The 133,393-nt window shown below is 44.1% G+C and overlaps 11 protein-coding genes, 1 long non-coding RNA gene and 2 other non-coding genes across 19 annotated transcripts in view; 3 read left to right on the top strand and 11 right to left on the bottom strand.

Moving 5' to 3' along the window:
- myo1g (myosin IG) overlaps positions 1–23,710 on the bottom strand; it is a 26,009-nt gene extending 2,299 nt beyond the window's left edge. The window contains exons 1-21 of the mRNA XM_076139334.1: positions 23,407–23,710; positions 21,235–21,443; positions 21,038–21,131; positions 20,766–20,931; positions 19,992–20,045; positions 19,805–19,900; positions 19,600–19,716; positions 19,285–19,491; positions 18,855–19,000; positions 18,645–18,759; positions 18,383–18,553; positions 17,803–17,873; positions 14,239–14,313; positions 14,010–14,142; positions 12,836–13,002; positions 12,385–12,592; positions 11,636–11,859; positions 11,214–11,358; positions 10,088–10,192; positions 9,236–9,349; positions 6,485–6,642 (exon numbers count right to left, since the gene is read on the bottom strand). Coding sequence (XP_075995449.1) covers positions 6,485–6,642; positions 9,236–9,349; positions 10,088–10,192; positions 11,214–11,358; positions 11,636–11,859; positions 12,385–12,592; positions 12,836–13,002; positions 14,010–14,142; positions 14,239–14,313; positions 17,803–17,873; positions 18,383–18,553; positions 18,645–18,759; positions 18,855–19,000; positions 19,285–19,491; positions 19,600–19,716; positions 19,805–19,900; positions 19,992–20,045; positions 20,766–20,931; positions 21,038–21,131; positions 21,235–21,443; positions 23,407–23,501 — 2,870 coding nt within the window. The 5' untranslated portion in view covers positions 23,502–23,710. The remainder of the gene's footprint in view (positions 1–6,484; positions 6,643–9,235; positions 9,350–10,087; positions 10,193–11,213; positions 11,359–11,635; positions 11,860–12,384; positions 12,593–12,835; positions 13,003–14,009; positions 14,143–14,238; positions 14,314–17,802; positions 17,874–18,382; positions 18,554–18,644; positions 18,760–18,854; positions 19,001–19,284; positions 19,492–19,599; positions 19,717–19,804; positions 19,901–19,991; positions 20,046–20,765; positions 20,932–21,037; positions 21,132–21,234; positions 21,444–23,406) is intronic.
- A 1,033-nt stretch (positions 23,711–24,743) lies between these two features.
- Positions 24,744–29,861, bottom strand: rbm43 (RNA binding motif protein 43). The gene is made up of 4 exons (XM_076139594.1): positions 29,784–29,861; positions 29,207–29,400; positions 27,297–27,388; positions 24,744–27,194 (listed from the first exon to the last, which is right to left on the bottom strand). The coding sequence occupies exons 2-4, from the start codon at positions 29,388–29,390 to the stop codon at positions 26,124–26,126; spliced, it is 1,347 nt and encodes a 448-aa protein (XP_075995709.1). The 5' UTR covers positions 29,391–29,400; positions 29,784–29,861; the 3' UTR covers positions 24,744–26,123.
- An 857-nt stretch (positions 29,862–30,718) lies between these two features.
- On the bottom strand, positions 30,719–32,152 carry LOC142989739 (uncharacterized). 4 transcript variants are annotated; one of them, XR_012960709.1, is made up of 7 exons: positions 32,075–32,144; positions 31,906–31,935; positions 31,676–31,739; positions 31,384–31,457; positions 31,212–31,275; positions 31,012–31,113; positions 30,719–30,928 (listed from the first exon to the last, which is right to left on the bottom strand). It is a non-coding gene; the product is annotated as an uncharacterized LOC142989739 (long non-coding RNA). The 4 variants fall into 4 exon arrangements; XR_012960710.1 differs by lacking the exon at positions 31,676–31,739 and having other exon boundaries at positions 32,075–32,152; XR_012960711.1 differs by lacking the exon at positions 31,212–31,275.
- Positions 31,195–31,328, bottom strand: LOC142989924 (small nucleolar RNA SNORA9). Its single transcript, XR_012960722.1, has one exon. It is a non-coding gene; the product is annotated as a small nucleolar RNA SNORA9 (small nucleolar RNA).
- Positions 31,659–31,792, bottom strand: LOC142989930 (small nucleolar RNA SNORA9). Its single transcript, XR_012960727.1, has one exon. It is a non-coding gene; the product is annotated as a small nucleolar RNA SNORA9 (small nucleolar RNA).
- A 22,711-nt stretch (positions 32,153–54,863) lies between the features above and the next one.
- Positions 54,864–65,516, top strand: LOC142989725 (serine/threonine-protein kinase Sgk1). Of its 2 annotated transcripts, none has more exons than XM_076139387.1 (13): positions 54,864–55,279; positions 60,628–60,703; positions 61,468–61,537; positions 61,628–61,668; positions 61,782–61,839; positions 61,927–62,010; positions 62,140–62,271; positions 62,389–62,501; positions 62,645–62,768; positions 62,867–62,962; positions 63,062–63,217; positions 63,329–63,418; positions 63,527–65,516. In XM_076139387.1, the coding sequence occupies exons 1-13, from the start codon at positions 55,252–55,254 to the stop codon at positions 63,692–63,694; spliced, it is 1,236 nt and encodes a 411-aa protein (XP_075995502.1). In that variant the 5' UTR covers positions 54,864–55,251; the 3' UTR covers positions 63,695–65,516. The 2 variants fall into 2 exon arrangements, with proteins under 2 accessions (XP_075995502.1, XP_075995501.1); XM_076139386.1 differs by lacking the exon at positions 54,864–55,279 and adding an exon at positions 59,914–60,114.
- Positions 65,517–65,780: 264 nt separating this feature from the next.
- eya3 (EYA transcriptional coactivator and phosphatase 3) lies at positions 65,781–73,517 on the top strand. 2 transcript variants are annotated; one of them, XM_076139279.1, is made up of 19 exons: positions 65,781–65,924; positions 67,897–68,001; positions 68,166–68,215; positions 68,323–68,417; positions 68,506–68,586; positions 68,687–68,756; positions 68,867–68,976; positions 69,231–69,368; positions 69,608–69,693; positions 70,029–70,206; positions 70,379–70,530; positions 70,624–70,707; positions 70,812–70,901; positions 71,137–71,195; positions 71,339–71,511; positions 71,637–71,751; positions 72,081–72,202; positions 72,335–72,435; positions 72,563–73,517. In XM_076139279.1, exons 2-19 carry the CDS (start codon positions 67,945–67,947, stop codon positions 72,641–72,643), a joined length of 1,842 nt encoding a protein of 613 aa, XP_075995394.1. In that variant the 5' UTR covers positions 65,781–65,924; positions 67,897–67,944; the 3' UTR covers positions 72,644–73,517. The 2 variants fall into 2 exon arrangements, with proteins under 2 accessions (XP_075995394.1, XP_075995395.1); XM_076139280.1 differs by lacking the exon at positions 69,231–69,368 and having other exon boundaries at positions 65,783–65,924.
- Positions 73,518–75,687: 2,170 nt separating this feature from the next.
- LOC142989656 (XK-related protein 8-like) lies at positions 75,688–78,276 on the bottom strand. Its single transcript, XM_076139281.1, has 3 exons — positions 77,892–78,276; positions 77,208–77,398; positions 75,688–76,823 (listed from the first exon to the last, which is right to left on the bottom strand). The coding sequence occupies exons 1-3, from the start codon at positions 78,185–78,187 to the stop codon at positions 75,910–75,912; spliced, it is 1,401 nt and encodes a 466-aa protein (XP_075995396.1). The 5' UTR covers positions 78,188–78,276; the 3' UTR covers positions 75,688–75,909.
- A 265-nt stretch (positions 78,277–78,541) lies between these two features.
- On the bottom strand, positions 78,542–81,725 carry LOC142989520 (XK-related protein 8-like). The gene is made up of 3 exons (XM_076139050.1): positions 81,350–81,725; positions 80,680–80,870; positions 78,542–80,428 (listed from the first exon to the last, which is right to left on the bottom strand). Exons 1-3 carry the CDS (start codon positions 81,643–81,645, stop codon positions 79,515–79,517), a joined length of 1,401 nt encoding a protein of 466 aa, XP_075995165.1. The 5' UTR covers positions 81,646–81,725; the 3' UTR covers positions 78,542–79,514.
- Positions 81,726–84,162: 2,437 nt separating this feature from the next.
- xkr8.3 (XK related 8, tandem duplicate 3) lies at positions 84,163–86,589 on the bottom strand. Its single transcript, XM_076139649.1, has 3 exons — positions 86,003–86,589; positions 85,320–85,507; positions 84,163–85,134 (listed from the first exon to the last, which is right to left on the bottom strand). Exons 1-3 carry the CDS (start codon positions 86,329–86,331, stop codon positions 84,389–84,391), a joined length of 1,263 nt encoding a protein of 420 aa, XP_075995764.1. The 5' UTR covers positions 86,332–86,589; the 3' UTR covers positions 84,163–84,388.
- Positions 86,590–90,874: 4,285 nt separating this feature from the next.
- On the top strand, positions 90,875–92,303 carry LOC142989545 (relaxin-3 receptor 1-like). The gene has a single exon (XM_076139084.1). The coding sequence runs from the start codon at positions 90,875–90,877 to the stop codon at positions 92,072–92,074; it is 1,200 nt and encodes a 399-aa protein (XP_075995199.1). The 3' UTR covers positions 92,075–92,303.
- A 5,299-nt stretch (positions 92,304–97,602) lies between these two features.
- syngap1a (synaptic Ras GTPase activating protein 1a) lies at positions 97,603–110,398 on the bottom strand. Its single transcript, XM_076139063.1, has 18 exons — positions 110,318–110,398; positions 109,822–109,943; positions 107,328–107,481; positions 106,919–107,017; positions 106,520–106,759; positions 105,783–106,118; positions 105,550–105,694; positions 105,320–105,464; positions 104,910–105,146; positions 104,040–104,241; positions 103,656–103,846; positions 102,614–102,818; positions 101,824–102,402; positions 100,245–100,583; positions 99,924–100,145; positions 99,658–99,819; positions 99,116–99,327; positions 97,603–98,268 (listed from the first exon to the last, which is right to left on the bottom strand). The coding sequence occupies exons 1-18, from the start codon at positions 110,360–110,362 to the stop codon at positions 98,028–98,030; spliced, it is 3,876 nt and encodes a 1,291-aa protein (XP_075995178.1). The 5' UTR covers positions 110,363–110,398; the 3' UTR covers positions 97,603–98,027.
- A 13,558-nt stretch (positions 110,399–123,956) lies between these two features.
- Positions 123,957–126,404, bottom strand: vps72a (vacuolar protein sorting 72 homolog a). Its single transcript, XM_076139037.1, has 6 exons — positions 126,003–126,404; positions 125,636–125,788; positions 125,394–125,514; positions 125,085–125,261; positions 124,769–124,913; positions 123,957–124,464 (listed from the first exon to the last, which is right to left on the bottom strand). Exons 1-6 carry the CDS (start codon positions 126,117–126,119, stop codon positions 124,074–124,076), a joined length of 1,104 nt encoding a protein of 367 aa, XP_075995152.1. The 5' UTR covers positions 126,120–126,404; the 3' UTR covers positions 123,957–124,073.
- Positions 126,405–127,113: 709 nt separating this feature from the next.
- LOC142989844 (leucine-rich repeat and immunoglobulin-like domain-containing nogo receptor-interacting protein 1) lies at positions 127,114–129,123 on the bottom strand. The gene has a single exon (XM_076139549.1). It carries the CDS (start codon positions 129,121–129,123, stop codon positions 127,288–127,290), a length of 1,836 nt encoding a protein of 611 aa, XP_075995664.1. The 3' UTR covers positions 127,114–127,287.
- Between the last annotated feature and the right edge of the window lie 4,270 nt (positions 129,124–133,393).

Genomic DNA, 133,393 nt, shown 5'->3' on the forward strand with positions numbered 1-133,393 from the left:
CTTTGTCGTTAACAGTCTCGCTTGTAAAAATGAGATATTTGCGATTACGCCAGTCGACACGATAACTTCGAAATCAGATTGTATTTCTTTAAATCATAACCAACCACTGACCTCAGCCTTACCGGAGCTTTACTAAAATTCCATAGTTACATTTGCTCTTCCTCCCGACCCCCCACTGCCCTGCCTAAACCAGCTGTCGTGCCCCACTTGGTCAGAGAGAAACCTGGCCCAGAAACCTACTGACCTCCACGGGGGAGCTTTTGATTTGTGTGGTAGAGATCTGATCGTGCCGACGGACGCATGTGAAAGACGACACGGCGGCGGCGGCGGCGGCACGTTCAGAAACGCCTCAGTGAGGAGAGAGAGAGAGGCTGTGGAGCAACAGAGTGACTCCATCTGCTTACTGCACCAAGCTGAAACTGTGGAGGTTTAGATCGGACGGGCTCGTGTGGCAGACAGCGGAAATATGGCCGACGCTCCTCACGCCAGTGCTAATTACAGTAATGTTTGGCCACAGATGAGCTGTAAATAACACGATTTCTGCTGCCTAAAACCACAGCGGTGTGAAGTTGTTGTCCGATGTCTGTCTGTTGTGTTTCTCCAAGTACGTTGCCACAGAAACAGAGACGTTTATTTGCCTTCTGAACGATTCCAACCCAGTTTCTGTCTTTGGATCAGTGAGTTTGGTCATTTGCAGCCTTCTTGCAACATGTTTACCCCCCAGTTTAATTTCTTTCCTCTTTCTAAAAAGGAACACACAAATGTAAACAGATTGTCAACTGGATTTCACGTCGCCTCGCACTCCTTTCCTGCCAGATCGTCTATCAGCAAAACAAAACAGCTTCTTGTAGTAGAAAATGAGACAAATCAATTCCACTTGAATCTGATGATATAATTGATAGAATCATTTTAGTCTAATTACATAATATAATCAGTCTAATCAGATTCTTTGAAGTGCTTTTACATCATAATTGACTCACTATCACGTAATCAATTCTTTTCCTGTTCTGGTCACTTCAAAACGATTTCATTCTTCCGACACAAACACGACGGAACTTCCCGATGTTTCTTCCTCTCTGTCTTCTCCGTCTGAGCTGTGTGATCTGTGTGTGTTCATGCGTGTGCACGGAGATACGGAGGATAAACACAAACCGTCGACTGCTCCCAGCCAAACAAGCCCTCATGCTGCAGAGGAATAATTCATGGCAGCGGAGACGAAGCCGCAGACAGATCTGGGGCGCAGCGGTTCCGAGGGGAGCCTGCGGACCCCCTGCTTGCCCCCCCATCCTCTCTCATCTTCATTCCGCAGCTTCCAGAACCACCCTCCTCTCTCCTCCCTCCTTCATCTCCTCTCGCCTCCCTCCTTGTCATCTTCCTCACATTGCCGCATGGTGCTAATCCATTGTGAAGAATCGCCTCTGGAATCTCCATTATGGGTCATTTTACTTAGGTCTGTGTGTGTGTGCTGTGTGTGATGCTGATGCTGTGTGGCTCCGGAGGCCCTGCTGGTCCCTTTGTGTGGAAATCAAATCAACACCAGGACTGTGCAGCATCGCTTCCAGGGACTTATGTGCCATCACAGATAACAGATCTGCGCACTGACAGCACGACTTTGAATATGCTTTCTTTTCTTTTTTTTAACGCCGCTGCATGTGTGTGTTATGTCTGAAATACTTCTCCATTTACTTTTCAAAGCCACAAACCACAAAGAAGAAAACGATAATAAAGACAGAAGTTTCCAGTGTTCACCCAAACTCACTCTGAGTTTCCCTCTTCTATCCTTTTACCGATAGAAGAAAAATGCAAAAACAAAATCCTCACAGGAATCATAAATCCAGTGTGATAAAATGCTGTTTCTAAACTCAGATGCAGTTATAGAGATGATAAATCCAAATCCAAAGACATTACATGTGAATGTGAGGTGTAAATTGGGCCTAAAAGTTGTGAGGAAAGAGGAAAGTGAGAGTTTTTCACATCATGACACATATATGACGGCATGAGTGTGGGAGCATAACGATTGGATCTCAGATGTAAACACTTCCTATCGGAGGGCTGTCAGGTGAGTTAACAGGCTGGGGTGTCTGCTTTGCACACACACACACACACACTTCACATCATAATACTTTGGGTCTCTCAGGAAAAAAGCGAAACAAAGAGATCGGCACCTTTCATCAGACGCTGTTAACGAGAGAGGGAAACACTTTTAACAACTGCAGAGTGTTTCATTGCCTGGCTCTGAGGTTAAACATCCATTTAGCCTGTTTCCAGTTACTAAGCACCCTGAAGTATCATTTTGAAGTCCTTGAACTGAAACCATTTTGCTTCTTTCTTCTTCAATCCCAATACATTTGAAAGGGAACAATATATTTTGCCCGTGAGATCCCCGGCCTCCCACCACAGCGTTACTCCTGCCTTCTTTTCCTGTCATCTGCTCTTCCTCTTTTTCATCCTCTGCCTCCGTCAGTGTCACCAGGTTAAGGTATAATTGGGTCTCAGGAGAGGATCAAACAGCAGAGTTGTCAGAAGAGTGACGGCTCAGCGTTAAATGAAAGGCAGGGCGGGATCTTTGGACAGATGTCAGACACGACAGGAGACAAAGTGATGGACTGGGTTTGAGTCTGAGGGATAATTACTGGAATCAAGGCGTCTCCGGGTTCCTGTCACGTTAAATACAGTATCCAAACTCGACCTCCATCTACCTGCAGCCTTTAGTTACTCTCATCTCCACCTGCATCGCTCCGTTCTCTCTGCCCGCCTGCTCGCCCTCTCCGCCCCTCTTGACACCCGCTCATCAACCCCAGCAATTCCCCACGCAATCTTAATCATCACTTCCGCCGCTGCCTGGCAACAATCGCTGCAGCAACAGCAGCATCTGCGGCCCCGACAGCAGGGGTTTTACGCGGCGACTCGATTCCCCCCCCGGGTGCCAAGCCGGGCAGGCGGGGGCAGATCGTCTACTTAGCATCGACGTAATCGCCGATCTGAGCCGTAATAATTAGCATCGCCGTCATCGATAACAGCGGGCTGAAGTCAAGCAGCAACACCCGGCCTGAGTCTCCTCAGGGTGCATTCTGGGACAACAACATGAATCATACTGAAACAGCTGAACACATGTAGTGTGTCGGTGGCAAAACAAATGGAATAATGAACTTTACCCAGTGACGAACACGCCTTGAGTCATAAATGTTGCCTGTTTCCTGCAGAATCCTCATTTAATGGACGACTTCATCTGACCCCCAAAACAAGTGTTCTGGAAAGATAAACACACTCATCGGGGTTTTGTTTGACAATGTTACTACGCCCGTGCATACTGATGAGTGATGAAGGAGAACACAGAGAGAGGAAGTCGGGGTAGAGAATAAAGACACTGTTGAAGAATCCATTAGTGACGCTGGCACGGGTGTGTGTGTGTGTGTGTGAATCCACAGAGGCCTTCTGATATCAGCGTGCGACTCTGTGGAGGTCAGGCACAGTCAGGACGACCGGCTCCTTCGCTGAACTGAGACTTTGATGTCCGCATATTAGAAGAATTAACACTAAGCTCCACGTAGATAATGCATATATTGACGCTTGACACACAGCTACAGAACTAAGATGTCAGGGAGAGAAGAAGAATCTTGCACTGATTATTATCAACAAGCAGAATTGACCTGGACTAAATTTAGGAACACATCTTCCTCTCTAGTCATGACTCAGCACAACACTTTATTTTACTGCCAATACTCATTTATGATCACTTAGGTGCACTTTAGAGGGCAGAGATGTTGCAGTAATTGAGTATTTGACCTGACCTCTCTGTCACTGCAGGTTAAAGTGTCCAGATACATCAAACGGCCGTGGACACTCAGTGAAAAAGGGAACATTCTGACCATGAAAGTGAGAGCACACAGGCTTCCTCTCCTGTTGGACCCTGTCTGTGAGACGAGCACATTGAGGACAGCCTCAGAGGGAGCGAGGGAGAAAGGAAGAGGGAAGGGACGAGGCTATTTCAGGCGTGGGATGACGCTTTTCACGACCTAAAAAGTAAGTGGAAGTTGGAATAGCGAGGGCCTGCTTCATACTGGCTGTTGACATCCGCTTAAGAAGGACGAATAAGAAAGTCAACAAGTCCTTAGACATCAGAAACAGGTCAGTGTGTGTGTGTGTGTGTGTGTGTGTGTGTGTGTGTATCTTCTTAAAGACGCATCACAGGGCCACTAACATATGCTTTGAGGTTAATGGAATCACATATTTTTAATGTATGCTGGAGAGAGAGAGGGCGAGGGAGAAGGAGAGGGAGGAGACACGGGAGATCGCAATTAATGCAGGACAGAGAGAGGCTCATGTCTCATATTCATAAATGAACCTGCTGGGTTTAGTGCAGCGAAAAGAAAGCAGCAAACCAGGATGAACCTTAAACTCTGCTCAGCATTTAGGACTAAAGGTCGGAAAAGGAGGTTTCCAGAAAAAGTCAAACTGATTGAATCAGCTCCACTAACTTAATTACCTATTTAATGTTGTAGAGCAGTATTTAGCACGGCCCAGTCAAAATAAAATAAAATCCATTTCAAAATAATTTCAATAATAATTTCAATTCAATTCAATTCAATTAAGTCAAATAAAAGCAGCAAATTGCCTTTTGTGTATAAAAACATCTTCAGTCTTCAAAGTTCTGGGTAGATCTCTCTCTAAATCCTACTCTTCTTCTCCAGCTGTCCCAGCAGATGGCTCATGAGTCCACCCCCCCCTGCACACACACACACACACCACTCAATAAACCCACACACTCACATACCATCAAACCCACACAGACGTACCAACACACACAGACACACACACTCGCCTCATTCATGCTGACAGCTAAAAACCCAGGTGACAGGAAGAGAAAGCTGCATAGAGGCAGAGATGAGGCGAAGGAGGTATATACAGGAAAGAGAGAGAGGGATGAAGGGGAGAGAGCGGAAGAACGCAACGAGAGACAGATGTGACGCGACAGCGAACCAGACAGACATCCTCAGCGATTTTGATGTCTGATTTGATCTCAAATGCATCTTTCACTGACCCAGTTCTGTACAACTCTCTTTGTGCACCGACACACACTTTCTTTAACTATCAAAACTCCAAGGCAAGAGAGAGAGAGGAGAGAGAGAGGGAGAGAGGCAAAAACAATCAGTCCTTTGATGAAATCCTCCTCTGACCATGTTAACACAAATGACTTGTGCATGACTCTCATAGTCTAGGAGCTCATTTCCTGACAGAAGTAAGGGCAAGAGTGTGGTGTGTGTGTGTGTAGTCACGCTCCCCATCTCCCCCCGTCACACGCGCTCACACACTTACGATGTGCACCCCTGACTTTGTCTCCTGAGTCCCCTCTTGATGAGCCCCCCTGCAGAGGTCACAACCTCCTTCATTCACCCCAGATGGTGGCACAAAGGCAGGCGGAGCGCCCAAACAGATCACTTTCAGTCCCAGCAACCGCCTCTCCCATCCGACGCCCGCCGATCCCCCGCCTAAGCCAAGCAGCTGCTGCGGGGACCCCAATGACGACCATACCCTCCCCCCCAGAAACCAAAACGCACAAGCGCCTCACTGGGGATCCAGAATCAGCTCAGCAAAAACTCCTTAGCAAACAGATAGACTCATAAAAGTGGGAGCACACACCCTGGTGGGGCCGCCGTCTGTCTGACGTCTGAGATCCCCCCCAGGGGGCTCCATACCCACCACCACAATAAATAACTGCACACGCACACACTGACATCACACTGACGCAGGTGAGCTGATGATTCATTTGTCAGTATGAGTGCAGGTCTAAAAACATTTTCAATAATAAAGTGACTAACTGACTAACTAACAAAATGACAAATGCTGATTGTGTGTGTGTGTGTGTGTGTGTGTGTGTGTGTGTGTGTGTGTGTGTGTGTGTGTGTGTGTGTACGCTGGTGTGGCCCTGGCTGGATTTGAGGGGAGATTATGACTTTGGGAAGCAAATCAGTGTAAAGAGTAAATGTTGTTTCTGCAGGCATTACTTACAATAACACACACATACACACACACAACCTCAACAGTTGGCTCTGTGTTAAAAGTTGCGGGTCAGTCTGGCAGAGATGAACTTGGGTGGATGTGAATCAGATTTATAAACAGCAGAGACCAATCCAGTTCCCAGTGATGAATGTGATGAAGTGTCAGCGTGTCTGATGCATTTCATGCCGTTTGTTCAGAGCAGCATGTTGACGCGGACAAGTATGACAGTGATAAATGCCAAGATTGTGATTTGCGTAATTGTTATGCTGCATTAATGGAGTCGATTTGAGCCGCAGTCTGTGCTGGGTAACAATGATTCTGATGATTAAGCGTGTGTGCGTCAGGTTTAACTCTCACTAATGACTACAAAAGCTGATTGCATTACTTCATGCTTTCTGTAATTAGTGAGCAAATCTGCGGAATCAGTGAAAGTAACGTTTGCTTTGTTCTGTGACTGATTTCTAAAAGATAATTCCAAACTGACCGGGTGAAGTGGTCGACCAGCACGCCCACCAGCTCGCCCACACGGTCCTGGTTGGGGCACAGCTCCCCTCGCTGCAGGCACAGCAGGACGTCGTCCCGGTTGGATGTGTGCAGCGCCACCATCTGGTCAACGCCAGAGGTCACGCTCATCCCCGTGAGCTGAGAGGGCAAAGAGAGCACAAAGACACAACGACACGGTTACACAAATATATCCCCAACGCGATGATTCATCAATGTGATGTGCGACAACAATCCAGATGTTTCCTTCACGCGTCTATAGGTGACATACGGGCAGAGTGACGATTTGATTTGTATGAAAATGTCAGGGATTATGGCTTTGCTGTATAATAATACCTGCGAGTACGACGCGGTGTGGCAAAAGTATATCCCGGATCAAGACGCGTGCTGTTGGAATGAATTGCCGGGTTTAATCCTGAGTATGAGGGGCGAGGAAACATTCTTTCTGCAGCGCACGTGTGGAGGTGCAGCAGAGGGGGGAGGAGGTCATGAGGTGTGACCCAGTTAGAATAATGTACAGATTGAATGCAGCTAAAGGGAACAAGAGAGAACGAGAGAGAGAGAGAGAGAGAGAGAGAGAGGTGTGTGTGTGTGTGTGTGTGTGCGTGTGTGTGTGTGTGTGTGTGTGTGTGTGTGTGTGTACTTTACTCCTACCTTACTCTTACTGATTTACAGACACAAACATCTTTAACAATGACAGATGGCTCTTGACTCTACAACACACACACTTAATCCTGTTGAGTCACCGAGTTTTGGTGCTTTGACAAATGCGTCCAATCAATAGAGGAAACAGTTGATACGAGTCATAGTGACACATGGAGCTGCTGTTGGAGGTTCAGCCTGTGACCGCCGTGACATTTCCACACCATCTTTGTCATTCAAAATGAGGAAGACTCCGCAGATCTGCTTCTTCCTCAGCTCCAGTCTCTGTTTCTGACCTGGATAAAGCTCATATCCTCCAGTTGGAGCAGCTCTGCTTAATGGCATCAGCTATCTTTAGCTGCTCTGTTGCTGCATAATGATGCTTTTTAACCCTCTGGCGTGTTTGCGCTCTTTCTGTCTCTGTTAAAGCCGTTACCGGATGTCCAGCTGTGATTACTCATTATGGGATGTGTGGGTGTCACTGGTACATCATAGGTACAGGTTGTTCTGTTTCTGATCACCATTAGAGTGACAAGCTGCCCGTCAGTCACACCCTGTGATCCCACACGTTCTTTTTATCCGTCACCTTCCCACCGGTCCGTTTCATTTTCATTCATTTATGTCTCCAGCCAGGAAAACCGCAGGAGTGATATTAGTATGAATGTCAAATAACGTCTCACACGGTCTCCTATGATACGTAAGAGAAGCTGTCAGGGTTGATTTGCTCTCACATGCTCCTACAGAGTGAGTCCATGTGAGACAAGTTACCAGGAACAAGCTGTTGGAGTAAGAGCAGCCTGCACGTTGTATCACTCTCTTATAAAGAGGACACAGTGTGCCATTTAGCAGCGGGGCCAGAGACATGTGACGCACGCAGCAATAAGGAACGAACCATTAGTGACATCATAATGTAGCTCACTTAAAGATCTCGTAGGAGGAAGAGGACTTATCTATGCAAAACACACAAGTTATTAAAAATCTCTATCTTGTATCGAAACCTGACTCTGCAGTTAACATAGTCACATAATCACCATAGTCACACACACATATGTAGGATAACACCCGGAGTGAGAACCTTTCCCTCCTCTTCATCCTCCTCAGCATCTCTGTAAATGAGGTTAATGGAGGCGTCTGGTTTTCTTCAGAGGTGTGAAGTATAACATCAATCTCAGACTCCATGAATGTGTGAAGGTTAGATTATTGTTACATCAAGATCACAAATCCTGTTAAATTACAATATTCGGGAATAGCCGTCATACAAAAACAACATCTGGGACATCATCAGGATCCAAAATCAGTGTGTATTGTGGCGCACTGGGATTGTGGCTTCTGATGTCACAGGAGGAAAGAGGAACCGAGGAACCGAGGAACCGAGGAAGAGAATCCTGATCTACAACACTATGGAAGCTTGACACCATACAGTAAATAAAACTGTCATCCTCTCCCTCTCTCTCACACACACACTTTCCCTCTCTCTCTCTCACTCTCACTCTCTCTCTCTATCGCTTCCTGTAAAACCCGACGCCCTCTTAGGTCCCTGATCCAATTTCTCAAGACCGGAGCGTGAAATGAAACAGGTTTGCCCCCAGAAGCCAATAAACCTAATGGTAAGCCCCACTGCTGCTGTCCCATCATGACCACGTCTGCACATAGCAAGCACCCCCCGCCTCTGACAGACACACACACACCCACACACCCACACACACACCATCCAGAAGCAGTGTACAGCCCCATTTTCTAACCAGGAATGTAGGTCAGACTACTTGTACTTTCTCCCAGATGCCCTTTCATTTCTCACTCAGTACCTGTAGACTCATTTCTGCAGCACTCTACACACACACACACACACAGACACACACACACACACACACACCATCTTCCATCATCTTTGACCTGGCTTGCTGTCAAGCTGAAGAAAGTACTGTAAAGTGAGTTGTGAAAGTGAGAGAAGTTTGCGTTTCACATGCTGCTGGTATGGGAGACTGACTGAAGAGGGTTAGTAGGTCAACCGGTGTGTGTGTGCGAGTGTGTGTGTACTCGTGCCGCCTGTGTATGAAGGAGTGCTGAGTGTTCTCCCCTCGTGGGTACTTACAGAGTCTAAGGGAAGCCTTTTCAAGACTTTGTACTGTTTCTTGGGCTCTAGTTTGTAGACGTGCTTCTCGGTGATGAGCAGGCCGCGGTCGGTGCTTTTGTTGAATCTGTTCACCTGCGAGAGAGAAAAGAAAAACACAGCCGCACATTTGTTTGCTTTCTTTGTTTGACTTCTGTCTCCTCTGCAGTGATTGCTCAGGTAATTGCCACTCTGTTCCCAAAGAGGTTTTCCTATTGGAGCACTGAAAAGTACAGACGCTGATATTACATTTTAGTCCAGTAAGGTACAAAAAGTGTCCAAATTAAGAGATGTTTGTCGTTTAGAAGAACAAAAAGCTGTGAAAAAGCATGAGTGACAGTTGAAGCAGTTCTCCCACTAAAAGCTCTATTTCCAAATCAGATTCAGATCAGAAAAGGGGGGAGAGCTACGCCTTCACACTCTGACCAAGGCTGAACCCTGAATTTAGAGGAAACCTGCTCTATAAAATCCCTGATGAGGAAAATTTCTCTTTTTTTTTCTCCCCACTGCTGCACGGCGATGATAAGAACCAGTTAGGAATCATTCAGGGCTTTAGATTAGTCGCGTTCCGTTGTTTTTAAAGAGCCTGCGTTTAAACAAGCCAAACGTATAAAAGGTTAAGAAAACGTAAGGAATGACTGAATTAATTTCACAATTCATCTCCTCATTTGTTCCCCTTCTTCCTCACTTGGGGTGATGCAACGCTTTGAGGGAAAGTGTGAGGCGGTGGGGAGAGAAGAACAACTCAAAGCTGAAGGAAACAACAAGAGAAAGAAACAGGTTGTTCCATTTCAGTGTGTTCCCTTTCCCTCGTTTGCTCTGCTGGTACTGTACCTTCCTGCACAAGCCGGAGAAGAGGACCTGACTGTACTCGTCTCTGTTCCTCAGCTCTTTGGAAACCCGGATGAAGCCGGAGCTGGTCTGAGGATTGTCCCTCACCTGTGGAGAAATCAGAAGATCATATTACAGGAAGTCAGGCCGTGAAACTACCACACGGAGTTAAACTGTGCCGCCTCAATGGTCAGAAAACTTTCTGTGACTCTTTCAGGTCAGAGAGTGGAGCGTGTGTGTGTGTGTGTGTGTGTGTGTGTGTGTGTTTGTGTGTTGGCAAAAGAGAGAGAGCAGCCCGAGTTACAGCTATTTACAGCTAATAACAGATGCACATGGACTAAAACAAAAACTAGTTTCCTCCTTTTCCAATGAAATTTGGAACGGCAAGGAAAAACTATTTATTTATTTTTAGTGCGGATCTGGATCTCCTTATTCCAAATCGTAAGCAGTAACACACACACACACACACACACACACACACACACACACACACACTTCTCTTGCCATGCTTTTTTACTTTTCAGTCTTCCTCTCTCAGCACCATTCTGTTGCCAGGGGTGATCCTGCTTTAGTTTCTGACATCAGTGAGACGCCCACATATTAAAGTTTTTGTCTTGGTTTTGTTTTTTCAGACCCCAGGACTCTGATCGGTCCCCTTAACTCCCAGCGCTCACGTGTTCCAAGCGTTTGGAGTCACGTCTCAGGCCGACTCTACATGACGCATTACACACGGCTCTGTGGGTTTGCTTTGTTGGACTGGAGTGTAATCACGTGTGGCTTTAGCCCAAAGGAGGCCATCAGGTCACAGGCTGTGTAACACACTAAAGTGACTCAGGGCTCTGCAGCAGTCACGCTCACACACACTGTCACACACACGCTCACACTCCCCCCAGCTGCCTTTCATGCACCCTGCCACCAGACAACCTCAGATTAGCTGCTAAATGAGCCGAGTGTGAGATTCGCTAAAGAGTTCAATGTGTGCGTCGTCCTCCCTCTGTCATGTTGTGTAGCGTCAGGCTCCTCACATGCGCTGTGGAGACCAAGGCGAAAGAACGGCATCCTCTTTCTTCGTCACACATGCTGAGTGAGTGTGTGAGTGTGTGTGAGTGTGTGTGTGTGAGACTCTCACGTTGGCCAGGTAGTCCCTCTCCCAGGCTCGGCCGAAGCCCTTATCCTTCCTCTCTCCATTCAGAGCCCTCAGTGCCTCCACTTTGGCCCGAACCTCCATCATGTCCGAGGGGGGGATGTTCTTCACGATCTGCCTCGCCCACCACCTGTCCAAAACAAGAGAGCACACAGCACCTTAACAAGCCCGTTTTCACTCAGTGTGATCAGATTTCAGTGTGTTTTTTTACACTTTAAAGCATTGGAAATGTTTCAAAACAGACACCTAAATAAATATGAGAACATGGAATGTGTATTAGTCCTTTTTAACAAGATATTACTAAGACTCATTTGTGTTTTCTGGCAGTAGAATTGGATTTATGGATGTATCCGTTTCACAGAATGATGATGTAATAGTGAATAAGTCATTAAATGGCGTGTTCTGACCTTCGCTGCAGCATGATGGTGATGCGGTGAAACTGGGACAGGGTGGCGGGCGGCGTAGGCCACTCCACGCTCCTGCCGTAGTCGGCCATCAGGCGCACGTTAGCAAACCTCCGCTCCACCTCCCAGAAGTGGGCCTTGACCTTGTACCGTTTGTAGCAGCCCATGATGGCGTAGATGGCCCTCATACGGCGGCACCTCATACGAGCTAAAGCCCCCCGCCACACCTGCGGGTCAAGAGACGGAGAGAGAGGGAGACAGAGAGAGGGAGACAGAGAGAGAGGGAGAGAACAAGATAGCCAAAGTTAGAAAGAGAATGGCGCTCCAGTCCTGGTGCTCCAGTTATGGAAGCAGACTTCACTGCAGAGACATCAAAAGTAGGTCAGGAGAAAGAAAAGGGAGAAAGCCGTGATTTAAATGAAGCTGTGCTCCGGATTTCATTAATTACCACAATTATTGTGACAGCAGCAAATTAGCATTCAAACTGGCAGACAAATCTCAGTCACATATGCAAACTAGAGTCATCAGAGTGAACGTCTACGGGAGACGTCGTAAAAAATATGGTAGATTTATCCTCAACACATCCGAGCACTCAGAGACGTTAAATCCGGGCAACGTGTCAATGCATTAAGCTGTCAGATCAATAAATCCTCATGAAAATACAAGAACAGACACACAGATTCCCCCCAGACAGGAAGAAGCCATGACACTGCCTCTAAGTGTCTTCTTCTTCCTCTTCTTCTGCTGCTAACCTTCTGCAGGAAAAGCACGATGATGGGGATCAGAGCGGTTCGTTCCTGTTCCAGAGTGAAGAGGGACCGTGGCGTGCGGACGAAAAGCTTGGTTTGCCCGTACGCCACGTCGTCCTGGAAACCGTGCTGGTTGATGATGGCCTCCACCGCCTCCCTGTCCGTGGTCATCAGGTGGTTGGGCCAGGTGTACTCGCACGTCATCTTATAGCTGCAAGAACACAATGAAGAACGATCAGGGAGAGAGAGAGAGAGAGGAACGCTTATCCTGCCCATCTTCCATCATTATCATCCATTTATCTTGAAATATTAGAGAAATAATAGGTTTGAACATTAAATCACCAGAAATACCAATAAGTTTAAGTGCACTTTAGACTCATTTCACTTCTACTTCCTCTTCACTTTTATCCTAGCAACAGTGTTAAGGTTATTACAGTGAATGTTCTGTCCTTACCGCTGCAGGAAGCGTGGGTAGAGCTGTCTGAAAGCAAATCCTGCCCTGCGGACCCTGACGTTCTCCAGCAGGCCCAGGTAGGCCACCTGGTGCTGGCAGCGAGCATCATCAAACAACACCGGGGACTTCAGCTCATTGGGTTTGATGCATCTGACGTAGTACGGCTCCTTAAAATACAAAACAAAAGGGTTCCGTCGCTAAGCAGACATTTCTTAAAACAATCATCAGTCAAATTGAGATGGTAAAGCTTGTGATGTGGTGAGATGTTCAGGTGCTACAACAGAAACCAAACAGGGGGGAAAAAAAGACGAGCTCTCTTTCCCTTCGCCTCCGCCGCACCGAGACAAGAAGCTACAGCATCACGGCGACAGGCTGTCCCGAAATAACACCGCCAAATGTCAGAACTCAGTCAGTGAGCCGAGACCGGCAACGTCCGGCCCCCTCCGCCGCCAAACACGGCCAGACAGGACGAGGACGAGCAGCTCGCTTAAACCGCCCCGACACAAAAAGACACATCAGTATGCAGACGAGTCGCCACTAAGACGGCTGAAGCTTCCCGCTCTGTCATCAGCAGAGCAGGTGTGGACATTTCTATACTTTTTTTTTGGTACCAACTTTTTATACTGTGAAGCTCTTAAGGCTTTGTGTGATCCAATTGGTTTCCACTGAAAGGAAGCGGAGTTGAGTTTAAGCCTATTTCAGCCTGGATTTCATTTGGTTGTGCTGCATTTCCTGCTCCAAGAAGAAGGTTTTACAGTTTAGTTTAGAGTAAACACAATGGTCCAGGTGGGAGATCACAGAATTTGAAAAGGAAATGAAACAAGCTGCTAATGATGTGGCAGATCTCCTTAAATTCAGAAAAAAACACCAATCAACTCTAATAATGACCTTCTCTGTTCACCCAGTCGTCTCTGAATAGCCTGTGACTCACACACCAATTAACCGAGCCGCACTTCACACACACACACACACACACACACACAGCATCTTCTGGATGACTCAAGTAAGACCTCAGTGCTTAACACGCACAAGACCGGAACCAGAACATTTGACACCTGTTGCCAAGCGACAGCACTTAGAATGATCCTTCCTCGCAAAATGTATAGATACAAAACAATACACTGGGAGTGTGTTTAGGGGGGCGGGTGGGTGAGGGGGCTTTGAGGGCACCGACCTTACAGGCCAGTCTATCCACCAAGGCCACGATGGAGTTCTTGAAGAGGGTGGCGGCGGTCAGAGGTCGCTTGGTGACTTCGGTGATGCTCAGCTGACCGTCCGGCCACATCTCCCTCAGGACCGGGTCGTGGCTGCGGGACGGGAAGAAGAGAAGAGGAGAAGATGAGAGGCGAGGGAAGAAGACACAGAGTGATGAAGGGGGGTGAAGAGGAGACTGGATTCTGCACCTGTTATACATGAGACGTTTGAAATCTTGGAAAAGCAGGTCCTTGTTTTTGTCCAAAAAGCCATCGATGGAATATCTGTAAAGAAGAAGGGAGAGAGAGAGAGAGAGAGAGGGAGAGAAAGAGAGAGAGACAGCGAGAGAGAGAGAGAGAGAGAGAGAGAGAGAGAGAGAGAGAGAGTAAAAGGTTATGCAAAGTAAAGCAGGAGGCTCCAATTTTTACAAACCGTGAAATCCTTTAACTGCCCTCAAACCATAAAGCACGTGTGGACATTTAATTTGATTTTCCATTCATTTCCTATAATTTGCACAATTGTATAAGATGGCCGTTTCCCCGAGAGGAGAGACTGCTGCTATCACACACGTGGTTTCTATTCATCCTGAGTTACATACAGCTGTTATTGGGTACAGAACTTAATATAAGACTGCTTTGCTTTAGCACACAATGACTTTAAGGGGGAAAAGGTGTAGAGTTTGTACATTTTCATTCCTTCTTTTGGGATTTCTTTAATTTAAATCTCCCATCAATCAATGGAGATTCAGATTCAGAGTGAACATTTTTACACAGGCTTATTGAGTTTCAGAGATTCTTTATCTTGTATCTTCAGTCAGAGGGGTCACATGTTGCTTGGCCTTGTGATGGTGCGAGTGTGTGTGTGTGTCCCTAACTGTCACATCTGGGGACAAACAAATGGATGGATGTTGCGTGTGACTGATGGGTCCCCCCCTCGGCTGACGGGCCATCTTTGAATCACTCGCCGAGGATTTTCCGAGAAAACTCGCCGAAAAACAGAAAGCGATAGAACGAGCGAGAGTGTGACACAGAGATTGAGAGAAAGAGAGGGAACACCCACTGTGGCACCGGGACATTCATTTCCAAGGACAGCACAGATAGGAGAGGACACACACACACACACACACAGAGAGAGAGAGAAAAAGCCAACGGCTCTCCAGAGATGTGAGGATGATTTAGAGGGAAGTATATTTTAAGTATGAAGGTCAAGGCTGGCGCAAGGATACTGCTGCTTTATATGAGGTGAAAGTAATAAAGTCGACTTAATCACGCATTCTCTTTAAAAAATCAGCATATCTGATATTAACACTGAGTCAATGTGTACTATGAGGGAGACGCTTACAGTGATTAACACCAAACTCTGCAGCTCTTTAGCCTCTTCATAAATCATTATCTTGCTTTTATGGAGCTAATTTACACACTAGTTAAGCCTTAGATGATCTTATAATACAGAGGAGGAGAGAGCTGTGTCCATTTAAAAGCTACCTGTCACTGTTATGTGTGGGGATTTATAGCTAATATTGAATTTGGATGATCAGTTTCGTATATAATCCTAATGTCAACACACTGTAAGATGTAGTTTGTGCTCATTTGATGTGATAGCAAATACGGTGTTGCAGATGTTAAACGTTGAAATCGCAAATTAGGAGGAGATCTTTAAGATGGAAAGTTGTGAATTTGTTAATCAAAAATGTCATTAAGGAGCTTTTAACCTCAATGGCCAACATATTTAGTAACTTTGATTAATGACAAACTGATTTGATGATTTTACCTGCAAGAAGGCCAGTGAGTGGTTGTTCTTAATTAGGAAATGAAGGGAGAACATTCTAGAAAAGGTGTAAACCAGGCTGGTTGCTGAGTGTAATTAATCTTTCTGGTACATCTGACACAGATCAACCAAAACAAACTGTCCAAGGTTGTTAAAATGAGCAATAACCTGTAGGACATGGCTGTACCAACGTTTTCAGTGATTTTAATTACTATGATAACTAAGTACAGATATTGTATTTCCTCTGTCATGTTTGGCGTTTTCTCCATCCCTGTCTGGAGAGTAAAGATGTATTTTATTCTATTATTCCATACATATCTACGCTTGAAATAGGCCCCTTTTACACATTAGTCTATTACCATTGTGTTCAGCACCATGGACAGCATGCAAACGTTCCATACAGTCGGGCCAAGCCAGAAACTGCTGTTCCCAACCCCGAGGTTATGTAAAAACATTGAAAGATTGCAGGTGGGAGAGGTGGGCAGTTTCTGACAATGTAAACTTGTACTGTAAGGAAATTTGATCCATCTTGTAGCGTAAGTGCTGCATGTGCAGGTTAAAACACTGCAGGGAATTAAAAATGTGCACAGCAAACAGAGTCGGGTGGAGGAATGCAGTACGGAAGGAGCAGAAAAGGAGGAGAGTGAAAGAGCAAACAGGATGAGGAAAGAAGAGGAGGAGGAGGAGGAGGAGGAGGAGGAGGAGGAGGAGGGAGCGAAGTAGGTCAGAGCTTGTGATTGTGGTGGTTTGTTGGGGAGGGGGGCGGGGGCAGCGTGTGGCGAGGGCGAGGGTATATTTAGCCAGAGCAGGAAGCGACTCTGATGGGATGGGACAGGGGAGGATGGAGGCCGCAGCAGCAGCACCAGGGGAGGCACAGGGAGCGATGGGTGACGGCTCGGTCGCAGTCAACCCCCAGGTGACCCCGAGACCAGCTGAGACAGGGGACTGTGAGGTCTCATCCAGCCTGTCATGTTTCAAAGTTTAACAAGGACGGAAGTAAGGAAATTTCGTTTTCTGCAGATTTTTCATTTGTTGCTTTTCTCATTTCATGTCGGTTCTTTACATCGCTCCCCTCCGCACAATCCAATACTCAGACCAGGGAGATATAAAGGCAGGTTAACAACCCCGTTTCTGTCGGCTCCAGGTTGCTCACGTGGGGATCAGTGCAGCTAATGTGCGTGAGATCTATATCCAGACTCTACAATGTGTTTGACGTAGCATTAGCCTGGATCTCCCCGATTCAAACAACCTCCATAAGCCTCCGCTCGGCTGCAGCTCTGCAGCTGTCGCATCATCTGCCTCCACCTCTGCCTGTGCTGCCGCTGTCTTGCTCCCCTGACACATGAACGTCCTTCCCCTCTCTGGATTGAGGGCAGCACACATGGGGGGGGAGTGTGAACCAATCAAAGTTGTGACGGCTGACCGGAGGCCAGGCGGGCCTCATATGGCCTCTGTGATGCTTAAACACAGCTGGAATCTTAGGGAATTGGTGCAGCGATGAGAGAGGAAACGATCAAAGGGAGATAAAGACTGAACTGTGGTCAGTGATTATCTAAACAGCAAACATCCTTTTTGAAAGGAGGAAGGATTTTAACTACAATTATAAAGCCTAAAGATAAAATACATCCCTGGTATCGTTTGAAAAATGACTCACATTCCATTTCAGAAGAGACAGAACAATTCCCCAAATTGCAATAATATTAGTTTTGCTTGAACTGTATCATATATTGCCTCACTCTTATAAAAGTCTAGTAAAACGTTAAGGTCTTTAGAAATGATCATAAGCATAATTCATAAATTGAGCAAACATTTTCTCGTTGTAAAGCCGTCAGTAAAGCTGTCACTTCATGCCCAATGCACACAATTCATGCATGAGCTCACTCTCTGCTGCGTCAATGTCATAAACTGACCTCAGTTAATAGGATTATATGGCTTGTTCCATCATATTTTCACTCACAGTCTGGCAGAAGCAGATAAGTGAGTGTGTAAATGTGTCAGCGACTCACGTGACGTCTCCAGCATAGTGGAGAATTCTGAAGTGTCTCTTAAAGTCCATGGTTTTGTCTGTGGGATTCAGCTGGGGACAGGGAGGAGGAAGAGGAGGAGGGGGAGGAGAGGACACAGTGAGTGCAGAGGTAACGCAAAGAACACACACTTCCTGAAGTACATGTGAAGGACAAACACACACACAAGATAACAGCACGGTAGAGAAAATGATGAGCTAATATGAAAGAACGCTGCGGGCAAAAAACTGGGGAAACTCTGCTATCTGCTGACAGTGACAAAGAACTGCAGCGGTGACATGAGTGACAGCAAGTTCAATCCAAACGAAAACAAGCACATATGTGAGACTTAATGCTCTAAATATTTGAGAAAATGTATTGTATAACTGAATCAAACATTTCTCCTGAATATTTTTTATTTTATTTATTTTATTTATTTTATTTATTTTATTTATTTTATTTATTTTATGTACCACATTTATAAATAAATAATCATAATAATAATGATTTAACTTGTACAGAATACGAATGGCATGATGAGGAAGGATGAAGAAGAGGCCATGACCTCGTGCTCTGTTCTCACCTTACGGGAGGTGTAGTGGGGGTGCTGAGCCAGTTTGGTGTCCATGCTGTCTATGCAGACGGTGTCGGTGACTTTACCTACGCTGAGACAAGCTTCATCCAACATGGAGATGATGCCTTTATGAGGCTGATCAACCAGGTCCACAATGATCTGATTGTTGAAGTAGTCAATCTGCACATAAAGGGTAATTGTGAGTATGCGTAGGTGTGTGTGTCTGTGTGTGTGTGTGTCCGTGTGTGTGTCTGTGTGTGTGTGCTCTCACATGCTGCCAGGTGATGCCCTCTCTGTTGTATTCATCTTGCTCCTGGTTGAGGATGAGCTCGATGAAGAGCTGCTGCAGCTTCTCATTACAGTAGTTGATGCAGAACTGTTCAAAACTGTTAAGAACAACAAAAATAACAACAAATCATTACATTTCTGTGATTTTTAGATGAAGCAACACAGGAAACATCAAGAAGTAACAGATGCTGACCTGTTGTTGTCAAAGATCTCAAAGCCGTAGATGTCCAGCACACCAATGACGGTGTTTTTCCCATGAAGCAGCGGGTTGTAGCCTTTCACCTCAATGACGGCGTTGATTCTGCTGACAATCCAGCCAAAAAGTCTCTCATAGAGAGCCTGCAGGGCAGAGTGTGTGTTTAATGCAGCTGAACATCAAGATAGTGAGACAACTGTGAAAATTATGTAAAAAGGAGAAAAGGGAAGAGTCTGTAAGATGTAAGAAGGCTGATCAGATGGACAGTCCAGGAAAACAGAACCACTGTAACAAGGACAAACTGGCAGAGTAACTGGAGACACAGGGGCTGATGGGAAATGGGAGCAGGTGAGTGAGTCAGGTGACAGCGGAAGGGCAGGTGGACAGGTAGAGCAGTAGCCTTAGTGAGAGTGAGAGTGAACATCACCTTGACAAAAGCGTCCCGTCCGCAGCAGGCGTCCTGCTCCGTGTGTCCCTTCTCGATGACCTCCCCTCCCCCGGTGGCCACAGTGCGGTACAGCAGGCTCTTGGTGACGCTCTCTGGCTCCGTCACCATCAGCTCAGCGATGTGGTTCACAGCTTCCAGCCCCAAGATCTGCACGTCCTCACCATCACTCTCAAACTGGACGTTACCCTGCAGCCAGAGCGTTACATCGTTTAAACTCCAGTCCAAAGGTTAAAGGTCACGGGTTTCCTATCTAAATCCATTTGACATGTTCACATCTTCATAACTTGGACCTACCAGGAGGAGAATAGCAGCCAGGACGTGATAAATTGAGTCGATCTCCTCCTTTGAGAAGCCGATGACTTCAAGAGCGCTCAGTACTGCTTTGTGTCTAGAGCGATCATCGGTGGACGTCTGCAGAGAATTAAAAGGACATTTTTTTCTGGGTAAATTCCTTCAAAAGTTGTAGAAGTTGTAGTCTAAAGTAAGAATATGAACTCACAGTGGATGCAGCGCCCTCTCTGGTATAAACATAAAGAGCAGGATCATTCTGAAGGTGTGAAGCCTGTAGCATTTCAGCAGAGCCTCCACGCAGTAACTAAGTAAAGTCAACACATCAACCTGTTAATACAAGCATGTCCCTACACAGGAAGTGCTGAGGCAGATGATTCATTTTGGCAGCGTGTTACCTGGTAGAATGAATGGAAGTTTCTCTCTCCGTCCTGCTGCTGGACGACTCTGGACTAAATCCGGAAAACAGATTGTGGAAATGAACCAAACATCCAAATCCAGTTACACATCCCACATGTTACACAGTTATTAAACATCTTCAGACTGTGACCTGAACTGAATTCTGGAGGGAAGTGCTGCAAGCGTGAATTAAGCTCGACTTAATTGCAACACAGGATTGTTTTGAAGTCTCAAGTCAACACTGCGGCTAACCAAAGTCTGCTGCTGAGTCAACACTGATCCAATTACTGCTTTTAAGCTGAAATGTTCAGTCCCGAGTCTAATAAGCAAAGAAAACTACACATCTGCAGTAGCTTTTGAATGATTCCTCAAGTATCTACTGAGCGATTCTCAGGTGCTGACAGAGACAAAAGGCGACGGTCAGAGATGGTTATTTCTGCCCTGCTGTGAATGAATCACAGCAGCGTTGCTCACACCAGCTGAGCTCCACACGCTCTTTAACAGAACAGAGATAAATACAGCAGCATCAAGAACCCCCAGGTGAGTCATTTGTTAACGCCGCCGCAGCAGCAGCAGCAGACTTCACAGACACATCTATTCACAGAGGTCCTTTCTCACCTCGTCTTCATCTCCCCTAATGAAACATTCATGTTCCTAGGAAATGATGTGGCGACGCTAGAAGCCAGCAGACATCTTCAGGAGGTGGATCGCTATTTGGTATTGTTAGTTTGCCTGCAGCTTCTCTAGTCTGCGGCGTGGTGGAGCCTTCTCACCTTCTCCAGCAGGTAGTTGTTGATGTGTCCACCCGTGGGGTCGCCGTTGAAGTTGAAGTTGATGTCCATGTATTTGCCGAAGCGACTGGAGTTGTCGTTGCGATTCGTCTTGGCATTCCCGAAGGCCTCCAACACGCAGTTAGACTTGAGCAACACGTTCTTCACACTAGCGATGGAAGAACGAAACACAGGGAGGGGGATGATCTAATATCTACATCCGCCTACGTTTGAGTTTACAGCACAGTTTGCTCTGGTAAGATGACATCGCTCACCTCTCTACCTCCGCCCTCTGGCCCGGGTTGGTGATGGCGGCGATGTACTGCATGATGTACTTGCTCGCTTCAGTTTTTCCCGCCCCACTTTCACCTGATTCACAAAAACATGCAAATAACATCACTAAAACTCACACAATCCTCATTTCAAATGCATAAATGGACATTTCCTGTCATAAAACGATCCAAATAAAGACCTGATATGACGATGCAGGTGTCTTTGGCTCGTCTCTTCATGGCCTTATAAGCAGCATCAGACACAGCGTACAGGTGGGGGGGGTTCTCGTACAGTTCGCGGCCCCGATACGCTTCGATGACGTCTTTCCCATACATCTCCAGGTTTCTGTACGGGTTAACGGACACCACCACCTCTCCAATGAAGGTGTAGATACGGCCTTTCTCAAACCTGTGAGAAGAGATGATCGCACGTACTCAGGGTTGTGTGTGAGTGTGTGTGTGTGCCTGCCATATTTTTAACTTCAGTTCCTCTTGTTTCATTTCCGTCCACATTAATGACCATTGTTTCTCTTCTAGCTGCGGCAAAGATAAAAACGGAAAACCTCACACACTACATTTAACTTCATCACGAAAAAAAACCCACAATTTTAAAGTAGCATTTCTCATAAAGGGCCAGGACGTTTACATCACGGGTTGACAGGAAGTGACACAAGTGTGTGTGTTCACAGAAAGCAGGAAGTGCAACTTCTGCGGTCTGATGGGAGCCACTTCCTCAGTCGTGTGTGTCGCCTGGTGTTGGCTTGTAAAGCAGGGAGAGGCAACGGGGATGTTTGACTGGTTGAAGAAGCTGATGAAGACTCCGTTACATATCAATCAATCAATAGGTTAAGATGTTAAAGTTTCACTATATGTTACATGTATAGTCGCAGTATGAGACTCGTCCAACCACAAACTGCCATAGTTATTATTTCTTAATTGCCAGATCAACCAGAGGAGGGATTTCTAAAAGCCTGAAATCCTCTGTGAGTGCTAAACTGCATACAGGTGCACATGCAGGTGTAATTTCATTCCATTTGGATGGATCATTGCCAGGATCCTGGGACTCCTGACACGCCTGGATGTAACAAAGCCATCATTAATGCAGCACAGTTACACCTGCTGCAACAAGTCAAGTGTCTGCATGGGAAAATATACTACAACTATCCAGATTTGGGATCAAGCCATGTTGTCTTATAAATAGGGCTTAAAATGGGGAACAGTGGAAAGTCCAAAGCAGGTTCGCCAAGAAAAACAAATCTGTTCTTCCTTGACTTGAAACCTGCATGTCTTACAACCAAACTTGGATATTCAGACAAACTTGCATTCTCTTTAACGACAACATGTTTGTTACGAGACGACAACTGACATAGGGGAGAGAACGTGCAAACTCCTCTGATCCACTTTGTGTCTCCAAACTTGGTCAAGCATGAAAATGTGTTGAATTGATGTGATGCAAAGCAGCTCACGGGCAGAAACCTACAGATCATTTAATGAATGCAAACGCAAAAGTGTGAGGCTTTAGTGCACACAGGGTTGCATCTGCTTGTCCCGGCTTTGACTCCAGGCAAGTCTGATCAAGCAGCAGATGAACACTCACACATACAATAGTCAAACTTAGGAAATAACATAGCAGCAGCAGATTTGTGAAAAATATTAAATTGGAACAATCTGGTGTGAATATCAACTGAAAGGAATCTGACTTTGTTGTAATTTTCTCTAAATCTTTTAAACAGTTGAAGCTTGTTTGTCTCTGCTGAAAGTCAATGTCAACACAGGGAAAGTAAGAACGTGCAGAGGAAACCCTTAAAACACACTAAACCTTAAATAAACAGAGGGTTATTGGTTTTATAACAGCAGCATGGTGGTGAGATCGCTCACTCATGCGCTCTGTGTCACTGGTCTCACCCCATTTCCTTCATGTGACAGTCAGTGTGCAGCTTGGTGATGGGACCAAAAATGAGCGGGAGAGTTGAGGCAGAGACTTCAGCGTTTGCGTTTGATAGAATCTTACTTCACTGTTCATTCGAATGACATCACTTGGTCAAAACATGTCAGATTGTGAGTTAACTGCTGTTGTAACCGATTCTGTTCCTGAACTTCTCCCCTGAGCATAGATCTGACCGAACACACACCGACAAGTTTCCCTTCACATGCCAGGTGAGTGTGTGAAGCGCTACCCGCTACCCCCTCACCACTCTCACACACACACACACACACACACACACACACACACACACACACACACACACACACACACACACACACACACACACACACACACACACAGACACACACACACACACACACACACAGACACCCGGGCACCCAGCTGCCTCCCCTCCCTTCCTCCTTCTCTCACAGCATAATCTCACCTCAGCTTCAGGTTTTCCATGAACTGCTCCATCGTCACCTCATCCAGGAGGACAAAGTCCGACTTGCCAAACTCCAGGCCCTCCAGCTCCGCCATGACCTGCTCACACAACCACAGGCAAGAGACACAGAGAGGAGCAAAAAGTAGCTCAAGGGAAGAGAAAGAGAAGTATGCTTGACTTCTGGGGTAAAGCAGATGTGTGTGTGTGTCAGTGTGTGTGAGTGCGTGGGCGTGGCGTGTTCCTCTGTGGATTTCTGGGTGTGCGTAGTCGAGTCGCAGAGAGCTGTGGTCTACATGCTACAGCACGTCACCCTGTCAGTCAGCATATGTGTGTGTGTATGTGTGTGTGTGTGTCCGCAGCCTCATGCACTTGTGTATAAATAGCAGGAGGCTATCATTAAAAAGCACACACACTACTCCTGCATCCTTGCTGTCTCTCTCTTCCTGTCTGAGCTTCTGAGCTGATAGAGACCAAGACAGACTTGTCTCACACTCTCACTCTCTCACACACACACACACACACACACACACACACACACACACACTGCCAGCCTCTCTCTCAGCCTCTCTGAGTGTGTGTGTTCTTTATCTTCAAAATGAATCTACATCATGACTGCGAGGCACGATGCCAGACAAGAGCAGTTAACCTTGCAAAATTAGGGGAACAGAAATGGCTCCTTATCTCCTGGGAAGGATCGTGGCATTTCCTTTCTTGACTTGGCACTGGGTGGACGACGCGTCCCTGAGGGGGCTTCTCTCATCCGGAGAGTTACAACAACTTACAGCGGTAGAGTCTACAGCCTGAGTTGGAAAGATTGAGTCACTGCTGGAGAGGACAGCGACCAGCAGCAGCAGCAGCAGAGGAGGAGGTCGCGTAAAAACAAAAGAGAGAGGGAGAAGAAACCCTGATGTGCCATTAAGCTCAGACAGCGTGCAGGAATGCTGACTGATGCAGAAACCCTGATGTCTGAACCCATTTTCCCATGCATAGGCTTCTCTCGGAGAGTTTGGGAACTTTATCAAGTAGTCAGGCGTGACGTGTACACTTCTTGATGTAAAGTTGGAGCACAATGTTGCCATTAAAGTAAAGTCACTGTCAGGGGCCGTACAACTGCAGACATGATGGATTATTGTAGTGGAAGAAGCAAATTAAAATGTGTAAATCTGCAGTTCTAAATGTTTGACGGTTGTTACCTGATTTTGATCCTGATACTCTTCAGCTATTTTGGAGGATTTTGCCTAAAAAAACATTGTTAAGATGAAGGATGATGTGAATTCATTTAAGGGGTTTTTCACAAACTGGCAACCCAAAAAGTTATTTCAGAGACCAGATTGTGCTTTTTAACCTTCCTTGTATGTTTATTACACTTATCACAATTTTAAATAATGTCCTTAACAAAGTACAATCACCTTAATCGATCATATAAACTGTAAGAACAATCTAAAAGGGCAAAACCCCTGTAAGATAAATGTCATCACATTGCCTCCAGGGCCTTAAATAGCCCACAGCTGTACCACACGGATGAGTTTACACAACATTTACACACCAAAAATAGTTTAAAGGGAAGCAAAAGTGAACACAAACAGACTTGTGAGTTTGTGATTAAACTCTCAGCAGATGAAGGAGACGGTGGCAGTTTGGGCTCCAGGTGATTTTCTATTAATTCTGGAGTCGAGCTCAGAGCGAAGAGGTCAAGACGCACCCGAGTGACGATCTTGACCTTTGGGTTGCATTTGTGTTTCAGCTCTATGGGCTGATTGATCACGTGACTCAGAGGGTTTGGTATTTTCCCCGTGACAAGTGGAATCTTCTATTCTAATGATAGATTCTGAAAAGGAGAATCTGCTTCTCTGGAGAGCCTGAAAGGATTTACATAATTTTGTTATACTAAGAGACATAAATACTGCTTAACAACTGTTGCTTTGCTTTGTTTCACCCAAAAACAGAAAATGTACCTGATTGGTTAATCAACGCTTTGAATTGATCCTCTCTTTTCCATCCATCAGACTTCATGTAAAGTTTGAATTCTGCCTTACGTAAAACAAAGTTGTGGTATTCATTTGATATTTTAGTTATTTTGTTTAAGTGTCTTTCTGTAAATACTCTGACCTCTAATCAGATTCTTGTCAACTTCCTCTGTCAGTCGACGTGTCTCACTTCCTGTTCAGAGGGACAGCTGTCACTTCCTCTCTCATCTGCTTTGTCGCCGTCATGCATTCAGGTGTCACGGCAACAATACAAACAGATGCACAATGTGATTATGGAGGAACAGACTGAGAAGCTTACGTGCCTCATTATCACATTTAATTCAATCCCCCACAGTGTTATATTGTTATTGTAAGAACTTTAATTTAGCTACTGTGTCATTTTTATAATTACCATCATTCTGTGGATTTAATCCATTTTTTCCCATTGAATTAATTTGCATTTTAAGCCTTTCAGATGGTGAAAGGCTTATCCTCTTATGAGCGCACACGCAGCGTACTAAATCAAAGCAATATGATTTCATAAATTAGGTTTTCTACACATGAAGGATCAAAGAAAGTGAAAATATTGCAGCGCGTACACACTAATCTGATTTATACATCTGAGTTTATACTCCAACAAAGAGCTGAACGATGAGCTGAACAGTCAATATATACAAACTTTTGACTTCTGTGGAAAGTTTCATTTTTCAGTGCCGTCTCTCTAATTAGTGGTTAGCAGAGATTCACGCCTCATTTTTTCTTAAAGGTCATCCTCAGCCTTAAGTCTTTCATATCTATGAGCGGTTGCTTTGGTGATCTTGGAGGAGGTTTGTCCTTCGCCCGTCTGTCCCCATCAGCCTTTTCTGCCTGTTCCGGTTCCCTGGACACAGAGTTGCTTCTTCTCCGAACACCGTGAGCTCCAGCGCTGTCCACTTTAACATCCTGGTACTTTGATGGGGAGTAACTTTGGGGTTCTGCGCCAGATGGATTAGCGGCGGCATCACTTCCTCTTTCTGTGTTCTTTTGACTGATTCTGGGTAGAGAGCTACTCCTCCGCTTGGAGCTTTTGTCCTGCGTCCTCCCTGTGCGCTCTGTCACGGGCGGCTCCGTCGGCTTTCCCAGCAGCCTCTGCTTCAACTCATAGCTCTCAACAGACGGCCCGATGAGACGAACGCGGTCGTCCTTCTGACTGATGAGCACCGTTTTGTAAATGTCTTTGTATTTCTGAATTCTGGTGGGAAGAGCCGCCCTCATTTGCTCATCCATGTCGCCCAGGTGGACCTCCTGTGTGCGAAGTGTTCGGCCTAGAGCATCTAGAAAGGTCTGCAGTTTCCCAGCAGCATTCTTTGCGCTCCTCCCCTCTAAGAGGACACTACATATGCCAGCACTCACTTTGCCCTCCTCTAGTTTAACGTTATGGCTCTGTAGGATCATATCCATCTCCTTTTCCATGAACTGCCGGGCATACTTCAGCACATCTTCCTCCATGATAAAGGACTCTCTTCCTGGCCTGGCTGAGGTATGCCGGGGCTCTTGGGGTCCCTCTGGGCTCCTGTTGCCATCCGGCACCGAGCGCTCATTGGTGTAGTAGTGCCACACGCCGGCTGAGTAAACCGACTGACCGTTGGCCATCTTGGTTTGTGACTTTTGAAGCTCCTCCAAACGAGCCTTCACAGCTCTGAGTTTAGAGAAGGAACCCTCGACACGCACCACATCTCCTCTTTGCTTTGTTATCACCAATCCATGCGAGAGGAGGATTTGCTGCACCTCTGACTTATCACGGAACACCTGCATGTCGAGGGTAGCCCCCACTGATCCAACCTGAGAAGCCCAGGGGGAGAAAACACAAAGCGACACAATGACACACACACAAATCAAAGAAATCCCATTCTGAAAACAGCGATTTTGTCATTGTTTACTTACCGCTGGAGCATCAGGTGCTTTTACTGTTAGACGATATTTCTTATCGCCAACCTCAAAGACGTGAGAGCTCTTTCGCAAGACACGGGCAGCAACTGTGAGGAGAAATGCAGGACTTGATTAAATGTAACGTCGGATAAATCGTAATTTTAAAACTTTGACTCACATTTTCATCTCCAGAACTCTTATTGGTGCCAACATACTGCAATTTCAAATCAAATTTTCTGGTTTCAAACAAAATGTTTTAGAGCACAGAACACAATGTCAGAGGCCTTGTTGTTCTACCAGAAAATGACAAAGCATCATCATCGTCATCATCATTACCTCTGCGGTTGATGTTTCTGTCTGTAATTACCTCCCTACATTAAGGCTCCTTCATGATTCATGTGGGGGGAAAAATAGCATGAAATGACGCAGGCATGGGAGTCACGGGTCCGTCCATGCTTGACTGACAATGTGTTGCTTCTCTTTGTTATTGAAGGTGAATTTTGAGAGCCACGTATAGAATAGAATAGAATAGAATAGAATAGCTTTTATTGTCATTGTATATGATAATACAACGAAATGCATTTGTGCTGTGCCTGAATCTTTGAACAGTGATCAATGACAGCAATAAACTATAAATAAACAACTATAAATAAATAATAAATAAACAACACACAGTTCCATTCAGACATTAAAACATAAGTAGTCCCACAGCTCAAGATGTTCCAATAGCTTAAGATGTCTCATATGACATGTCTCAACATCCTATGACATCACGACATCACATATGACATCACATGACATCACATATGACATATGACATCACATGACACCAGACATCCCACATGACATCACGACATCCCATATGACATCATGACATCACAACATCACACCCCAAATGACATCACATGTCCCTTGCCCCATATGACATCACATGACACCATAGCAGAAGATGCCCAATATGTCCCAGTTTGTCCCAATTTGTCCCAATATTGCAATTGACTTTTGGGCTACTTATTTGTGTAATGTTTGATTTCGTTTAGCTCACTTATGGCCCTTACAAAGAAGCTGTTCTTCAGTCTGGTAGTGATCTGTATCTCCTTTTAGAGGGTAAAAGACAGAACAGGGAGTTACAAGGGTGGGATGCATCTTTCAGGATGGTGTTGGCCCTGCGGAGACAACGAGTCTCAAAAATGTCCTCCAGAGGGGGCAAGGGAAGTCCAATTATTTTTCCAGCTGTTTTAACAGTCCTTTTGAGTTTTTGGCGATCTGCCTCTGTGCAGTTTGCATACCAAGCTGTCAGACAGTATGTTAGGACGCTTTCTATACAGCATTGGTAGAAGGCCCTGAGCAGCTCTGCAGACAGGTGGTTCTTCTTCAGTGTGCACATAATGGATAAAACATTCCATCTTTTTGAAGTTTTGAGATGGAAAGACAAGAAGCCTGAAAATCAAAGCTTGTGCTAAAGCCTCAGTTCTGGCCCCGGTTTAGTCATTTCCCCCTCATATTAGACCCATAATGCATCCTTTTGAAACAGACTGAATCCCGCTCTCCCTTGTGTAGCGGCCGTCGTCTTGTTTATGGTGACACGACTTTATTCTGTCATTTTTAACTGCATCACGGGGAAAATGAAAATAAAAGATGAGGGTTGACTTACCAAGTCATCCCATTGCCTTGGAGTGATACATTTTATTACCTCCTTTAACATTTTAATATGCAAGTCATTGCAATTCCGACTAGTGGCCAATAGAGGGCAATAAAGTCACGGATAAGTGAATGCCTCTTTAAATACAACAATACTCCGCAGGTTGAAGCTTTGCCGAGAACGTTATTAACTTCTCTTATTTTAATGTCTGCTGGCATTAAAGTTAATTGTGAGCTTTGTTTGCCAGCTTTCCTCCTCGCTGTACTTTATGAAGTTGACTCACCCTGCGGCTCCTCATAAACGATGAAGGCCTTCCCGGGCTCATAACAGGGGTACAGCACCTTGAGCACCTCCCCTCCTCCGTGCCGGGGCCGCAGGAAATGAATGAAAAGTTTATCCACCATCCTGTCAGCCGCCAAGACCTCCGGGACCCCCGAAACTTCAATTATGTTGCTTTTCTCCTCCATCCTCACGGCACTGGTAGTCAATAACAGACACACAAACACAGACAGACTTGATTTATCTGTAAATAACATTAAACTTCATCTTTCTGAAACAATAGTTAAGCGTGTGATCGAAAGTGAAAGTAATCCTGTTTACCAAGATGCGTTACGGAGACAATGGCATCGCTTTAAACAAATAACAGTTTAGGATTACAGATCATAAACAAAGCAGAATAAGGAGAAACGCGAAGTCAGAAAAGAAACTAAGACCAAACAACCTCTGAATCAAAGTTAAACTCTCATCGCACGAAATAAACACGTTATTACTTCCAGTACAGGTGAAGATAATATATCGGGTGCAGACTGAGTATTTAACTGTTGATTACATTAAGGAAATGTCATTAAAATTCGACTTACTTCTGCTTCCTCGGTTGTTGCTGCGAAGGTCAGTTTCAGTAAAACCGAAAGTAAACGTCACATCCGCATTCTCTGATAAAGAACCTGAACATGTCCATAAACAAAACTAAATAAAAAAAATCATTGACAACTTTTAAATAAAAAGCCGATGAGCAAAATTACGACGATGCTTCTTTTTCTGAGACATTTTTTGCACACTTAAAAACCCCGACTTATTCTCTTTTGCTATCCTATCAATTATTTTAAATCCTGGCTGATTAATCTCCTGTTTATTTAAGTAAATGTACGAGATTTGTAAAGGAACTTTGTAGTGGTTAAGCGCGCCATGAAATATAACAGCCATGTTAAATTCATTAGCCCTATATTTAATGAGAATACAAACTAATTAAGCCTGGAAAAGCCGCATGAAACCATTATCGGAATGACCATCACATTGTAATTTAATCAAATAGTAAAACTAACTCACCTTAAGATGTAAAATCGATATTCAATGTTTAATTTGAGCTCGCAGCTGGGAGCTCCCCAAAAACCGTAGTGCTTTGTCGCCCCCTTGCGGCCACCAAAGCAAAATGACAGCAAGATAGACAACACGTGGGAAACTCTCAGACCATGTAGCTCTGGATTACAGGGTTCACTTAGGCTCAACCCTTCTAAACCTTTGCATTTGATTTGCATTGGTTTATCCGTACACTTCCCCGTTTCTTATTTCAATATCTAAAACACTCAATTCGGTAATCCATTTAGTCCCATAATGGATTGGAGATTTAACCGTTTGTCTAACACTTTCACTGATGTCAGCTACAATACAAATACAGAAGCTCTTTACAATCCCTTTATACTTCAGGTTAAACACTGGCATATGAACGCAAACCTTTACATAAACCCATTTATACTTTCATCTTATTTGACAAATTGACACACTTAGTCTAAGCAGCTGTGTTGAGAACTTTTATTGTATTAAATACTGTACACAAGGTTTCATTGGTTTCCACTGAATTTACCATCAACATGCTCAATCGGTGGCAAAAGTGGGATCCTTCAGCAGACCATCTCATTCATTCTCATTCTGTGCACTACAACGGAGTGAGGAAGAGAATTTCCCTCTGGCGATCAGTAAAGTGCATCTTCAACTTCTCAGATCAAACCTATAAAACAAATAAAAACGATATTAACACACAGCAACTTAATAATGCTTCTTGAATTGGCTTGTATTTAGGAATATCTTTACCTGGATCACACACTTCCTGCTTGTCATGGCCTGTTCAAGCGGCCGCAGCAAGGCTTCTACCTGTAAACTTTAGAGGTCTTCACATGGTGATGATATTCTCTCCTGCAGAAGAGAAAACAATCTTAGTAATGACGTACAAGAAAGCACAAACCCTCCATCTAATCTGTCTTAAACCTTTAATCAAAATGTTGGAGGTTTACCTATAACCCTGCAGGGAGAAACCACAGCAGGGCCTCAAACAGCCTCACATCTCTCTAGCAGACACTAAAGGAAAGAGCAGAGCCACGACAGGCTGAGTCTCGCTGAACGGCCTGCATCAGTCCTAACACTTTCATATTCACCTAATAACTACAACTAGTATTCAAGACCCACCTGATGTTTCACATGGTCATAGTGGTCAGTCAGGAGGTTTGTGTAGGACAACATCTGGCCACATCTCCTGGATCCTGTAAAACAGTTTAAGTCTGTTGAGTTCTGGGTGATTGTACAGAAACATCTAACATTATGGATTCCTCCCCCCTCCTCTGTGGGTGAGGGAGTACTTCATGCCTGACACGTGGTGGCTCATGGTTCCCTGTGGGGTCGAGGCGTTTGACTACAGTCGCCTCCAAGTATGACATAAAGCTTATAGGGCCCAGTAAAGCAGTATTTGTATGAGGCTTACCTATAACCCTGCAGCGAGGAGCCACAGCAGGGCCTCAAACAGCCTCAAGTCTCTCTAGCAGACACTAAAGGAAAGAGCAGAGCCACGACAGGCTGAGTCTCGCTGAACGGCCTGCACACACACACTTATCCCTCTCCTACACACACATTTTTATATTGTGTGACAGACATTTAAAACACACGCAGCCAACATGGCGTCAAAGATAATGTCACAGAGGAAAGTAGTCTCACCTTAACATCTTCGTCGCTGTTCTCTCCAGTCTGTAAAAATGAAAACGCAAAGCTTTTCTTAACAATAACTCAACCATGTTACAGATAAATAACAGTTAAGCTGTTTCACAATGGAAGAAATCGCTCATATTAAACGCTTAAGCTCAGATGGAGGCAGATGGAAACTTACATCGACTTCTCACAGCGACTCCAGTTGACTTCTGTTTCCGGGCCGTCACCGGACATGACGTATGATGGATTTATACCCTGTGTGTGCCATTAGAGGGCGCTAAAACACTGCAGACGGTGGGCGCTGAGCTCGTCGTCATTGTTGTTGTTGTGGTCGCTCATAAAGATGTGTATGGAAAAAAAGGTATTTGGACTTTGCAGGGTGCTATACAGGGATATATGACAGATAAATGAATTAAAAACTAACAATCAGACAAAATAAAGATGAAAATAAGATCAGAAATGTTCAATCAAACATGTTATATTGTGTTTTTTACAAATACTGGCTTTGTCTCTACCACTTGAGACTTCCACACAGATAGCCGCTATACAATTTTAGTGGTTGTTGTTCACTGACCATTTATAAATGACCAATAAGTTCACCTTTAGTTTGATTCTAAATCGCCCAATCTTTTGCCCGCTAAAGCAGTAAATTCCACAGAGAGTACTAATGAAAATATATTTACTAAAAACAGCTACCTGTAATATTTTCACTCAAAAAATTACACAGTATGAACATTTCTTACAATCGAGTTTTAATCATTTACATACATATCCCAAATACTGGTACTGCTAGTATGAAGGTTTATCCAGGTAGGTTAAGGTCCAATAAGGTCAAATAAATGTCATGCTCAGTTTCATTCACCATTTCCATTTCATTTTCTCACAGTACTGAAATGACACCATTCACACATGAAGCATGTTCTTTCTGACCACCACAGGCCATTCATTCCTATGTAGGAGGGATTTTATGTCCCAGTGGACAGCCGTTACTGGTGGGTGTTGGAAGCTGTGGAGTGCCCATGAGGAGGGCGCCCGTGATGACTCATACGTCATCTCCCTACAACAATGCAGTCCATAGAAGAGCTCACTCCTCTTTGATCATCTGTTGTGGTGCCCGCCATCAGCAGATATCCAGGATGAATCTGGGCTTTGTCTGCTTGTTGTGATGCTACAGTGATCATGTGACCAACTGGTTTTGATGCTGCTCTGACTGGGTGCATCAGCAATGTTAGGAACTTTGTGTTTATTGTGAAAAACAAACATGAAGCCTGGCAAGACATTTAAACATGGTACAGAATGTACCTCACTCTGCTCTGCTGAGGCTGTAAACATGGCACATGTCTTTGATCTTCAACCCAGATAGTACACAGTAACATCATAATTTGATACTTTCATGTTTGTGTGGATTTCCACCCACCACAACTATTACAAAAAGGCCAGGCTGTAGACCTGGACTGTTCACTATTAGACAAGTATTTGGTCAAATGCAGAAGATGAATTTGTCCACCTGTGAGATCTAAAACAATTTTTAAAATATATTATTTGAAACATTCTGTCTGTGCTTGTTCAGGTATGTTCTGTTAAGTTCTGACACACAAACCTGAGAAATCAAATAATTACATTAAGTCTGTGGGAAACTGGAATGCCTTCAGAGAAATAAAAGTACTTTAATGCCAAGCGTGTATGTGTGTGACCCAATAGTGACACCTCGGGGTGTTAATGGATTTGGTTGAATGTCAATGAGGTAAGATAAAGATTTGCATTTTGCATCCCAGGAATGGCTCCATGAACAGCCTGGCACTGTACACAAACACTGCTACACTGCATTGATGTCACCACTCCACTGTCCACTGCACCCTGATTTGTTTAAATGCGACACTTTATATCTCACGTAAACCTTCTGTTTCCTGGCTGAGAGCTCTTTCTCAGAATCACTTTGACATCCCATCAAGCTGTTGACTGTGTTTATATCCTCCATTTGTTTAGCTCCCATTAAATGCATCTAAACATACAGCAGTGGATGGCATGTGTCAGTTAAACTAAGTTCAGCGAGTGTTATGTAAGCAGCATTAGGACACACTGGGCTGGTGTGTGAATAATGCCTTTGTGTGTGCGTGTGTGTGTGTCAGCTGACCATTGCTGAGCTGCCCCATTGCAGTTTAGAGTTAATGAAGATGTACAGTTGAAGTAAATGTTTACAATTCTATTTAATTCAAGGAAGACTCCACCAAATGTAAACATTAAATTAGATATTTTGATCTTGCCTCTTGGTGCTTTAGACAACAAACCTTAACTCTGTTAGTGAATCCAACATCTCATCTGTTCAAATGTTGGCATATTTGCATGGTTATTGGTGACAGATGAGCCCATATCGCAGCTCTCAGGCACCCTTGTGAAACTATGCAGTGGGCCGAGAGGCTTTGTAAGGCGGCATTCCGGTTATAATTGAGGTTTTGATACAGACTTTGGGTTTAACAGGCACATAATCCCATTCACCTGACCCCTGCCCACTGACATGAGGCAAAATTGTTCCATTCCGTTCCTGCACGGGGGCCACGATGTTCTGCTCTCTTTGGCATTGACTTCTCTTATATCACAGTCATCTCTGCCAAAGTTATAACACTAAAGAGGTTCAGAAAATGCTGAGTGTTTTTATGTTTAACTGTAGGAACTCTTTAAACAAAATTCTGAGGGCAAAATTGAGGGAATACTCACACTACGGACCAATAGACACTTGTTGTGAGTGTAGCCATTGCGTTTGCACACGTGTTTGTATCGGATCACGCACTAAGAAGTTTTGGAGCGCACGACATTCTCATAGTGATTCAGCGTCTTATCATCGTGCAGGATGTTCTCTCTCTCTCTCTCTCTCTCCCCCCCTTCTCTCTCTCCGTGTGATTGAGATTAAGTTTGTTTCTGTCCACACCTCCTCCCCCATCCAGGCAGATTCTGCCATCTCCCTTCTTTCTCAGAGGTGCACCGAGGGTATTTCAGGAGGTCAGATGCTTATCTAACAGCTTTAATCGCACAGGATGGTGATCCTGCTTCAGACCTGCGTAGGAATGCTCACCCGAGTCACCTCTCATTACAAAGCCCGTGAAACCGTTTTCTAAAGTCTAAATGAGGACTTAGAACTGCCATTAGTTACAGGGTCCTTAAATGTACCTCAACACAAGAAGGTGTGTTTATTCAATCATCCATTCATCCGAATTAACCTGCACGTCTTTGGACTGTGGGAGCACCAAATGTAACCAACAGGCACAGAGAGAACATGCAAACTCGGATGAAGCAGAACGAAACATTTTGTTCTTAAGTGAAGAAAATCAAGATCACAGCATCATTTTAACAGTGATAGCAACAAGTGACATCATCTCTGTTGCAATTGAGCAGCATAAAGCAATAAATGGGAGTTAATGAATGCTTTTATATCACTGTTTATGGCACTGGCAATACAGGCAGTTTCCATATTCACTGTGTGAGCAATTGGCCATAAAATGAGCAGTTGTTTACACTGAGCTATGAAGCGTCACCTTAAGATTTCTTTCCACGCTGTGAGCTGATTTGATTTCAGGCTATGGAACAAACACGATTTGTGTGTTTTTGTTCTGCCACATGTGAACATGCGGCCACCATCGGCCTGTTGAGAGTACAGTCAGTGATTTTTCTGAGGTTAGGTCAGCACAGGGCCTTTATCCATGCAGCCACAGTTAATACACTTAATCTGATCCACCTCGTCTTCTCACACACAAGCTTGGGCGGTGGAAAAACACTCAGATACAAGCTGCAAAAGTGTCAAACTGAGCCCAGGTTAATTAATAATAAGTACATTTCTCTCTCACTGGCTGCATTAAACATATGCAACTTGTATCATGGGTGCTGCTGATGTAGTTGGTAGTTAGTAAGTATATGTAACCCCGGTTTCAACAACAACATAATGTGCAGCCATTTCACGGATGTAACGTCACTTTTTCCCCAAATTTTCAGGACAATTGGACAAACTTTTGGACAAAGAATTAAATCGCTTCATCATTTCATAGCAGTTTGTTTCTATTAGCTCTAACTTTGACAAAGGTGCAGCAAAATGTAGAAGATACTGCCAGTCGTAAAGATTTAGCTCTTTTTTCCTGCACAAACCGGTCGTGTATACCAAGCCTGATTTGATTGCTGCTGTGATTGTGACTGCGTGAGACAGGCGGTAATTATGAAGTAGATGTGAGGAGGCAGGGCGAGGCAGGGGGTTGAGTGCAGGCAGGCGAGGCAGCTTGACAGCCGGCCAGGTTAGAGGAGGAGGAGGGCCGGCACACAGCATAATTGGTCCTCTGTTTCTCGGCCTACCTGTAGGTGTTCCTCAGAACAAAGCCACAATGTCACTGCATCTCGGAGCTATCTGGCCCTACATTTTGTTTGATCCACACAGGGGATAAACCAGGAAATCAATTAGTAGCGTCTAATGGCAGGGATCGTTGTTTTTTTTCTCTCTGATGCATTTAATCCTTGGCTTCCACACATGTTATGGTGGTTGTGAGGAGAGAGGAGTCAGCAGCTCTACACACTCCACAGTACTCCTCATTATACTCACTTTTCCTCAAAACTGGAAGAACGTTTTGTACTTGGTATGTACAGGAGCCACTAAAGTTACTGCCAGCTCTGGTTGGCAAAAGAAATGCTGACCGTACCACACCATAAACTCTAGTGAAGCGGAGTCGATGTAGTTATACATCTTCATCTCTGTAAAATTACTTTCTCACACCAAGTTAATAGCATTGACTCTGTGGTTGAATGCCTGCAGCGGTATCATAACATTGCTCAAATTGTAATCCAACAGGAGCTACTTCATTCTATGCATTCTGTGAAGTCCTGGTAGCGAAGTCTCCACCTTTCTTCACGTATTCATTGATGTTATTGCCAAGTAGTCGACACCTACAAATGTCTGTTGGTGCTGTGCACGTGTAAGGAGTCAATATAACCTTTGTAATAACTAAGGTCATGCAGCCAAACCACAAACAAGGCGTTGGCGTAACTGTCCACATTTACTTTTTAATGAAGTCAATAAACAAACTATGTGTATAAATGTGACACATTCATTCTCATCCATAGAGAGGAATACACATCTGCACTTTCTCTAACCGGGAGTGTGTGCACATTGATTTTAAAACACCAGAATTATGTAAGATTAGTGCAAATGAATTATTAATATATTAAAGGTTAAGGCAGTACTGAAGCGCATTATAAAACCTAACTGCTACTTCACACAGTTACACCCACACAGTTACCCATGCATTATATTTTATAGTCCCTTCTACACTGACACACAAATACACTGCTACCATAGAGTTAACTTTGTGGCCACAATGTCAGACCTTAATGCTGTTGTGTAAAAAGTTTATGAGGACGATGTTGTGAAAACTCAATGAAACCTTTTTAATGTGCCGTAATGCATCAGGTGTGGGAATATAATCAAAGAACAATGGGCCGGCATACAGAACTCAGTGTCCTCACGTTGCACATAGTGAGTCATCAGGCCTAAGGTGAATTCCACAGTTTGTATTTTAAGCAGCTCATTATCAATTCACAGCAAATGTTTGTGTTCAATGGAAAACAACTGGAATTTTCCACCACAGCTTCTGCTGATCAATGGCACCGTCACAGCGTCGACCAAAACTGTGATCCTCTAACCAGTTTCCTCATCAGGGAGCTCAATGATTGCAGCTGTAATTAAGAAAAGAGGAGCTGGAAGCAGGGATGCACAGCTCGCTCTTTAAGTCTATTATCTCCAGCCCAGATCCAACAGGATTCTATGCTTGGGAGAACTGAACTGTGTCCCCCTTTGTCACCCGAACACCCCCGGCTCTGTTTGGCACTGTGACCAGCTTTCACTTGGACAGCATGAGAGAAAACAAATTTGTCTCATCATTACTGCTCATCATGATGGATGAATGCTTCATAGCTTTTTTGTTGACATTGTTTTGTGTATTTTTCCATCTCCCAAGCGTCACAGTAAATATCCTGTCTGCATTCATTTCTTTCATCAAACCTTAATTATCACTGCGTGGTCATATCAGTTACCCCTAAAGATGGATCATTTTTATTTCTAAGGTTTATTTGTCAGGCTGCTTTAGGAAAAGACACAAGGTAAATATGCCAAAGTTCGTCAACAGGCTAGTTTTCATTTGTCGTCCCTGGCCAAATGTTACAATGGAAATAAAATATATCCAAGAGTAGAAAAGGATACGACACACTGAGTAACAAAAGCAAATGAGAACAGAACATACCAGAGGTAAGTAACAGATATGTGGATAAAAGTTCAGATCACATCGCAGGACACAGTGTACACGGCAACAAAGACAAAAACACAGAGGCGGACCAACAAAGGCAAAAGGACACACAGGACATTCAAAGGTTTCAGTACTGACTGGTTAAACTAGAAAATACAATAAAAAAATCTGAAATACAACAGTATAAACAGTAAAAAGGTAATATATGTTATTATGGTTTTGATTACCTTCAGAAATGTTTGGTAAATGTTTTATGTGAAAGTAATAAAGTGAGAGTTTGTGACCTGGCATGCTGGACAAAAGCAGCGGAGGGCATTGTTTAAGGAACACAAACAAGGTGGTGTCTCATGTTGAACTTTGTTCAGCAGAAACCTGCCAATGATGAAGTAAGAACTGCACATAACACCAGATGTCTTAAGCCACCTCTGCCTGTTGAGTTGCTATAATTAGCAACTCAACAGGCACTTGAGTTTGAGCCAAGGAAAGAGAGTATCGGCAGGAGGTGAAGTCCAAATCAACACGGGTCTGCTGGGAACTGCCTGGCTCACGTTTGATGTGCAGGAAACATAAAAATACTCACAGGCCGCCCCATGGGACAACCGCCGATTGTAAAGAGGAAAAAAAAAGGTTAGTTAGCTCTTAGCTTAGATAAAGCCGCATCATACGGTCAAGGTAACCTACACACACGCTCGCCAGTTACCCTCCTGTAAGCCTTTCTGTGCTGCATGGAGATTAACATTCTGCAGCGTAGTCATCAGTACAGACAGTATCATCACCATGACAGGTACAAACCAATGCTTTAATCTCTTTGAGTCTCAGTTTGGTGTCTGTGTGTGTGTGTGTGTGTGTATAAGGGGGGGGGGGGGGGGGGGGGTTATAAACAGTGAGACAGCAGGGAGAGTGAGAGTATTGACTCAGTAAGTAAATCAGTGTAGCCCATCTATTTTCCTAAAGGCAGTTTTATATGTTGTATTAGTGATTTTACTCATTATCAAGATGAAACTTAGAGTAGTGGTAGTAGTAATGGAACACAATGGTTTCATAAAATGGTCCTTATGAAAATGGCAAAAGCAACACATTCCTTTTGTTGAAACTTCAAAGTTCAGTGCAGCTGATATGATGCAAACCTACAAAGTTCGGCCATAAGAGAAGCGTTGCAGTTTTATTTGGATGTAACATAGTCGGTTTGATGCATCTGAGTTTGCTGAATAACGGCAGCTGTGATTCAAAGTGTGCAGAGGCAGCAGCTAATCTAATGAAGCTTTTTCCATTTTCCTGTACCTGTCAGAACATTGGCTGTTGATGATAAACACACACACACACACACACACACACACACACACATGCGTGCGGTCTGGGAATAAATTTGCTGCCTCATCTTCTCCATCCACCTCTCCATCTATCCCTCCATCCACTCACTCACTCATTCATTCAGATTAAGAGCTCAGACCAGCTGTTCAATCCCAGCATGCAACTCTTCTCTCTAGTCCCAATCCCCTCATCTCATTGCACTGCTTTTGCTATCCAAACCTTGTGGACAGGATTGTGTTTCTGAATGACAGTTTTGTCCTCAGATTATTGCACAGAATCACACAGAGGCCTTGGCTAATCTCATTTACATAGAATATGTATAATCCAACCAACACCAACTCAAGGGACAATATTGACCGTCTGTTGTCGTCAACCTCACTGAGAACAGCCTGGAGGACTTAAACTTCACTTTATATTTATGCATGGAACACAACTTTAACTTGAATTTCTTGTTTCACGTTCAATAAAGTGAAAAGGTTACATGCTGGGCATCTGTAGAATAACCGTGCATGATGTAACTCCTGTTGGATATTAGCTAATTCCACTCATGTGGCCCTCAAGAATGTGGGCCACTCACTAATACTTTTCACGAGCGGGAACATCAGCAGAAAGAGTGTGTCAATGGTTGTGTGTTTACAGTATGTAAATGCGCAAACAGAGAGGGAGAATGTGAGAGAGGAATGCTCCTGTCGGTAATGTGCATACCATTCATGCGTCTCAGCTTCAGTCATATGATTAAATGGAGCCAAGACGGCCCCATGTCTGATGTGCGCACCGGCAATCAGCCTCTGCCTCCCGTGATTCAGCTCAGCAAGCTTCTGCTCCCATGATCAAACCCATTCAATGCCTCCTTTAATGCACGTGAGGCTCAGTGACCATTCATGTGCTTTTAAACAGAATATGACAGTGAACTCTTTCATCTTAAAGGTGAGATGTTCCTCTAAGACATACACCTGTCACATCACACTCACTCACTGAGCAAGGCTGCCATGTGGAAAAACTTAGAAGTTATTCAGTAAAAATTCCCAAAATGTTGTTATTTTTTATTTGGTTCAGATAAGAAAGGTATAATTTCTCTATGCCCTAAAATGATTCATTCAAAAAAATATGAACTATTGGTTTCTTTGTCTTATTATTATTGGTAGAACATGACTCACAGTAAATGTCCCCCTTTGTTTCCTTTGCAGTGTCTGTAACCTTTTATGTGAACTACTGTTGAAATGTCAATTTAATGAATGTATGATTTAAACCAGACATGAATCTGCTCTGGTTATATATGCGACTGCAGTGTCCCAATAAACACTTCACACACTCAGCAATAATTCAATGTATCTGACGTCTCAGACTGTGGTGTCACAGGAGCTTACAGTGTACACAGGCTCTGCTATTTGACACTATTGACATGACTGCATAATTTGTTGCCTCGTGAACTCGAGCTATATTTGAAAATGGGACAGTTACATGAGCCGATCATCTCATCTTCCTCTTTCACACCACCGGCTTATTTGTATTGTGTCAGGCCGTTGCCAGGGTGATGAGAAATGGCACAGAGTAAATCAAGTGTTTATATGTAAGTCATTGGCGGGTTTGTCGGGTGAGGCTATCAAAGAAGCTGGAAAAGGATGGGAGATGCTCTTTTATCTCCCACTGAGCCTGCATGTAGTGAACATCAAAGGCTGTGGAGCATCAGGCAGCAAAAGCAGGCGTCTGTGCTGCGTCCTTTGATCTGTGAATTGGTTAAACCGACCAGCTGCTCTCTGTGGAGCCACAAGGAACATCAACTTACACCTGCACTTCCTCTCCCGGGTGAATTAGACATGCTGCTGCCAGGGTCAAGTCAAGGCAGAGACGAGGGAGGAAGGAAGGAGTTGATGTTAGAGGAAAAGGGAATGAGAGTGTCAATCAAACTGCCAGCGTTGATAATGGTGCTTGACTGTTATCAGCATGTGCATGTGCATGTGCATGTGTTTAATTTCCTATCAGAAAGAGAGAGAGAGAGACAGGTGCAGGTCAACACTCCAACAACCTGTTCTGCTTGTCCACAAACAGTTTGTTCTACACGTAAAAAAAAAATATGATAGTGCTTCTATTGTTCTGATCGTGGATGGGTGCCAACAAGGTTTGTGTTCCTGCTGAAAGAAAGAAAGAGTCATTCATTCAATCTTTGATTCATCCAGACAGGTCAGACCTGCACGTGAAGTTAGATTGGCACAGTGTTGGTTTAAGAGGATTAAAGTCTGTTCTGTGCTTCTGCTGGTGATTTAGTTTGAGAAGTAAAAGAGCTAAACACAATGAAATACTTGAAATAGTTTAAGAGGTATCAGGCCATCTGATCTAGGGGGAAAGTACTCAAACCCATTTCAAATTTTCAATCGTCAAAAATCCCTGAAATTGCAAATATGGGAAAAGGTCTTAAGTTTGTATGAGTCGAAGAATTACACAAGACTCGAGACATTGAGATAGTCAAAAATGTGTTGACATAACTTCTTACCACCCAACAACAAATAACTACATGTTACTTGATCTCAGAGTTGAATTCAAGGATTTGTTAAGTCAATCGAAACTTCAACTATCAGAGAAAGGGAAGAGGGATCGTCTTTCAAATAAAGGCTTATAAAATTCTAAAGAGAATTACAAATGACTGTAGAACACATGCACTGTTATTTTCCCACCTCTGCGTCTCTGATGCCTACATACAGTGTCTGAGTCCCTGGAGTGTGACATGTCCCTGAGTGTGACATGTCTGTACGCAATAACGCCGCCCCTCGCTCCCTCACGCCACACACGGTCTCCACAGTGGCATCAAAGCCAGCTGGGTGAGGCAGACGATCGACACGGTTGTGGCCCGTTGCGTCAACGCAGTGACACACTTCTACTTTTAAATGGCATTGACTCGCCGCGATCGCTGTAAAATGAGAGGCCAGAGGAATGTGCGGTTAAATTGAGCGTGTCGCCTTCATCCCTGCATACCATGTTTGGACGTCATACATTGTGTTCGAACCTCAACGCCTCTGACAGCAACACGCTAGTGACAACACATGACAAATGTCACAAACAGGAAGTAGTGAGGAAAGTACACATAGAGCAACTACGTACATCCTCTACTACTCAACTTATATAACTTGACCATGACCTACATCTACTTTACTCTCAGCCTTCCATTTTGTTCTACTTTATACTTTTCAGCTGGAAGCACAGTCATTCTACTCAACTACATTGATGAACATGAGATAAACTCATAACATGCTGCTTTTGTTGGACAACATCCTGTATGCCAACCTTATTTAGTGAGTTTATTAAAAAGATAAGAGGCAGGGGAACAATTTCCTCCTGTGTAGAGGATGGGAGTAACTCACTTAGCTCACATGCAAATCAATTTGTTCATCTGAAAGCGTGTCAGTGAAGGTAAAGTTATCGCACAGCCATCCAATGTCTCTGCAAACCAAACTGTGAACGTTCCACTATATTTTCAGGTCTTTCATTTGCAATAGCATATTTTCCATTACACCGCTTCATTCTATATCAAAGTTTTGACTGAGGACATAATGTCACCACCAGATGCAAGTCACCACTCATGTTACCACAGAATGCACTGCAGTGACCCACTTCCACCTGTGTCTATAAAACAAGTAAGTGAGCAAGCTGTTCTCTCCGGGGAAGACACTGAGTGGAAAATTCCTCAATCGGTGGCAAAACAAGCAGCGTGGGACCCGAAAAACAAACTTGGCATTGTCCGGAAGAATAACTGTCTTATCTGTGGAATCCCTGAGCTTTGGTGGAACAGAGGGGGTTGCGAAAGAACTTCTGGGCATAAAAATCCTTCGGCATACCTCCCGAAGAGACGAAGCAAGAGGTTTTGCGACAGCGATAGCCAACACATCGCGTGATCAATAAAATGAAGAATCTCACCTTTGGCCCTCATTTTTGCCTGCCGGCCCGTAGGACCTGGCGCCCTCTGTTAATGTTAAACACAGAGCGAAGGACAAACAAGATGCACTTGCTTTATATTGTTTGCATAATTGTAGAGCTGCGATTAGCACATAAACCCGTCAACCTCTTGCCCAGAAAGCTGTCGCCATTTTAATTCACCTTTATCCTTGAAATGCTCTGAAAATGAATCTCATTAAGAGCCACAGGAAATATCTCATGAAGCTTTTTAACCTCCATACAACTGGACAAGTTTGCCACTAACTGCTTCATCTAACTCGCAAAAAAAGGCCCCTCACCAACAAACTGCATGATTTGGTTCAAACACATTGTAGGAAAACATGAATGCTTCCATCTGCATCCATATGCTTCATGCTTTGCACATCTCAATGTGAAAGCACTGCAGGCGAGGGTTTAGAAACGATGGCATTTCGCCTCGATTCGCTCGCTCGCAGCATGTTCAGATCCTAGCGTATTTTACATAAGATGAAGGTGAATGATGGCTTCCAAAGAGATTGCCTGTGGAAATAAGACGGCCCCATCAGCTCACCGTGTCCATGTGAGTCGCTGGTATCCGTTCTATGTGCCATTTGTTCAAGAATCACAAGTGACTGTGGGTATGGAGGATGTCAGTGAGAGGAGGCCTGACACTTAGCAGGCACTTAGCACTGGGAATCATGTCCTGTACACTGATGACTCAATTACTCTGTTAGAACTATTATATAAGAAGGAACATGAGCAGCACAGGGCTAACGTGCCAAATAGCCGTGCCAGTGTCTCTCCAGCATTCACTCGGGGTGAATTAAAACCCACAGATTTAATTAACTTTAATCCCACAACATGTGAGCCCCAATGTGACTCGGGGTCTGGAGTGGGTCCACTAAGGCCTTAGACAGCATGTGTAGGAGCGTGGCCTTAGCTGAAAATAACACGCTTTGGCACGTTGGCCAAGATGACAACCCACATGAATAATGAAAATGTAGTCTTAACTTTCTGCAACTGATCTGCAGTGGCCAGACCAAACAGAACAGCGTGACTCATCTGACACTCTGAGACAGCAGAGTAACGTGTGGAAAGTACTGGAAGCATATAAAGTCTCACTTTTGACAAAAGCGTTTGTAACTCAAACAAAGGAAGTAGCTTTAGAAACCCGGTAAGTACCTGCAGTTTCCTGAGGGGTGTGTGTGTGTGTGTATATGTGTCTGCATGGGGAGTGAGGTTGCGTAACAGGGAAGTGGTATGCGACATAGAAGGTCATAGCTGTTGCTGCCTTCAGACGATGTGCCCACTTCCATAACACGTCCCTGGATTTAATCCCGATCACACTAAGCCGTCCCCACACCGTGTTTGAAGTTTCACCTCCTCTGCACCCTGTCTCTCTCTCTGCCTCTCTCTCTCTCTCTCTTTCTCGCCGCCTCTCTCTCCTTTAACAGTAATTGAATAGCCACAATCACACCTTCACACTAAGACCTAACTGCATCAAGCTTTTGACAATGTGATACAATATAATTGTCAACACATGGCAAGGATTTCTTAAAATGACCTTTCACCCAAACTTTGTCAAACTCCCACCCTCTATAGACATAAAAGAAGGGTGTGATACATTTTCAATCGCTGTAATCTGCTACATCTAAGAGATTATCGCTGGCTTGCCTGTATTCTCATGTTATAATGATGGGAATTCAAGGAAATGTCTTGGAATCGCTTTCATTGTTGAACTATAACACGTCATAAATGAATGTCAGGTTCAGTTGTTGAGTGTTTGTGTATTCGCTGCCTCCACACTGATGTGTCATGTACTCTGGTGGCATGACATTAACCAACGGGCTTGTTCAGAGGTGAGAGCAAAGCGCTCGGCTCTGATCCAGCAGCTGTCCAGTGGAAAGTGAGTCACGTATTGCACCTCTGAGGGCACAGCCACATGAAACATGACAAAGCTGCAAAGAGCCACTGAAGCCTCTCACATTCAACCACTTACAATGGATGAAGCCATAGTCTTGTCAATCCAAATGCAGTTTGCTGTTTCCATGCATCAGTTCAGGAGCGGCAGCTACTTGGAGTCACAGGGAACTGACAGACTGAAAATTACATTAATTTGCAATAAGTAGAGGAAGGATGTTAAGTGTAACTGGCAACATACAAAACATCAACATCAGAAATCAGCTGGCCGTACCGTGGCCCTGCAGCTGAGTGAGGCTTGAATGTTCTGCTGTATCTCTTTGTATTTATGTCGCTTTATGAGCTTTGATTGAAAATTGAATGACCTCATTTTCAATTCTATTCCCTGCCAACCGGTCCAGTGTTATGTGCTTGACCTTCACATCTGAATAGGAGAGAGAAAACCTCCACACGTTATATTCCGGTTCTACACTGGGACAATTATATGCTGTCAATATGTGCCCACACGCATACTTTCAGCTAATCTCCAATTACAGAGAGGCAGGAGACACTCAGCTCGATTGACCTTCAGGATTACTCAGAGCATGATCTAATTATTACGCAATACAATTTATTTCACTTTATGTAAGAGAGTGATTTTGAAGTGATTTTGCTTCACTTGCTTTGAATGGTAGGACAGGTTTAATTGAATGTCATGTAAATCTTTAGTTTCAGGGTGTCAAGGCGAATTGAGGACACACACACACACACACACACACACACACACACACACACACACACACACACTGCGGTTGAATCAAACCTGTGATGTTTCTCCTATAGAAACGTCTGTGTGCCAAAGAGAAGCTGAATGGTTTTTGTATTGTTCCCTCCACAAGGCTGCAGTGACATTAACCCATTTACAGGACAGTGTAGTTTGAGGAAAAAGAGCAAGCCACTTACGCAACTCGTCTACATCACCCTGCGGTCTGATCCTGGGCGAGAGTGAATGGAAAGAATGAAGGACAAGAATATTGCAGAGAAGAAAGAAGAGAAATCACTAGAGGTTATGATGGTGGAAAAGGCAACACATTCATCAGCTGAAGCTCCTCGAGCCAAAAAGATGACAGCATCTCCGGTACAGAGAACACGGGCAGACATGCATGGCCACCGAGTGAAAGATGATAGAAGAGCTTTAGTTTTTCACGAGGATTTGCCCTTTTTTTGCACTGACATTGTGCCCCATGGTAAAGACTGGATTGCAATCAAGTATAATGACGTCAGTGGTCACAGATGAAGTGAGTGAGTTAAGCAGGAGACACGAGGGCACAGAATGGTTTAGAACGCAATCAGAACACTCACAGACATTACAGCTCAAGGTTAAAGATGGGATTCAGCTGTATCAACCTTTAGTCTATAAATTGGCTTTACTTACAAAGGTTTATATATTATCTAATCATTAAAAATATTTCCCTAGCATATTATTTCACAAATTATCATTTGTGTATTAAGACAAGTACGATATTTAACAACAAAATGATCTTTATATGGAGTTTCTAATGGAAAATAACTGGGTTGCGTGAGCTGTTCCATGAGCTGGAAGTTAACCAGCAGCTTTTCTTCCACTGAGACAGCAGATTCTCTCTTCCGGCTCCAATCAGCAGAGTTAATGGTAAACGCAGAGCAGGTGTTCAAGCTGTGGAGCCATTAAATTAAACCGCTGAATGTTTTCATAAGCATGTTGTGCATTAACATGAGGGCAGGAAAGGATTTCGACTTACTATGAGCTGCTGTTATTAATACTGATGGAGGAAATGGCAGTGATGCAGATTTTCCAGATGATTTCCAGTTAACCAATCTAACCCTGAGCGTTTCAGGGAAGTAATCAGAATCGAATTGTTTGTTTGTTGTTTCTGTATTATTAATCTCTAAATTGCATCTCTAGGTTACAAATCTGCTACAGGTGGACAGTGAAGCCCTGCTGTCACTTTGGGTCTTTATAGTCTAGTTAAACACAGATGAGACAAACAAAAGGACTTTATCACTGAAGTAATTAGATGATAAATACAAAAGTGGATCATATTCAGGTGAATGGTAATGAGCAGCTTTCATCTGCATGAACAACAGAGCTGCACAGAGGCCAAACCATCTGTGCCTGAACTGCAGGTGCATTGGTCAAAAAGAAAACAAATAAAGCAGCTATTTGCCTTTGTAGTAGTGTTTGCCATTGTGGTGAAGTCCTTTTAAACAGACAATGCTGGCACTCTCAGTCAGCAACATGATGTAATGCGGCAATAAATCATGACAATACAGGCTGTGCAGTACAGTATTTATGACCTTTTAATGGCTATTTTATAGTTTGATTCTGATATAACCACCTGGCCAAATGTTCCAAGTAATCGAATATGGCCAAAAATGAAATCTATCCCTGCTCCCTCCTCTTTGATCCAAACTGAACAAGAACTGTCTCAGAAATCACTTTAGTTTTCTGCTAAAAACAGATTATTCAGCCAAATATCATCAATATCAGCATAGTGATATCTGAGACCTGATCAAGACTATGCATGGTGAAAGTCACATTACCTTGGATGCACTCTTTCAATTGACATGTACATCGCTCTGAGTCACACATGTTCCTGCATAGCTGATTTGCATGCAGAAGCTGGTTTACCTGGTTTGTCCACACCACAGTATCCCTAAGCTGTGACGTATTTAAATACTTACATTGCTTCTTTTTCTCTGTGGCCATGAAGGCTTGCTTGACTATTTCATAAGAAATTTTGGGGTCTCCCTTTTGGCCAACAAACATCTGCTTATCTGACCACAGGGTTTTCCTTTCCCTGACTTCCCTTTTTTTCATGACACATCCAGAGCTCTTTATCATGGGATTCAAATGATGATCGATAGAGAACAAAAAGCTTATTCTACTGAACAGGCACATGCTTGATGCTCATTGCGATCCTGTGCAACACAAAACCATATCATCAACAAACGTATTGCCTTTCCCCCGGTAGTAAAATGATTGCTCACATTCTGTTTTCGAGTACAATGAACCGTGTGTGTTCACATGCAGTCAGAAGACACTGCGTAGCAAGATAAAGAGTGTTTGTTTGTTTGTTTTCAGGCAGGGTTTCCATAGCACCGCAGGCTTTCCCTTGTGATTTCTGGAGGCGAGCTCTTCTCAGGCTCATCTTGGGATCTAGTTTTCGTTATGAAATGAGAAAGAAGTTTATCTGACATGCACTTTGCAGGTGATGATGGAGGGGAAAACAGAAACACAAAAGCAATCAATGTAAGGTTGGACTGTATTCTGCTCATGTCTACTTCTGCAGTGGCCTTCAGTTCTCCAGGCCCCAGTCTGCTTTCACAAAGCAAAACTTTCACTGCAAAAACCTGCTTCTCCCTAATAAACTCTAATACGTATTCCTGGCCATGAGGCTCCATATATCACATGTTCTAAACAAATATATTGCACCCTGTGTTCTTGCTGAGCATCCTTTTCTTCTGCCATTTCATCTCCTGTCATTTGAAATACACTCGCAACTCCACAGGCTCCTCTGCAAAAAAAACAACCTTGATGTCGACTAGTAACAATAAACTCAACACAATTATTCAGATGGTTCACTTCATGTTGCTAACATGTTATCAGCAGCTGAATCGTCAGCTTTTGTTCAAACTGAATGAACCATTTTGTTACTTTCCAACTAATGATTCGGACTGGCAGCTGGTGCTTCTTTTCAATCAGCAGTTCAGATGCTAGTCAGTTAATGAACCATTCAGCAAGTGGGTCATGAAAGCTTTCGCCAAACAACGTGATCCCACGTGTGTGTGTGTGTGTGTGTATACTTTCAGTCATCTCCCCACCGGTGCTTTGGAGACCTGTGTCAAAACAAACATGATGAGTCCTGGTGTTAATCCTTAGTACACATAAAACATCCTTCAACAACTCAAATAATGCAGCTAATGTAGTGGTGAGGGAGCTCCGATGGCAGAAAGAACCAAGTTACTTCAGTCCATGTTCTTATTTTCATTTAGGGGTCTATGTTGTCTATGAAACCTTTGCAATGTTCAATTTCAAAACACAAACACACAAACACACACACACACACACTACACTGTCTGTTCCATTTTGATTGGCCACGGATGCTGATCCAACACTTGCTAGCTTCTAATGTCATCATCGTCTCTAACCAAACATTGACATAAGCATGTTACAGACATACAGGACTAAGACAAGAGACCAAGCAGGTATTCATGCTTTTGGTTTGACTGATTCCCATTTATTCCACTTTTCCCTGAATGTACACAGTATAATGTGTGATGGGTGCAATGCTGGAGTGTTATTACGAGTCAGGCAGCCAAACCCAGGCCCATCTCTCCCTGTGCGCCTCTTTGTTTAGGAGATATTACATAACTAACTCCTCCTCTGAACACTGACAATGGGAAGCGCAAGAGGGTATTAAACCGGAATGGAGCTTTCAATAACACAACCAACTTTGCATTCATTGCCATAGGTTTGTAATTAATAGGTTTGTCAGTTTTGGAATGAGACAAGGGGACTGGTTTGCATGCGTCTGCTTCTTGGTTTATACATTAGTTCAGTTTCTCCGCCCCCTTGGATCCTTCAGGGAACATTCGCTGTTTATATCTTCCTCTATTAATGTATTGCAGGACATAACTCTCTGTTCTAAGATATACGAATAGTACACACACACACACACACACACACACACACACACACACACACACACACACACATTATGTAAATGTCCCCCTCGTGTTCTTAAGTACATATGCAGTCATTCGTCATCACCGCTTCAGGCCTGCACCTGCTCCCGATTTTTCCTCTCTCCTGCACTTCCTGCTAAGGCTGCCATGACACACACAGACACATACATATTTTAACTCAAGGCTAATGTAATCGTCTTTTTCCCATCTCTTGTCAGCTCTCCTGCACCCGGCTGCAGCGACATCACTTGGTCTATTTCTTGCACAGTGGAAGTGCACTGTACATCTGGATTCGAGCTCTCTGCTGGTGACGCAGCACTTTGTGTCCCTCTGTGAAACCGACTTTCAGCAGGCCAACATGCATCAATGCATCCTTCCCGGTTCCTGCCAGCCAGGGCGAACCCTTACTCAGCACTGTTATGTAACAACATGACTGCCTGCAGCCCAGCAGCACCCTGAAAAATTGAAATTAAAAATCTGTCCTTCTGGCGAGTTAAATTAAAAATTCCACCAAATGTTAAAACACCATTCATACTATTTGAATGTGTGCTGTAATTAAGCTACTGTTGATGAATTGTAGTGCTTGTTAAGTTATTTACATTCCTTCATTTCAAGTGCAATGTTAATAATATGCTCATTGAAACATTTTGAAGGCAGCACTCACACATTCATCACACACATACAGTATGTACCGTATCTCACACAGGCAGCAGTGGAGCTCCATCTCTGATTGAGGGTCACATTTTAGGTGCTTTCTTTAAATACACAAACTGGCTCTGCGTATATCCTGACTGTGAGTTATATGAGAGGCGGTAGTATGAAGAGGACTCAACCCCAGATAAAGTGTGCAGGCAGCATTCAAAGGACTAAGCTGGATCAGATCTATTCCATGACCCACATCTGTCCACAGTGAAACTCAGGGCAGCAGAATTCCACGTCCTGATTTAGATTTTGTGTATTTCTATACCTTTCCATTCCGTCAAACTCCTTAAACTGAGTGAAATCAGACCTGAAAAGCTTGCTGTGCTCTGATTGGTCAGCTGAGCCGACGGCCAACAATCCCTGGCTAGCCTCATACTTTGTGTATGTTTGACCAGGTGGGTGTTCAGGACAGATTCAGGACGTATGGGTATGATTTACCAGCGGTTCTCAAGTTTTGCTACGTTGACAACATTCAACACACACTCAGGAGGGAAAACGCCAAAAAGCACAGTATGTCCCCTTTCAGACTTCATGTTAAGCTTCTACGCCGGACGCTCTTTATTGTTTCTGAAATGTCTTGTTGTCTTTCTGCGCAACACCACCTGCAGTTCCAACTTCCTCCACTGTCAAAGTTGCCACATAACACATCCTTTAACAATTTTCCATAACAGCAGCTATTAAGAGCGATACATGCTGCACACAACCTACACACAAGCCACATATGCACACGCACTATTCCCAGAATCCCACTATATCCCTTTAATCCTTCCTACTAGCGCAGCAGTTGGATAAGAGGTGTGAGACGGGTTGTGTAACTTTGCCCATGCAAAGCCGTAATGACTGACATTCAAACCTATCCTGCTCATTGGTCTGCATCAGTGACATCAATGTACATCAATGTGCCAGTGGGCCTTCATACGGATTTGATGATGAGGATTTAATCTCAAATGCGTTATTATTTGTTTTTCCATCTGGTTCAAAAACTCGCAGGATTTCTGAGAATTAAATGCAAGCGAGTGGGGATGAGTGGGCTATTTCTGTATGTTATAGTTTCCGTCCGCTCTGTCCTTCAGGGTCAACTGGCCAGATGCCCCACTGTAGGCTGAGCTATATAATGTGTCCTCATTACTTAATGAAATGTCACCAGACATGAACTTGCTCGCTCAGGCTTTGGTACTTTACCAAAATACAAAACTTAGTCTAGCTGTGTCAGCTTGAACTAGGAACTTCCTCATTTCAGACATTACACAAATATAATTTTACTGATTTTCCACAGAAGATTTTTTTTTAAGTTGCTATATTTGGCCAACCGGTTGCTAGGCATTATTGTCTTTATTCCATAGAAAACCAATGGGAATCCATAACTATTCAGAAAGAGTTTTGGCCATTTTGTGTCTTTGTGTGTTGCTGTTCAGGTCCGACTCAACATTTCACATTTGCATGGATCTTAGGATGACTAAAGTGGTTCAGCTTGTTTCTGTTTATATACTGTAGCTGCAGGAGATAATCTCTTGCATTTGTAGAGTGCATCCTTTTAATTCCACCCTCACCTCATGGATGACACTCTAAGTGGGTGACACTCTAAGTGGGTGACGCTGTAAGTACGATTAAATTCACGTTTGTCTTTGACGTCCTTTAAATTTGACAAATTTCTATTTTGCAGCTAATTAAACATACCTGACACTAAACAAGTACAGCATTATTTCATCAGCATACGGCACTACGGGCAGTTCTCACAGGTTTTCATGAAATTAGCTTTGTCAAATATTACGATGAAAGAGTTATAGTTACTCAGAAAGAGACAGAGGGAGGGAGAGAGGGTGAGAGGGTGAGAGGGAGAGAGGGAGAGAGAGAGAGGGAGAGAGAGAGCAGATCTCCAACCTACAACCACTAATCAGGTTAAAGATAGCAACAAGTGAAGCTGGGCTGTTCGCTGACTGACCTACTGTGCAGACAGAGTGAACTCAATCCTTCACCTCTGCCAGTCACTGGTTAGTTTTCCTCCTGACTTTGCACTTTAGAGTCATCTGTACACTGCTGGAACAAGAGGTGGACAAGCACAGGTGCAGATCTGTGTGAGACAGCAGGAATTAACAAGAACAATGCACTTCTTCTCCTGCAGATGTGAAATTTATGGGTGCACACTTTAGGATGAGCCATAGCTGCAAACACAAACACCCCTCCTCTATATCAGAGGGTCTCAAACCTCCACTGAGTAAACAAAAGTGCCACCTCTCATAAGAAACTATCTCAAAGGAAAAAGAAGTCACAGGAGAATTGAGAAGTTGACAGTAGGAGTATGTAAAGTTACACCCACACAGAACAGAAGTACATATTGTGCAAACCATTTTATTTGTGGATAATGTGCTGCAATAACAAAAGTTCCGTATTTGTTTTAAATCACTGCATAAATCTCATCTCAAGTCCATCTGGTGTTCCATCAGGGAACACTTTTAAGTACCAGTTTGGAAACCACTGCCACAAATAAAAACCCTATGTGTTAAATGTTTGGAACTTCATTTAACTGTAAACGCTTTGTGGAAACTAGTTAGTCTGACATATTCTTTTATTCGCAACTATCTTTTAACACCACAGTGATGCCAGACAAAGTCACCAACTACGCCAGAAGCCTGACCGAGGCAAAGAAGTCACATGTCTGATTCAACATGTCAGCCTCTGAGTCATCCCACCTCATGATAATTCATAAGCGCCTGTTCGCACTCGGCTCTAATTTAAATTACATAGAAATCTGTCCAGTCCGAGCGGTGTGTGACGGATCATCGCTTCCTCAAACATCCAGATTCTTTTTCTCCATCTTATTCTTCCCTTGTTAATCTCTTCATTCTGTTCTCAGGCTACATGAAATCAATCCATATTTATTTTCACTTTCCCAGCGAACTGTCATGCAGTGTTGTTCAAGCCTAACAAAATATGTTTGCTGGCAAAGTTGCTGTAATTTCAACACAGGCTTGCAGATATAATATGACTCAACAACTTTAAAGCAGAAGTCCATTTCTCTTTCAGATTGACTATTTATCTGATGATCTGATCTGAGGGCTTTGATGTCTTTCATGTAAATCATGTGCTTGATTGGGTAGAGTAGGGTGGTTTCACAGCTGCAGGGCAGGGATCTTTGCGGCATTATCATCTGCTTCAGTATCAATAAAGGCAGAATAAACAGCCTGGTGGAATTTTGATAAACTTTCCAATCAGAGGCTCACCTATTTCTTGTTATTGATTTGAATCTCAGTTTCGAATGAAAACTGGTTCAGAAGACTAACACGCCCATAAACATGGGATAAAGTGACATCATTCTTGCTTCATTTTGTAAGGAAGTATTTCAGTGTTTACAGCATTCCTTACCTGTCATAAATAACTCATGTGTAGACTTCATCAATACTGCACCCTTTTAAACCAGGACATAGAAGAAGAAACTTTACTGGGTCAAATCACATGCGAACACGTCTCCATGCAAACACTTCAACCTGAAATTTGTCTCACGTGCCCCTCTTACACACACACATATGTTTTCATTTTGTTAAGACTATAAAACTGTTGTTTCTCTTCGCTGGTGATCCTTGGCTATAATTTGTCACACTGTATAATGGAGAAATGGATTTGTCACACCACCGAAAGCCTGTAGTGTATGTAAATCACAACAATGTCACAATCTGAAGTCCACGTGTGAAGCTGCTAAACAGCATTATTCCCCCATATGCAGATAAATCAATAGCAATAAAGCTGTTGTAGCTTTTGTACAATTACTCCGGCGCCTCATAGCAGCCATTGTGTCTGATGGCCTACAGCCCCAGGCAGGTGGCTAACAAAGTCATCTGGGTTGTTACTGTTCGAACCAATTTCCCTCGTAACCCCTCAGAGATGGCAAAATCGAAGAACTGGAGGAGCACAGGGGGCAGGAAGGACACGGCTGGGGCAATAGAGGCCAATTAAAAAGCTGATTTCTCGCTGTCATTGTTCACTGTCTGTTCCCTGTATTCCTCAGGTGGCCCCCATGTCATGGAGACTGGTTTCCCTCGGGCGGGACTCCCATGCTCACGGGAGCTGTAACCAGACACCTGCTTTTGTTTTCTGGATGGTTCTCTAGGTAGATAAAAGAACAAATGAGGTGGGGGTTGGGTGGGGGGGGCAGGAGAGAGGGGAAGCAGGTGCGTCACAGCTCTTTGGTTTCAGCTATTCGGTGTCATGGTTTCAGCCGAGCAGGCAGAGTGAGGAGAGGGAAGAAACCGAGAGGCACAGAGGCAAAGGGAAGGAGAGCGAGAGAGAGGGAAGTGCGTCGAGGAAAGTTATTTGCCTGCGAATTGTACACTTTTCCGACCAGTGGCGCAGTGAGAGAGAGGGAGAGGAGAGAGGGAGACGGGAGGCAGGAGCAGAGCCAGAGAGATCATCCGTATGCACGCTGCCACCTGGACGCTCTGCATCACCACAGATACGCACATACATTCATCAGAGGTGCCTGGTATACACACTGCGAACATAATTACAGACACACACTGTGAACGGAGCACGGGAGGACATGAAGACCGGCAAGAAATCCTTCATAGGTAGGAGCTCCTTTCATTCAGTCTCTTATAAGTACATCTTGAGAATTCCACACAGCCTCTCAGAGCAGCACGGCAGAGATGAAGCACATTGAGACATGTCATTTCTCTCTTCCATGATTTAACAATCCATTGTCCTTTGTTTCCTTCATCTTGAAAGGGATTCTGAATGATTCTGAATGGTAAACTTGGTGTATCTTTCTTCCTTCATCATTCTCTATCAGCTTAAATTGACGTCATTGCCACCTTGGTCTTCTCACTGATTGGGTTAGGAGATAGCAAGATGTAAAGGGATCATTCAACCAGATAATAAAATCTTTGATCTTGTAACCAAGATCAAAAGGGGAGGATGCAGTTACTGTAACAAAAACATTTTGGTCCCTGAGATCCATTTTCGATGGCAGAGCTAAGCAGGAACATTCAACTGCTGAAGCGTCTCCAAATTTGCATATGTGCTTTGTTTTTGTACATCAGGGTGTCAGCCACTGTGAGATGTAAATATTTGGACTCCACTCTCTCGCCTTGCAAAGCCAGAGCACACATTTTTGCATCCTTTCCTTCTGCTCTGGCACAAAGGCTCATTGGGTATTTGATTAGATCAGGAGCATCGTCAATGGACACAAGACAAAATTACATTATCAGTGATTGGATCAGCCTTTTTTTTTAACTGACAGATAATGGACATACGTACCACCACATCTCTTTTCTGCACCTGATTGGACAAACGTGCCACTCACTACTAGGCTATCTATTTATGTGTTAACTTCCCATTTCCAAATTGGTATAAGAATACGTCTTAAGTACATTTCTTTGGAATTATGCACTTAAATCTATTCCTAGGTAGATTTGCAGTGATTGCAAAGCCGTCCAGTGTTTGGCACTCAGTTCAACTTCCAAATAAAGTTAGCTTGTCATCGCCGTCATCTGAAACACTCTGTACAGTTTGTTGAATGGATGACTTCCAGCTGCGGGCTCAATCGATTCTCTGTGGATGTTTGCCAGATGGGATTGGATAGTGAAAAGTGCCCTTGTGAGATTTACGCTGGATTTGTGAGGCTATCGATGTTCGTCAGACTACGAAATAAATGAATAACTTGGCAGGGGCTTCAGGCAACACCCCGTGTTCCTACAGAGAACAGCAGTGAGCGTGTTCACTTCGGTCTATAGTTGATAGTTTGTTTCGCAGAGTTTGGTTCAGTTGCTTTATTCATATGTCATATTGTCACAATGAAGGCCGTGAACAGAGAAACAAAAATGTGATTTGAGCAGTGCAATAACAAACCCGAGCCACAACAAACTGTCCATTGAGTCTGTGATGCGTGACCTAGATGGGTGCTGCAGCCAGTCAATGAGAGTGCAGTGCTCTGAATGAAAAGGCTTTCTCTGTCGTCTTATCTGCCGCCTCCTTGCTGAACTGTTGTAGCTTCAGTCATGCACAGAGAGCCTGCTGAGCTATGAAAGACTTGTGTCGACGCAGCGGCAGCACTGTGCTCACCATCATGGCAGTGATAAATGGAGAATCAAAGTCAGCCCTTTTTAATTCTATATGATCGCCTCAGCTAATTACACAAATGGACCGTATGGAATGGTTTGGCAGCAGTGTGTGTGTGTGTGTGTGTGAGTCATCACATGTGAAAATGTTCTATTCATCTGATGAAACCAGCGCAGGAGCAGCAATCTAATCTCCCTGTGGAGAATCGAATAAGTAAAACATCTACTTGGGAATTCAGGAGGCAAACAAAGAGAGTGTAATTCTAACTCGGTTTTCATGAGCCAAATCTGCGCCCACTCGCTGAGGCCTGAGGCTGCACTGCATCGCAGTCCGACCGGGCCGCTACCTCCAGTCTAAGTCTCCCTGTGGTTCTCTCTAAGAGTAATGCCAAGTGCCAGGGGTCTGTGCAAAGCTGATACCCAAGAGAAAACCAACCCAGGGGAAACGGGGGATAAACGAACCCAGGACTAAGATGCCTTGGGTGGATATCTGTTCCCAAGAACCTACAGAGCAGAGATTGTTGAGGTTGGCGTAACTGTGTGGGTGTGTAACCAAGCCCCTGATTGCTCTTCAGAGCTGGTCAACCAGACCCAGATTGTAATTAAAGATCCTCCAACCTTATTGGCCTAAAGCCTTCCTGCCAGTGGGTCACTAAGGACCTGTTTGACTGTATGACTCATTCATCAACCTCCGGCTGCCTCTTAAAATCTATGTTGGAAACAAGCAGCAAGGAAGGCAGATACTCCAGCTTAGTGAGCACAAAACAAATTAGAGCACTAATGAATCCGCAAACGAGATTTCATTCGGAAATTTCGACTTGTAGCTCCGCGGATGATCCAATTTGGTGAGCTTGGTCAGCGGTTTTGGCCTGAAGCTGGGTAACAATGAGCTGTGACAACCTGGGAGAGTAGGAAAGGCTTTGTCTTAGATCTGCTGGCAGGTTTCTTTGGTGATTCACTTGACTAATTGTCACTGACAGAGTGGAAGCCTGTCTGTTCTCCAGCAATCATTGACGGCAGTGACAGAAACAAACGGAACAGCTTTTGTGAAGGTGCTAAATTAAAACCTGATTGAACTGTTGAATAGAGAGAGAGACAGAAGTGAGTGAGTGAGTTTACTGAAGTGAAAGGAACAACTGTACCGAAAAGTAAACAAGTAATGATGCATGTGGCACTGAATGCATCAGTAATGAAAAGGTCACACAGTGAAAATAACGAATAGGACATTTTGGGGGGATTTCCATGCTTTCAGTTCCTTTTAATTATCATACACATGATTACACTCAGCTACAGTCCAGTAAACTCATCTATAATATATTGTCTGTTCATTTGCAGTTATAAAAAAAAGGCTCTGATCAGATGTGATAACTGCTGCGAGTGGGAGATTCCCTTTCACACATATCTCATGACAAACCTCAGAGAACTTCACACTCTGATATGACAGATGGCCAGGGTGAAGTTGGCCGTTATTACTCAGATAAACAACAAATTACCAGCAGGGGAAGTACCATCTCAACCCAACGCAAGCTCTGTTTTTGCTCAAAAGCACCTGACTTTCTGTTCCGTCCTTCGCAGAGACAAACAAAGGCAGAAGTTGACAGATGAGCAAACGCTGCGCCAGGAGAGCGAACCCAGCTGCATATGGTTTTTCAGAGATGAAAAACATGACACGCTTCAATTATTCAGAGAGTCAAAATAAGGTCTGGGCCCGTGAGAGGTGTCAGTGTCGCGCAATCAGATCTGGTTTGAGCGTAAAACAGCGGGAGCAGAGTGTAATGGTGCCCTCAGATAGCCTGCAGGTGTGCGTGCCCACGACTTTCCAAATATGTTTCAGGTGACACCGTACACGTAACGCTTCACTTCCTCTTCTCCGATTTCCAGAACTACTGGAGCCAAGTCTCGCTTCCTCTAAATTATGCATGATTGTCACATGTCAAACACAGGCTCGAACACGGGAATTTCCAAAGTAGGCACCGCTTGTGTTCAGCAGTATTTGTTTTCACATAATTAGTCGATTCAATCAGTCGTTTGTTTGTTGATGAATACGTTGATTATTTGACTATTTTATCGGGTAGAAATCCACAACTGTAGTTACCTTCAAACGTCATCATTTCAGCCCAGCGCAACAGGAACTCAATGGCTGAACAAATAAAGCATCAATCAACATAGACGCTGTAGAAATCAACACTAAAGCTGCCGTGCGCCTCACTCTCTCTTCTCCGGGCAGTGCAGATAACCGTGCGAGGGCAGAGTTACGTAACTTACATAATAGGGTTAGTGAACCACATCTGTCACAACTGGGCTGATCACTGCCTCGGCTTAGATGGGCATGATGTCATGTATTATGTATACATGACATTACCCTGTATGTATCTTGTATTACTTCAGAGAATTTATATAATTGTGCCACGATCGAGTCACCTTAGTATGACCTTTGACCTTGTCAGACCCAGTAAGCCTCGCGTGCATAGCATGAACGAAATCCACAAATGAGAAGTGGTATCAATGCGGTATTTATTCACAATTTGTCAAGTTTGCTGGCCATTTGTCGCCATTTATGACCCTACATAAGACAAGATGATGCATTGATCCATCTTTTCTTTGCGACTCTGGGTGGCATCACATATCCGTGCCGACAGAAGCTGAAATGCAGTTCTGTTGACTGATATTGCTCCTCACGCCTACAGCAGAACCAGACTGCAGGGAGGCATGAGGAGCTCTGCCAACAACCAGCAGCCCAGTCTGTGTGTGTGTCACGATCAGCAGCGAAAAGAGAATCCACTCTGTTCCTGCAGATCTCCCCTCCTTCCACCATATCTCACTTTAATCCCTTTGCATGCTGGGTGATTACAGCCGCTTCTGTCTTTTCATTGAGAGAAAATGAAGAGGAGGATGGTTTGTTTGTGTGTGTGTGTGTGGGTGGGTGCGGGGTCCTCCTCCTCCTCCCCCTCACATCCCTCCCTCCTCCTCCTCTGCGGTGGGCTCTCCGCGTCATCCTCCGCCTCCTGCAGGCAGAATATGGGTGCAGCGGAATCCCGTAACGTCACTACTCGGGCAGTTGCTTGGTTACACAAGTGATGTAAATGGGACTCGCCTCCAGTACCACGTGCTCCGTATATAATGACGCGCCTGTGCTGGTTAGAGACGGCAGTGTGTAGGAGCGGAGCGGCAACCGTGAAGCTCTGTGACTGAACGCGAACTAACCGAGGGAAACACTTACACGACAACTTTGATTTCTATTCTCTTTTCTGTGTTTGGATACGTTTCTCTGCTCAACATGGCTGTGACCGAAGCCGGATGCGATCTCACTTATTGCAAAATGAGGGGAATAGTCGGCGTTCTTACCGGTGAGCTGGAACATATGCTTAACATACCTGATCGAACATATCGATCCCGACTGATGTCTGCTGGTTGTGTATTTGTTATCGCTGAGTCACACGGTTGTTGTTCTTGAAGCGGCTTAAATAATCAATCAGCCTGGTGCGCTTCGTGGTTTGGAGTTTTTAGGGGAGGAATTTTCCGCCGAATAGTTTTTAAGTTAATGTTTCTGTAAATAAACATCGATTTATTTACGCTGTTTAATTAAGATTGAATATGTTTGGTTTGATGGTATCCCGATGAATGACCCAACCGGTTGCATAACTGTAAACCTGCAGCATTAGAGGTCTCTGCACGGCGCGCAAATCTACCCAACATGAAATTTAGAACCTTAAAACTCACTAACAGCTACAGGATTACAGATTACAAGATTGTTTTTAAATAGAAATAAAAGCTTTGGAGCTTCTGCACTGAGTGATTCTGTGTTGCGTTGCTGTGTTTGCTCTCCACTGACGTAAATGATTGCCTTTGTCTGTCCTCAGCTTTCATCAAGGAGAGAAAAATGGGTCTGAACGACTTCATCCAGAAGCTGGTGTCAACCCCACACATCTGCCAACAGTAAGTAGGGCAAATGTGACCTGTTAGAATGCTATTTCTAGGCTTCCATCTGTCAATGCAAATAGTACAATTTTTTAGATATGGAAGGGAAACTCCAACTCAAAATGACTAGAAAGATCCTTAATCGGTATTCGCCCTCTGCCAGTGTGCAATGGGCCAATCCAATCAGCCATCTGAGTATGCAGGGCAAGCTGTGAATAGCCTAATCTGGGTACAGAGCTAGTGTAAGAATATGACTTCTATGACGAGCTACTAACAACCTCTCCAGTGCCTAATCACCTTGACTGTAAATCCCCTCTGTTCCCGAGACGAGGATAAACCGCTAATTCAATTATTGCATGACATCGCTCGTCCTGTGTTTGTCTACTGACCTCCCCGGCCTGCAGGTCGGTGGGTGGCTTGTGTTGTGGAAAAATACCCGAGAAGCACAGCATCTGTTCTCTGCATATGGCCACAAAAGGTCTTAGATCTGAGCTGGACTGGAGTGTTGAGCACTGTAAGAACCATGTGAACACTGTAACTGTGGCTCTGTAACTTAAGTATCTCGGACACAGATATATGCTCTTAAGCCTGAACTGAACCTGACCTGTCTGTAGGCGTCAGCTCCGTATCAGCTTTCATTCAGATTGTCAGTTACATTTCATTGTACGGCAAAACAGAAAGCTAGTAGTCAGACTATCATAACAACAGTAACAGCTGATATCAAATTGCAGTCGAATGATTCCACTTGCCACCATTAACCCTCTGTCTTTTTTCCACCCCAGTGTTGAAGTTAACAACTTCCTCAAGATTGATGAGAATGAGAATGAGGAGGCTGAAAACGGTGACAACCCGGTGAGCAAAAGACTTCACCCTCCTACGTCACATGTGTTCATTTCAAATTGACGATTTTATATTTATGTTTATGTTTTTCTTATATTTCAGCTGTGCCTGCATTCAAAAAGTTCATTGGCTGAGGACACGCAGTAAGTGGCCTTAAATTTAACAGTGTTTAAAAACAATGGCAACTTCCACATCAACTGTACTTCTCACCAAGTGTCGATGTTATTCTAACCTTTTACTCCGTCTTCCCCATTAGGATCAAACCCTGCGATTTTGACTACCTCAGAATCATTGGCAAAGGCAGCTTTGGAAAGGTGAGACTATATTACTGAATTTGGTTATGTGCTCATATCTGTAGTTGCTGCAGCATATCACTGATGGGAATGTTTGCTTGGTTACAGGTTCTGCTGGCTCGACACAAAGAATCCTCCAAGTACTACGCTGTCAAAGTGCTTCAGAAGAAAATTATCCTGAAGAAGAAAGAAGTAAGTCACGTGTTTTATCTTGAATTAAACATCCGAAAAGATCAAGATTACTCATTACTCTAATTAGTTTAGTATCCTCTAATCTTTCAAACTGCATTTAAGTACTAATTTATATAATCATCTTTCCAGCAAAAGCATATCATGGCTGAACGAAGTGTTCTGATGAAGAATATCAAGCATCCATTCCTGGTGGGGCTGCACTACTCCTTCCAGACAACTGACAAGCTCTATTTTGTCCTCGACTACGTGAATGGTGGAGAGGTAAAGCACAACATTCCCATTACAGAGAAATCAACCTCAGAACTGAAATCCAATCAGAAAATCCAAATATATTTCAGAGTTCTAAACAGATGTCCACTTCTTCTTTTTTCCCTCCAGCTGTTCTACCATCTTCAAAGAGAGAGGATCTTCTTGGAGCCCAGGGCCAGATTCTATGCAGCTGAAATTGCAAGCGCTCTGGGCTACCTCCACTCCCTGCACATCGTTTACAGGTACTAAACAAGCCTACAGTGCCCCCTAGTGGACAATAGTTCAGCTACATAAACAGACTGGAACTGAAGGAAGATGTCAATAGGATTAGTCAGTAACTTTGATACATTTCATCATCCTCATGTTGATCTCCTTTACTTGACAGGGACTTGAAGCCGGAGAACATCCTGTTGGATTCAAAGGGTCATATTGTGCTGACAGACTTTGGTCTCTGCAAAGAAGGTCTGGAGCCTAATGGAACTACAACAACCTTCTGTGGGACACCTGAGGTAGATAGAAAATTCCTAAAAGTGGATACATTCTCTGAAACACTGCTGAGGACAACTGAAGTACGTGAACTGACTTTTTCTTGGTATATTTTTCACAGTACTTGGCTCCTGAAGTCCTGCAGAAGCAAGCGTATGACCGCTCTGTGGACTGGTGGTGCCTGGGATCTGTGCTCTATGAGATGCTCTATGGACTGGTAAGTGAAGCTTCTGTAATATCCTTGTCAGTCTTCACGCAAATTCCCAGTTGGTCATAGAAGGTAAACTCTATTTGTTGTCACTTTCTGCTTTTACAGCCTCCATTCTACAGTCGCAACACTGCTGAAATGTACAACAACATCTTGCACAAGGCTCCAGTGCTCAAGCCTAATGTCTCAAACGCAGGCAGGGAACTTCTGGAAGGACTCCTACAGAAGGATCGTACCAAGAGGCTGGGAGTAAAGGACGACTTTGTAAGTGTACAGAGCTGATCCATATGTGTACCCAACACAGACATCTTGAAGAAGATCACTTAGTCTTTTCTAATATTACTCTGCTGACCTAGAATTTCATTTCCCTTGTAGCTGGAACTCAAGCACCATTCCTTCTTCTCTCCAATCAACTGGGATGACCTGATGGCCAAGAAGATCACACCTCCATTCATCCCTTCAGTGGTACGTTCACAGTGAGATCTCTTCACAAGATGAAACTGCAGTTAACAAATGAGTTCTACCATGACGTGATATTGTTTTTCTAATATCTTCTCCCGCTTGGATTCACAGAGTGGACCCACAGATCTCCGACACTTTGACCCTGAGTTCACCCACCTGCCCGTGAGCTCATCCCTGTGCAACGCTGACGCCCTGACTGTGACAAGCAGTGTCAAGGAAGCGGCTGGTGCATTCCCAGGCTTCTCCTACGGGCCTCCGGCAGGTCACTCCTTCATGTGAACGCCCACATCTCTATCTTCTTGTACTAGGAATTCATAGCAAACAAGAAAATGCTCTGGATTGAAAGAGACTAGAGGGACCACACCAGAGCAGCTTGCCTGGGGGGACATAAGAGGATCTTGCCGATGTGGAGGACATGAATGCTCGGGGACATCTCTTGAAGGATCATCTGCATGGATAGTGTACAGATTGGGAGTGTCATATTCCAACACCACTGGCCCCATTCTTCTGCCTCAGCCACTCAAAACTAAAGAAACGTGTGCCAAGTACGGAAATGGGGTCAAGACGACGGCTCTGGATGTCGCAGCTGTTGGTGAAGTGACACGAGGAGAAGTGCCTGAAGTTCAAAAGGCAGTTTGGACAGCAGAAGCAGCAGCAGTGTTGGCAGGAGCCGGGTTTATCAAAACACAAGACCGTTTAACTTGTTTTTGGACTTATGACCAGGGCACTGGGCATTGAGGGCGACGCCTTCATTACATGTCTGCATATTTGTCTCACAATGCTTCTTTTTTTTGTGTGTGTGTGAATGCTGAATTGCACTTGAGGAAACAAGGGTCAAGTAAAGTAAACATTTCAGCTTGAAGCATCTACTACTTGGTTTTTAGACAGCTACATATCTGTTTACTTCTGAAATCATATATCCTCTTTGAGCAAATCAATTCATTATTATGGCATTTCAATGTTGCACACTATTAGTGATACTTGGACCAAACAATTACCTATAGTATGCTTTAACACAAAGACTTTTTTGACCAGTTTGTCCTCGTAATACTGAAGATCAAAGTTGTACTGTACTGTGTAAAATAAATTGTTACATATATTTTCCTGCTAAACCAAATTGATTTTTCCATGTTTTAATAACCAGACATTCACTGTTTACTTTGATATATGAAGAAAGTCCTACACATATTATAAATGACTAAATGTTTCCCAGTAAAGATATATATATATATACCTAATGATGATAGTTTCTATATGGCAATATGATTAATTTGACATTTCTTCCAGCCCCTTCGACATATATTTCTTTTAACCAATCCAGAGAATGCATACACAGTTCAACCAGCAATAACAGACCTGCATTAATGATAGCACATATATCAGTCATGTTACTTCTTTGGGATTTGCAGTGATTGCTGTTTTATTGCAAACACTCCAGACATACTAGAATCTATTACATGTGTTTATATTTATGCATCATGTAGAGAAGAACTGTGAATGTCTTGTGCCTGATCCATGTATACTCTATGTACATATCTCTTTTCCTACTAAGCTGTTGGTCCATTTTCTAGAAAAGGATCTGCATTAAAAAGTGCTTCATTAACTCAAAGGACCACTGGGTGGAGCAGACACTGGCATTCCCATTAACAGTGTTTAGCCACTAACCTGTGTTTGGTTTCTTGAAGGTGCAATAAATATCGTATGCTTAGAAAGAACAACTATCATTCTGATGGAAGTGTAACTCGTAATGTATCATCTGATATCCATTAAATCATTAAGAGAGGATCTATTTCTGTCAAAATGTGTCGGCAGACAACTGTCCTTACCTTTGTTTTGCCCTCTGTCGCAGCTCCATGTTGCAGGCTGGAATACTGACACATATGAGCATTTTCAAGCCTGCTGAAGAAGAAAAAAAACACACAGTTCAACACAGTTCTAAATCATTTCTTCCATTTTTGGGAAGCATTGCGTTTCTGTTTTGTATTTTGATGTATATTTATTTACATGCCACTGCTACTGTATAAAGAGGATATTCCCATGATCAGATGATATGCGAAACTATAATCTGTTTCAGAAATGATAAATAAATTATATAAATTGAGTCAAGAGTGTCTTTAAATCCTTTACCCTACTTTTTCTAGGGAATAAATGGAATAAGGAATACATGGAATAAGTGGAATTAATCGCAGTTTTCTGAGCCATTACTTTGAGGGTCTACATGCCGTTGAAAGTTGTCTAAAACATTCGTACATTTGTGAGGAGTGACACACACTAAAACAACATTCTTCCTCTGTGTGTAAGTCATGTTTTCCCTCACCTGTCACACCTGTCGCCTCTTGTAGCGCCAAGGACTCTCGTGACTCTTGTGGCTGTGTGGTCGCGCATGCGCAGTCGGCGCGGCAACTGAAACTTCCTGCAAAATAGTGCTCCCTGACAACAGACAAAGCTTCATCCTGTGGATCAGTTGAAGACGATTAAATAAAAGCACGGGACATTTAGTCATTCAATGGTAAGATTTATACGCATGCTCTAAATGTGTCCGCGACGCTCGATTCCTCTGTAGTTTTGTAGTCGGCTACAGCCGGAGTGAGACGCTCTTACACGCTGCCATTACATTACCCACTCCAATGGCTGGCGCAGACTATTTACAGGAAAGGGAAACTTTATGTCTGGGCGAAGTACAGCTACTTAGATACCCGCAAGCGTTACATGTTAACGGTAGCGTGTGTTTTTAAATTGAGAACCGATGATACTTTACTTTCTCTGGCAAAATTGTTGTAGCGCGTTCAAAATGTCGAGGAGGGTTATTATTATCGACGTTGTTTTGCTAACGCTACCATTGTAAAGCTTGAATGGTGGCTAATTACTGGGACCCTACGCTCGCCAAGTGCCTGTTATATTGGGGGGAAAAACAAATGGTTGTATCTTTAAGTTGCACACATCTACGTTTGTTTGTGCTAAATTGTGATTCTCGTATTTAAGATACTGCCTGGTTTTGAATTAAAACGCAAGAGTCATTGTGTTTCAGGAAATAGTCTTGTGTCAGACGTCACCTTCAGAGTAAATCGTCCTCGGCGGGGTTATTTACTGGATTCGGCGGGTAGCTAATGTAAAATGTAGATAGGAAATAGATAATATGGACACAAAGTTACTTAAAGCAGATGTTCTGTCGTGCCTAGTTTACCTCTAAACGGTGTAAAATCGCAGTCTTCAGGCCCGGGAGCGTTGCAGAGATCGACCGCAACTCGGATCTCTAATCTCTCAGCGCGTCTATCGTGATTACAAACCATAAATACACAATCACAACATAGTACTAACATAATAATGGAATTATATTACATATGATTGTCACAAAAGGTGGCAAAGACAGTTACCATCAGTTACCGAATAACAACATGTAACCTGGAGCTGAATTTTTTAATCAGTACGACAATTTACTGATCTTATTGCATAGAAATACATATTTAACAAAAAAACCCATATCAATTCCAAAAAAATGGTTGATGAAGGTTCACTCTTCTTTTACCTCATTATTAATGGATGTGTGTTCATGTTGAGGCTGTAGGCCACAGTTGTATTAGAGCGCACAGGTCTGAGGGCTCTGCTGGACTTATTACTGCCCTTTAGAAAGGACAATCAAACAAATACCAAAGGATCCTGTGTAAGGCCTGTGCTGTTCCTCAGGTGGGACCATTATGTCGTCAGGTTGCTTACTAGGGAGAGCCGGCTTTGGAGTGTGAGCAGCTTTGTCGCCATTGGCAACAGACAGAAAGGGTAGCTGAATTGAAGTCCAGATAACAAGCAGCTGATCGACATGTTTATGGAATTATGTCAAATTATAAAATTGGGGGTTATTACTGGCCTTATTGTCCTCCTAATGCACCGCCCCTTTCATGGATCTTGTATAAACCGACATGTGCGTCGGTTTGGCCCGACCAATTCAGGTGGCACCCTGTTGACTCAAAGTGTGAGTCCATTAACAAGTGCCTGACATACTCCTGTGGTTTAGAATTTTCCATCCGGCCTATTTTCCTTCCACCAACCATTATGTCAGTTATATAAATGTTCCATCTCTCCAGCCATGGGGAAAGGGCAGTTGAGTGAGCAGTGGACAAAGCGAGGTTAGATCTTATCCCCCTGAGGCCCCCTATTGATACCACACCTTGCACCTGAGCACCTAATGCCTGTGGGAGAATATGTTTTCACACAATGTAGGTTAGGTCAGGCGGCACAGCTGGAAACGCAATAATGGTGGGGACATTGGGTAACATCGGCGCCACACGTGCCTCACCTGCAGCTCTCGTGCGGGAGATTAGACCAGGACGTTCCACTTCCTCAATCGCTACCATGTCCCTGCTGGCCAGGAGAGGGGAGGGGTGCGTTCAGGAGTGTTACACAGGCATGGGGAGGGGATTAGACTCAGGAGTGTACATAAGGCATCACACCTTTCCACCTATTCTGAGCCCCAAGTGTGTTTCCAGGGTCCGTACAGGCTTCCCAGGTACAGAGAGTAGGCTGAACGTGCAGACATGTCGGGTCGCTCTGCTGCAGACATGGACGACTCACAGGAGCTGCCTGAGCTACCGGTGAGTCCAACATCATCTTCCTCATCGTCATTTACCTTCCTCAGAGCAGAGGCTCAAAGTGTTTCTGCAGATTTACTATAAATTAAATTGTTTGTATTGTGTTGCCGTAGTAACAGTGTCACCGCGATGACTTCTTACATAAATGTGCACCGTTTCCCTTGCAGGCAAAGAAAGCCAAGCTTGAGTTAGACGGTGGACTGGAGAAAGATCAAAGGTCGGTCTCCACTGCTTCTAAACTTCTGCTCTCTCTTGGTTATTCTTTACAAAGCTTTATGCCAGCAGCAGAAATTCTATAATAATGGATTCTCATTGATCTTCCAGTAATTTGGGGGATGATGGGAGCCCGACTGCTGTGCTGGGTTCATCAGAGCAGGGACGCTCTTACTCTGCCCTGTCTAGCGCCCCACTTGATTCTGGTACGTAGTTACAGTGAATGTGTGTGAAAGCCTCACAAAGCCAATAAAGGGCCGGTGCAGAAAGTCACTGGTTTGCCTCCCGTTGCAGGGGACCAGGAGCAGTCTGAGGCAGCCACAGGAGCGGCACCTCAAGCCTGTGGCGACTCCATGAACTCGTATGCACATTCTGGTAGGAAGAGGAACATTCTCAGTTCTTCTTTATGCATGATAACATCCAGAGAAGAAGGAAACAGCAGTTTAATATCAACCACTTTTTCTTTGTGATGCAGTTTTGACCTGCAAAGAAACGGACACAACAGCCACACCTGAATACGCCCAACAGATTTACCAAGGAAGCAAGTGAGTAACCTGCAGGCTACAAATACAGATGTATCTTTGAGCAGATCAGGCGGTAAACACAAGTACTTGCTCGTTTGTGATTCTCTCTCCCTCTCTTTTCCCTCCTTCAGCCCAGCAGTGACATCATACACTAGCCAGGTGGCCTTTCCTCCTCTGGCTCAGTCCGCCGTGTACTCAGCCTTCCCACAGACAGGCCAGACCTATGGCCTCCCACCCTTTGGTTAGTCCCCATCCTTACCCTTAAAGCCCATTTATCACTGTCTGCTTACTAAAACCCAAGCATTGCACCTTTCTTACTGTGCTTACTGCGCTTGGGCGCTGTGAAATCAAAATGCTTTTGACCCCCCCTGCTCACACCCAAGGCCCGGGACTCGACTGGGAGACCTTGTTTATTAACCTCGCCCCCTCTTACCACGATCCTCTTCCCTCTCTGCCTTTCGATTTCTGCTTCCATTGCTCTCTCTTCATCTTCAGGTGCTATGTGGCCAGGCATAAAAACAGAGACAGGGCTGCCTGAGGCGCCCTCTGTTGGTCAGCCTGGGTTTCTCAGCTTCAGCACCACATATACCTCAACCCCGCCAGGCCAAGTGCACTACTCATACCCCAGCCAAGGCAAGCTGCAAACCCTCACACTTTCTCTGTCCATACTCTTTCCAAATATGTGAATCACACGAGCAATCACGGAGAGTTTGGATCTGCAATGGCACAGCTCTTGTTTTCCTCTCTTTGCTGTTAGTCACATAAATCACCAACCCCGGGGTAACAACGCATCTATGTTCACTTCAGACATTCAGCTTTTCTTCTCCCGCTTTTCGATTGTTTTTTAAATGACTGCTTTCTTTCTCCACCAGGCTCCAGCTTCACCACATCCAGTGTGTACTCCAACGTCCCCTCAGCTACGGCCGCCGCCACGGCACCCACCAGTGTTCCCCACCAGGTAACGGAGTCCAAATTTAGAGATGCGTTTGCGTATCTCAGACAAATAAGGTCACTCAAAACAAATCCCCCGGTTCATCAGTAAAACAAATGAACCGGGGGAAAAGAATGTCCTCACTTGAAGAAAGACATTAAACCTGTTGGAATCTGTGTGGTGCATTTCCAGCTCGACTTCATTGTCTAGTTCCACAGAATCTGAATTTATCTTACTTAAATGGAATATTGTGAAATGCCTTGTAGGTGGTAATTATCTGCATTTTTTTAATGGGATATTTGCTTCTTTCCTTCCAAACCCCTCACTGATCAGACTTGTTTTGGTTCTGTCGTTTCCTCCAGGAGTTCAGCAGTTACAACAACCTTGGACAGAATCAGTTCTCCCAGTACTACGCCCTGCCCCCGAGTTACGTTCCCGCCGGGCTGCCGAGCACCGACAACCACGCTGCCAATGTGGGCGTGGCGGGGTACTCGGCGGTGAAATCAGAGGAAGCCCCCCCAGCCGCACTGCCTACCAGAGGTGTTTGCGTTGTCTGATTATCTGTGTTTAGATCAGGATGGGACATTGGATGAACGCCATATGATCATTCTCCCCTCTTTTGTACCAAAACAATGTTGTAGTCACGACACGTTTCAGTATCGATGTGTTGATCAAGTACTAAAGCCAAATCCTTTACCTTTCACGCACCAAGATGCTTCCCCACAAGAGAACCTCCCTGCAGGTGTGTCTCTCCCCGCGGGGACCAGAGACCACGATGAAGTCGGACGCAGGAACTCCGTCGGGAAAGCCAAAGGAAAGGGGAAGAAGTTGGAGAACTCCCCGCCTGCTGACAGCGACCTCGAGGTAACACAAACTTGTGGTAACAAAAGTACAGAGTACAGACAAAACGATTTTACCGCTTAATCCATGAAACTTCTTCTTCTTGGCCGTTTTTAGCGCGTCTTTCTGTGGGACTTGGACGAGACCATCATCATATTCCACTCACTGCTCACTGGCTCTTATGCCCAGAAGTTTGGAAAGGTTTGTATCTGTGAATAGAGAAGAATGAAGACATATTCAAGCTCAGTTTAAACATTTCATGTACTGTTAAACCTTCTGATGTTGGCTCCGTGTTTTTGGCTCAGGACCCAGCGACGGTGCTGAACTTGGGCTTACAGATGGAGGAGCTGATCTTTGAGCTGGCCGACACACACCTTTTCTTCAATGACCTGGAGGTGCAGTGAGATTTGTTTGGATTAGTTTGGCCACATCTGCTGTTGTTTTGACTCAAACCGTCACACACTTCCCCTCAACCAGCTATTTTTAAACATGTACCAGTCTAGAGGTGCCACGTATCGTCTTATCCACAGTTGCAAGATGTTAGGCTCTGTCTGTTTCCTGTTCTGAAGTTGCCCAAGTGTCATTTCCCACAGAGGTTGTCAGGTTAAAGTTGTGCTTATTTTATCGCAGGAGTGTGATCAAGTCCACGTTGAGGACGTGGCCTCCGATGATAATGGACAGGACCTGAGGTGTGTTTCATGCAGCGGTGTCATAAAATGTCTTGCATAACAAAGACGGCTCATGATTTGCATGCTAAGTGGACAGTATTTGCTTTGACGCCGTACGCCTCTGACAGTTTGTTCTTCTTCCTCGCCGTTTCCTCCCACTTTAGCAACTACAACTTCTTGGCCGACGGCTTTAACGGCCCCAGTGGCGGCGGCGGTGGCGGCGGAGCGTCGGGAGCGGCGACAGGGGTTCAGGGCGGAGTGGAGTGGATGCGTAAACTGGCCTTTCGCTACCGCCGTCTAAAAGAGATCTACAACAGCTACAAAGCCAACGTCGGAGGTGAGATTGCGTCACGTGAAACCGAAAATACTGCAACCAACGCATCTTATAAGAACAAACATGCTCACCGTCCAAAATCCTCCATTCCTTAACTGCTCGTTGTCCTCTGCCCTCTTCTCCTCCAGGCTTGCTGAGTCCTATAAAGCGGGATTTGCTCTTGCGGCTTCAGTCTGAGATCGAGAGCGTGACAGACGCGTGGCTCAGGACAGCGCTCAAGTCTCTGCTGCTCATCCAGTCCAGGTCTGAAAGCCAACTGGTTACTTTGGTAACCATTTACACTGTAGAATGTATAGAGGTCATTAAGATACAAAGTATTGGATTTAACATGTTTTTCTGTCTCTGTAAAAAGCAAAAATACATTCAAAGTGAACATTTTTTACTCCAATTTCAAGTTATGCTTACCTGAACACACAACAGAACTGTGGTCTAACTGTGTGTGTGTGTGTGTGTGTGTGTGTGTGTGTGTGTGTGTGTGTGTGTGTGTGTGTGTGTGTGTGTGTGTGTGTGTGTGTGTGTGTGTGTGTGTGTGTGTGTGTGTGTGTGTGTGTGTGTGTGTGTGTGTCCGATAGGGGAAAATGTATGAATGTCTTGGTCACCACCACTCAACTGGTTCCGGCTCTGGCCAAAGTGTTGCTCTACGGCCTGGGAGACGTCTTCCCTATTGAGAACATCTACAGCGCCACCAAAATAGGTACGTGTGTGACGACCAGCAGTTGTGTTAAGACCCCCTACAACCCCCCCCCCCTGTTTGAGTTTCTTTACTAGGTGGGGGGTTTGACAGTGACATGTGATCAGTGGGATTCTTCTTCTTCTTCCCTCACAGGGAAAGAGAGTTGCTTCGAAAGGATCGTCTCTCGCTTCGGGAAGAAAGTGACGTACGTAGTCATTGGCGACGGTCGGGATGAGGAATTTGCAGCAAAGCAGGTACAGTTTACAACAGGAGAGGAAGCATGAACGAACACAAATCAGTTTCCCCAAAAGAGGATTAGATTTACTATAAAGGAAGTGCAGCCAAACAAAACCAAATGCTTTACTTCCTCTCCCTTTCTAGCACAACATGCCTTTCTGGAGGATCTCCACCCACGGAGACCTCGTGTCCCTGCACCAAGCGCTGGAGCTGGACTTCTTGTAAAGGATGTGGCGGCAACATGTAACGCACTAACAGGGGAAATGTGGCTTGCAGAGCACGTCGCGCCTTCCTGAGAATCCTCCACAACTCCAGCGACTCTCACATACACACACACGCACACATGCAAACACACCCACACACACGTTAGAAAGATGACTCATTGTGTGGTGGTGATGAACTGAGGTGGATTTTGGGTCGACTGTGAGAATCAGACTGGGTGCACAGTCCCAGCAATCCCTCCTCCAAGGCAGCTAACCTCACCCAGGCTGAAACTGGCACTGATCTGGACACGGAAGGGGACGACATGTACACACCTGTGTCTGCCCACCCCCGCCTTCCTGTATGGCTCGCTTTTTCTTTCCACATATCACGCGTCAGTCCCCCTGCAGCGTCCTCCTCTTCATCTTCTGTAGAAACGACAGCATGGACTGGGCTACTTCTTCTTCACTTAGGTCGTCTTCATGTTTGGGTTGTCCTCTCGTCCCCGTTTGCTGAGTGAATGAAACGACATCACCACAGGTTTTTTTTTGCACTCATTCCAAGACTTGAAAGCACCGACGTCTCATTTTGCAGTCTCGTATGCAAACTGGAGGTCAGCGCTCCGTTTTAAATGTCCAATAATCTCATTGCTTTGTAAATGTAGCCAATCCAATATTTCACATAAGGTACTAGATGGTGTTATAACCGCAAAGTCCTCTCCTGACCAAACCACACCACCCTGTCTGTCTGTCTGTCTGTCAGCTGCCCCGACCTCTTCCACTGTGTCACAACAGCAGGCATGCGGCCCCCTTTACGGACGTCTGATCTGCGGTCAGAGGAAGGAAGTGACTCGCAGCTCACCAGTACTCAACCTGCTAATCGTCAAGCCGGCACTGGAGTCACACCGGAAAAGGGAAACACGCACACGGCCCTCGAGCCAAACACTGATCAATTTCGGTAATGCCGATCAAATATCAAATATACCGCCCACTTATCGATAAGCGGTAGACAAAGAGCTGAATTCCCCTGTTGTTGTGTTTGTGACGAGTAAAGAAAGGATACTCTTTGTTCCTCGGGTCGGGCGTTCCTCAGAGCACAGTCCTAAGTGTCCTTGAAATCCCAGCCAGGAAAACCATCCATCACACAAAAAAAAGCTTTTAAAAGTGTTTCAGGTGAAAGTGAACGACCGGCACATGTTGTAGTAAATACAGCGCCTTTGTTTGACCGCGTTAACCCCGTGTGTTCCGTTACGTTCAGGGACATTCGTGCTTTTGTCGTTCAGCCGGAGACTCGAAGCTCAAACCAAAACCATTTTTTTGTTTAGAATTTCGGTGGAAAGTCGGAATATTTCATTGCAGTGTTGGAACGACTTGAGGAAGCGATGTAGACGAAGCAGTTGGACAATTTTTATTCGGGTTGAACAATTGAGCTTTTCAGCAATGGAGTGTTTTTCTTCAGGCAGGATTGAGGAAGTTGTCAGCCACTTATAGGTTTAGTCTTCTTTACTCTATAAACGCTGAATGTCTCATCAGTCAATTCCCTTCTTTCTCCCAAAGATTTTGTTTTCAGGTACTTACACTCCGGCTCGGTGACATTTTGGGGGTTCAGTTATTGTGACTGACAGCTGGGGGGAGGGGGGGGGGACATGGGAAGATGACTGTGCAATACAATAGTAGGTTTTTTTTTTTGCTCATTAACTGTATTTCAGTGGATTGAATTTGCCTGTAGCAGCCGGCGAAGGCAGCAGGAGGGTCGACTTTGCCCGGTCTGTATGAGATTATGACTGAACAATACTGAGCCTGAAGAAGATTTCGTATTTTACACACATGCAGCTTGACCGTTAAGAATGTGTTTTCCTATGTATTTGTCTTTCTGTTGTGACTGTGCATATTTATATTGTGCCTTTATCCATCATCTGTACTCAGAATCTCAAAGGGAATTATGTATGATTTTTTTGTTTCATACGTTATCACCGTGTTGTTATATTATCTGAAGTGTTACTTTACTTTTTTAATCTTTTGTTTTTTTTAAGTGCTTTGTCAGATGTTGTTACCGAGCTGGACGTTACTTTGACTGTCGGCTCTGCACTGTATTTCAACGGCTCTCCTAGTCAACTCTGTGTTGATCAGTGTTTGAAGAAACATTCTCTCAAATATGTTCTCCTAAGTGAAGGCTTCAAGATGGCATCAGGAAGTGGATATCTCATTTTTAGAATGGCCACTCATTCATTTCATACATTTATTAGTGACACACAGGTTCCTTGCTTTGTACTAGATTTTTCCTTTTGAAAAGGAAATTGCAATTACTGTGTTGCTGTGAAATGCTTAGCATTGCTTAAGGACAATCACAATCCGATACACGGTATTTCCAATGCAGATCAGAGACATATTCCGTAAGCAACGCTATGCTAGGTGTGCTTTTTGTTCAGTGTTGTACTACCTAAGTGAATCAAAGGGAAATGGGCTCATCAATATCTCCTCTTTTTTCTGCAGAATCAATGTTGTTCCCTGTAAGAGACCGTATGCAAGCTTTACTTTAAACTTTACTAGCTTGTGGAATGTGTTTTCTGTACTTTATTTGCATGACAACAGTTATGTTTAAGGACTATATGCATTAGATTTTACTTTGTCCTATTTTTTCAATGCCAAATACCTTTATTTTAAATATGCTGTGTCTGGATTTGTTCCCTTTTTTTGTTATTTCATCTCATTTTCAAAGATCTGTGAGGCTACTTGGGCCCATGAGAGGCTGAACGTCATTTTGTAAACTGAACCCTATCATCATACTCAGTGCTAATTTAATTGCATTAATCACTAATTCTCTCCAGTAGCTGTTTGGGACTTGGACACTCTTTATGGTCCTGTCATGTTTTCCTGTGTACCTAAGATACTCAATACAATGTTAAATAAATTTTAAAAGGTTTCAGAATTCCACATTTACTCATTTAGTACAATAGATTTTAATTAGAAAAAATAACAAATAAAATACTATTACATCAAGTTGTCAAAAACATGTTACATAAAGAGATAGTACTTTCTTTTTATATCAGAGAGAGTCAGTGTTTCAATCAGGGAATGTGGTAGCGTGGAGGAAACATCCGGAAAACCAAAGATTAAATAAAATACTTCACTTCTCACAATTATGTTCCTGTCTTTCTCCATGAGATTGTCTGTGGCTTCAGTGTCCTCGGTCCCACACAAGCCCATGACAGTGAGGAAGTTGGTTTTGACCGACATATGCATGACTCCGCCTCTTTCTAAGAAAGTTATGTGGCTGTCAAGTGACTCACATCAGGAGTAGAAGTTACCAGCTAACTTCATCATTCTTTTATTTTGTCGTTTTTGGACAGATGCTGGGTCAGGAGCTCCGAAAGGAGATGGGTCAAAAGCTACGTGAGGAGGTCTGACAGGAGCTAGGGTAGGAGCTGGGACAGACATGCTCCGAAATGCAGATTGAGGCACTCCATCAAATTGAACGGACTCTGTGTCCAATTGAGGTGGGTCTGTATAGTCTCCACTGTCCATTTCAATTGTGCGACGGATTTGCATTTCTTCCCCTGAATCCGACGCAGATTGAAAGTCACAATCAGAGTTGTCCACCACGTCTTCTTGAAGCGGTGCAGCACACATTACATGTTCAGTTTTACTCCGTTGTTGACCAATATTTGGATGGTAAAGCCTATAATAAACTAATTTCAATCCAAGACCCAGCATGTAAACTCCAACAACACAAACACTAGTGATTATGGCATACAGGAAGGAGATTTGGGTGTAGATTTGCCAGCACCACAGGCCACACAAAAAGCACAAATCGGCCACTATATAGATATGGTAGAGCAAAGACTTGTATCTCGTCTTTCCTTTAACCACATTGAACCAGCTAAAGAACCAAATGAGGCCTACAGTGGCCTGGAAGAGCACTTCCCCAGCAGCGCTGTCCATGAAGTCTGTCTGAGCTCGCCAGGCAAAGAACCACAGCACCCCCCATGAGAAGATAAAGTGGGACAAGATGTAACAGGGCAAGACGGAGGCGAAAAGGGTGAGCGCAACAAGGCGAGGAGCGATGAGCAGCAGGTTCCACAGAAGGTAAACAACTGATGCGCCCTTCAGTTGCTGCTTTTTGTCAGTCAGAAAGAAGCGCAGGGAGCGGTGGTACATGGTCACACTGAAGGCCATGGCTGAGGCGGAGGCCACTGCCTTCAACACTGGAGGAGGAGGAGATTCAATCAGAGGAGGAACGACAGCTGACGTGATTCACAATCTGGGTTCTAGTGTGTAAATTGGTATCAAAAACACTTTCCTAGCTCAGTACTCTCACAACTTCCATGCATTTGTACTTTTGAATACATCCTGAATCTCATGCCATAAGATTCATTGCTATAATGTGTGTAATATTGTAAGTGTCTTCTAATTTTAGTTTAAATGGATACTTGATAAGTGGAAACTATTCATGGGTGTATATTTTGCTAATAATGCGATAAACAGAGTCTCTGAGACTCTGAATGTATGAACATTTCCCAATAACAACATAGCTGCATAACTAATACTCTACTTTCCAAAAGCTGCTGTTGTTCTTGATTGTCTTGTACCTGTGACAGGATCCAGTAAGCCCCTGTGCAAAATGCGGGTGAGCATGAGGACGAGTTGGGGCGCACTCTCTGAGAAGGTCTCTATGAGTCCCAGCATGCTGAGGTCGTGTCTCAGGAACAAGGTCTTCTCCTGTGAGAGACGCTGATTTGGGATGAAACTGCAGATAGCGGCCTCGAAGACACCCGCATGCCTGACGGGGGAGGGAATTATGAGTGAAGTAGACTTGAATTATGTACAGAATGAAAGGGAACCAGTTTTGGAATTCATAGATACAAAGTGAAACAAAAACTGGCGTACCCTCATTAATATTCACATTTAAACTGCAAGGTCTTCCAGATTCAGATTCTCTAATGAGAAACCTGTGGAGCATATTACTCAATTTCTATTGTTTCCAAGTTACTCTTAGCAATGTGTTTGTGTTGAGACAAACACCATGGAAGCCTAAAACCCTTTCTTACTGTATCTACCAAAGACACACACCATAGCTGAAAACCAACTTCAGAGTAGACAGTGTTTCTAGTAGAAAAAAAGTGAATAGTGTTTCTATTTAGAGTACCCTCTAAATTATGGAGGAGTTAGTTTCACTCATTCCCCCACAGAAAACATAACCATGCCGTATAATAAAAGCAAAACAGCCTGCCGCTCAGTAGAGCATGATCTGGAGTCAATAAACTTTATGCAACCTGAGATAGACCCCCAGCTGGAACACATGGAGAAGTCTGAGCTTGAGCAGGCTCAGACTCTTCTCCACCCTCGTCACCCTCTCGTAGTTGTCGTATTTATACCACAGCCAGCTGTAGACTTGAGCAAGCACCGATGATCCCAGAAGGAAGAGCAGCAGCAGACCCAGACACAGGTAGTCCTTTTCCTGATAGAAAGTCACAACTGCACATGCATCCAGAACTATGTCAAGCAGTGAAAAAAACAGACCCAGGCAGGTCATAACGAAATCAAAGGGAGAGTGCTTAGGTCCCTCCATTATTGCCGTCAAAGAAGAGACCAACACTTATCTGCTTGCTCCCAGAACTGTGTGCCACAGAGCTGTGTGTGTCCGTTCATGTAAAGCCTCATGAGTGAAAACTGAAAGTAAGCGGTCAAGGTTCAGCCTTCAAACATAACTCCTCCTTTCCAAACACTCCTCCCGTAGGATCAGGTGAAGTCTGAATGGAGCAACCAGTTTTACACACATGTCCATCTAACTGTTTACAGTTTCAGCTGTGTAACGGTGACATGTTGTAAACCCTAATGTGTATGTGAGATGTACATTAAGATACAAATCAGACTTTAACAGGAGTGTCAGTGAAAATACTTGCAAGTTGATACACTCAATCTTTTTTATTATAGAACACATGAGGTAAGAGAACTACAACCAATAGTGGCCCTGCTTTCTGAATTTGTGACAAATAAATGACTTCACTTTGTATGAACACAATAATGTAACAAGGGCTGCATGTCATCATGTGATACATACAAACCTGACTTTATACTTAACACCAACCTCAACACATTAGGACACCCAAACTGTTGAACATTATAACAGTGTACTTAAAGCAGCTACATGACCACCAGATGAGGGAGGTAACACCCAAGACTAACATTTGGTTTTCCACATCTGACATCTTAACACAAACCCTGTAAGGTGATCTTCAATAGCTGCATGGCAGAGTGACAGCATTAAAGATCACTGGTGACCAAATTTTAAGTGACTGTCCTGAAGTACAACAATCCAGTGGTCACAGGTAAAAAAAGTGGCACACAACATAAAACACAGCCCATATTTATGTGTTGTTGCAGTCGTGCACCTTGCAAATCCAATTTCCTATTTGTGTCTATGAGTGTATTAGCAACATGGCCAACAGGGCAGTGACAAAATAGTCAAATTTGATGTTCAAAAAATTTACTATTTTTAATATCTCAATAATGTTGCATTATTTATCAAACTTGTTATTTTGGGAAAGCAAGATGTTTCCATATCAGCAACAATACAATCACTTGACCATACAGTTTCTATGGTAACTATGTCAACTTCGACATACAAATATTTACAAAAATCAAGAAATTCTAGAGTCAGTGTTTCAATAAGGGACCATGTTAGACTGGAGGAAGCATCTGGAAAAACCAAAGATTAAATAACATTTATAATTTAAAATTTCACAATTATGTTCCAGTCTTTAGCCATGAGATTGTTTGTGGGTTCAATGTCCTCAGTCCACACAAGCCCATGACAGTGAGGAAGTTGGTTTGAAAGACATATGCATGACTCTGCCTCTTTCTAAGAAAGTCGTGTGGCTGTCAAGTGACTCACATCAGGAGTAGAAGTTACCAGCTAACTTCATCATTCTTTTATTTTGTCGTTTTTGGACAGATGCTGGGACAGGAGCTGGGACAGGAGCTGGGACAGACGCTGGGACAGGCGCTGGGACAGGCGCTGGGACAGGCGCTGGGTCAAGAGCTTCGGCAGCCCCCACTCCGTCAAATTTAATGGACCGATAGTCTAATGGAATGGAGTCTACACTGTCTACTTCAATTGTGTGACCCTCTGCATTCGGATAATCAGTAGTGTTTCCCGATTGCAAAGGTGCTAGCATGAAAACGCTGCCCGATTCAAGGTCGTCCTCCGTGTCTTCTTGAAGCGGGGCAGCACACATTACATGTTCAGTTTTACTCCCCTGCCCAATATTTGGATGGTAGAGCCTATAATAAATTAATTTCAACCCAAGACCCAGCATGTAAACTCCAACTACACAAAAACTAGTGATTATGGCATACAGGAAGGAGATTTTGGTGTAGACTTGCCAGCACCACAGGCCACACAAAAGGCACACATCGGCCATTATGTACACATGGTAGAGCAAAGACTTGTATCTCGTCTTTCCTTCAACCACACTAAACCAGCTAAAGAACCAAATGAGGCCTACGGTGGCCTGGAAGAGCACTTCCCCAGCAGTGCTGTCCATTAATTCTGTGTCAGCTCGCCAGGCAAAGAACCACAGCACCAGCCATGAGACGCTAAAGTGGGAGAAGATATACCAGGGCAAGACGGAGGCAAAAAGGGCGAGTGCAACAAGGCGAGGAGCGATGAGCAGCAGGTTCCACAGAAAGCAAACAACTGATGCGCCCATCCGTTGCTGCTTTTTGTCAGGAAGGAAGGAGCGCAGGGAGCGGTGGTACATGGTCACACTGCAGGCCATGGCTGAGGCGGAGGCCACTGCCTTCAACACTGGAGGAGGAGGAGGAGGAGAGTCAATCAGGGAATGTAGCTGACGTGACACACAATCGGGGTTCTAGAGTGTAAATGGGTATTTTTATAGATACTTGACAAGTGGACACTATTAATGGGTGTATAATTTGAAAATGCAATAAACAGAGTCTCTGAGACTCTGAATGTATGAACATTTCCCAATAACAACATAGCTGCGTAACTAATACTCTACTTTCCAAAAGCTGCTGTGGTTCTTGATTGTCTTGTACCTGTGACAGGATCCAGTAAGCCCCTGTGCAAAATGAGGGTGAGCATGAGGACGAGTTGGGGCGCACTCTCTGAGAAGGTCTCTATGAGTCGCAGCATGCTGAGGTCGTGGCTCAGGAACACGGTCTTCTCCTTTGAGAGACGCTGATTTGGGATGAAACTGCAGATGGCGGCCTCAAAGACACCCGCATGCCTGACGGGAGAGGGAATTATAAGTGAAATAGACTTCAATTATGTACAGAATGAAAGGGAACCAGTTAGTCATAGATACAAAGTGAAACAAAAACTGGCGTACCCTCATTAATATTCACATTTAAACTGCAAGGTCTTCCAGATTCTCTATGAGAAACCTGTGGAGCAAATTACTTCATTTCTATTGTTCCCAAGTTACTCTTAGCAATGTGTTTGTGTTGAGACACCATGGAAGCCTAAAACCTTTTCTTACTGTATCTACCAAAGACACACACCATAGATGAAAACCAACTTCAGAGTAGACAGTGTTTATAGTAGAAAATAGTGAATGGTGTTTCTATTTAGAGTAGTTCCCTCCAAACTATGGAGGAGTTAGTTTCACTCATTCCCCCACAGATAACATAACCATGCAGCGCAATGAAAGCAAAACAGCCTGCCGCTCAGTAGAGCATGATCTGGAGTCAACAAACTTTACTCAACCTGAGATAGACCCCCAGCTGGAACACATGGAGAAGTCTGAGCGTGAGCAGGCTCACACTCTTCTCCACCCTCGTCACCCTCTCGTAGTTGTCGTATTTATACCACAGCAAGCTGTAGACTTGAGCAAGCACCGATGATCCCAGGAGGAAGAGCAGCAGCAGACCCATACACAGGTAGTCCTTTTCCTGATAGAAAGTCACAACTGCCCATGCATCCAGAACTATGTCAGTCAGTAAAAACAGCAGACCCAGGCAGGTCATAAAGATATCAAAGGGAGAGTGCTTAAGTCCCTCCATTATTGCCGTCAAACAAGAATCCAGTTATCTGCTTGCTCCCATAAGCTGTGTGCCGCAGAGCTGTGTGTGTCCGTCCATGTAAAGCCTCATGAGTGGAAACCGAAAGTAAGCAGCTTCAAACATAACCCCTCCTTTCCAAACACTCCTCCTGTAGGATCATGTGAAGTCATGTGAAGCAACCAGTTTTACATACATGTCCATGTGACTGTTTACAGTTTCAGCTGTGTAACGGTCACATGTTGTAAACCCTAATGTGTATGTGAGATGTACATTAGGATACACATCAGAGTTTAATAGGAGTGTAAGTGAAAATAAAAATACTTGCAAGTTGATCAAAACTCAATCTTTTTATTATAGAACACACTGAAACATGAGGTAAGAGAACTACAACCAATAGTGGCCCTGCTTTCTGAATTTGTGACAAATAAATGGCTTCACTTTGTATGAACACAATAATGTAACTAGGGCTGTATGTCATCCTGTGATACATACAAACCTGACTTTATACTTAACACCAACCTCAACACATTAGGACACCCAAACTGTTTGGAACATTATAACAGTGTACCTCGGGATAATAAACTTTCATCTTATCTTAAAGCAGCTCATTGACCACCAGATGAGGGAGGTAACACCCAAGACAAACATTTGGTTTTCCACATCTGACATCTTAACACAAACCCTGTAAGGTGTTCTTCAATAGCTGCATGGCAGAGTAACAGCATAAAAGATCACTGGTGACCAAATTTAAATTCCCTGTCCTAAAGTACAACAATCCAGTGGTCACAGGTAAAACAGTGTCACATGTATCAAAAAATATATATGAATATGTGAATAGATAGTACATGTTTTAAATCAGAAAGAGTCAGTGTTTCAATAAGGGACCATGTTAGTCTGGAGGAAGTATCTGGATTAAATAACATGCTTTACTTCTCAATTATGTTCCTGTTTTCCTCCATGACTGTCTGGTTTCAGTGTCCTCAGTCAAGTCCATGACAGTGAGGAAGTTGGTTTTGACTCACATATGCATGACTGCCTCTTTCTAAGAAAATTGTGTGGCTGTCAAGTGACTCACATCAGGAGTAGAAGTTATGAGCTAACTTCATCATTCTTTTATTTTGCAGTTTTTGGACAGGAGCTGGGACAGGAGGGACCGGCTTCATTTGTGTGACCCTCTGCATTCGGATAATCAGCAGTGTTTCCCGATTGCAAAGGTGCTAGTATGGCAACTCTGCCCAATTCAAGGTTGTCCACCACGTCTTCTCCAAGCGGTGCAGCACACGTCAAATCTTCAGTTTTACTCTTGTTGGCCACTATTTGAATGGTAAAACCTATAATACATTAATTTCAATCCGAGACCCAGCATGTAAACTCCACAAACAAAAGTGGGGGGAGTTAGTTTCACTCATTCCACCACAGAAAACATAACCATGCAGTACAACCAAAGCAAAAACAGCCTGCCGCTCAGTAGAGCATGATCTGGAGTTAACAAAGTTTACCTGAGAGAGACCCCCAGCTGGAACACATGGAGAAGTCTGAGCGTGAGCAGGCTCACACTCTTCTCCACCCTCGTCACCATCTCGTAGTTGTCGTATTTATACCACAGCCAGCTGTAGACTTGAGCAAGCACCAATGATCCCAGGAGGAAGAGCAGCAGCAGACCCAGACACGTAGTCCTTTTCCTGCCAGGCAGGTCATAAAGTTATTAAAGGGAGAGTGCTTAGGTCCCTCCATTTTTCCTGTCAAACCAGATTCCAATATGTTAACTGCCTGCTACTAGAAGCTGTGTGCCGCATAGCTGTGTGTGTCCGTCCATGTAAAGCCTCATGAGTGAAAACTAAACAGGTCATGTTTGAAGGTTCAGTCTTCAAACATAACCCCTCCTTTCAAAACACTCCTGTAGGTTCAGGTGAAGTCAGTTTAAGTGAAAATAAAAATACTTGCAAGTTGATCAAAACTCAATCATTTTATTATAGAACACACTGAAACATGAGGTAAGAGATTAACAACCAATAGTGGCCCTGCTTTCTGGTTTGTGAATCTGTGACTTCACTTTGTATGAACACAATAATGTAACTAGGGCTGCATGTCATCATGTGATACATACAAACCTGACTTTATACTTATATAAAGTCAGTTATATACCAACCTCAACACATTTGGACACCCAAACTGTTTGGGACACAACAGTGTACTTAAAGCAGCTACATTTGGTTTTCCACATCCCAAATCTTAACACAAACCCTGTAAGGTGGTCTTCAATAGCTGCATGGCAGAGTAACAGCATAAAAGATCACTGGTGACCACAATCCAGTGGTCACAGGTAAAAAAAGTGGCACACAACATAAAACAGCCTACATTTATGTGTTGCTGTCATGCACCTTGCAAATCCAATTTCATATTTATGTCTATAAGTATTAGCAACATGGCCAACAGGGCAGTGACAAATAGTCAAATTTGATGTTCAAAAAATGTACTATTTTTAATATCTCAATAATGTTGCATTATTTGTCAAACTTGTCATTTTGGGAAGGCAAGATGTTCCCATATCAGCAACAATACAATCACTTGACCATACAGTTTCTATGGTAACTGTCAACTTCGACATACAAATATTTACAAAAATCTAGAAATTTTTGTTTTGATTGAAAATATATTGCCGATGAAAAAGTAGCACAAAGAGCCGACAGTCTAAAGTCTAGAGATAGAAACGAGAAGTAGTGCATGTTTGTCCCTGAGGCCATCAAGCGTGTGACGCCTCAGGTTCCTCTGTCGAGTTTCTGCCGACCTTCTGCTCCGAGTAAAAACGAGCGGCATGGCAGGCCATCCTTCTGTTGAGGAGCAGGGAGGACGGGGCGTCGTCGTGGATGGTGAAGTGTTTTAAAGAGACCTCTGCATCGGGCAAGTCCTCAGGCTGCCCTGGATCCCTCATGGGGGGCCTCCAGAGCTTGGGGTGGAAGCAGCAGTAGTAAAGAGCCTTAAATAACAGTCCAAGGAGGTAGGTGAGAGGCAGAGCGAGGAGCAGGGCCAGGGCATACGCCTCAGACAGGACAGGATCCCTGTAGAACCACCATGTGGCCAGCAGGATTACTCCATCTGTGGCCAAGAACACATGGTAGATGACGCTCCTGCCTCGAGTGCGACCCTCTGCTACATTAAACCAGCTGATGTACCAGATGAGCCCCACAGTGGCCCTGTAGAGCCACTCGCCCGCCACGCTGTCCATGAAGTCTGTCCTCTGTCGCCAGACCCAGAACATAAAGACGGGCCAAAGCATCAGAAAGTGGGCGGCGATGTACTCGGGCAGGACAGAAGCGAAGAGGGCAAGAGTTGCCACACGTGGCGTGATCAGCAGCAGGTTCCACAGGAAGTAGATAGAGGAAGAGCCCCAGCCTTGCTTCGCCTTATCTGGGAGGAAGGCGCGCAGGGAGCGGTGGTAGTCCACCACCATCCAGGCCATGGAAGTGGTGGATGCAACAACGCTTACAACTACAAAAACAGAAGTTGCATGATCAGTATAACCACCAAGAGGAAGTTGAAACAATTATGTGGTGTGTAGCTTTACTGTAATATGTAATATGGGATTGTTTCTCAACCACGCAACTCATTTTAAATCTAATCCCCAAATAAAAATCTCTTGTTTGAAGTGAAAGTGAATGGAGGCAGTAGCTCACACTGGACAGTCCTGGCCTTGTTGGTTCGCAGCATGACGTAGATCATGAGGGTGAGCTGAGGAGCACTTTCACAGAAGGTCTCGATGAGCCGGAGCATGCTGAGGTCATGCGTCAGGTAAACGGCGTACTCGGACCCTCGCTCTTTCCACCACCACACCCGGAAGCCTTGGCGGATGGCAGAGATGTGCCTACAGGAAACGATGAGGGCGTTTGACACTTAACATGACACAAACGGCTTAAAATAAAGCTGCAACACTCACACAAGTTCCCTTTTCTAATAAAACATGCACTTTGGCACGATAACAAGTGATGTCACCATATTGGGAGCTTTATCCATGGTTGTTTGCTCATTTTGCATGTATTCATTATTTCTACAATAAGCGGTGATACTGGATTGACTTGTTGCTGCACCAGTCAGATGTCGTTACACACGCTTGCCTGAGCTGCACAGGTACACAATGTTATGGGAAGAAACTTCTACAGTGGACATTTAAACTACCCTGTTTCTAACCATTCAAACCTTTCAATTGCAATCTAAAGAGAAGTCTACACTGTTTCCATCATATCTGAATAAAATGGACGTAATAGCATTGATGAAGTGACGGATAAATGAGTTTTTACACAGTATTTCTACGTTGTTTAAATGTAAACAATAGTATGAAAACATAACAGAGCTCAGCAACCTGCAGAAGAAGCCGAGCTGCATCACATGCAACAGGCAGGAGACCTTCACTCGGTCGCCGAAGAAGAGCACCGTGCTAAGTCCACTCTGATCGCCAAAACCCGGGAGCTCTCGGTCGTAGGTGAACCAGAACCAGCTGAACATTTGGACCACGACCGACGACAGAACCATGAGGCCGACCATCACCGCGAACCAGGGGAAGTCTCCTCGGCAATAAAACTCCGTGGCCACCCACAAGTCCGAGCACCAGTCCAACAGGAAGGTGCACACTCCGACCACGGAGAAGAGAAAATCGAGCCAGGAGTATTTCCAAATGCTCGAGGACTCCATGGCTGTTTGAGCCCGAGGTAGTTGCTCCAGTTGAGGCGACCTGTTGCTGTTATGCTAACATTCCGCTAACCTCGCGCACCTTTATTCTGCCCCCGTGCGCCTTCAGCGCCTTCAACCCGTTGCTGAAAACTTGCTTCCTCGATTCGTCTCATTTTGTTTAATACTGAATAATATCTAACACGGTACGAGTCAAAAGATATAAATAACCCACATGAAAGAGTAACGGGTTTGCAGCTTTGTCGCCTAGTTGTTAGCCCCGCCCACTTGACTTAGAACGGACGTAGTCACGCGTGTATCCTCACGCTGAAGTGGTTGTTTATTTTGAAAAACGGACGTAAGTCTTTTGTGTATCCTTACGCCAACCTTTCCCTTCTCAATACATTAAAGGCGCGTCCATTCTGAATGTAGGTGCGGCTGATTTGACCACGGAGTTTCAAAGTTTCTTTTAAAGTGTTCTGAAGACTTTTTATTCTTTTAAGACCTCCTTACTAAGGAACCCTCTTCAAACTATGTTCTTGATACATGGACAGGTACGAGAGAATTTGCAGGACGCTGTAGTAAAAACCAGACTCCCCCAGGATTTGAACTTGGTACTTCCATCGGGTGGATGGATGTGTTACCATATAACACCGTAGGAGTTTGTGAGGTTGCTGCAGCGCCCCGTAGTGGAGACAGGAATGATTTGCTTCTACTTTGTCATTTCAATGTCTAACCCTCAAATAAAACCAACAATTTCAACTTCCTTAAAAATTTGTCCAGTGAAAATTGTCCAAGTACAAAACATTTCAATGAACAGACAAGAACCCCAAGCAGCATTGTATTGTTTGCAGCACTGAAGGTTTGAAAGAGTGAAGGCACACAGGCCTTTGTAGATGGGAAACAGTATTGAAAATAACAAACTCATATATATGATCCACACACAAACAGCGGAATGTTAGCGTGTGCAAGTGTGCAACATTCAGCAAGAAACATCTCGAGACCAACAAACTATTTCAAGATAAGCACCAGCAGAGTTTGGTTCCTACCTGTTGCTGTCATCTGGCTGTGGGAAGCAAACAAGCCTGCTGCTGCTCCAGGTGAACTTTATAGAGCTGGGTTAAACCATCACTGATTGAGTGAGAGGGGGTTTCTAATTTTGAAGAGGTTTTGTTTCCATAGGTAGTCATATTGACAAACTATGACAAACTATATTGTCATTGTTATATTATATTTATATCGATGTATATTGGTAAACTGTAAATCTATATATACATGTGTTTATTTATGGGGACAAGGTCTCTGTTTGTATGTGAATGTGCCGAGCTTGGTTTGGTCCACACACACGTAGATCACCATCAGCTGTAAAGGCTTTTTAATCAACAAACGAGAAACCGCCACTAGAGGGCGCAGTGAAGGGACGAGCGCATGATACTGAAGGGAGATGGAGAGAGAAATGGCAGAAAATGTAACATTCAGCTGCTGTATTAATGCTTTGCTAATGGGGCGACAAAGCTTTATTTACTCTCACAGACCTCAGTGCCATGAATGATAAACAGACAGACTGTCAAGTGTCTTTTAAACAAACAACAATGTTATGAGTCACAATGCAGGTTATTGTTGTAAGATAAGATAAGAGAGATAAGATAAGATAAGATAAGATGAAATTTTATTATCCCGAGGGAAATTACTGTGCAACAGTTACAGTACAGCATGAAAAAACAAGACCCAGAAATCAGAAATCAGAAATCACCCAACTAGTGCAACAATGAAAAAGTGCAAGAACGGGCTCAGATCCCTATGTCCCAACCGTCCCACCTCGACCCGAGGTAGCTTTATTAAACAGTCCAATGGCCACAGGAAGAAAGGATTTCCTATGGCGCTCAGTAGTACACCTGGGGACAATGAGTCTGTTACTGAAGGTGCTCTTGTATGAGGCCAGCACCTGGTGGAGAGGGTGAGAGTACATTGTTGATTGTTGTTGTACATTGTACATTGTTGAGAGTTGATTGTACATCAAGAGGCTCAGTTTTGTCTCAGTCTCAGTCTTTATTTTAGGGAGAAAATAAAATAAAAACCTTTTTACAGACATTTGTTTTCATTTACTGGTTCATTTCCTTCCTTCCTTCCTTCCTTCCTTCCTTCCTTCCTTCCTTCCCTCCTCATTACTTTCTATATTATCCCCCCAATGTACAGCACAGAGGATATTGGCATTCCAACCCAGGAGAAAATCACATAGAAATACTACATTGTGGTGGGAGGAGCATAGGTTTGCTCTCCGCAGTGATGTTTGTCACGGTTTACAGAGAACCTGAATCTCTCCTACATATGATTTGCAGTTAATAATACATCGCAAAATTGCTTTGAATTCTCACCAAATGGTTTGATTGAAAACCTAATAATTTACTGACACACACCCACCATAATATGTCACTGTAGAAAACCCCTGTTAGTCTGTATATTACATTATTCATTATTATTACCTGTCTGCTTGCACAAAAGCCATGACACTGGCAGTTCAGCTCAGCATGACAGACAACAACATTATTGTTAAAAATACAACCCAAGTTGAGATAAATATTGCACCCAAAGCTCCAATAGCTCTGTGGCTCTGCAGTAATAAGGTTGGAACCATATTTGGTATCCCCTAGTGACAACATAAACATTCAGGATGTGACATGCATGTTTTGCTCAGCTACTTCATGAACATGGCTCAGTTTAGACAGAGCAGTATTAATCAACTTCCCCACTCTTCCGCCCAGTTCCAGCCTTAATCTGATTTCCTCATCCATGGCTGATGTTCTTTCCGCTATCAACAGTTTACAATCAGAGTCATCTATGTTGCTCAATCTAATCTCCAAGCTACGCCCCTGACATAAATGACCAATTTCCATTAACAAATTACCTTTGCTACACTTGAGGTTTATTTTTTGGTCAACACCTTTGTCTTTTTCCCCTCTGAGTGTAAGGTTCTTTCAAAACAATCATCTCTGAGACCAAGACTACAGAGGAATACAAGAACAGGAATTGTCTATCTTAGTCTATATAGTTGGTCTGGAGCTTTGTATTATCAATGTAAGTGTAATGTAACTATTCTGAGAACAAATATCTCAGAAGGCTGTAAATGTAAGGCCATGGTGTTTGTCTTTGCAGAGTTGAATCTCTAGTCTGTGATGTCACTGGGAACTTTTAGCTACAGGCTGAGACAGACAGACAGACAGCGATGGGGAAGAGGGAAAAGTCAAACAAAGGACTAATAAAGCTAAATACAGCACTCTTAAAAGGAATGATGTAAGAGAGGAACCAGTAAAACTCAAGGTAATAAACAAAACCAGAGAGGAATCAGTCTGCCCAAAGGTTTACGCTTCTTACATGTGTTTATCTGGTTGAACAGTTTGTTTATATTCACCTCTGGCCTCTTAAACCGTCCCTCCATTCTGCCAACTTTGTTTCAAACTTAGGTCATTATATAATCTTATAAAGGAGAACAAAATAACTGTGTCGTCTATTTTATTGCCCTTTTTTGCTGTGTGTGTTCCCTCTTTTCCTTCCAGTCTTTCAGCAGCACCACCCCAAGTCATTTCCACACTGATGGAGTGTAAAAACATGACAGGGTGGAGCATGAACCTCAGGGTGGGTGGCGGTTACTCTCATTACTTCAGTTTACCGCCTTCAGGATAATTGTGCCGGAGCAGAACTGAACAACTGCAACAACTGAAATCTGAAGTTTTACCTATTTGATGATATCCAGGTAAGAATTTGATCTCTCTATATATCTTAGTTTATAGAGACATGTTATACAGAGAGCAGATCTGAGTTCATCTGACTTTAATGTCCTATTTAAGCAGTTAATCTCTTATGTATGGCTGATTGATGAGTGTATTATTTAATGATTTATATCTGTAAATATGAATGAAGCTCAATGTTTTGGACGAGGGTCAGGTTTAGTTTGTTCTTGCAGCTTCGACAACATTGTGGATCACATAATGAGAAGCCTACAGGTCAAATCCTTCAAGCTCGTAAACTTAAAGATTAGATTGGACACATTTTGATGCTGCTGATGATGATGATGAAGGCATAGATATTTGATTTATGGCTTCAGATGCAAATAGAGGACAAAGCATCTCTGTTATTTGATGCAATTCATTTTAAACTTTAAATTCAATATTTGGTAGATTTTCATAGAGCAAACTTTGACTTTTGATTTTCCATCTTAAAAAGTGGCATTTTCCTTTCTGATCATTTTGTCTTTATATAAATTTTTCCTGCCAGAGAAATTTCAAACAAGGTTTCACTCTAAATTGGATTATCCTACACAATGCACAATGTGTAACACTTTAGTATAATTTGTTTATCTGACAAGGCCCAAAGGTCTAATCTACTTATTTACTCATAAACTACAGCGCCTATTATGTTATAATAGTTTCCTCTTTCCTTGCAGGGATAGATGATTGTCGGCTTGTAAACAGACAACCAGAACGTTTGAAATTATTCGCGCTACGACAACAAAGCAGAAGACATCTCAAATAACTGTTGGACAACCGGAATCATTCACTGAATCACCGAAATGTCAAAAACGGATTACAAGAGACTGGAATTCCTCAACAGCATCCTGAGCAGGTGCAGTGAAGTTCCATCCTGTAACGACTCCCAGTTGATTTACCACAACACCAGCCTCATCTACGAGTTGGACCTCCCTGGCGATGGGTCCCCGTGGTTACGAACGATGATCTCAGTGGTATACTTTGTTGTAGCCACTGCTGGAATGTTAGGGAACCTGTTAGTGATGTTCCTTTTGTATTCCACTCGCACCATCACCACTGGCACCATCAATTTCTTTGTCTTCAACCTGGCTTTGGCTCACCTACTCTTCTCCTTAGCTTTGCCCTTCTGGGCGGTGGACATTGCACTGGACTACAACTGGCCCTTTAGTTTGACCACATGCAAGGCCGTGTCCTTACTCACGGGCCTCAACGTCTACGCAAGCTGCTTTTTCTTGACAGCCATGAGTTTGACCCGTTATTGCTACGTGGCAACTGCGCTGAAACCCTCTGCTTCCCTCTGCAGCAGGTCTTGCACCTCCATAGTGACCACAGTGTTGGTCTGGGCCGCAGCTCTCATAGCTTCAGTACCTCGAGCTGTGTTCGCTGATCTCACCCACGTGGGAATCAGTAACGACACGGCATGTCTGCTCCGTTTCCCCGATGGGACGGGCTGGCTTGGAATAAACCAACTCCTACGGGTGGTGGTGGGCTTTCTGCTTCCGTATGCCATCATCATTCTCTCCTACCTGCTCCTGCTGCGCTTTCTCTGTCGCCATAACCTGAAAGGCAGCAACTCTCGCAGGAAGGCAGACGTTTCAAAGTCAGTGGCAGTAGTGGTGCTTTCATTCTGTGCCTGCTGGTTCCCATACAACGTCCTCTCCCTGTGGGGTGCCCTCATTCAGCTTGATATCGTTGATATCACTCCCTCCTATTTTTTGGCCCAAACATACTTTTTCCCTCTGGCCAACTGCTTGGCTTTCACCAGCAGCTGTTTCAACCCAGTTATCTACTGCCTGGTCCGTAAAGAATACCGCCTGGCTCTCCGTAATGTCGTATTAAAATTGGGTCTGGCTGTCATGTCCAAGGTCTGCCTGTATGCCGGTAAGTCTGATCAGGGACAACCGGCCATTCCTCTCAATAACATGGAAAGCCAGACGGTCCAGACTGACACAAGGAGGTTTGGGCCACAATCCACACTTCCATCAGTGGTTTCTGCTCTATAAAGCCACAGTTAAAGGATGAGTAAGCTTATTGACAGCATTATATAAGGATATAGATGTATCTCAGAAGCTGCATCTGAAGCCTTATTGTACATTGAAATGCTTTGTGCAGATCCTGTAGGCTATCCTGAGTGTTATGTGAGTGTACAGCTTTAACTGTGTCAAAGTTGATGTGCACAAGATGATGTGATTTCTTTTTTTAGTCCATACAATAATCTAACTTTGTCATGTGGACTTTTGTATGTTGACCTGTTTGTGTGTTGGTTTATCCAGACATGTAACAGTTTCCTTCTTTAATGTCATTTACTTAAACCATATTAAAAAATAGGTTTGGGTCTTTCTTCCAGCTTTCTGCTCTTTCCTATCGTCCATCACCTCAATGGGGTTTCTAATAAAATAACCTTCTAGTCAGATACACTCAATGAAAAAAACATCAGAATCTGTTTTCATTTGACGACCACAGTAAGTAAAAGCTTATGTGTAAAATTCAGCCGAGTGTGTTTCTGTAAACAAAACCACGTATGTCACTTTCAAAATGAGCTTTCAACACCAATGCTGATTGAAGTAATGTTTGTAGTCAATCCTTGCCGCTGAGACAGCCTGAGGCTTTCCTCTGGCTCGATAGAAGTAATTTAAAAAGTTAATTCGCTTAAATAATTTTCCACTAAACGGTTTCTCTCCTGTGTGGACTCGTGTGTATATTTAGATCTAACTGCCTCTCAGGTTTTTTCCCCACAATCACTGCAGCTGAGTGGGTTTTCTCCTGTGTGCACTTGTGTGTTTCTTCAGACGTAGCTGCTTTTAAAAAAAAAATCCTCTCCAACAAATATGGCAGCTACACGGTCACTCTGCTGCTGTTTGGCTTCCAAAGGCCCAAAGCTGTCAGTCAAAGTTTAGATAAGATGAGAGAGAGAGTGAGAGAGATGTATTCACTCTCTCTTGTTATTATCTGAAATCCGTCTCTTAGAAATTTTAGTGAATTGCAGAACATTGTAATTTTGTCAAAGAGGTTGTCATAGAGATGCGATTCCATTAACTGTGCCAAATTCAATCAAATTCATCCACTTCAGTTTTTGCCACCTCAGGAGGAAGACGGCTCACCATTGTTCCCCTCTTTTAACTTCATGTCATTCCGAGCTTCAATGGCCCCTCATAATGAGACTGAGTGGACATGTGATACATTTCCCAAGTCCTTGGAGTCTGACAAGTGTTCCACTTTCTACATTTTGTGTCCGTGATGTTCCTACTTGTCACAGTGCCGAAAACAAAAACAACAGTTTGGGTGTAAATTGTAGAAGAGCTACAGCGATCAGCCTGTTCCCAAGACTAAGAATTACAGTAGGAGGCGGTTAAATCATGAGCTGATTACAGAGACAAAGCTGCCCTCAGCAATTGTTTTCATACTTAAATATCATCTGTAGACCTTTTTATTCTAACTAGATTTTTCACTTCAATCCACGTGAGTTGAGACTGAAAGCAGTGCCATGGAAGCTCTGGACTTCGCTAATAATGAACAGAAACTGAGGTAGGTGTGTGTCGCGCTTTATCCAGGGCTGATTTAGATTAGAGAGCAACACAATGGGGAAATGTAACCGTGGACGTTACATTTGTATTTCACGTCATTGCTCATGTCGTCTCTTTGGTCCTGTTTCTAACTGGACTGTAATAAAGAAAATGAGTATTTTAAATTTAGAATTTGCAGGGAAAGGTGACCCACTTTATGTCTGCACGCCCTCGCAGGTGTCTTTAATTATTCAGAGGAAACTGGGCAGAGGTTCGCCGCTCCATAGAGACAGATCAACCATAAGAGCTGCAAGTCAACTATCAAAAGACACCAGGAGATGTCAGTCAAGCACAGGCACAGGCAACCACAAAGAGACATTAGATCAGACAGAATAAGGGAAATCAGACATGTATAGGTGCAATTCTGAACCATTCCAATGAATCCACATGTTCACGCTGTACACATCTGCACTGAACATAATCAGAGTAAAGTATCTGAAAGGAAAACAGTCGTCAATCAGGGATTTAATAATTTATTTCAATCACTCAGAAAAATCACCTGAAAAATGAATACATTCCCTTTGTTCAAACATAACAAATCATATCAATCAAGTATACTTACACTAATAATAAGCATTACGAGCGCAATCATACCTACAATATACCATTATAAATCAAATTTACCAACATTTTACATAATATATCCACTATACAACAGCGGGGGAGTCGAGGGTATGGCTTATCTGAGGGGCATGGCTTCTTTCAAAAGAAATGGCAAAGAAATGAAGGTCATAAATACATCCAGTAGGGCTAATTCAAGTCAGTAATCCAACTAGATCAAGTGTGACACAGTAGATTAATTGTGCTGAATAGCTGCCAAGAAAAATATTTGTTTCATTCCAAAAAATGCCATACATTGATTTGAGAAACATAAATATATATCGATTGATGTTAAGATCCTTTATTCCACATATACAGGTTATTTAATTTCATTTAAAATCGATTATGATGCCCTTATAAGGTTATCCTCTAAAATGTTACAATTCTCACATTTGGAGTAATAGATTGAATGACACACGCACACACAAAGTGAGTCTTATATACTGTAGGTGGGATGAGGGGCAGAAATCAACTAACGCAAAGAGAGTTGTTACCTCAGCATTTAATGTGCTTTCCATTCCAAAAAGTCTAAATAAAAAAAGTCTCACTAATACTTTTGGGCATTTGCATTTCACGTATATTAAAAGTTCTTGCGAGCAATCTCTTTTTTTTTTGTTCCCGGTAACACCTGAGAGTCTGAAACACCTGGAACACACCGGCCTTTGTCCCATAATGGCAATAACAGCACTGACTACTACTATAGCAAACAGTACAAACTTTTTAAAAATGGCCTTTTTTTGGCAGCAAATGTCAGAAATCTTAAAATAGCTATGAAGAAAATTAAGCCCGAGATTTTGCATCTGGTTAGAGAGAAAGAGATGTTTGGAGTTTGTTACTGTATCTTGACTGTGTGTGGACATGATAGGAGAGGTAGCATTCTGTACCACTAATATATATATACTGTATAAAGAGAGATTCATTTTGTTATAATTTCAAGAGTACACGGGTATATTGTATATCTGATGAAGGTAGTTTCAAATAATGGGGCTTCTTGATTGATTGATTGATGAAAGCACCACTGCCAGTCTGATCTGTGGTCTGCCACAACGTATGATTGGATATTTTGAAGAAGGAGTTTGGCTGCATTCCTTCATCTTCAACAGAAAGGTGCTATTGACTGAGCTTCTCCCACGCCAGGCAGCACCACTGTCTCTGGATGTGCGGCGTTATAAGCGTCGAGCTCCACCGCAAACTCCACACGCCAGTAACTGCCCACCCGTGATTTGAATACAGTTTACATAGAAGAATAAGATATACGTTAAGCTATTTTGTACATTTCTAGAACATAAACATAGAATTTTGTATCGTTGATATTAATCTTGGAAAAAAAGTATTCTTAAAGGCAAGAGGTTAAGATAAAGTATATCAATTATACCATTAAATCAGCAATGTAAATGATTGTGACCAACATAGAGTTAACCAACACACTGCTTATTAATTCATCACCCGACTACAAAAACAGATAATATACAAAGTAGTTTACAGGTCTTTTTGTGTTGGCATTGTTATTTTGGGCCGTAAGGCAGTCAGCTCCTATGCACATATACTACAGATCCCTGCGCTCTCTCTCGCTGTCGCCTCTCCTCTTTGTGTCCTTCCTGTCCGTCTCCTGTGTTATAAATGCAAAAGGCCATAAGCTGCCCTCTTCTGAAAAAAGCAGAAGAGTCGGCAGGTTGGGTAGAAAAATTACGCCTTTCGATAAGAAAGCCTCGTCAACGCTTTTTGTACATTTGAATAATATCTAACAGCAAAACCGACGTACTTTTCCTCGCGTTTTTACATTTTTTATTCTTTTTAAAGCACATGCAGAACTGTAGCACACCTATGCTTCGGATACATTAAACACAACGGATGAGTCACTACTCGCTTCAATATGATTTGTTTCTAGTAGCACATACGGTTTATAATCATAGTTATTATCTCTGTATGTATAACACTTTTTAAAACCAACCAAGCTCAAAAGATAAATAATAGAAATGTCAAAAAAGGTAAAGGGCTGGGAAGTCCCTACATTCTCAGGCTCCGAAGGCCTCCGGTTGAAGCGTTCCTCTGGTCAGATGGATCGGTTTTGGTGGCTGGTTAGGCTGGTTTGGACCTTCGCTATCAGAGGGCGTCAGTGAGTGAGTGAGTGAGCGAGTGTGCAGACCGGAATCCGCCGTTTTAATGAAATTAAAACGGTTGACAACTTTTGCCGCTCTGTTATAATGTCGTCGTTTTCAGATAGAATTAAAGCATTTGTCGTTTTCCTGTAAGGCTGTAAATACGTCATTACGTCCTCACCCTGTTTGCTGTAACCCTGTCAACTTTATAATATTATTATACACATTTAAGGTTAGATTAATTTAGAAAAGAGGTTGATATATCTATATATATTTATATATAACTGAGTACTGCTTTGACAACAAACCCTCCTGTAGTTGTGGCTGTACATTGTGCATCACAGCAGAATCTAACATACGAGATGTCTCAGATTTGTCCTTGAAGCCGTTGTGATGCAGTTTGACAGCTGCACCACAAAAGACACAAAACAAATCCCAGTTCTAGAGTTAGTGATTGAAAACATTTTGCCCTGTGAAGATCAGTTTCCTGCATGACTTGACTGTATCAGTGAGCGTAGATAAGAAAATGAAGACGAAGATGTTTCCTGTCTGTGTAGTTCTGTCACAGCGTCACTAGGGGCATATTGTGCTTGTGTTTAAGTCTCTTCTACGTTTGCCTGGGCCGCTCCAGTGAGAAGCGAGCAGCATACTTGTAGCACAGCAACCATCATCCTCACTCTTTTTACAACCCTTCATTCTCCTGATTAAAGAATGAAAACTCCTTAGGTTCGGTATTGCCATCGTTGTGGCATTGGCTTATATTCAGTTCATAGTGTGCAGAAAGTGCACAGGATGCTCCTCACACTACACTGATTGTCGACTCCTGGTACAGGCTTAGGTTAAATATGTGCAAAGATTTAAAGAACGGTGTGAGATGACGCTTCTGATCGTCCTGCTGGATTTACTGCAGTTTCTTTTCTTTCTTTTTTTAAAAGTCAAAGTCAAAGTCTTCTTACACTTGGGTGACCGTCATTAACTGTCCCCCAGTTTGTGGTGGTCAGGATCCTGGGTGGCCACCGTAGCCCTGGTTGATGGACTGAAGGGAGAGACAGAAAACAAAAAGACAATAACACATAATGATGACATCACACTTTGGTTGCTGTCACGAGGTAAGAACTCAAAGGGTCGAAAAACAAAAAAGCGTTTTTAGCCTCTGTGAGCGTCAATATTGAGCGGGTGTGTGATGGGAACACGGGAACCCCCGGCAACGGCTCACCGACTAATCCCACTTCCTCCAACATAAAAACTTAACTAACTTCACTTCATCTAAATCAAGCTGGAGCATCTGTGAGTCTGCCCCCCCCATCGCTCACTGGTGTTTGTTCTGCAGATCTAACAGGCAAACATAAAAAGTAGACCCAGAGAAGAATGGACTGTAACAACAAACTGAAATGTTGATGGTGACAGCGACAGTGGATTCTGTCTCACAGCTTGTTCACCCGCGTCACAACTCAGCTTACATGACGCCGGGTCCCTAAAGAAGCAGGGTGATGCTGCGGATGAGTCACAGTAGCCGAGGCTTTACGATGTCTGGGAAAGTTTTGCAGCATAATGACGCTCCTTTTTGTGGCGCATAACGACACTGCTTGTTAGACGAGATGGGCGAACTAACACGACCTCTGTGTTTACTCAGAGATCCGTTGCCGTAAGTGAGTGACAGAGCGACACAGAATGAACTTGGGGTGCTTCAGACATTAATGCAGCGGATGGAAATGGGCGAACTCTTTGCCCTGCGCTGACTTTGGCAAGCGTTGAAAGCTCAGCGTGTGATACGGCGGATATGCAAGCTGTTTAATGACTGATTTAGTGACTTGTAGCTGAAATATGAATGATAAAATAAAGATGAAGACACAGGCACAAACCTGGTCTGTGAGGATTCGAGGCTTAATATCAGGAATGGCACCCCCTCTCAGCTCATCTTCCACAGCCATGAGTCTGACAACAGGGAAATAGAAACAAACATACCGGTTGAGAAGAATATAGAACTAGAAATAGAAAAGCCGGCATTTTTTAAAATTGACTGTAAAATGATGTGGCCATATGATGATATTAAGTTCTGCCTATATTGATTTGGATTTCTCTACATTGCTTTATGGAAGTGTCGGATTATAGTTCAGGCAGGTCAAATTCAGCAGCTACAGGTACAGAACGAGTGTGTGTGCACTATAGTGGCTGGACTGACACACAGCGGACGGCAGCTTCGGGGCGCGTCTAACAAACCAACATCCATCCGTGACCCTGACAGCACGGCTGTAGTCAAAAAAGGAGGGGTTCCACTGTGACTGAACTGAAGGAGGTGTGATCTCTGGTTTACACCAACGTCAAATCCCCAAAAGAATGAGTAAAGAATGTAAACACCCAAACACAAAATTCAATGTCGTTCCACAAGCGTTTCCTCCAAGTAGGTGAGGTTTGGCCTGTCTTAATCTGAAGCTACGGTATTTACATTTACTTTTACACCCAAGCTGGATTTCACTGGATGATTTCAGGGAATTGGCGTGAATTGAATTCTTCCCCCCCGTTGTGTTTTTCTGTTTCTGCAACACTTTGGGACAAAATCTGGCAAAAGCTGCACGCTGGAGCTGCAGCGAAGATGACTCTCGCTCGCGTGACTTTAACGTGAGCGCGTTGGTCCTGAAGTGATGATATTAGATGGCGTTGGCATTGTGAAATAGAGGCGTGAGACCCAACCAAAACCATCATGACAAACAAACTTGGAGATGTTCAGGAATAATGAAAGAAAGAGTAGGAGATCCAGGTCACCGCCAGGAGGACCAATCACCTGTTGATGATGCCTTTGATTTGGGAATCCTTCTCCACTTGCTGCTGCTTCAGCCGCCGCTCGCTGTCCTCCAGGCGGTTCTGATACTGCATCAAGATCTTGCTGGTCTGCTGCTCCTGCGAGAAGAGTCTGTGCTCGTATTCCTCAAGCTTGCGGTGAGACATTTTCAGCCGCTCCTTCAGAGAATGGATTTCTTCTTCGTACTCCCTCACCTGAAAGAGGAGCAAACTTAGTGACTCGGTTCTCAGAAGGATTCAGCGTTTCTTCCGCATATTCAATGCTTTTTTTTTTTATATCACAGTTTATTTTAAGCAGTAAGTGGGCAGTCAAAGCTGTGGTGGAATCGTTTAAGACTTAAGAGTCTGCGTAATCATGAATATCAATGTTGGAACAGGCGATCTGCTTCTCCCTTCCATCAAGTGTCTAATCCGACTCATGCATGTTTGCCTTATAGATCCGTTTTCTATTTTAACCTAAAGCGTCTCACAGGAAATGAGTAAGACTTCTAATTAAAGAGGTGGAGATAAAACGTGTGGACCGACCCTCTCCAGCCGTGACTCATCCATGCTCTTGGAGTACTCCTTCAGCTGACCCTCGCGGTCCGGCCGCAGGCTCTCGATGTCGGCGGAGAGATGGGGCATGTTGGACACCCACGCCACGGTCCGTTCATTAGGACCTGTTGTGCTCAAAGTGGACTGGGAACCCTGAGACCACAGAGCAGATGGGCCACGTTTTCAATTCACGTCAGGAATATTCTTCAGTTGTAGTGTAGCAGAGTAGTGGTGGTAGTAGTGTAAGTCAGCCTCACCTGTTTATTAGTAACTGGTTTGAGCAAATGCTGCTGCGGAGGCTGCAGCTGCCCCAGTTGAGACTTCCTGGTGCTTTTCGTTGGCGTATCTGTGGAGTCTTCGCCGGCCGCTGGCGGCCCCTGGTTTTCTCTGGCCGAGCTTGTCTGGTATGGAAGTCCAGGCGCCGGGCTGTCTGTGACCGACATTTGTGCCTCTTGTTGTAGTTGCTGCTGTGCCTGCTGCTGCGCCTGCATCTGCTGCGCCTGCTGCTGCTGTGCCTGCATCTGCTGTGCCTGCTGCTGCGCCTGCATCTGCGCCTGCTGCTGCGCCTGCATCTGCGCCTGCTGCTGCGCCTGCGTCTGCGTCTGCTGCGTCTGCTGCTGTTGCTGTTGCTGCGTTGGCTGCTGAGGTTGCCGTGGTTTCTGCTGGCTGCCAGCAAAGTTCGTTTCTGCAGACTCGAGGAGAATGTTCCTGCTCTGGGGACGAACCTTCGGCGGCGTGGCTGTGGCGGGAGTGTTGATGGACCGCTGTGACTTGAGGTGCTGTGGGGGGGCCATGGATGTGTGGCGCACAGGATGGACAGTAGTAGGAGGCGTGGCCAAAGAGGCGGGGGTGCCTGTGCCCGTGGGCGTCTGAGAGGCCAATCCCATCAGGTGCTGCTGCTGCTGCTGGAGAGACTCCTGAGAGGACAAAAGGACAAAGACACTTCAAACCTTCTTTAAGGGTCGATTGATGTGTTTTGAGCCTATGGAAAGGTAGTATTGTGTGTCTTTGGAACTTGATTCAAAGACATAGATAGATAGATAGATAGATAGATAGATAGATAGATAGATAGATAGATAGATAGATAGATAGATAGATAGATAGATAGATAGATAGATAGATAGATAGATAGATAAACAAGTCCATCTGCATTACTAGGCAGGAGCCTTGTTATGTTTGTTCCATTAAAGCCCACGCAGCAGGATGGAAATAGCTCAAGACTACATGACAGTATCATTGAGTGCTGTGATTTGAAGCAGAGATGCTGTAGTAAACCTATCAGTGCGATAGATCAGCACACACTGCATGCTCCATCAAACCAGGGCCGAAGGATCAATTTAGCTGTTTCTAGTTGGTGAAAAGCTCCTTTACCACAGACAGGAGGTTAACAAATGAACACATGCAAATGCAAGCCAACAACACTTGGGCTGACTGAGCTTCTGTGCAGTCTTGACTCTGAAATATAAAAACGGAGGCCGTGCTCCTGTACACAGAGGAATAAAGTATGTAGCATAACAAGTGGCATCAGAAGCGCCCTTATGTCAGTGTTAAGCAAGAAGGGGCCATCTTCTAAACATTTCAACCCTTTTCATTTTTAACTGCAATCTGAGGAAGTCGACCATTACACCACAAACAATAGCACAGAGCGCCACAAAGGCCAGTCTGAATCTGACGTAAAACCAAAGTAAAACCAAGGCTATAAATGTGTCGGGAAAGAGAGAAAATGAAGCAAAACAGTCCAGCTGCCGAACACATAATTGGTGGCTGTGATCACAACATTACGCAAAGGAAGTGAAGGGATAATTCTGGGTTTGTGACGGCTAACATAAAGGAAACAGCTGCTGAAGTGTATTTACATCCACCCTGAACGCCACTGTGCCTGGTTGATAATCAACAAGGTCAAATTAATATTCTATTCAATCAAAATCTTTCACAGGGATCTTGTTGAAGTTGGTAGTTTTGACTCTGTTTCTTTGTCTTACGTCTAAAGGACTTACAGTCAATCTTGGTGCATGAGAGAACGGTGAGATAACATTCTGCTGATTCCTGATAAATGACGACACACATTTCTGGACATGTTGCACGTCATTACAAACACAAACGCAGCATTTTGATCAAGCTGGAGGCGATCTTACTGTAACACACACAGATACCTACCTGCACCTGCAGTGACAGCTGGTGCCAGGCGTAATCATTGCTCTGATTCTGTCGGGTGAAATCATCGCTGTAACTGTGTGAGTGGACGATGCTGGGCTGCACCAGACTGCTCTGTGACCGCAGGCCCGACAAGTCCTCGCTGCGGGAGAAGGCGCTATTGCCAAAGGCCGGCGCGTAATCGTGGTGGCCGTTCTCAGGCTCCGGGGCGAGCAGGAGAGGAGGGGGAGGGTGCTGAGACTGAGCGGGGGAGTTCTGGGCAGCCAGATGGAATAGCGGATTTTGGAAAGACAGGGGGAAGTGCATGGCCGCTGCCGCCTGCTGCTGCTGTTGAGAGATGGATTCCGTGGGCCCCCCTAGGTGGCCCATCTGGCTTAGCCTCAAACCGGAGCCTGCCGACCCCGTGGACACGTGCCCTCCCATGCGAAGCGGGCCGCCCAGGTTTCCAAAGCTGTGAGCCAGGCCGGCGATGGACGCTTGAGAGTTGGTCAGCATGTCTCCAACACAGTTCAGGTTGGAAATGCTGTTCATACGGGAGTCCTGCAGGTCCATCATGGACACACTCTTATTTACGCTGTGGACCTTGGAGACAAAAACAGAACATTTACTCCTACAACATTTTGATCCCAATATTTCTTTAAATTCAGCTTATCTAGAAGATGAAGAACATGTTTCCTTCACTGTCCTCTATAAACTGGAGCTGGAAAAATGGAAAATGTGCCTGTGATGTTTCAGGAATATTGATGCACTTTGTGTCCATTTGTAGACTTAAATGCCACGGAGACGGCCGCACCTTTGGGTCGGGTTCTGTGATGTCCGAGCTGCTGGTGCAGTACGCAGGGCTGGAGCGAGCCAGCGGCGGGCGGGTCACATAGAAAACCTCCCTGGATGAGCGCAGGTCTCGCTCTGCGTGGCGCCTCATGTTCAAATTGGATGCCAGGGATTCGACAGCTGAGACTCCGGTCGTAGGGGACGGCAAGCGGGAGATGTCAATGGAACTGCAGAGCCAAGCCGGGGGAAAACAAAATCAGACACATTTCACACTTAATCCAAGAATATGGACTATATCTGCTTGTATTTCGTATTGTATTGTAGACACTCCTGGCTTAAGTTGCTGAAATCTGCATTAATGTGTATTTGTTAAATAACCACCGAGTTGCAGTAAAGCCAAGTAGTTGAAAATAGAAAGTTGAGCTGCTGCACTTGTGCCCAATATAAAAGTGCTTGATAGGAGCGACTACCTAATGGCTGCAGAGGGATCCTGGGATACTTGTGCTCTTATTTGTCTTACTTAAGGGTTCCCTATTAAAGCAGTTATGTTGCATTGAGAGCAGCTCCCTCTTGGCAATAACAGAGTGCAGACAAGAATTGACACACAGTGGAAAGAGGTTTGGTGAAATGAGTCTAAGAACAGATGGTGCTTGGCAATTACAGATTGATAAAATACTTCAAAAGCCTGAAGAGATGCATAACCATTATCATTATGGACTCTTAGTGTGTTGTGTTTTCAACTGCACAATCTGCATATGACGTGTTTATTCCTCATTGTTTAATCCACCCACTGTGAAACCGTACAATGTCTTCATTGACTTCCTCTCAATAGCTGCATATTTTATGCAATTAGGATCTTACATAGAGCCTTGATGAAGATGCTGCAGGCCTTTACAAATGAGCATAACCCATCTAGGAGCTTGTACTTGAGGGCTATCATTATTAGACTGTTTATTATCTACCAAGCACACATTTTGGAGAAACTAATACAGCTTTAAGTGTAGAAAACCCTCAATACTGTAACATAAAACACTTATGTTTGATATCACACCAGAAGAAGTCACCTGTTTAAGTCACGCATCATGAGGCTTTGGAAGTCGGTGGACATGAGACGATTGAAAGATGGCCGGGAGAAGGGTCTGTCCTTGGGTCGGTCTGGCTGGTGATTGGCCGGCATGTGGAGCTGCGGGTTCCTCAGAGCTACGCTGATGTCGTTCAGCAGCCGTGGGAGGGGTCCCAACTTGAGAATAGCATCCTGTTTTGTAAAAAAGATAAAGGAATGCAAGATTGTAAGAGATGCAACACAGCCACTGCACACTGATCCGAACGTAGTGTAGATGGATGGATGCAGACTAAATTTCCTTCAGTAGAGTTCAAATCACTTTCAACCTCTGATCAAAACACATCAAAGAACCGTTTGATGTTTCAGATTCTTACAGTTCACCTACTTTGCTCAGCTGGCCCATGACTTCCCACAGTAAACTATGGAGCATGGACAACTCTCTGCCCAGGTCGATGTAGCCCTCAAAGCCTCCTGCGTTTCCACCTGTGTCCATGTTGGAGATCTCATACAGAAACTGTTGCATGGAGCCCCACTCCATCTCCAAGAACTCGTTCATGAAATACATGTATTCCTCCTTGGGTCCAAACCTGCAGAAATTCAGAAGAAAGACCATGAGAACAAACAGAAGATGAGAAGATGAAAAGATAAGGGAATAAGCAGGGATGTAGAACAGATGTACATGGTAAATGTTTAATCTGAATCCTGAATTAACGCAAAATCCTGTATTATGGAGTCCAAACTTTGGGATGTTGTTGTCAAATAGGAATATTACTAAATACATTTTTCCAATCGGAGACATTTTCTGCATGAAATAATCCACTAAAGAAGCACTCAAGTAAATAAAACAGCAGTTCCGCTTCCCTCCCTTGCTGTGAGACTTTACTTCCCACGATGTCGCCTCAAAGCCAATTTTCCCCCCATTTTATCACCAATTTTCGGAAGGTTCCCTCCTCTCTGCTCCACCAACAAACTCTCAACGTCTTAAACACAGATGCCAAAAAACGCCGGGGACAAATGTCTGGCGGCTGACGGACTCTGAGCTCGGTGTAGGTGAGGGAAACTTTCTGCCCAGGCAGGCAAAAACCTCCAGCCTCTGCCTCTGTGATGTCACTCTGCGTCACGCATCTCCCACCTACCTGGCGTGTCACAGCGTGTTGATAACTCTAAAAATAAACCGGATGTAACTGATTTTAAATGTTGCAGACGTCGGTGAGGGAAGAAGAGGACGGAGAAGAAGAAGAAGACGGTGACTCACTTGCTGAAGCTGGCCAAGTTCTGCATCACCTTGGCGATGAGCGTGAGAGTGCGGGAGGTGCGTTCGGCCGGGTACTCCTGCATCAGGTTGAACAGGGAGGGGGACATGATGGCCGGGCACATGAAGCGCAGGAAGAGGGAGGAGCTGATGAGGCTGTCGGCGAGGTCCTCTCTCCCGCGCTCAGCACATCTGGCTCGCCACGAGGCAAAAACTTCCTTCAGCTCCCGAGGAAATATGCTGAGAACGAGAAGTTGGGAGTCGGGAGAGAAGCAAAATAAAAACCCCAGCAGCTTCTTCAAAACCCGGAGGAATTCAAGGTTACAACATATGGTGAATCACCGAGCAACATCCGAGTCGTCTTATAACTATTTGAAAGCGTTCTCTGCTAACACACGTGAAGCAAAACTGACCAGAGGGAGTTGATAATTTTGCAGAGTAACAGTTCACAACACATGCGCAGGTTGGCTTGATGGTCAGCGAGGACCGACGGCGGGACGCGCATGGGGTCCACCTCGCAGTTCTCCTCCGACTCGTACAAGGCGCGGACGAAGTCACCTGCAAGTAGGGAACATCGCTAAGGTCAACATGTTTCCCCAGATGTTCCTTCAGACGGCACATCTTAAACATCAGCTGGCTTTACCGATGGCTTCCTTGAGGTATCTGTGACCGATCAGCTTGAGGTACTCTTCCACGGCCTTCGTCGCGAGCGTGTTCTCCCGAAAGATCAGATGCTCGCGGTCCATGAATCGATCCACCTCGCACATCGCCATGTCGGACAGGAACTCCTGAGGAAAGATCAGAGGTTTAAAATGGATTCTAAGGCAAAAGAAGAAAGGGAAGACGTTCACTTTTCTTCGTTCCTTCCTAGTTTACCTTAGTCTTCCCTGTGCTTTGAAGGATGTGCACCAGCGCAAAAGCCACTTCCTCTTTGCTTTTCACACTCAGCAGCGGCTCCAGCACGGCACACAGCGTCCTGTAGTTATTGGTGATGTACTCGGCAAATTCCTTATACAGCTCCATCGGAAGGATGTTCATGGTCTGATAGCGAGACTTGACTCGGAGTGAGGCGTTGATGACTTTGGTGCTTCCCACGCCGCCGCTTTTGGCCAAAACGCTGGACTGGATCACCGGGTACCACTGCTCCACGAACTGCCGGCCCGTGATGCTGGAGATGGGGATGCTGACCAGGCCGAGGTACGTGCTCTTCTCCTAGGGTTAAGATGGACGTGGATCATTTAGGAGTTATGTTAGATGAAAACTCTGCTGTGATTATGTGAGTGTTTAAAGTGAGATCTGGTATTTAAGTTCATAGTAAAACTGCATTACCAGTCTCTCATTCTGGAGTCACTTTAAATTAAATTAAATCCTAATTGAAATGGGAGGATTTTATAAAAATGTTGGAGTTAAATTTACATAAAAAAACTAAAACGTCTAAAAGTGAACAGTCTTTTAGATTTGATCGATTTATTTAAATTTCAACCAAATTAAAGTCAAGTAAATAAATTTAACGGGGAAATGCATGAAATGTTGCAGACACTACTGAAGAAAACAAGATCGGAATATTAAATATAATTCAAATAAAAATCTCTTTTCTAAATCTCTACGTTTACCTTGCGTCTTTTCTTGTCCGTTTCCTTGTAGAGGTGCAGACGGAGGCTACGGATGGTGGGCAGGTTGTTGAACTCAAAGTGTTCCCCCCAGAAGACGGTGTCCGTGCGGGGCTTGCTGGTGGTGCGGGCGTACAGCATGTCGTCCAGGCACAGCTCACAGTAGTAGCGCTTCTTCGCCGGGAGGTCGCGGGCCTCGATGATCCACAGCTTAAGCACATTGTCCGTCCGTCTGCTGTTATCCTGGAAGCACGGCGAGGACGTCTGTTATTGTATTATTACAGTCCTTGTTTGGAAACGTCCTTGAATATACAATCCAACAAGATTTCTTTACAGGTAGAGATTCTACATACAGGTAGAGTATATATAGAAGCAGGGAGGAAGTGGGTTGTTTGTGTTTACCTTGTTAGGTTTGACAGCTCGTTGCAGGTTTTCAATCCATTTGTCTCTTTCCGAAGCAGAACGGCAGGCAAAACATTTTGTTCCTGAATTGGTGGTTACCTACAGAGAAGAAGACATCTTGATTGATTTCCAATATATGGAAAACGAATATCATTTAAACCATCCAACACTTGGTTTGTGTTTTGGATTACAGCTTCATCTCACTTTAACCAGATCACTGTGTGTTTGTGTGTTATCGTGTTGCAGAAACAAAACACCTCAGCTATTTTTGTACACCTGCATTGTTTTGATCTGTGATTAGAACCTAAACTTCCAGAGGTTCCCAAGGCTCTGTGGGGCACAGGACAGACAAACTAGGCCAATGTTACGTACAACTACGCCGCTATCCATTAAGTGACACTTCACACACCTCAAAGCAGTATTCCTGTCCTAAAATGCTGGAATGAACGGGTTTGATTATGGCGTCTTCGTCCAAAACTAGATCCAAAGCCTCCGCCGCGCTGCTGGGAGAAAGTAGGGACTCATGGGAGTGGGACTCTTTGAAGCTCTGCATCAGACGCGTCCTGTGAGGGGGGGGGAGAAAAGCTGAATTTACACTTAGCATTCAATAAAAGACTTCCATATCAAATACAGAATGAGTCGCCGCAGCTGAGGAAAACCCTGCCGTTCACTTTGTGAGGCTGCAGCTTCTTTTGTCATTCCAATATTTCTACAGGATCCTTTTGTGATGAGTTTTACGGGAAAAGTCAAGACCGCCAGATTTTCATCTCCTCAGAATTTATATTTCAGTCTGTTGACTCAGCTCGTGCATGGGATGGACTGTTCAAGTGACTCACACACACACACACTTGGTGGTGTTGCCAATTTGATTTCCAATAGCTAAAATAGGAGCCAAAGTGTGCTAATATGAGATTAGAGGTGATGTTGATGGATCATTCTGGGTAAATGGATCAAAAATAGAGCTGATCAGAAGGCGTTCAGCATCCCAACAGTCTGCAGGGATGATGTCATAAAAATGACAAGGAGGATTAGGGCTGATATAAACAGGAGGTGGGACTGAAGGTAGAAAGGCGCGCCATGGTAGAGAGGGGTCAGCGGGTCAGATGAGGAAAATGATAGAGCGCAGAGATATGAGAGGAAAGGAGGGAAAGTAAATGAGATTTAAGATGGGAAGTAACCTCCAATGCTGCTGAGGGCCCCAGGCTGCCCTTTCGCTCCAGCTTTTGCTTTTCAGCCCGAGGTGCAGCAAATTGAAGGGATATGTGAGCCATTAAAACAGATTTGCTGACCGATCAAAAGCCTGGAGACGGACAAACTTCAGGCTCAGAAGCTCAGGTGTTGCTTCGGGGGTCAGCATGGCGGCTCAGAGGTGAGCGCCACATAAGGATTGTTAAGGCTCAAAACATTTGAGCGGTTTAGATGAGACGGCTGACCTTCACCGCCTTTCTGTACTGTAGGTAAACCAAAATATTGATCATGAACTGAGGAGATCTGAGGTTGGCCTGCTCTTCCTGCAGAGGAATCAGGGACATTAGTGGCTGAATCAAACACAGCCATTTCAATGAATTACTATTACTTTTCTCTTGACCTCTCCGATGCTACAATTACTTTCACTCGTGCTCACAAATACATCAATAAAGAAAGACAAATTAATTACCGGTCTGGATTGAACCCTTAATTATTGTAATAAAGAAAACTATGACAAGATGAACTGGAGGCCTGAGATCGTCATTCGGTGTGACTGGTTACATGGATGGATGGTTTAGTTTCAAGCTTAATAACATTAACATAATCTGACTCTCCGTATAGAAGAACAAATGCAAGAATTCATAGCTGGAAGCAAGAAAAGGGTTCAGTATTGTTAAATGGCAACAGGTATGAAGAAACGGCAGATATCGCAGGAAACAATGAGATAATTTAAGGATTTAATGCAGCCGCAGTGAATCATCTTCAAAACGCCGTAGGAAAGGAGGAAAAAAATCGTTGGTGAACCAAAGTTGGCAGCAGAGGCAGAGCAGCTGCGTCGGAAAGCTAGAGCGTGAAGTTGGATGCCGAGGGTTTGTAGCAAAGTCAACTTAACACTACTGGGTGAATTGAGCTGTGTGGGCCGAACTTGAAGCAGGCTGTGAAGGCAGCTGTGGAGCCGCTGAATGGCTGCTGCAGGGAAGAAAAAAATCATACTGAAGGGTGAAGACAGTTATTTTAATCCCAACATGAGTGAGCGCTGTCACCGCAGTTCACCCTCAGGTTAGTCACTGTTTGTCTTTGCGTCTGAAGGGAGCCTCTGTGTCGATGCTCGCCCTCATTTACAGCACGGAGGATTTTTAAATCTCCTGCTAAATGACACCTTCCACATCTGAGGGCGTCCACGTGCGCAAACCGGCCTGGAAACGTCCATTATGTAGGGAAAATGTAACATCAGCGTTACATTTTTACACTCCGCCTCCACGCAGCTCTGCATCCCCCCCCCCCCCACAAACCAGCGCTGTGACAGGAGTGTGTGAGGACGGCATAAAAATTTGATCACAAAGCAAACCAGGTTCCTTTGGGATCTGAGCTCAACCAGTCAGAATACAGAGCAAAAACACCTGGAATAGCATCTGGAATTATTAGAGTTGTTGCATACAAATCCTGTCAACACTACACAGTGCACATCCATGTAGGGCTATACTATAAATCATACACAAATGAAGTAGATCTCCTGTTTTGCAGCGAATTTGAAATGAACTGATCAATCAACACTTGGCATAAGAGTACAGATTGTGATATTTTCCTCCCCTAACTTATATGGTTTTGCTTTTGCAGGTCGTCACTTAACCTCCAAATGTCAAAATTAATAAATGTTGAGGTCATAAATGTCAATGTGGCCAGTATTAGTGTGTAGGCGTGTGAAGGCACTTTACCTCTCTTGGTCCGCGCTGCGAAAACGAGGTAAAATCATTTGCCGGAAGCTGCTGGTCCGGTCGAGCTTGGGCTGACTTTTGGCCCTCTTAATGGAGCCCTTCAACCTTCGATTGAGAAAACTCTAAAAGCCCCGGCGGGAGGAGAAAGGACAAATACAGATTATGTGAGCAGAAATAAACATTGTGTACTCGCTACACACTCCAATATATCCATCATTCCAAAGATCCAACTTCCAAATCTGTAACTGAATGCATGTAGCTGCAACAACGACAGACATTTTAAAAATACTGCTACGAAAAAAGCAATAACCAATGTAAAAGTAATTTCCTGTGTAAACCTTCCTTCCCGCTTTGCTTCCCCCTGCTTGTTTTTTTTTGCTGTTTACAATATTACACTGAGCGAAAAGAAAGCCAGTTTCTACCATGATTCCTCCGTGAGAACAAAGCAGGCGTTTCTCAGAGTTGCATCAGTGTGCGTCCACCTCGCTGTACTCACGGGCTGTCTGAAGGCCTGCGGCGTGGCGTTTGGAGGAGTCTCCATGCTTGAAGATCTGACCGAGGCAAAGCTTGCCCTGCGACTGCGATCTGGCGGGAAAAAAGGGCAAAAGAAATGGGAAATAAGCAGCCTGGAAAATGATTATAATTGTTATTAATTCACAAATATACACGTTTGTACACAGGAATTGAAAACAGAACGCCACACGAAACGCACTAAGTCTGCGCCAACAGCGACACAGGTTGATCATATTAATTTTGAATGACAACAGCATGAAACAGCTTTCAAAGCTCTCTGACGCTCATGTGTGACCTTTCAAAACAACATGAGGTCAATAACAACGTTCCAGATGCCTCCAACCAACTGATACAGGATTAACCATCAAGTAAGTTATGTCTAAACAATCTCAATGTCCTGTTAAAATAGGTCAGAAATGAGGTATAACCCATATACAATTAGCCGTTTCAGGTTCAGTAATAATGTGGATTGGTTATTTCACAAATTGAGCTGTTAAATTAGATTTCGCTGATTTAATTACAAGATTAGGAGGTAAAGATGCAGAAATGTTGCATTGTTTCCCGACAGCTCATTTTCAACCCAATTTAGAGGACGCTTTCATCGTGACAAAGGAAACGCTTGACAACACACACACACGCATCATAAGCCAGTGACAAGGACAAATGGCTACAGCGTCAATTCTCTCTTTTTTTCTATACACAGAACAGAACTGAACAATGCTGAATGAAAATGAAAATATGTTTGTGAGTCAGATAGCCGATATATTCAGACGCCATTCAAACGCTCCCGTCTCCACATCCGAGGGAAAATGTAGTCTTTACCTAAGATTTGGGTTTTTAAAGTGGTAGGCTGACCTCACCTGTCTGCATTCTGTTTGCAAAGTCACAATTACGCAACACTCAAAGCCAACGATGATTTTCTAGATTTGGTTGTGCAAAAGTGCCACGCTATTTAGGATGGTTGTATATTCCACTATACATATAAAGAAGCTAAAACATGCTCACAAGCTAATATTCATGTTATGATGATATTCTTAATTGTTTTTAACGACCCCATACCTACACGAACGCTTCCCTTCCTTCGTACAGACAGAATTAAGACTCTGTCATCTTAGGTTTCGCACAATCCCATAGCCTGTAAATAGGCGACGCTCCAGGTTCTATTCTGAATCCCGGCTAATTGTTTGGTATCCATGGAAACAACTCCAAGGGCTTGTACTTGAACTGTAGAAGATATTGGCACACACACACACAAACGACTCCACAATAAAGACGGTGAGAAACACTGTGAAACACTGGATTGTGTGGCGCACAACACAGCGCTTTTTTAGAAACACACACACACACACACACACACACACACACACACACACGTGCATGTTTTATCCTGCATGGAAGAGATTGTTCTCCGCACACACACCCACACACACAGACACACACACAGAGAGACACACACGGACATCCTGAAAAATACATATTTAGTCATTTTAGACTTAAACATCTCCTCTCTACTCAAACAGTCAGCTGTAACTGCGCTGCACTTGAAGTGAATGTGACATATTAGAGCCCATGGATGTGTTCACATGGGCTATTCTGAATGTAAATTGCTGTCAGGATGGAGTGTGTGGGCGGCAACAGCCTCTAGCTAACTGTGATACAGAGGGAGAGAGAGAGAGAGAGAGAGAGAGAGAGAGAGAGAGAGAGAGAGAGAGAGAGAGAGAGAGAGAGAGAGAGAGAGAGAGAGAGAGAAAGAGGAAGACTGCGAGTGGGTGTTGGAGAAACATACTCAACCTTTAGCATATAAGGCAGCTCTCTATTAATACACATTTTAGAAGTAAATTGTTTAAAATCCTCACTTTCTCCACAGGATGAACGTCTATTATAGGAATTGGAAACAAAAGATGCATTCAAACGAAAACATCTCTCAACAAAACGTGCAATGCCATAGATTATGAATTCTCACACAATCATTTGCCTCGTCCTATTCTCCATTTAGCCCTGGCGAAGTGATCTTTGCTGAAATCACAGGAGAAAATGTAAGAAGTGCCCGTGGGTTGGCTTACAGACGCGATTCATCACAAAAGAAGTGAGGCTTACAAGATTCCTTGTGAACAAAGTTTCACACATATTATAAAACTGTTCACAGCCCCGCACAGTTTCAGCTTGGACGGAAAGTTATTTTAAAAAGTTGAGAGTTTGGAATGTGTCCTGGCAAAAGGATGCCCGTGTCAAGTGGAGGACACTGAGCACCCGAAGGAGGACACAGCAGGGACGGTATAATATGCTGAATGGATTACATCACAGGAATCCATATTAACAAACCACTGCAGCTGGAAGTAAAGGAAACCTTATGCATGAAAAGACACAAAATGATTACAAAAGTACTCACTTCTAAAAGCTCAAAAGGTCATTTCTGCTATTTTACTTTTGCAGTAATTCACCTTGACTCTGCTCCCTTTCAGCAGATTAAGATTCATTTCTACAAACAACCTGAAAGAAGTGGATCTGTACGCAAATCTGCTCACATTTCTATCTCTTGATAGCAGAAAATGACTTTGATTGCCCCAAAAATGAAAGAATTCTGCAGTAAAAATGTAATGTCAATGTAAAACAGCAGCTTTAAACTCTCTGTATACTTGGTCATTTGGTTTTACGTCAATCCGCTAACATCAGATGTCATATTTAAGAGCCCGCTGGTGCCGCTTGGCTTAGGAATTTATGCAGCTATAAAGTGAGACTCCTTTCATTGCGTTTCCGCCCGTAGTGCTGATGGTACAGTCTGTGGCATTATACTTACTGTACTCAAGAGGTCTGACTTCTGTTCTCTTCTACCATCTGACTGCAGGGAGCCTCTGCTGCTGACTCACAGACAGACACGCCGCGGTAGATGTCACATTCGTGTCATATGGAAGTCGGCCTAATTGCTGTTTTCTTGACTAGTAAACAATGTACACACACCAACAGACCAGTGGCAATTAAGACATTTGGATATTTCTTGTTTTAATATGTTATGTCCCTAATTTAATGCTACTTTGACCACACACACACACACACACACACACACACACACACACACACACACACACTTCATTAAAGGTCATTATTATTTATAGACTGAATATAATCACTCACACTGTTTTGATGTAAAGATATGAGAGAGATTTGTTTGAATGATCACAGTCTTGAGTTCTCATTTTTCAGGCGTTTGAAAAATGCTTTCTGCTGTTCAACATAAGAACGCTGCCACAGATTTAGTTAGAAAGTGTATCATCTAAATTGTCCAGGACATTCTGAGAAGTTTTGAGTGAATTCCGAACATAGCAAAACTGGGAGTCAGTATCAGGTCTTCAAAAGGAAATCTAAAGGACAAATCAGACGTTTTTATTCCTTAACAGACTAATAATGTGTAGAAATATAAAGCGATTAGCTTACTTACTAATTAACTATTTTGCCAGGGCTTGTTTGGCCTTAGTTGTGCGATTTGTAACATATGTCTGAAAGCAACATCACTGATCCATCCCTGTTCTCCACAAGGCCTCAGGTCACGTTTCAGCAAGTTCAATGTTCCTTGTTCACATGAAAGATAAAACTGCTGAATAACCTGAAACGGTGAAGCTGCGTGCAGAAAGTGGAGGTCGTTCATTAACAGCGAGAGTTCCTGAAACAAGCAGCAAGGCGTGACTGACAGGAGGAAAACCTCACTGCATCAACACTGCAGCTGTTTCACCCGCCAACAGCATCACCCCAGGAAGTTTGACGCCATTTAAGAGTAAGCAGTGACTCGCAAAGATAAAAAAAAACGAAGATTCCAAACACGCTCGGGCTAACGGAGGAGCAGCAGCGTCATCGCACCGATTCTCAGCTAGCTTTTCAGTAGGTTTGGCTTTTATTTGCAGCCTCAAAGGGATCCTTTAATTGACAGGATGACAAATTTCAAATGTCTTGATTGTAGAAAACATTCTTTATGAGAATGTGAGGGAAGAGAATCTACAACTTAATCATTCAAACTGTACGGCCAAAGAAAATACAAGAAAATTAAATCTAAAATAATAAAATCATCAATCTACTTCATTTTAGAAACACTAAGAAAAGAAAAAAGCAGATCTAAAACCCTCAAATTTACTCTTAAGATTGCCAACTTCATTATTACTAAAATTCTAATCAATACCAAATGCTTGAAAAACTAAAAAATCTGTCATCTTGCCTCGTAAATGATTTTCTTTTACGGCACAACTTGTGGTAAATGGTTACAAATGACATTCAGCTACAATGCCATTCAACTGCAAAACTCCAGCATCCTAAAGTTCACTGCACTTTAACTGAACACCAATAAACATCTGGATGAGTGGAACAGGTCGGCGTGTGAGCTGAAAAATGAGCGAGTGACGCGAGTTGTTCTAGTCGCTCCTGTGCTATTTTTAGAAACAGCGGCGTAATGAAATGCATGTAAGAAGTTCAGACAAGGTGCTGCAGGGTTTGGATGTGCGAGGGTGTCAGGGGTGTGAGGGGGCAACGGGGGGGGGAACCTGGGGAGCCCGTGAAGAGATATTTTAGGAGGAAGGGCTGCAAAACCCTAGAAATAGGGTGATATTCCGCAGAGTAACCGCCCAGGAGGCCACTTTCAACATGTAAATACCGTTTGAAAAGCATGAAAACGCCTAAATACATAAGCAATCTCAAGTTGCCGTCTGTCACGTGTTGGTTTCCACTATTCCTGACGCTCTCCTGCCTGTGTGAAGGAGCCGTGTGCACTGTGTCCTTGTTACCATAGGAACGTGTTAATGGCGTGCTGTTCTCCATCCGTCTAACTTCCCTCACGTATTTGGTGATTTGAATGCTGGGGCTTCTAAACCCAGCAGAGCTACCACACAATTAACTTAGACAGCTGAAAGTAAAAACACTTACACATCTGAAAAGGTCCAAGTGCCATTTTCACACAACCGAATGTCTGAAAGGGAAGAACATCATCACTGCGGTAACAAAGGAAAGAATCATTTCTCCTCCGTCCCCCCAGAGGGAGCAGGGAGGGGTGCTTTCATGAGAGGAAGAAGACGTGTAAAGAGCAAACGAGTGTGACGAAGGTGCGAGTGAGCCTCTAGTGAAGGAGAGGAGCGGCAGGAATCCTTAATCTGAGGGATTTTGGTAGAGATTCATAGTAGGGAATAAAGCTGCAGCAGAGGAGAAACACTTCAGATTAAAGTTTCAGACAAAGGTGGAGGGGATGGATTGAAACCAAGGACTAACTCTCTGGAATCTGACGTGGAAACGAGTCGATCCCGAGTCAATCCAGAGTCAATCCACCTGTGAATGCATCCCGAACATAAAATCATTTCATGAAGTGTCGAGGCTTGGATGTTGAAAGGAATCAGAATAAACCGCAATTATGAAAATGACACTTGACGATAGATTTGAAATCATTCCTCCTACGTCATTCCATGATTTTCCTGACAAAATGCTTCATTATTCTACAAAACTACACTTCTAACCTGCCGATCATCACCAACAACATCGCCAGCAGGCCAAACCACATCAGAATAAGGCCTTAAAATAGGCACTTTACCAGAGCTTTGACACCTGGATCAAACACACACACACACACACACACACACACACACACACACACACACACACACACACACACACACACACACACACACACACACACACACACACACACACACACACACACACACACACACACACACACACACACCGGGTTTAATCGTCTGAAAATCCTCACATATCAATTACAGGCATGAGTCAGCCAGCTGTCATTTCTCCTGCTGTCTTGTCGCTGCTCACTCATGGGCTCATGTGGTTGATTGACAGAATGTCCAATTGGAATTTTGGCCAACATAAACAGGAAAGGAACGGGCACAAATGGCTTCTTTATAAGGTGTGAGAACGTAGAACAGGCAACCAGTGTTTTAAATGTCATGCAAACCAGGACGTTCATACATCTTGGATATGACATCGTACATTGAGAGGAGAGGCGTTTGAGGGATCGTGTTGCGTTCGAGGCCGAATCGTTGCGGGTAAGAAGATCCGGTTGTTTCTCTGTTGGGTTTCTGGCCACAAAAACACAGATTGGCTCAAAAATCTCATGGCCTGAGGCAGAACAAAACAATGGGTGAAGAATGCACGGTGGCAGCTTTCTGACAGCAAGTCCTTACTTTTTATAGAACATTTAAATAGATTGACAAAATCCTCTCCTCCTTGGTAGGCAGGGAAAGCAGCCCCTCTTTTGTGTTCCCACTGAAGATGGATGGACAGCAGCAGAACTGCAGCAACTTGCTTTTTTGGACTTACATCAACTCTCTGCAGGCTGTCAGGCAACCGAGCGGCTGACAACTGTGACTGAGTGGCGAGAAGTCCAGATTCACAAGGATTCCAGAACGATTCATACACGGCCAGGACTCCGGGCTTCTACGCTTCTCCTTTTTGGATAAAGTAAGAATTTAAATACATGTATAAGAGTGTTAACATCTTAATAATAAGTGGATACGTGTATGTTTGATCTGCTCTCACTACACAAAGATGCTACCTCTTGTCTTATGTTTCCTGTGTTAACACTCCAATAAACATCAACATCTGTACTTAGCAGTTAAAATAAACAAAGAAACTAAATTAAGAGTGACCGGTGAGTATTTTGCGATCAATACGAGCATATCAGGCACGAACGCTTAAACATTTCGTCCACTATAACACGCATTACCCCCAGTACTGTTAGTTTAATGGCGCCTGTGTGACACTGCACATCACAAGATATTGCGTAACTTGCATTTTGTTTTGAAGGAGCCTTCTGCTCCATCAAATCCTTGCAAGGAGTCGCCCATTTCCATTTTGTGCCACTTCGCTGTTTGTCCATATCCAAGGACAGAAAACCTACAGAACAAAATCTAACAGGAAAGCAAAAGTGTGATCATCCTGCGCAGAAATGAATCCCAAGTGTGGAATATTAATAATGCATTAAAACCGCAATTATATCATAATGATTCAAAATAATAAAATAACGTGGCGCAAACAGAAACACCCCAAGGATTAGTTTGTTCCACAGAATAAACCCTTTGTGCATGAAATCCACTCTGTGCCACTTTGCACTCGATCCACTGAAAAGAACATGGTGCGTATTAGGAAACCTATGTTATTAATTGCGCCTCATTAGATCTCATTAAAGCGTCTCATCAAACTGCTTCTGTGCCGCACAGCCGGTTCAACCAATGGGTCAATTTGCTCCTACACCAAATCCTTCATCAGCCTGACTTACTGAGAGGAGGAATGTCAATAGTTCTAAACACATTTCTCTTATATAACACGACTTAGAAGTACAAAACAATGCAGCCAAGAATCGGGCCTCCTTGTTCAAAGAGCAACGCAAGGTTACCCCAATATGTTCTACTTTGCTGATGTCCCACTTCTTTGACCCATAAGCACACTGTGTGTATGTGTACGCAGTGTGTGTGTGTGTGTGTGTGTGCTCAGAGGTCAGAGAAGCGTGTGATGCTCCAGGTTTGGCGAGGAACTGAACCTGGGTAACAAAAGGATGTGAAGAGCATGAAGAGCATTTCTGGGAGAGGAAGTGGAGACAAATTGGCTTGAGCTCCTTCACGGTGGCGACCTACTGAGAGTTAGTGAGCACCACAGATGTTAACAGCTGGAACATACACACACACACACACATTCCTGACCTACCAGCAATGCAAGACTCACATTTTAAAGAAGGCCAGACGCATTTTTCTACCGGGAGGCCGACTGACAGAAACACTAGGTTGAACTTTTGGCTGTGAGATTGGACCATAGGGACGCACCAACCCAAGTTCCCCCCCAGTGTTCCACCTCCCCCTGCCTGGTCCACTCACCCAGACACACACACACACACACACACACACAGGGCTCACTGATGATGATTCCAGAAAGATGGACAACATAAGTTACATGAATGGCTGCAGGACCAATTTGCTGGACTTCCACGACACTTGCAGAGGGCTTGAGCTCCTTGCCTTTTCAGGGGGAATGGGGTGTGTGTGTGTGTGGGGGGGGGGGGGGGGGGGGGGGTCGTGGGGGGCAAAGTGTACAATGTGTGTGTGTGTGTGTGTGTGTGTGTGTGTGTGTGTGTGTGTGTGTGTGTGTGTGTGTGTGTGCACTGACCTGAGACTTGGCTTCCACGCAAAAGGCTCGCGTTGTCTTCTTTCACAGAGAGGTGTATTCTATTCATGAGGCCAATTCTTGTTGATGGCTGGCAGCGCCGCTAGTGTCCCTGACCTCACAATCTATTCAATCAACAATACGAAGCTTGGCTTGGCTCGGCTTGTCGGCTGTCATACGGATCCTTCACCTTCCAGGGCTCAGTCCATCACTGACGCCAGAGCTTCGCCTCCAGCAGCGGCTGTGCGGTGCAGCTCGGCGGCTCTCCCGTGGTGCTTCTTCTCCTCCCTCTCTGCTTCTGCTTCTGCCCCCTTTCCTCCAACTCGGTTGCAATCCAGGAACTGAGCTGCGATCCCAATGCGGTAACGAAGAGACTCTCTTCTGGGGACGGCTTTTGTCATCTTAATTGTTTGTTCCGGGCGCATGTGACTTCAAAAACAGCCGCTGCGTCGCTTTATGATCTTGGAATAATGAACACGAACTGTTTTAATGCGTTTTTTTTAAGCCAATTAGTCCATCGCGTTTACATGCACGTTACTCTGCACATCAATCATACCGATAATTATAATGCCAAAAAAAGAGAGAAGGTGAAGCCTGTGGTCACCGCCAACTCTGAGCGGTGCTGTGCGCGCTAAAACGCATCACCATCAACGCAAACATGCACCGCTTTCCATCAGATCCCGAGCAGGCGAACATCTAAGCAGGTAGATTCTGATTTATGCACATTTTACGCGCCGCTTGCTCCTCAAGCCAGAGCGATTTAGTCTTGGAGAGGCTCTGTGCTTTCACCCTGCGCGGCACATCGGCGTCCCCATAATCCAGGAAAGGCGATTCCAGAAAAAGCGCCCCGAATCGACGTCCCTTTGCGCCGGCGAGGGTCCGAATTTGGGGTTTGGGTTTGACGGCGGTGAGAGAGAGAGTGTGTAAGAGAGAGAGAGGCGCTCGGTTGCTCGGCGGTGTGTCTCCTCGGCGGGCGGAGATGATGGAGAGAGAGAGAGAGAGTGAGGAAAAAGAGAGGCGCAGAAACCGACGCCCCCCAAAGGCAGCAGAGTTCCACCCATCGCCGTTTGTAACACCCCAAAATAACGCGACGCGATGACGGTTCGCCCGCCCACTGCGCCCAATAATTGCGATGTAAATGAGGGTAGAGTGCATCAGAAAGTTCATGCCGAGTCACCCAGAGAGTGCGTGGAGTGCTACGTCAGAGAAATCCAGCAGAAATGCTTTATGCAACGTTTAATTTGAAGGTATATTGCCTAAATTTGCACTCATTTAGGCAGAAAACTGTGAGTTTCTTTGATGCTTTGCTGAATTCTGCAGCAACAATCTCTCAGTCACCCCCACATATGAGCACACACACTACTAAATATAGCATTTCTACATGCATATATGCAGTGTGTATAGTGGATTATCATGCGTGTCACCCTCATCATCATCATCATCAGAAACAGAGACAGATTTTGGTCTCAGCTTATTTTGTGCGAGCTGGTCACTGACATTACAGCTGTCTCTCTCCCGCTCCGCTAACGAGTCAGGACCACAAGTCTGCCAAGTGCCACACACTGATTTACACAACGCTGCATGCAAAGGCCCTCGCACCTTCATGTCAATCAGGCAAAAAAAAAAAAGAGAGTTGCGTGTAGGAGAAAAGTGGCAGGTCAAAGGTCAAACTGTCTGTAATGTACAGAGATGTGGAGGCTTCAGGTTATGTAAATATGTAAAGCAACTTATGATCTCCTGCATGTCTGACAGAGATTCATACAGACTGTTACATAAAGGCCATGAGGAAGGAATTTGGTTCCTGGCTTTACATTTAATGATAAATACTGATAATTATGTGTAGTTCAAGTCTTTAGAAACGCAGTGACCGTATTAAAAATCCTAGATCAGTTGGATGTTTGTGTTTTGACATATTTATAGACTCCGGCTGTGACTTGGCTGTGCTTCATATTGGTTACAGCAGCGCAGCAGGATGATCAGCAGGTTCAGATTTGATCGCTCTAATCTGCAGAGATGCGCGGGACAAGCCAGAGGAAGAGAGTGAACCTGTGTGAACATCAGCAGCATCATCATCCTCCTGCCTGAGATCCTCACACGGGACATCGGACGACAGGCGATTAAAAATAGACACGGAGACGCCTGTGCACTGGAAACTAAGAAATCTAAACCCGGAAATGACATATACACCTCCGAGCTCTTTATTCTCAACCCTCTTCACTCACTCAGTCATTCTCCACACACACACACACACACACACACACACACACACACACACACACACTCACACACACACACACACACACATCTCCATGGAAACTGATAAGAGAATAGCTGGCCTCCAAAAAGAAGATATTGCCAAGCACACACAAGAACACTAATGGTCAGCACGAAACAAATTTCTGAAAAAGTCCATATCTGCTCTTATCGAACACCAAGAGGGAAGCAATTGGCATCGACACTGAAAACGGTGATGTGAGGCAATGCCCTCAACTGCTTTCACAAGTGGTTCCAAATCAACTTTGTGCCATTTTGTTGCGATCAGTCGACAGGCCGTTCAAGTTCGAATTCGCAAACGGTTTGACGCTGAAGAAGGAAACAATGGCGTGCAAAAAGAAAAAAAGAGATTCAAGTCGACGTGAAAGAGTGAAAGTTACGTGGATGCTGCAGATAACAGAAGAGAGAGGGTGGGCAAGAGACGAGGGGAGAGGACAAGGGAAGGAGTACTGCACAGAGTACAGCACAGTACACCACCTACACTTGTCTCCATGGCAACTACCACACTAGAACGAGTGATAATGCAGTTCCCCTCTTCCTATTCTGAAAACTGTTCAATTGGTACCATATGCACTGTGCAGCATGTGGGAGACAAAGCTATCAGTATGCAGAAGATACTAGAAGCCATTTAGCAGGATAACATTTTCAAAACGTCAAATACTGGACTTTGGCGTTGAAATCTTCCAGAATATCTATTTCACCGTACACGTAATATCTTCATTCCCTCAGAGACGCCACATTGGCCTGACACCCAATGAATCACGACCGCTTAGAGGGATAACTTGGCATTTTTGAATTAATGTGTTTTTCCCTTTTCACCAAAGCAAGTGTGTGTGGGCAGCAGCCGCTTCAAAAGAACCAACGTTGAGCTTGATGCAACCGAGGCGCATGATGGTAAATTAAATTCCCCTCATGCTGGCGTTTAGCTGCGTATGTAAAGCGATGCCACATTAGTTGATGAAGTCGCCTTCGTCTATTCTTTCCACTCATGATCCTGACATGGAGTCTGTGATCTGAACATGCTGCTCTATTGGGCCCATCACTGTTTGATTCCCTGTAATTACTTTGCCAAAATTCCACTAATTTTTGTAAATGGGTTTCATTCAAATGGATCCAGAGCAGAACATAGGCCGACTGGAACATCAGCTGGATAATTTGTTGTAATATTCAAGCTATTAGGTAGTTGGATTGGACCCAAAGGTGCTTCTAAGTGGCAATGCCGTTCCAAAGTCCAATCAACAACCTCTGATTAAAAACATTTGTTGTGCAATTGGATTCCAAGGTTGCGGATTCACAATCCTGTCTACGGTCTTTGTATCATCCCATAATTTTCCCACAATGCAACTCAAGTGAGCTCGGAACTAAAGCTGGGCTATACAGCTTCCGGATGACATCGTCTTTACGCAGAGTAGAGATCAGGTCAAGTCCAAACCCAAGTCCACAGATTCGCCGATGACCCCATTCTGTTTGCTTAGGTGATTGAACTATTTTGGAACTGTATTGAACTTTACTCACTGACATTTCAGCACAGGTCTGGAGCTTCTTGTTGTTGTCACAGGGCTGGATTTGGGCTGCAGACCCTGGAGAGTGATGGTGCATCCTGGTGACTCACTGTCTGCTCTCTGAAAATCAAGTCTATAAAAACACCTCAATCTATATACAGTACAGCTGTGCATACACACCACACACACACACACACTGAGGTTGAATCTTTACAGGATGAGTCAGGCTCTAGTCTCTCGTTAAGTATGTATACATTGACTTTAGTACTTGAGTACAATTTCACTGAATACATGTTTTGTTTGATCAAATCTTGAATGTAGAATAGTCGCTCACTATTTGTTCTAGATTTTCATTTTCACCGCTGTGCCGCTGTGGTGAATGAATCCATTTTGTAACGTCTCATTACAGCAGAACAGTGCGTCAACAATGTGGGCATGTGTGATAAATTCTATCTTGAGTTATAAGAAATATTGGGAAATTGTTTAGACCGTGTTAGCTACAGCGACACCTCCTGCTTTAGCATCAATGAGCTTCTTTTCTTTTCTTATTTTTGTTTTGTTATGTTTTGTTGGATTAAACCTGCTTGCTTCACCGCAGAACTGCTGCTATGTTCCTTCTGCTGCCCCATACATGAATCAGTTTTGGCATTTAGTGACCTTAGTGTTAGAAAGTTCTTATCGGAGATACAGGGTCTAAAGTGTCACCGCTCTCATCTGGCTGAACTCTGACGGTTTGTTGTGGTTGAAAAATACAAGTACATAAAGCAAACCTGAGTCACTTTGGAGGAAATGTCAGATAGAACCTTAGAATACAGAGGTCAGGATGTGGTCGGTCTGAGGAGACTCTTAAACTTTAGGGCTGGAATTCTTCCTCTAGTTGGATATTCTGTCACAGTCGTCACAGTATTTGACAAATATAGCGCAAGATGAGGCTGATGATGGGACGACCAATTAGGAAGCCCTCTAGATGGCCCAAGCTGCCTCTCTGTGTTACACCAGCACCGCCTATGTCAAAACTGAGACCATGTGACTGTGAAACAATGATACCAACAGAGGATGAGCCGTCATTGATGAAGAATGTTCATTTAAACGTCAAATCAGAACCCAGGTCTGTGTGCAAATACATAAATTACATCTTTCACTTGTTCTAGTAACATTCACACTTGTATTGCTCCCACATTTGTGCCAAGGATCTGATAGGTGACATTTGGAGAGATCCCTTTTGCCACACGTCTGCGGGAAGAAATACAACTTTGTTTTATTTTAGGCTAGGATCAGAAATTCCCTCACTTTCGAGGCTTTCAGCTGTTATGAAACAAGTGCCGTTACTGTGAGTAGAAGTCAGGGAACAGGGTTCTACATGTAATCATGCTAAATGCCTTTCCTCCTTCATGTGCTGCCAAAGAGCAGCTGACAGCTTAAGAACTGCAGATGAAGCCCAGGATTTGCTGTACAAGGACTGGCATCAGCAGCCTGGTTGCTTAGCAAAGGACAAAGACAGTTGACTGCTTATAGGAAGAGCAACAGGAAGTCAGCCTCAGTTCTGCCCAAATATCTTTGGCATCAATATAGATTTGGGAGATGTTCTTAGAGAGGCTGCACAATCTGCTGATGATTGAGCGGGATTTGTACCTGCAACCTGTACCTCCGTCACACACACACACACACACACACACAATAATTCCCTTGCAATTTCATCAATCTGTTTCAAGCATTTTATTCAAAATCAAGCATTTCTCAAACCTTGAAAATAACAAAATCAAACCCATTTCCTTGTGTGTGTGTGTGTCTGTGTGTGTGTCTGTGTGTGTGTGTGACCTATGTTGTGACTGCGCTCTGTTTGACAAGCATTTTCTGGCGAGCACCCTTAGGCGCAGAGGCGTCAAGTCCCGTCGTCCCGCCCGATGTGTTTGGGAATCCGTGAGCCGCCACGTATTTCCTGTACGCCTCTCTGATGATCCGGAAGGCTCGCGTGTTGGCGTACGGTATATCAGTGACCGGGTCTCTGTACAGCGCCGCTTTGTGCGTGACGGGACACACTTCCTGGACGGGCAGCGGGGGACTGGACTGCGAGCTGTGTGTGAACGCGGCCTCGAAAGAGTCGTCGTCGCTGAAGGTGATATAAGTACGAGAGCACAGACCTCCAGCCGGGTGCTGGGGAGGTGCGGTGGTGTTCGGTGCTGCGGTTTGAGGAAGATCCTGATCCAACCTTTGGAAAATAAAGGTGGATGTTACTCCTGCTGGTCTGTTTCTCTTTTCCTTCTTCATTTTTGTTCTTTGTTAGTCGAAGAGGGACCGGGCATGTTACATTGCAATATATAAACTTAACCCCATGAGGTCCGTCTGTCTGTCAGATTAGAGCAGAAACCTGCCTGTAAAGCTGAATATTGCTTCGTGGCTTGAGGGAGAAAGTTACCTCAAGCAAACACAACACCCGTATAGAACTCCTCTGAGAGCTCTATAGTCTCTCTCATTTACTTGCCTGGGAGAGAAAGAGAGGAAAACCTACTTACCCTTCAACATCCACGTTTTCTTCTTTTAAAATGGAGTGGGAGACTATTGGCATGAGGACGGAATGATATCTGATGGTCGGTCCTTCAAAACGCCGCTTCTTGTGAACTTGTTTCTTCTTGTCCGCCTCCAGTCGCTCATAGTTCTCTACAAAAAGAGACATTTTACAGAAATTAGGGATGGCATTATTTGAGTTATTGACGTGAAACAGTTCTATTTCTACTGTCAAACAAACGGTTGTTCCATTGCTTATTTCAGCGTAAATCCCTAGTGTGTAAACTCCTACACACAGCGCTGAATTGGTCCTTGCTCTCTCACCTAAAGAGCGAATGTTGAGCTCCTCTGTGATCTTGGCCTCGGCCAGCAGCTCTTCCTGCGTCAGGGGTCGGTCGCGGTGAGCGCCTCTGCGTCGCCGAGGGGCGTCTTGCCGCTCCTGCAAGCGCAGATTGGTCTTCCTGGTGTGTTCGCTGGTGGACTGTCGCACCGACTTACGGGCTAAAGATGGATTGCAGCAAAGGGAAACGGGTTTATGAAAAGATTTCTATGCTCTTTGACTCATTTTATGTCATTAATTATATTGTCATTTTGTGCAATATCTGTAAACACACTGAGGGCAAGCAGTCTTACTTTCAGCAAAATCCTGGAATTCTGGTGGAATTCTCCTTTTGAGCTCCACTTTGGTCTTTTCCGTACTCTTCAGTTCCTCTGAGGGTCTCTTGGGTTTGGGCTTTGCCACCTTTATAGGTTCCTTTAATTAATCAAAATCAGTTAAAAATACGTTTGTTCACCTCTCCACTCTTTCAAAACTCTCCACACACAAGAAAATGACCAATTAGACTGAACACCTGATCTACATTGTCTGTTTCTACCTTATAAGCTTTAGTGACGACTCGACTCTTCCGCTTGGGTGCGTCTTCCTCCTGGTCACTGTCTGGTTCGTCACCTTCGTCGATGTCAAAGTCACTGTCCACCTCATCCTCGGTATCTGAATGTTCTCCGTGATATTCATCATCTCCGGATTCCTTGAAGGGAAAAACAGAAAAGACAAACATTTGTTGACAATATGTGATTGAACACAGAATAACCTCTCACACCAAGATGGTGATTAAATAAAACACTTAATAAGCAATGAAGACAAGAATAAAGTCTTTATAAAGTAGATACTCTAAGCCTCTAAGGTTGTTTTCCGCAGTAACACTGTTGTGTTACATATTATTGTTATTTCTTTTCACTCACATCGTTGAATCCTCCATATGTTGTCTTGTAGAACTCGTCCTCTTCTTCAGCATCCAGCAGTTTGGACATGCGGTTCCCCGCAGTCTTTCGGGGCTCTCGACCTACAACCAGAGTCATCACTGCGATCTCTAAACAACACCAAATACAACAACAATGCTAAGGCTAGCTCACGCGGCTAAACCCCTTTTGTACTTGTGTTTTACAAAGATATTTTCGTGTATCTCGGCCACTGTTCCTTTAATCGCTGGCCGCTATTTATGCAAGTTAAGCTAAATTTTAAAATAGACTTATTTTGGTATAAGGTATGTTACCTATTCATTCTGACAATATTAGCTTGGTAGGTAACATACAGCTAACACTCTCGAGCTAGCCTGCTAGCTACCGTCTTTTTTGAACTAGCACTTCCGGAGCAACGATTGTTTTTCCGTTCACCCGTACTGCGCTGTGTTCAAGATCGAAAAGGCTGTAAACTCAAACAGAGAGAATTGAAAGGATCGGTTGAATTAATGTAAAATGTAAAATCAATATGATATTGTTGTTATTAGTAGTAGTAGTAGTAGTAGTAGTAGTAGTTGTAGTAGTTTATTTTATTTTATTTTATTTTTATATTGTTGAATAGAAGCAAAGGTCGTGATTTGAGAGGCGTACTGATGAGTAAGAAAGGGTCTCATGGTGATTGAACTAAATGAGCACACAAAATAAAAATAAAAATCACATACTGGAAAGGACAGTAACTTTATTTAAATAACACTTGTACACAGTAAAGTTTCTCATGGAAATAGAAATGTAGGTGCATTCCATACATTATGTAGAATAAGAATACTAAACACACACAATGTTGCAAGTGCAGTGTATGTTTCCACGTAATTGTTAAACATGATGCAAGATATTTGATATCAGTCTTATAATTATATAATTAATGTAGAATACGATCATTTATATTTTATTGTAAATCATTATATTTTTAATAATGATGATAATGTAAAGTAGTAATTTGATGTACAAGCAAATATTCTAAAAACTTCTTATAGTTTCATTTATTTTTTACATAAGAGAACCAACCTTACAATTTATTTCACACTTACTATCTCAATAATGTATCTAAAGCAGGTGAAACAGCACATCTAAATGAAGCATAATGCATCACCATTACAGGATTTGACAGTATGATCATTTGCACTGAAACATGAATGGATTATGCATGTGTTTATTTGATTTCCATGACCTAGCAAAGCTGCACACTACACTAAATGTTTACTTTACGTTAGACTTCTCACTTACTGACTTATATCAGTTTCATTGTAAACCTGCCTGTCTCCATGTAGTTGCCTTTGGCCCCATCTCCACCTGACACGGTGCTTCGGGGCACATACGCAATCGTGGCCGTGTGCTTCAGTTGCCCCTTGCTCTTACTCCAGAAGAACATGAAAACGAAACATATGGTCACAGAGCTGAGAAATGACAGAAACCCAATGGCTACGGCTATCAGTAAGGTTTTGAGATCAGATGGGAGTTGCTGAGGTTCGTTTACACCCGGTGTGCTGGATGGAAAGGTGAACCTGCCTTTGAGGCGGAAGGAGTTTTGAGGAGACGATGGAAAGCTTTGGACATGGAGGGTAATAGGCAGGCTATCATTCCCTGCTGCATTAGACGCCACGCAGAGGTAAGTGCCGCTGTCTTGAGGCTGTGCGTAACGAACCTCCAGTGAACCATTAATAAGAACCCGGATTCTACCTACGGACGATAGCGGTCTCAGCTGTGGGTTAAGCCAGGTGACAGCCGGCAGAGGGTCACCATCTGCACTGCAATAAAACACCACTGTGTGTCCCTGATCTATCCTCACCGCCTGAGGTTTATGGTTCAAAATTCGAGCCCGCTGACAAGTGAGCAGGGCACGAAGCGCGGTCTCGGACAAGTCTAGAATTTTCCAGCTCTGCAGCGGGACTGAGGTCGTGCAGACGGGTGGAGTTCCACCAAAGTTCAGATGCGAGCGTCTGCGCACCATCCACAGCAAACGGCAGTCACATGCCAGCGGATTGTTATCAATTCCCACAATTTCTAGGCCATTCACGGAATGAAAAACTCCCATCTCGAGTGTGGTAAGAAGGTTTCTAGACACATTAAGGAATTTAAGATGCGGCAAACCCCTGAACGCCTGAAGTTCAATGTACAATAAGGCCCCGCCAACCAGGTGGAACTCTTGGAGCCGCAGCAAGCCGCCAAGCAAGTTCCCATGAATGTGAGTGATAGGATTAAAGGACAGGTCAAGGAAGGAAAGATAGACGAGATGATGCAACGCGACATAGGGCACAGCACTGAGATTACAGTTACTAATGGTTAGAGATGTAAGATTTAATCCAAAGAGGCTGTTTCCTGCCAGGGTCTCCAGCTGAGGCCAGTGGGAGACGATGAGTTCCTTGAGATGCCCCAGATGATGGAAAGAGTAGTTTGGCAGCGAGACGATTCTAAACAAGTGGAAATGAAGTCTTGTCAGCCCGTTGAGTTGCGTCAATGCCTCTGTTGGTACGGCCGTGAGGTTGAACCCATCCAGGTGGAGCTCTCGCAGGCAGCTGAGTCCATTGAAAGCGTGGCGAGAGATGAAGACTAAATCATTGTCGCATGCTTTCACGCAACGCAGGGCTGCTAAGTCACGGAAAGTAAAATCGAGAAAAACAAGAATGTCATTGCTGCTAATGTCCAGCAACTGCAGTTTTGTCAAGCCAGCAAACGCTCCCACGGGAATAATCTTCAGGCGATTACGAGCAAGATGCAGAGTTCGCAGGTTTTGCAACCCGAGGAAGGCTTCTGCTTCAATTATGACCAAAATGTTGTCACTTAAATCCAACTCCCGCAGCTGTGTTAACGTCTGGAACTGCTGCTGCGCCAAAGCCTTGATTTTATTATCGGTTAAGTTTAGGAGTTTGGAGTCTTTTGGGAGCGCATTGGGCACTGTGGTCAGCTGGTGACCCGAACAGTTCACCTCCAGCACCGCCGTGTTACAGCGGCACGTCTGTGGACACGGCGAGCGCGTTTGAGATGTCAGCGTCAAAATTGCCGCCAAGAGGTAGAAAACTCCCCGGCACACCCGATGGCAGACAGAGACAGAAGTGCCCTCAAACATCTGGCAGCCTGCATGGGAGACAGAAAGAGCTGTGAGACAGAGGGAGAGGGATGATCTCCCCTGTTATCACATTAGACTGAGAAAACACTAGTGACGTCCCATTGCAACACACAGAAGAAGAAGGAGAAGAAGGCAGGCAATGCTATAAATATGACTATTAAAGCTTGTAACATTGCTATTTGCATTAATATTACACTTAAACATGTTATCTGTATTTGTATTCAGATGCAAACAGGAGGAACACCTGGTTAAGCATTACTAAGATCATCAGCAAAAAGCTCTGTGCAGCACTATAAGAACATTACAATTCACATAATGTCGCCATTCATTTACAATGCATGATCTGTTCATTAGATGCAGCTTTATCTCTCGTATACGTCGTTGCCTCGCAAAGCGACGTCTGCCGATTTTACTCACGACTTCACGGAAAAACAGGAAGCGGCCTCTCATTACAGGAAAAGCTGTCAATCTCCTCAAGGCCTGTAGACGAAACAACAAATGAAAGGAAAACAAATGCGGCATGGTGTCAGATGATATGAGTCATCCTCCTCAAACTGTGAATACCAATTATTTTCAGGTTAGAGGAATGTTTACTGTAAAGCGATGATACGTTCGTGTACGTACACAACAGTGACACAGCGGATGTGTTCGCTTTCAGGCATTTATCTGGTTTGTGACGTTTGTTTTGAGGCTGTATAGAGACGTAAGATGGCTTATGTAAACCATAGAAACCATGAAAACTCCTATTTAACCTTTTCTTGCATGGACAAGGGGGTGTAAAATGTGTTTAAGGTCATAAATTACCATCTGGAAAAGTAGAGGTTGAGCAAAATACTGAAATTATACACCTTTAACGTTTTCAAACATCAAATGCGATAATATCTTGGTGGTGCTGCTTATTGAGACACAAGCAAGTCTGAGGGAATGAAGGTAAACGAACCAGTACGCTGTGTTTTCTTCTATTTTAAATTTCAGGGGCTTAATTACGTTGCATGACCGCATAATTGCTGCAACTGGAAAAGCATTATCAGTCTCCAGTATCTGCAAGCTTCACCTCAACTGGACGGTCAGAGCCTTCAGTTTATGTTCGCAGGATAATCTCATGAAACAAGGACAACACAAGCTGCAGATGTTTGGCAGCAGCGAAGCGACAAAACGAGGACAAAAACAGGAGCCAATTTGTGGTTTGACTGCAGCTCTTAGAGATGAGAAATGCTAAACAAGCAGTCAACAAGATGCTCCTCTGTCACCAGGGGATAATGTTGGCTTATTATGCAAAAAAATTTAAAAGACAGGGGGGAGGTGTGAGGGCTGCCGGTGTGTTTGTGTCGGACATTTATTCACACAGTTTAAAAGCAGGGAGTAAGAGGGAAAAACAGAGGCGGCGTCGCAGCCACAACTCAATTATCGGCGGGCAAAGTCTGAGCTTGTTTGTTTCGGCTGTGGCGTCCATTATTCCATTGGATACTTTAGTGTTGCTGTATTTAAGTGAAGTACACGCTGTCACTGTGAGTGCAGGTGGCAGACTCGTTTCTGGGCGTACAGGCTGTTATCGTGTTCCTTGTGAGACATCGTACTGCATAACACCTCCACCTCATAACATTTAGATGTTTTTGAGTTGTCTTATTAATGTTTTGGTAAAGCTTTCAAAAAATATCTTGATAACATCTGCAGCTACATTTCGGGGAATGGAGGAAGACGCGGGCGATGTCAGAGTGGCCTGCTCAATGCTCGAAAATGACATAATTCCCACGAGCGCTTATAATACCCACAATTGCCCAGAAATGAGGCCGCATCCATTATCAAATTATGTTTCTTTTCAACCTTTTAACATCAAAAACACTCTGATGAAAGGCAACAAACCATAGGCTGGTAAGGTTGGAGGGGAGTGAGGAATAGGAGAAGGGTTTGATGCTGTTACAAACTGCCAATAGAGGGCAGTATAGCAGGGGGGGGGGGGAGACGTGTGCATACAAGCTTAAGAAATGTGTTGATGCTGTTCAGGTACAGGCATTATGTAACACTGCATGGACATCGCCTGGGAATAAAGTGCAGCGGTCACGTAACAGTTTATGGCTCCAAATAAATGTGATAAGACGTCAGTGTCTGGTAACGACAACAAGCGTCTCCACAGCAAAGTGTAAACCTGTAAACAGGACGGAAGAATCGCCTCATCGGAATGTGTGAGTGGCCGGTAAAGTGCTAAGAAAATAACACCTTCAAGTGTGAAACCGCCCTCAGTTTTGGCAGCTGGCCACGCGTTGTCGTGCATAAGCAACACTATAGGGCGTGCGACAAGAGGGAGACAAAGGAAAAGGACGAATATTTCCTTTTTAGAACATTACTTTCAGCTGTAATTACAAATGTGACATATTAAAGGAACCCATTTTCCTCCAGACCAAGCCTGTGGTTATATTTTGGGGTTGTACCTCATAGAATCCCTAAATGGTCACGCTTACATGGTCTGATTTTGGATCTAACGCTGACGCAACAATCCCAATTTTGTTTTAACGAAGCAAGCGTGCCGGAATGAGTGAAATCATGTCCAGATCCCATTTTTCTGGTTACAATGCAGTCTCCACACAGACGTGGAGCTGGAGACTGAAGCCGGTGGCACAGTCGATCCCCATGCAGAGCGATGAATGACAGAGGATGATCCCTGCTGAACTCCTGTGGGAGTGTGTGCATGCTTAAAAGTGGTAAATGTGCTGCACAAAGGTGAAATCACAGTCATCTTCAAAGAGCTGACAGCTGCGAAGGCTAAAGTACTGAAGATGGTGAACATAAAAGCAAAAAGGGAATAAACTAAGATGAAAATACCAAAGGCTGAAACTCACCGACTCGTCACTGGAGCAGGCTTGTCATCGTGATGGCTCCATTCTCACCATTGTTTTGGTTGCAAGGGTACATTTACACGAGCAAGCTGTCTTTTCTGAAATTGTCTATGACAGAGTGTCGAAACAACTTCAGAAAATGAAGAAAGCCCTGCAGGATGCGCTGTTCGGATTCTCCTTTGTACTCTGATTACAGAAAAATCACGCTTAAAACATTGAATTGTTCCAATATACGCCAAATGGAGCCGTGCACGTTTAGGAGAAGCACAGACGCACTACAAGCAACAACGACTCATTCTCCCGTTCTGAAATGTTCGCCTGCATGGAGGCAGCGTGTTGGTGTAGCTTGGTTCCCCTGTTGCTTCGCTGTCCTCATGGCAACAGTATCCTCGCTGTCGACGTGCCTGTGCTTGGTGCATGCTGGGGGATTATATGGACTTGCTCATGGCCTCCATCCAGCAAGCTGCACTGGATGGCAGGAGGCAGCCGCAGGTCAGCCAAATATAGAGATTCAGGAGTAACAACAGATGGGAAGGAATTTAAGGAGCGACATTTGGAAATATGGGGATAGTTTGCATCTCTTCGGTCGATCGTTGCATCAGTTTGAGCAGAATAGATCTCTGATTTGGACCAACTAACGTGAAGTGTGTGTACATTTTGCATTAAATTTGTTTCGGGAATTCCTGACCATCAGTGAATGAAGGGAAGAGTTACATCAATTAGTCCAAATGCTTCTGTTTTGTTAATGTCTTGAGCAACCTTGTGGCGTTGCGTTGGAGACCAGGTGGTGAAGACTCAGAGCTCTGTAGGGTCAAGGACGGGGTACTATTCTCCGATCCAATAATACGTTTTTGCCTCTCAGTCGTTAAACCATCTATCTATTCAACGGCTCCGTTTGACTTCATTTATTCAGCCTTACGAGCCTATAACAGGTATTCCTCAGTGCATAAATTGTGCATGTAGGTGTGTTTTGTGTGTTTTGCACCACCATAAAAGAAGAAATGCCAGTGCTGAGTCAGAAAAATCACCATCTGGTCCCTTGGATCCCGCGTTCGTCAGCACTTCTGTGTCCAAAAAAATAGAAAAGATCAGCGACCAATGTCAACGACACCCTCAAACAAATCAAGTCAAATTTGGATAACATCTTCTTATCTTTAATTATCATATTGTTTCATCATTGTTTGGCGATGCATGCTGGGATGTTTCTGCAGAACTGAGCTGAACCTGGTGGACTAACATTGGACCTGGCACATTATTAAAGATAACAAACAAGCAACAACAACAACTATCCCAAATGATGCTGACTCTGCAGAATGTAGAATTTATTGTATATTCTGTTTATTATGGGGCTTTCGCTTCTCTTTAGGTCAGCATCTCACTGGAACAAGACACATCTTTGTTTTGGCTTGTTTAACCTTGGCAGGGGTATGAACACT

Source organism: Genypterus blacodes, unplaced genomic scaffold (assembly GCF_046128005.1).
Source record: "Genypterus blacodes isolate CSIRO-AG114 ecotype Tasmania unplaced genomic scaffold, CSIRO-AGI_Gbla_v1 ptg000438l_1, whole genome shotgun sequence".
NCBI lineage: Eukaryota > Metazoa > Chordata > Actinopteri > Ophidiiformes > Ophidiidae > Genypterus > Genypterus blacodes.

Excerpts from the sequence above, each read along its gene's own strand:
- rbm43 (XM_076139594.1), bottom strand. The coding sequence starts at position 29,390 with ATGGAGGAGAAAAGCAACATAATTGAAGTTTCGGGGGTCCCGGAGGTC. Across the intron at positions 27,389-29,206 it reads CGTTTATGAGGAGCCGCAGG|TTGCTGCCCGTGTCTTGCGA; the intron begins GTGAGTCAACTT and ends TTCTCCTCACAG. Across the intron at positions 27,195-27,296 it reads AAGCACCTGATGCTCCAGCG|GTTGGATCAGTGGGGGCTAC; the intron begins GTAAGTAAACAA and ends TGGGCTTCTCAG.
- LOC142989725 (XM_076139386.1), top strand. The coding sequence starts at position 60,045 with ATGGCTGTGACCGAAGCCGGATGCGATCTCACTTATTGCAAAATGAGG. Across the intron at positions 60,115-60,627 it reads AATAGTCGGCGTTCTTACCG|CTTTCATCAAGGAGAGAAAA; the intron begins GTGAGCTGGAAC and ends GTCTGTCCTCAG. Across the intron at positions 63,419-63,526 it reads CTCCATTCATCCCTTCAGTG|AGTGGACCCACAGATCTCCG; the intron begins GTACGTTCACAG and ends TTGGATTCACAG.
- eya3 (XM_076139279.1), top strand. The coding sequence starts at position 67,945 with ATGTCGGGTCGCTCTGCTGCAGACATGGACGACTCACAGGAGCTGCCT. Across the intron at positions 68,002-68,165 it reads AGGAGCTGCCTGAGCTACCG|GCAAAGAAAGCCAAGCTTGA; the intron begins GTGAGTCCAACA and ends TTTCCCTTGCAG. Across the intron at positions 72,203-72,334 it reads CTACAGCGCCACCAAAATAG|GGAAAGAGAGTTGCTTCGAA; the intron begins GTACGTGTGTGA and ends CTTCCCTCACAG.
- LOC142989656 (XM_076139281.1), bottom strand. The coding sequence starts at position 78,187 with ATGGAGGGACCTAAGCACTCTCCCTTTGATTTCGTTATGACCTGCCTG. Across the intron at positions 77,399-77,891 it reads CAGCTGGGGGTCTATCTCAG|GCATGCGGGTGTCTTCGAGG; the intron begins GTTGCATAAAGT and ends CTCCCCCGTCAG. Across the intron at positions 76,824-77,207 it reads CTTACTGGATCCTGTCACAG|TGTTGAAGGCAGTGGCCTCC; the intron begins GTACAAGACAAT and ends CTCCTCCTCCAG.
- LOC142989520 (XM_076139050.1), bottom strand. The coding sequence starts at position 81,645 with ATGGAGGGACTTAAGCACTCTCCCTTTGATATCTTTATGACCTGCCTG. Across the intron at positions 80,871-81,349 it reads CAGCTGGGGGTCTATCTCAG|GCATGCGGGTGTCTTTGAGG; the intron begins GTTGAGTAAAGT and ends CTCTCCCGTCAG. Across the intron at positions 80,429-80,679 it reads CTTACTGGATCCTGTCACAG|TGTTGAAGGCAGTGGCCTCC; the intron begins GTACAAGACAAT and ends CTCCTCCTCCAG.
- xkr8.3 (XM_076139649.1), bottom strand. The coding sequence starts at position 86,331 with ATGGAGTCCTCGAGCATTTGGAAATACTCCTGGCTCGATTTTCTCTTC. Across the intron at positions 85,508-86,002 it reads CAGCTCGGCTTCTTCTGCAG|GCACATCTCTGCCATCCGCC; the intron begins GTTGCTGAGCTC and ends CGTTTCCTGTAG. Across the intron at positions 85,135-85,319 it reads CAAGGCCAGGACTGTCCAGT|TTGTAAGCGTTGTTGCATCC; the intron begins GTGAGCTACTGC and ends CTGTTTTTGTAG.
- LOC142989545 (XM_076139084.1), top strand. The coding sequence starts at position 90,875 with ATGTCAAAAACGGATTACAAGAGACTGGAATTCCTCAACAGCATCCTG.
- syngap1a (XM_076139063.1), bottom strand. The coding sequence starts at position 110,362 with ATGGAGACTCCTCCAAACGCCACGCCGCAGGCCTTCAGACAGCCC. Across the intron at positions 106,760-106,918 it reads GAGCTGTCAAACCTAACAAG|GATAACAGCAGACGGACGGA; the intron begins GTAAACACAAAC and ends CCGTGCTTCCAG. Across the intron at positions 100,146-100,244 it reads AGACGCAGGCGCAGCAGCAG|CAGCAGGCACAGCAGCAACT; the intron begins GCGCAGATGCAG and ends ATGCAGGCGCAG.
- vps72a (XM_076139037.1), bottom strand. The coding sequence starts at position 126,119 with ATGACTCTGGTTGTAGGTCGAGAGCCCCGAAAGACTGCGGGGAACCGC. Across the intron at positions 125,262-125,393 it reads ATTCCAGGATTTTGCTGAAA|CCCGTAAGTCGGTGCGACAG; the intron begins GTAAGACTGCTT and ends ATCCATCTTTAG. Across the intron at positions 124,914-125,084 it reads GCTCAACATTCGCTCTTTAG|AGAACTATGAGCGACTGGAG; the intron begins GTGAGAGAGCAA and ends CTCTTTTTGTAG.
- LOC142989844 (XM_076139549.1), bottom strand. The coding sequence starts at position 129,123 with ATGTTTGAGGGCACTTCTGTCTCTGTCTGCCATCGGGTGTGCCGGGGA.